Source organism: Cornus florida, unplaced genomic scaffold, assembly GCF_030987335.1.
Source record: "Cornus florida cultivar Cherokee Brave unplaced genomic scaffold, ASM3098733v1 CherokeeBrave_3.0.0_Hap2_Chr02, whole genome shotgun sequence".
Lineage (NCBI taxonomy): Eukaryota > Viridiplantae > Streptophyta > Magnoliopsida > Cornales > Cornaceae > Cornus > Cornus florida.
This window is the reverse complement of record NW_026775572.1, coordinates 7,439,921-7,565,731: the sequence shown is the minus strand read 5'-3', so window position 1 is coordinate 7,565,731 and position 125,811 is coordinate 7,439,921. Positions and strand designations below refer to the sequence as shown.

At 34.6% G+C, this 125,811-nt stretch overlaps 12 protein-coding genes, 1 long non-coding RNA gene and 1 pseudogene across 19 annotated transcripts in view; 9 read left to right on the top strand and 5 right to left on the bottom strand.

Moving 5' to 3' along the window:
- The first annotated feature begins 18,623 nt into the window (after positions 1-18,623).
- On the top strand, positions 18,624-23,949 carry LOC132293404 (RNA polymerase sigma factor sigF, chloroplastic). Its single transcript, XM_059790869.1, has 9 exons — positions 18,624-18,922; positions 19,499-19,650; positions 19,993-20,120; positions 20,832-21,032; positions 21,133-21,403; positions 21,497-21,727; positions 22,314-22,454; positions 22,667-22,867; positions 23,447-23,949. Exons 1-9 carry the CDS (start codon positions 18,826-18,828, stop codon positions 23,732-23,734), a joined length of 1,710 nt encoding a protein of 569 aa, XP_059646852.1. The 5' UTR covers positions 18,624-18,825; the 3' UTR covers positions 23,735-23,949.
- Positions 23,950-25,233: 1,284 nt separating this feature from the next.
- On the top strand, positions 25,234-25,438 carry LOC132295616 (small polypeptide DEVIL 16). The gene has a single exon (XM_059793924.1). The coding sequence runs from the start codon at positions 25,234-25,236 to the stop codon at positions 25,405-25,407; it is 174 nt and encodes a 57-aa protein (XP_059649907.1). The 3' UTR covers positions 25,408-25,438.
- A 10,816-nt stretch (positions 25,439-36,254) lies between these two features.
- LOC132293403 (cell division cycle protein 48 homolog) lies at positions 36,255-43,603 on the bottom strand. Its single transcript, XM_059790868.1, has 9 exons — positions 43,441-43,603; positions 43,130-43,295; positions 41,810-42,038; positions 38,998-39,764; positions 38,670-38,891; positions 38,500-38,571; positions 38,102-38,383; positions 37,636-37,995; positions 36,255-36,798 (listed from the first exon to the last, which is right to left on the bottom strand). Exons 1-9 carry the CDS (start codon positions 43,467-43,469, stop codon positions 36,508-36,510), a joined length of 2,418 nt encoding a protein of 805 aa, XP_059646851.1. The 5' UTR covers positions 43,470-43,603; the 3' UTR covers positions 36,255-36,507.
- Positions 43,604-45,175: 1,572 nt separating this feature from the next.
- On the top strand, positions 45,176-57,866 carry LOC132293402 (membrane magnesium transporter). The gene is made up of 4 exons (XM_059790867.1): positions 45,176-45,358; positions 45,435-45,487; positions 45,591-45,691; positions 57,603-57,866. Exons 1-4 carry the CDS (start codon positions 45,286-45,288, stop codon positions 57,691-57,693), a joined length of 318 nt encoding a protein of 105 aa, XP_059646850.1. The 5' UTR covers positions 45,176-45,285; the 3' UTR covers positions 57,694-57,866.
- A 533-nt stretch (positions 57,867-58,399) lies between these two features.
- Positions 58,400-65,711, bottom strand: LOC132293401 (transcription initiation factor TFIID subunit 8-like). 5 transcript variants are annotated; one of them, XM_059790864.1, is made up of 5 exons: positions 65,384-65,711; positions 64,000-65,197; positions 62,855-62,935; positions 59,840-60,153; positions 58,400-59,230 (listed from the first exon to the last, which is right to left on the bottom strand). In XM_059790864.1, the coding sequence occupies exon 2, from the start codon at positions 65,166-65,168 to the stop codon at positions 64,128-64,130; it is 1,041 nt and encodes a 346-aa protein (XP_059646847.1). In that variant the 5' UTR covers positions 65,169-65,197; positions 65,384-65,711; the 3' UTR covers positions 58,400-59,230; positions 59,840-60,153; positions 62,855-62,935; positions 64,000-64,127. The 5 variants fall into 5 exon arrangements, with proteins under 5 accessions (XP_059646847.1, XP_059646844.1, XP_059646845.1 ...); XM_059790861.1 differs by having other exon boundaries at positions 63,962-65,197; positions 65,384-65,710; XM_059790862.1 differs by having other exon boundaries at positions 59,840-60,095; positions 63,962-65,197; positions 65,384-65,710.
- A 1,789-nt stretch (positions 65,712-67,500) lies between these two features.
- Positions 67,501-69,689, top strand: LOC132293399 (uncharacterized). 2 transcript variants are annotated; one of them, XM_059790860.1, is made up of 4 exons: positions 67,649-67,764; positions 68,392-68,538; positions 69,173-69,251; positions 69,410-69,689. In XM_059790860.1, exons 2-4 carry the CDS (start codon positions 68,438-68,440, stop codon positions 69,476-69,478), a joined length of 249 nt encoding a protein of 82 aa, XP_059646843.1. In that variant the 5' UTR covers positions 67,649-67,764; positions 68,392-68,437; the 3' UTR covers positions 69,479-69,689. The 2 variants fall into 2 exon arrangements, with proteins under 2 accessions (XP_059646842.1, XP_059646843.1); XM_059790859.1 differs by lacking the exon at positions 68,392-68,538 and having other exon boundaries at positions 67,501-67,764.
- A 1,151-nt stretch (positions 69,690-70,840) lies between these two features.
- On the top strand, positions 70,841-76,258 carry LOC132293397 (thylakoid lumenal 15.0 kDa protein 2, chloroplastic). Its single transcript, XM_059790857.1, has 6 exons — positions 70,841-71,156; positions 73,414-73,517; positions 75,310-75,400; positions 75,524-75,592; positions 75,664-75,773; positions 75,892-76,258. The coding sequence occupies exons 1-6, from the start codon at positions 70,958-70,960 to the stop codon at positions 75,982-75,984; spliced, it is 666 nt and encodes a 221-aa protein (XP_059646840.1). The 5' UTR covers positions 70,841-70,957; the 3' UTR covers positions 75,985-76,258.
- Positions 76,259-79,889: 3,631 nt separating this feature from the next.
- LOC132293398 (auxin-responsive protein SAUR32-like) lies at positions 79,890-80,512 on the bottom strand. The gene has a single exon (XM_059790858.1). The coding sequence runs from the start codon at positions 80,406-80,408 to the stop codon at positions 79,974-79,976; it is 435 nt and encodes a 144-aa protein (XP_059646841.1). The 5' UTR covers positions 80,409-80,512; the 3' UTR covers positions 79,890-79,973.
- A 1,556-nt stretch (positions 80,513-82,068) lies between these two features.
- LOC132293396 (uncharacterized) lies at positions 82,069-83,873 on the top strand. Its single transcript, XM_059790856.1, has one exon. The coding sequence runs from the start codon at positions 83,095-83,097 to the stop codon at positions 83,473-83,475; it is 381 nt and encodes a 126-aa protein (XP_059646839.1). The 5' UTR covers positions 82,069-83,094; the 3' UTR covers positions 83,476-83,873.
- Positions 83,874-89,308: 5,435 nt separating this feature from the next.
- On the bottom strand, positions 89,309-91,872 carry LOC132293395 (heavy metal-associated isoprenylated plant protein 6-like). Its single transcript, XM_059790855.1, has 5 exons — positions 91,684-91,872; positions 91,445-91,568; positions 90,956-91,209; positions 90,567-90,654; positions 89,309-90,245 (listed from the first exon to the last, which is right to left on the bottom strand). Exons 1-5 carry the CDS (start codon positions 91,690-91,692, stop codon positions 89,587-89,589), a joined length of 1,134 nt encoding a protein of 377 aa, XP_059646838.1. The 5' UTR covers positions 91,693-91,872; the 3' UTR covers positions 89,309-89,586.
- Positions 91,873-96,349: 4,477 nt separating this feature from the next.
- Positions 96,350-97,677, top strand: LOC132293394 (uncharacterized). Its single transcript, XR_009477829.1, has 2 exons — positions 96,350-96,526; positions 97,471-97,677. It is a non-coding gene; the product is annotated as an uncharacterized LOC132293394 (long non-coding RNA).
- A 1,285-nt stretch (positions 97,678-98,962) lies between these two features.
- Positions 98,963-100,657, top strand: LOC132293393 (casparian strip membrane protein 1-like; annotated as a pseudogene).
- A 1,884-nt stretch (positions 100,658-102,541) lies between these two features.
- LOC132293391 (histidine--tRNA ligase, chloroplastic/mitochondrial) lies at positions 102,542-114,469 on the bottom strand. Of its 2 annotated transcripts, XM_059790852.1 has the most exons (11): positions 114,021-114,467; positions 113,840-113,935; positions 112,532-112,620; positions 112,183-112,312; positions 111,117-111,209; positions 110,005-110,079; positions 107,151-107,268; positions 105,336-105,478; positions 104,278-104,406; positions 103,113-103,276; positions 102,542-102,930 (listed from the first exon to the last, which is right to left on the bottom strand). In XM_059790852.1, exons 1-11 carry the CDS (start codon positions 114,429-114,431, stop codon positions 102,792-102,794), a joined length of 1,587 nt encoding a protein of 528 aa, XP_059646835.1. In that variant the 5' UTR covers positions 114,432-114,467; the 3' UTR covers positions 102,542-102,791. The 2 variants fall into 2 exon arrangements, with proteins under 2 accessions (XP_059646835.1, XP_059646836.1); XM_059790853.1 differs by lacking the exon at positions 103,113-103,276 and having other exon boundaries at positions 102,717-102,930; positions 114,021-114,469.
- Positions 114,470-122,959: 8,490 nt separating this feature from the next.
- Positions 122,960-125,811, top strand: part of LOC132293390 (uncharacterized) — a 6,570-nt gene continuing 3,718 nt past the window's right edge. The window contains exons 1-3 of the mRNA XM_059790851.1: positions 122,960-123,228; positions 123,387-123,495; positions 123,585-123,647. Coding sequence (XP_059646834.1) covers positions 123,144-123,228; positions 123,387-123,495; positions 123,585-123,647 — 257 coding nt within the window. The 5' untranslated portion in view covers positions 122,960-123,143. The remainder of the gene's footprint in view (positions 123,229-123,386; positions 123,496-123,584; positions 123,648-125,811) is intronic.

The following is a 125,811-nucleotide window of genomic DNA, read 5'->3' as shown; positions in this document are numbered from 1 at the left end:
ATATGATATGATATACATATATATATATATATAGTAACGGCTCGGTCTGGGCTGGTCCAGTCTAACACGACCCTAAACCAAGACCGGACCGAAAAATTACGGTTCCATAATTTTGGCCCAGAACCGGATCAAACCGCTATACAACTAGCCCAAACCGCCTAATTCAATATGGTCCGATCTGACTTTTCGATTTACCGAATTTTTTGAACACCCCTAATTATTCCTTCCAATTGTGTCATCGACATTTAATTATATATAAATAACTCACCAAATACTAATAAATTTTATTTGAAGAAAAAAATAAATATCCAATCATATATTTTAAACATGCCAATTGGATCTAGATTTTAAGTACTAGATAAAAAAATAATAATAAAAGAAAAAAATAAAAATAAATTATATACCAATAAGAAATAGTAACAAGATAATTTATCTATTTATTTCCCATATTGAAGCGGCGATTCCGACTTGTATAGTGCACATTTCACTTTGAGATTGTTGATCTACCGTGCAAACAGTATGCCTTTCAATATTATCATTCTCACTAATATAACCTTCATCCTCGTTCAGCATCAATTATTGCTTCTTATCTTATAAAGTTGTGTAATGCCATTGATACAACTACAATCAATCCTTCTGTTTTAAATGGAAAAAGGGCATATATGTTTTAAAATTGCCCAACGAGCTTTCCAAACTCCAAAATAACGTTCAATTATATTTCTTAATGACAAATTAATATAATTAAAAGATTCTCTAGCTCTTCTTGGCTGAAGACTTATTTGGAAGTCTTGTAAATGATAACGTACTCTTTTATATAGTGCTAAATATCCTAACATATTAGGATACCCAAACCTCAACCACAATATTTACCTGTAAAAAAACTTATATTGCGGTTATCAAAATAATATATCGATGTATATAAAGTTTATTTTTAGGATTTCAATACAAACCAATTGGAAGTTTAGGAAAGTTTATCGCCTATGAATGACTTTGTTAAATATACTGTAATCATAACCTAAGCCTTCCCACCCAGCCCAAGCAAATGTGAATAACATGTCAAATGAACAGGCAGCCATGACACTTTGTGTAAAATCTTTTTTACGTCCACGAAATGCAAGTTGTTTATCTACTGAATGATCGCATCAACATGTGTTCCATCAATTAATTGCACCAATACATCCCTAAAAATAAATTGTTATATGTTAGACGGTAAAAAATAGCATATAAATAATTATTAAAGAAAAAAAAAATCAATTACCCGAAAATGGGGCAAATACTTCCAATTGTTGCGTATATGAAATGGAATATTATCAAAAGATTGGGGGATCATAATCGATATAGAGAAACGCTTTCAAGACTATGTTAAAATGCCTACTAATAGTTTCATCATAGCGTTGAAATCGCTCTTGCAACACTGTATTGTTGTAGTTTTGTGGAGTTTGATTAGGTAATTGATTTTGTAGGAAGATTTAATTATATGGAAACTTCAAGACTGCTGAAGTTTAGGAAAAATTCAGTTTTCTGATCTGATTTAACTTCCTTATTGGTTTAAGGAAAATTCAGTTTTCTAATCTGATTTAACTTCCTTATTGGTATTGAAACATACAAAAGGCAAGTTCTTGTAGAACAAGTTTGGGACTTTATAAATATGAACTCTAATCAGATTTTAGAGGGTGCGAGGTTAGAGATAAATTTGTGTCAATACAAGAGAGAGCAATTGAGAGTTATTACTTGACCTTCCCTCCTAGAACTGTTCGTCGTTGGACTGGAACAGGGAGACAAATTCTTGTAGTTGTAAATACATAGGACTCAATCATCGAGATCTTATGGAACTAGAACTTGTAAGCTTTGAAGTAGATTTCATTTATGATACATATACCCAGCCTGATAATTGCAGAGCAGGACATGTTACGTCATGTAGAATCCCCATTGTGTTCCCTGCTCTATTACTTTTAATATCTCAATGAGAGAAACTGTATAACTATGAACTAAGTAGCTGGATTTTGAAATTTCTGTCCCAATTGAGGTGGGGCTGCACGAGGTCTCCAGCTTACCATCCCATTGCCATATCCATGTTTTGTACTTGGTGAAAGTTGAAACTTGATGTGGGAAGTAATTCTTCATCTTTTTCATAGTGAATTTGTTAGGTGCGCTCCATGGACGTAGCCCTAAGATTTGGGTGAACCATGTATATCTTGTGTTCTTCTGTGTGATTTTTTTATTCTTCATGATTGATTGTTTATTCCTTGAACAACGTTGTTTATTTTGCGTTTCCACCACAACAACTGGTATCAAATCCGGTTGATTGTGCAAAGCAACTCCAACAACTAGTATAGTTTCATCAGTGCGTTGAAATCGCTCTTGTGGTTTTGTGGAGTTTGATTAGGTAATTTATTTTTTAGGAAGATTTAATTATATGGAAACTTCAAGATTACTGAAGTTTAGGAAAAATTCAGTTTTCTGATCTGATTTAACTTCCTTATTGGTTTAAGGAAAATTCAATTTTCTGATCTGATTTAACTTCCTTATTGGTATTGGATTCTATAAAAAGGCAAGTTCTTGTAGAACAAGTTTGGGATTCTATAAATATGAACTCTAATCAGATTTTAGTGGGTGCGAGAGTTAGAGATAAATTTGTGTCAATACAAGAGAGGGCAATTAAGAGAGATTGAGATAAAATTCTCCATTGTAATTCTTCATCTTCTTCATAGTGAATTTGTTCGGTGTGTTCCATGGACGTAACCCTAAGATTTGGGTGAACCGTGTATATCTTACCACAACAACTGGTATTAAATCCGGTTGATTGTGCAGAGCAACTCCAACAACTGGTATAATTTCATCAGAGCATTGAAATCGCTCTTGTAACACTGTATTGTTGTGGTTTTGTGGAGTTTGATTAGGTAATTGATTTTTTAGGAAGATTTAATTATATGGAAACTTCAAGACTGCTGAAGTTTAGGAAAAATTCAGTTTCTTGATCTGATTTAACTTCCTTATTGGTTTAAGGAAAATTCAGTTTTCTGATCTGATTTAACTTCTTTATTGGTATTGGATTCTACAAAAAGCAAATTCTTGTACAATAAGTTTGAGACTCTATAAATATGAACTCTAATCAAATTTTAGAGGGTGCGAGAGTTAGAGATAAATTTGTGTCAATACAAGAGAGAGCAACTGAGAGAGATTGAGATAAAATTCTCCATTGTAATTCTTCAACTTCTTCATAGTGAATTTGTTCAGTGTGCTCCATGGACGTAGCTCTAAGATTTGGGTGAACCATGTATATCTTGTGTTTTTTATTCTTCATGATTGATTGTTTATTCCTTGAACAACATTGTTTATCTTGCGTTTCCACCACAACAACTGGCATCAAATTCGGTTGATTGTGCAGAGCAATTCCAACAACTGGAATCAGAGCCTTTGGTTGAGAACCTAGGGCACAGAAGGTGTTTGACGAAAGTCTAAAAGTCTTTTAATCAGATCCGTCTATTCAAGTAAGAGTAATAACATCAGAAGATAAGACATCCACATCCATGATCGAGAAGTTAGATGGCACAAACTTTAGTTTCTGGAAGATGCAAATTGAAGACCTTTTGTTTTAGAAAAATCAGTATCAACCTTTGGGAGAGAAGCCAGAGGAAATAAAGAATGCAGAATGGGAATTACTTGATAAGAAGGCTCTTAGCACCGTCAGATTGACGTTGTCAAAATCAGTTGCCTTTAATATCAAGAACGAGAAGATGACGATGTCTCTTATGGCAGCCCTTTCTAGTATGTATAAATAGCTTTCTGCAGCGAACAAGTTGCATTTGATCAAGAAGTTGTTCAACATGAAGATGGTCGAAGGTGGTAAGTTCAACAAACATCTAAATGTGTTCAACGAGATAGTTGGGCAGTTATAGTTTGTTGATATTGACTTCAAAGACGAGGTCCGAGCACTGCTAATTCTAGGGCAGTTACTCGAGAGTTAGAGTGGCACAGTTACAGCGATCAATAGCTCTACAGGGAAGACCAAGTTAAAGTTTAATGAAGTTGTGAACATGATTCTGACTCAAAAAATTAGAAGGCAAACAGCAGGGGTTTCCACCAGTGGTTCAGTATTGAATGTTGAAAGTAGAGGCAAGGATTCAAACAAGAAGAAGAGCAACGGTAATAGAAACAGAGGCAGATCCAAGTCAATGAATGGAAGAACACGGTCTTAAAATTTCAGGAATTCCATAAATCTCTGTAACGTTAAGTGTTGAAATTGTGGAAAGAATAGACATTACCATGTTGATTGCAGACTTCCAAAGAAGGGAACCGAAAGAAAATTTAAAGCAAACATTGTCTCAGAAGAATCAGATGATGCATTGATATGCTCTTTGGAGAGCAATAGGAGTCATGGGTTTTAGATTCCGGCGCATCGTTTCATGATACCTCAAGCAAAGAGCTATTTAATAACTATGAACCGAGTAACTTTGGAAAGATGTATCTTGGTGATGATCAGCCTTGCAGCGTCGTTGGTAAGGGTGAACTGCAAATCAAGTTGAATGGGTCAGCTTAGAAGTTGAAGGATGTGAAACACATCCCTGACTTGAGGAAGAATCTGATTTAGGTTGGACAATTGTTAGAGGAAGGTTTTGTTACAACCTTCAATGGAGACTCGTGGAAAGTTTCCAGAGGCGCTATGACAATTGCACGTGGTAAGAAATCTGGCACTCTCTACATAACTACCAGTGCTTGTGGGTCTATAACAGTTGCAGAAAACAGAGAAGATCACAACCTTTGGCACCAGAGACTAGGTCACATGAGTGAAATGGGGCTTAAGATTGTGCACTCAAAGGGGAAACTACTAGGCATACGAGCAATTGATATTGACTTCTGTGATAGTTGCGTGATGGGCAAGCAGAAGAGGGTCAGTTTCAAGAAGAGTGGTAAAGATCTTAGAAAGGAGAAACTTGAGTTAGTTCACACATATGTCTGAGGGCAGCCACCATCTCATCCATTGGCGAAAAATCCTACTTTGTGGCTTTTATTGATGACCACATGAGGAAGGTATGGGTTTATTTTTTGAAGCACAAATCTGAGGTATTTGATGTGTTCAAGAAGTGGAAGGCCATGGTGGAGAATGAGACAAGTTTGAAGATCAAGAGGTTGACGTAAAACAATGGTGGTGAATATGAAAACACCGGATTCAAGAAATTCTATTTTGATAACGGGATCAGATTAGAAAGGACTGTGCAAGGAACCTCATAGCAGAATGGGGTGGCAGAACGGATGAATCGAACATTGACAGAGAGAGCCAAAAGCATGCGCATACATTCCGGTATACCTAAACAATTTTAGGCAGAAACAGTCAATACGGTAGCCTACCTAATTAATCGTGGACCATCAGTGCCTTTGGAGCATTGAATACCAGAAGATGTATGCAATGGCAAAGAGGTAAACCTTTCATGGTTGAAAGTTTTTAGTGTATTGTATATGCGCATATTAGTGACCATGCTAGGGGAAAGTTTAACCTTAAGTCACTAAAATGCATCTTCATTGGGTATGGCAGAGATGAGTTTGGTTATCGACTCTGGGATAATCAGAACAAGAAAATCATTAGAAGTAGAGATGTGATTTTCAATGAGAATGTGATGTACAAGGATAGAGATGTAGCATAGTTAACTAGTCCTGTACATAGTAAGCCTGAGTTTGTTAAGTTGGATGATAATCCAGAGAGTATTGACACAGAGCAGACAAATGATGGTTCTTTGCCAGAAATCACAGAGCATAGTTCACTGCGGATTCCAACTCTAAGCCTGCACCCAAAAGGTCCACACGACCTCATATACCGAATCGAAAATATTTAGATTATATATTGCTCACAAATGATGGTGAGCCTGCATGCTATGATGAAACATGTTAGGTTGAAGATGCTAGCAAATGGGAGCTTGCAATAGAAGATGAGATAAAGTCCCTTATCTCTAACAAAACATGAAAACTAGCCAAGTTACCCATAAGGAAGAAAGCTCTTCACAACAAATGGGTGTACAGGGTGAACGAAGAACATGATGGTTCCAAGAGATACAAGGTGAGAATGGTGGTCAAAGGTTTTCAATAAAAACAAGGCATTGACTACACAGACATTTTTTCCCCGATTATAAAACTGAGTACCATTCGCTCAGTTCTTAGCATAGTTGCAGCAGAGGGGTTGCACCTGAAGCAGTTAGATGTCAAAACTGCTTTCCTCCATGGTAACCTAAATGAGGAGATTTACATGTAACAACCGGAGGGTTTCTCAGTCAAGGGAAAAGAGAAACTAGTGTACAAGTTGAAGAAAAACTTATATGGTTTTAAGCAAGCCCAGAGACAGTGGTACAAGAAGTTTGATGGTTTTATGAAGTGATATGGTTATAACAAGTGCAACGCTGACCATTGCTGTTACTTCAAGAGGTTTAAGTCAAGTTTTATTATCCTTCTACTTTATGTTGATGGCATGTTAGTGACAGGTTCTGATTTTGAAGAAATCAACAAATTGAAGAAGCAGTTGTCTAGTGAATTCAAGATAAAGGATCTTGATGCAGCAAAGTAGATTCTTGGGATGAGGATTAACATAGATAAACAGAAAGGTACTTTGCAGTTGTCCCAGGTTGAGTACGTTGAACGGGTTCTGAAGAGGTTCAACATGAATAATGCTAAGCTGGTGAGTACTCCCTTAGCTAATCAGTTCTAATTATCTTAATATCAGTGTCCGAAAACATAGGATGAGAAAAACTTCATGGCTAAAATTTCATATGCCTCAGCCATTGGAAGTTTAATGTATGTCATGGTGTGCACAAGACAGGACATTACATGTGATAACCCTTGGATCCGAGACATGGGTTGATCAGGCCCAGGCCCAAACCCGAGGGATATCAAACAATTAATATGTAACCGAACACAGAATACAAGATAAAATAAGAAATAAAAGTAATAAGCTGAAAGAATGCTAATTGAATATCCTTAAAATAATAATAATTATTAAAATCTGTTAAATCCAAACTTCATAGGTTTACAACTTGGGAATCCATCCATTGGACCCCTTATTAAAGATTCTCAAATCGAAACTGAAATAAAAGAAATAAAATCTAAAGCTAACATAAAAAAGATTCCTACATAGTCGGAGGAATGAATATCTGTATCTGCACTGCACGTCCAAATTTTAACCCTGAAACTGACGAACACCTGAAAAAATAAAGGAGTGGGTTAGGCCCACATGCAAGTCCTGATCTACTACAATCCAAACAGTAATCCGATACGCAGATTCATCCTAGGAAGACTCAACAATATCTAGAGTAATCCATATAAGTATATAGTACACACTATAGGATGCTCGCTAGTCCAATAGGTCTGTCTCAGCCTGAATAGAAGGCAACATGCGAATACGCACCCTAAGGTGGGTATGAGTACCTAGACCTGCCAGGGAACAACACCTATGTCCAGTTATCCATCCTAGGCGATATACGCGCCCTAACCATGGTCATGAGACTCAAGCTCATACCACGGCACCATATAATATATATATAAAGTCCGTACTCCTCCTAATACAATATACCATCCATCTGTGTAGTGGTCTGATATATGTATAACAAATCCATCCGGAAATCATAATAAGTCATTCAATTCACAATTGATATGACACATGTAGGTGATGGACTTAGCCTTTATGATTAATCCATACATTAATCCAAATTTAGGTAGGCCTAGTGTCTGAACTAGTCCATACCTAGTATGTCACCGTCCCATACCGGTACGTACCATCCTCCAGTTAACAGAGTTGATAAAACAGTACTAGATAGTCATCAACCCAACTCCCAAAATATGCACAAACCAAATAATCCATAAATATAAAACTTAGGCATTCAGTCCAGGCCTAGAAATTGTATTCCAACCATTAAATTTGCTAATTATGAAACATAACATTTACATCATGCATCAAATCCCCTAATTGATAAAATTAACTGAACTGTTATATCAATTTACTTCTAACCAAACATAGATAATTCCAAGAATTTATTATGCTTATAAAATTGTCTAATTATAATTAAAACAGTATTAAACAAAAATCCCAATTCCAGTTCGTTAAATGACAAAACAAAAGTATGCTTTTTACTTCTCCAAATAGTGCCATAACTGATGCAATTTATATCCAGTTTTAATCATCAGTTAATTCCATCCATATTTACATCTAGTTAAACTACTATGTGCTTATATCATAATAAAAATATGACTAGCAGTTTAAGATTATACAGAGAAATCAAAATTTCAAAAATAGTAGACAAAAGAAAATTAATTCTTCAATCATCCTCATACGGTTCTCTGTTTAAACTAAAGTTAATTCCATCCTTAATATCTACTTGTAACCATGCTTCCCAACATTTTTATAAGTCTTTGGCAATGATTTACACCCTCCAGTAGCTTTTAAATAACTTTAGAAAACCAATTTTCAGCCCAAATGGACCTTAAAATCAAAATTCTGGGCAATTAAAGAGAGAGCAGGCTCTAGAAAAAATTTGAGCCTGCTCTTTCCATCTAGAGCCGACTCTAGACTCTCTAGAGCCTGCTCTAGTGGACCAAGAGCGGGCTCCTCCTCTTTGGGAGCCAGCTCTAAGGGTTTTGGAAGCTAGTTCTTCCTCCCTTAGCAGCCTTCTGTCCGTTTAAACTTCGTCTTCTCCGATTCCTGTGAGTACCAATTCTCTGTAGTACTTTTATTACATGTTTTTAAGGTCTATTCCAATTCCATATTGATTATAAAACAAGGATATACAATGATATTTAATCAAGACTTGAATTGAAAAACAAATTGTTACCCAACGGAGCAAGGTCACAAAGTTACAGTTTTTGTTACTATCTTTTTAAAACAACCAAGAACAGGTTTATTCCATGAATTGAAAATTTGATTAAACATGCATAAAAGTTATAATTAAGCCTTAGTTTAATTTCTGGAATCTTCCTAAACACGCACAGAACACAGATTAAAGAGATAGAGCAGAGCAGAACTTGCCTTGAGTTTCAGACTTTGAAACTCTAATTCCACAGTTTCTGTATTCTCCTTTGAACTGCTCTGCCAATTCCCCAAGTTCACACTCTGTTTCTTAGCAGCCCCTTGTGCTACAGACGTAACCTTATGTTTGTCTAAAACCCTAAACCCCAGTACGTGTATGTATTTATAGACTTAACGTTAACCCTAATCCATAAATAACTTGGCCCATTGAACAACCTAGGTTTAAAACAGTGTCGGCTAAACTAAAAACATAAAACCCTAAATTCAGATAAATAAAATAACTACACCGTGAATAACTAAATAACCAAGTTAACCAATTAAGGTAAGTTAAACAAATGACATAATAATAAGCAATTAATTTAATTTAACTCAGTGAAAGAATTCAAATAAGTAATTACACCAAATAGAAACAATTAAACCCATCAATTAAATTCAAGTACCAAAACAATTAAACCAATTAAATAATTAAATTAAAGCAAGTAAGTAATTAAATGCACTAAAACAATATAAAACAATTAAACCACATCAAAGAAAACAAATGCAATTTAACCAACAAAATAAATACCAGGACTATCCTTTTGAAATTAGGGGAATTACATTGCATATGCAGTGGGAGCAGTAAGCAGGTTTATGATGGATTCGGGCAAGCTACACTGGGCTACAGTAAAGTGGATATTGAGATATCTATGGGGTATCACAGACAGATGTTTATATTTCAGAAGGGGCAAAGTGAAACTGCATAGTTATGTAGATTCAGACTTTGTTGGTGAGGTGGACCACATAAGAAGTACTACCGGGTATGTGTTCATGGTGGGTATAACTGCAGTTAGTTGGGTTTCGCAAATATAGAGGATTGTAGCGTTATCTACTATAGAGGCAAAGTATGTGGCAATGACAGAGGCCAGTAAGGAGATGATTTGGTTACAAGATTTGTTGACAGAGTTGGAATTCAAACAGGTGAATAATGTTTTGCACGGTGATAGTTAGAGTGCGATACATCTGGCAAAGAATTCAGCATTTCATTCAAGGATCAAGCATATAAGACTTCGGTATCACTTTATCAGATCTTTGTTAGAAGATGGGGTGTTGACACTTGAGAAAATACTTGGCACCAAGAATCCGGCTGACATGTTAATCAAGACAGTGACCATGGAGAAACTGAAGCTGTGCGCAGTTTCAGTCGGTCTTCTATCTTGAAGATAGAGAGAAGCGCACCGACATGCATGGAACATACATGAGAAGAAGATGGAATGAGTTTACAAGTGCTCCAGCCTCCAAGTAGGAGATTGTTGTGGTTTTGTGAAGTCTGATTAGGTAATTGATTTTTTAAGAAGATTTAATTATATGGAAACTTCAAGACTGCTGAAGTTTAGAGAAAATTCAGTTTTCTGATCTGATTTAACTTCCTTATTGATATTTGATTCTACAAAAGGCAAGTTCTTGCAGAACAAGTTTGAAACTCTATAAATATGAACTCTAATCAGATTTTAGAGGGTGTGAGAGTTAGAGATAAATTTGTGCCAATACAAGAGAGAGTAATTGAGAGAGATTGAGAAAAAATTATCCATTGTAATTCTTCATCTTCTTCATAGTAAATTTGTTCAGTGTGCTCCATGGACGTAGCCTAAGATTTGGGTGAACCATGTATATCTTGTGTTCTTGCGTATGATTTTTTTATTCTTCGTGATTGCTTGTTTATTCCTTGAATAGCGTTGTTTATTTTGCGTTTTTGCCACAACAACTGGTATCAAATTCGGTTGATTGTGCAGAGCAACTCCAACATGTATTTGTTACATCATGACCAATGGTCATAAGAAATATGGCCATTTGCTCACCAAAAGTAAGCTCACGGCTATTTTCCAATAAATATCTCCATCTAAACTCTTGACAAAGTCGCTTGAATACGTATTTTTTCATTCGAAATAATTAATGACAATGAACAACATGTCCATTTAATACGTCCATTAAAAATTTGTGTCCAATAAAAATCAAATTTCTCCACGGTTCTTTCATAATAAAATTTTGATAATATGTAGTCACTGTGCAAGCTCCAATAGCCACTAAATTCCTCAAATTCTTATTCATTTGATTCCATAGTGTAGCTGTTATAAAAAATACCATTTAGTCAAAATCATAAAACAAAAAAATAGATATAAAGTCTAAACTAGGGCACTCTCATTATTAGAATTTAAAATAACAAGGAAAAATATGCATGAAAAATGTTATTTCAAAATGACAGAGCTCATGGATTGGACTATCATTGACTATTTGTTCATTTTCAAGCCAAGTCATACGCAACTCAAAATCTCCTAGTGCCATAAATATTTCTTTCTTTTTTTCCTTCCAAATGTTCTACAAACAAATAGGTAAAGTCCACTTCCTCTTGGTACTTCTTGCATATGGTTCAATAGGTTTTTTCAATCTACAATTGTACAACCTGCTGTTTTAGTTGACTTTGACTCTAATGTCACACATATTCTATCAAAAAAATTGTTCATGTTTAGACTTTTGAGGTTTTTGGGGGTGGTGAAATGAAATATCCTGATTTCCTATATGACGATTGGTATCATTTGTCTCTCTAGTATTATCATTAGTTGGCCTACATTCTTCTTCATTGTGCAGTATAGAATCCTCTTCCCTTTTCAGGCCTGTCTCTGTTTGACTATCCAATGGATTTTCCTCAACTCAACATGCTCCAACACTATTGTAATACCCCTAGTTTTCAAAAGGATAAAATGGGAATATTTTGGTTTGTTTTTCATTTTTATTTAAATTATTGGACTTATTTGTTATTTGGTTAAATTAGTTGTTTTATTATTATTTGTGTGTATTTGATTTAATTGTTGTATTGTAATTGTTTATGTATGTTAAATTAATTATTTATCTGTTTTATGGCTGAGTTGCTTTAACTATTTAATTTTGCTTTAATTTAATTGTTTTTACTTAAAAGTAGGATTAAATGACGTATGTTTTAATATGACTTATTTGGTATATATTTTTTTGTATGGTTATATAGAATTAGGGTTTTCTTTTATAGAGATAAATAAGCCGACTTATAGTTAGTTAGGAATTGGAATTAAGTCTTAGTAAGTGCCTATATATATAATCTTATATGTCTGTTAGGGTTAGGAAAACAAAACTCTTTTCACATATTGTGAGATAGAGAGATACAGAGACATGTAATGGGTGTTTGAGGGAAAAACAGTGGGGCGCTTGAAACTGATAGAACCACCAGATGGGATTTCAGCCATGGACTGTGGGTTGAACCAAGGAAGGATAGGAGTGTTGTTCGTATGAGGAACCAAGGAGGAAGCAAATAAGTTAGAACAGTGCGGGATCGCCGAAAAATCTAGGAAGACGGCGTAGGGATTTTAATTCAAAAATCTCAAAGGCAAGTTTCATTCTGTCTCCTTCCTATAAACTTGTGTTCTGTGCATTCTATATAGTCTCCAGGGATTAATTCAACCTTTAAAACTAATAGTTGATGCATGTTATATTAGACTGTAACCTGTTTTACGTTTAAATAACTGAAATTGGGTTTTTTCTCAAACTGTGTTGTTTTTTATTTAAACTTCTGTCAATCAAGTTCATAATAGAATTTAAGAAGTTTCTATGATTTTTGGGACTTGTATTGAACCTTAAGAACTTTAAGGAAACTTGGAGCAGAGGAGTGGTCTTCACCGGAAGCGAAGAAGATAAACAGAGGAAAAGAAAGCTGTTTCGGTTGAAACTTTGTTAATAAATTCATATTGGAATATGTAGGGTTTCTAGGACTTTAGGAACTTGAATAGAACCCTAGGAATGTTAAAAAGATTTAGGATAGGACATTGAGCTTCGCCGGAAGAGCAGACGACAACCGGACGAAGCAGCGAAGCTGAGAGGGGCTCTCAGGGGTGAGAGCCGGCTCCTAAATGGTGGGAGCCAGCTCCCATGAAGAGAGAGCCGGCTCTCCATGAGGGAGAGCCGGCTCTAGAAGCCTAGGAGCCGGCTCTCATGGGAAAAAAACCCCTACGGGTGTTTTCTGTAATTTTTCTGAAGTTCAGGGGCTTAAAGGTAATTACTGGAAAGTGATGGGGGCTTTTAAATGATTAAAATTAACTTGTTAAAGCCTTCAAATAGTTGGTTTATGCTAAGGTGCTAAACCTAAATGCATGTCATAAAACATAAGCTTATAATAGGCCTACTGTCAAGGAAGGAGGAATGCTTGTTTTGCTAAGTTGTTTTGACAACTTAATTTGGATTGACATTGTAATTATTGTTAGAATTTATATCCATGATATATTTAGCATAGTTCAGTTCCAGGAATGTTGGTTATGACGTCATGTACTCGTATCTAATAAGTTGTATATTGTCGGGAGTAGTGGAAGGTTAGTTGCTAGTTTCGTGTTAGCAAATTAAATGAAATTGGTATAAAATACTTTTGAAGTTTCATATGATGTACTTAAACTTTGGAGTGTCTTTATATCCGACACAGAATTTATAATAGGGAATTACATAGATGCCATGAGATTTAATTATAAATTTGCATGCCGTAAAGGATTTGGGAAAATGTAAATGCTAGTCATCATTTTAACATTTAAAACGAACTAGTATGGATGTGTTGATTTGGAATTCTAGTATAATGTGCAGTTTAAAATTATGATATTCATTATATTATGTTATGGAGGATAATTGCTGAACTGTCTTAATTTTGGTTCTGTCAGTTCCATGGAAATGGATGGTTTAAATTGTTTATTCTTATTTTAACAATTTAAAAGGAGGATCTATGATTATAAACATATACTGGATGCATGATAGGATCTTATCAATATCTGCTTTCTATTATGCTGGTTTCTAGATATACTTGATGTTCTAATGGATGTGCATTATTTGTGAATCATTTGCATTATATGTACCGGTATGGGACGGTGACATATCAGGGATGGATTATATCAAAAAGCTAAGTCCTACCCCTTTCATACATACGGAATGGATTAACTAAAACAGTTAAATCCTACATGGATGCATGTCCTGTCAACTAAAATAGTTGAATGACATAACGGATGTTTGTTTTATCTTTCTGCATTAGGAAAGAATTTATATATATATTTATGGTACCGTGATATGAGCTTGAGTCTCCTGATCACGGTTAGGGTGCGTATATGGCAAAGGTTGAGTAGCTAGATATAGCTAATGTTCCCTGGTAGATCTAGGTAATTGGCCACTGAAAAGCGTGTTTTATATGTCACCTTCTACCCAGGCTGAACTATATTATAGGCTAGTGAGCATCCTATAGTGTGTATATATATATCTATGGACTATTGTAGATATTGCCGAGCTATCTAGGATGTATCTGCGTATCGGGTTTATGTACGGATTGTAGTAGGATGGAACTTGCATGTGGGCCTGACCCACCTTTATTTTTCAGGTGTTCGTGAGTACCAGGCTTAGGGTTTGATCGTGGTGATGCAGATACAGTCACTCACTCTTCCAACTACATAGGATTTTCTTTCTTATTTTGGTTTTGGATTTTAATTCTGTAAATGTTTTACCAGTTGGAATTATTAGGGGTCCACTAGATGGATTCCCGAGTTGTACAGATTTGAAGGATTTAAATGTTATTAATTTATTATTTTAAGTTGAGGATTTTTATTTTAGAATTCTTTCAGCGTTTTGTTATTTTATTCTTAATTCAAATTTTATTCCTGCTTGTTTATATATTGATTGTCTAGTATCCTTCGGACCGGACTTGATCACCCGTGGTTCTAGAATCGAGGGGTATCACAGTTGGTATCAGAGCACTCCAGGTTCTAGTGTCCTTAGGAGTGTCTTTCGTTAGAAGTCTTCCGCGTTGCGTCTCTTAAAACTTAGAGCTATGTTAGGATTCATTGTACTCTTTTACGGTTCGTTAGGAGGAGCAGCTGATGTCAATTATATTCTATAAGTATAGAATGGTTGACACTAGAAGGGGGATGGGGTCCGCAGCAACAGCGATACAGACCCAAAGGAGTAAAGGAGTATGTTATCAAGTTCTTTATCAGAAGCAGAACTCGGGATCAAAGGTTTAGTTCCGGTTGGCATTACTTTTAGAGGTACAGGCCAAGGAAGAATTTAGGAGTGTGTTTGAGGTCACCGCATGAAGGGACCAACACGATTGCAGTTGTTCTCATAAAGGAGACAAACGGGGAATAGGAGTCCCAAAAGGATTCTAGTGGAGAAAATTATAGCATACCCCAGAAAGAGGGTGTTGAATCTTGTCAGTAAAGGATCGCGCGAGGGTGATGTTGTTCGCTAATAAAATAGTGAACGATACTTATAGGGTTAGTGTGGATAGTTAACCTTTTGGGTTACCTTTAAAGGAGGTAGATAAAGGAACTCTTCAGGGGTTCAGGAATCGGATGGAGTTCTTCCTTCAAGCCTCCTATGGGTTTGACTTAATCCATCACAACCCTCCCTTGATCCCCTCTATTCTTCTCCTTGGTAGCTCTTATGATTTCCTCTGTTCTCTCAACTCTCTCTTTGTTCTGTTTTATTTCCACTGTGCCGTGAATAAGGTTCTCCCAACCCTCAGTAAAAACTCATACACATATATATATAGGCACTTAGAAAACCCTAATTAAACTAGAGTTAAGACAAAAACCCTAATCAAACTAGAGTCAGCCGATAAAATCCTAATCATATACATATATAACAGATACCTATATGACGTCCTATTAAAACCCTAATCTTAAATAAAGAAAGGAAAACAAATAATTAAATTAAAATAGTAAATTAAAGAATTAAAACTATATCATTTAAATCAACTTACCAAATAAACCAATTCAATTAAATCAAATAACTAATTAAATTGCACAATTAAATCAAATAATGAAAGAAAACAATTAAACACCCAAGCAACTAGTCACATAAAAATGAAATAAAAATAATTAAATTCCAATTTTATCCTTTTTAAAACTAGGGGTATTACAATACATGATACGAAGAGTTTTTTATCAAGTCATTTTGATATGAAGGATATAGGCAATGCTGAGTTTGTCTTGGGTATTAGGATCCATAAAGATCGCACTTCAGGCACACTTGGTTTATCTCAAAAGGCATATATTAATAAAATTTTAAAAACTTTTGGGATGGAAAATTGTGCACCTAGTGAGGTTCCAGTTGTAAAAGGGGATATTTTTTCAGAGGAACAATGTCCTAAGACTGAGATTGAGAGAAGTAAAATTGATATCACCGCATATGCGTTTGTAGTTGGAAGTCTGATGTATGCTATGACGTGCATTAGACCAGATATTAGTTATGTGGTTGGGATGCTTGGAGGATTTCAGCAAAATCCAGGTATTGCTCATTAGAGGGCTGTGAAGAAAGTTTTGAGGTATCTTAAGAGAACAAAAAAGTTTGTCTTGGTATACAGGAAATCAAATTAATTGGAGATAGTTGGTTATTCTGATTCGGACTATGCAGGTTGTTCGAGTAGTAGGAAATCCACTTCTGGATATATTTTTATGTTGGCTCAGGGATCTGTATTATGGAAAATCTCTAAGCAATCTATTATCGCAGATTCAACTCTGTATGCAGAGTTGATCAGTTGTTATGAAGCGACCAAACGTGCCATGTAGTTGAAATAGTTTATTGCGGATTTAAAGATTGTAGACTTCATACACAAGCCTTTGATAATTTTCTGTGATAATGAAGCTGTCACAAAATATGTTAAAAATTGACCAAGCGTAATATGCACATAGATGTGAAATACCTTTACGTGTGCGAGAAGGTTAAACAAGGTATTATTGAGGTTCCCCATATAGATACAGCAAGGATGATTGCAGATCCTCTCACTAGAGGTTTTAAGCCAAAAATATTTAAAGAGCACGTGATTCGGATAGGTATCCAAGAGTCATTGTGTTATGATGTCTGATTTCTCTATTACATCATGTTACATTGCAGTTGTTTTTCTTTCAGTTTATTTACACCTTATGGTGACAGTTGTTTGCATGAAAATAAAGTTATGATGCATCATCATTATTATTATTACATTGTTGTATATGATATGTGCGCGTGTTATTCTTGTTGCCTGAGAGTGGTATTTCACTCATGAAGTTGTTTGGGCTAAATGTGAATTGGCACCACATTGGTAAATCCAAACATAATTACTAAAGTTTGCCTGTGGGAGTGTTAACGCTCTTTGAGGATAGCTTGGGCTAGATATGAGATTGGCACCATATCGGTAAACCCTCACACTGAACAGAAGGTTGGTGGTTTGCCGTAATATGTTCAGGTGACATACCACGATGATATGAAATAGGACGGATAGTGAGGTATGCATTTAGACCACATGCAATTTGCGCATCTCATGAAATACAGTAAAACCACTATATTTGTTTGAATCCTAGATGGAATCGGTTTTGAGACCATAGAATTGTTTAGACTAATATATTACTTGTCTACGCATTCATGATCCACTATTGAGGAAATTTATGGAGGAGATTGTTCTAAAGTTTCAATCCATTAATTTCGATAATTGTGTTTTCTAAATAAAAAATGAGTGGCCACTCGACTTTTTATAAAGTATGTTGCAATCCATAGTGTCATTTTATAGAACTTAGAGTGCATGGACCAAGTGGGAGATTGTTGGAATTTTATATATATATTTAAATTATAAAATTATTTTATGGTCCTATGTATTACGTTTTCTAAATTAGGATTACAGTGTGATTATTGATACTTGATGGATTAAGTTGTACTTTCCAATTTGGTAGTCTAATTGGGAGTATAGTTTTATACCGTTGGATTGTGGTTTTCCAACTTATTTGGTGTGATTTAATTCTAACCATTGATATCTAAGTTTCCATGATAGGAATGGAGACTTTGATATGCTTGTTTGTAGAGAAGCCGTCCCCCTGTTGTTGTTATATATAGGGGTTTTAAAACCCTTATTCAGTCCTATCGTATCACAACTTTCAGAAGGGGGTAAAGCGCTCTATTTTCAGATCTCTCAGAAGGCGATAAGGAATTCTTAAAGGTGTTTATAGTTAATTTTTTTTAATCAGGTATGATATCAAAATCTCTCTTTAATTGATGATTAATTTTGATTTCTACATGTAATTTGTTTTTAAACCCAACATGACATAGAAAAAAACCAAGTTAAAAATGAAAATATGAAGAGTCAATGATCACAGAGATAAAACCTTTTTCTTCTCTGCCGTAATGCAGAATACGAAGAGTAAGATATGACAGAGATAAAACCTTTTTCTTCTCTGCTGTAAGTCAGAATATGAGGAGTCAGTGAGATCACATAGATAAAATCTTTTTCTTCTTTGCTATAATACAGAATATGAAGAGTCAGTGATCACAGAGATAAAATCTTTTTCGTCTATGCTATAATACGGAAGAAAATAAAGGTGGAAAGGCACCATCCAAGCTCACGTAATAAATATATTCCACAAGGCCCAAGCTGAAATCCTCCCACCAATCATTTTTTCGTCGTACAGGGCCGTGAAACTCGGGCTTTTTGAAGGTCTAGATCTAGATTTCAAGTTGGGTCTAACCTTCTCACTCAAGTTTTAGTATGTTGGGCCCAATCTTCTTGGTTGGGCTTTTATTTAAAAAATACAAAGGGTATTGTCGCAATTACACTAAGGCGATATAGTAGCAGAACAACCTGATCCTCTAGAAGAAGATGAGTTACCGATTTTTGAAGAGAGCATATGAAGCAGTGTCGACCTTCTCTTTCTTCTTGCTTTATCTACAAAAACAACCAAACTAGAACAAGCCCATGTTGTAGTCTGCTACTAGAACGCCTAGGGGGCGAATTTTGCTACTGAAACACACACACAAACCACACAGATATGGCAATGGAGGCAGGAAGGAACTTGCTTTCTTCATCTCCACCATTTCCTCCACGAACCCATCTTAGAAATTGTCCTTCTTCTTCTAATTCTTCAGGTAAATTTCATACATTAACTTCTAATTTTCTTCAATTGCATACATATGACTGTGTCTGAAGATAGAAAATCAGTTTTTGAAACTTGGGTTGTCTTGGAGATAAGGTTATATAAGCTTTGCTATTGAGTTTAAATTTTGGTTATTTAGGCGACCGAGGTAATGTTAAAGGGCTGTATTTTTGTAAGCACAGCTACTGTTTGATGTTTTGCCTGTTTGGCCTAATTACACACGCTTGTTTAGATTGGTCAAATTACACTAACACCCCTGTCGAGGTTGTTGGCCTGACAACCTTAAAGGATTAAGTGAACTGGGTTACTGTTGTTATGTTGCTTATGTTGAAATATGAGAAGTTATATTTACATCCGGTAGAAATAGGAGGAGTTAGAATGGATACATTTTTTACGAATTCAACTCTTCTCCTTGTCAGTCATGTCTAATCTTGTAAGGCATTTCTATTTGTGTAGGTTTATATAACTTGAAGAAAATAATTTTATTATTTTTAGCCATTAACTTGTACATATAAGGTCGTTTTGGTTTCCAGAACATCATGCTCATGTTAATCTGCTAATTTTGTAGTTTTGATGCTTCATGAGCAACCGGCTCCTGCACTTACCTCTGTACCAACTACTTCTTTAGCTCGACATTTTCCTACCTCAGTTCTTCTACAAGAGCAGCGCGATGAGAGTAGGCCTTTCTTGCACGTAACGAAGGACGATAGAATATCCCAGGTGAGACTCGTGGATGTATTATAGCTGTATATATCGGGAAAACCCCAACACAAGCGTATAATTATGCTTCCAAAATTTTGATTGATTTTTTTTTTTCTTTAAATTGTTTTAATATTATTTTCAGTAAATCTTTTCAGGATGTCTTGTTTTTATGCAGTTCTTTGTAGTGCAGAATTTTATTTTTTCATATACTATAATGCAACATTTTTTTGTGAAACGCCACATCAAAATGTAACAGTTAAATCAAATGTGATAAAATCTTGTGTTATTCTCTCTCTCCCTCTCTAGAAGATTTTCCACTAATGTGGCATTGATTATTGTTGTGATTTTATCCTGTTAAAGGTAACATTGGATAGTAGGCGGATGGAAACTGGGTCCTCAGTACATGAAGAGGATAATACTGTTGATTCTTTTCAATACCTTAAGGATTTTCAACACCAGTTGCTTAACTGGCCAGGTTTATCGTATTTGTAAGATTAATCAAACCCCTTTGTCTTACTACTTGTATCAATTTGCTATTTCCTGATACAATAAAATATTCGTTGTTTCTTGTGCCTTATCTGTTTTTGTTAAATATCCAATTCAACTCAACTTTCTCAACTAATCATGTTGCTGTATCTAAGCCTATACCTTCCATTAAATCACACGCTACCATATCTTTCTTAATTTTGCTCCTCTTACCCTAACATTACCTTTAATTTTGATCATGTCACTCTTTTCAATGCTGTTGTTATTAGTCTTAACTGCATGCAGCCAAATCATCTTAGTCAGTTATATCATTTATTTCCAATGGGGCTACTTCTATCATTTTTCCAATATTATTTTGTTTGTCTTGCCACCATATATCTCAACATTCGCATTTAGTAGAAGCTTACTGATAGTTAGTTAGAATATATCTCACTTTATAGACACATTTCTCTGTCACCTAAATTCAGTAGAAGCTTACTGATAGTTAATTAGAATTTACTTTTCAGTTTTGGATGCATCCGTCGATTTGACAATGTGTCTGAAACATTATTGCACTTAATAAATCCTCCTCTAATTTAAGAGCAACGTAATCTTGTATCTTCCCTTGGGAATAATCAAGTGTAGGTAACAATGCTGCATGTGTGTGCTTTTTATTTATTTTTATTTTTTATAACTATTATCTTATTAATTGCTTGTGTGGGAACGTTCTGCAGATTGCCATCCTTACAGACTGGGGAAACACCATCCTCAACTGCGCAGTCTGTTCCAAGTAAAACAAACAAGCTTATGGATGTTGAACCACATAATGTGGTTGCCCTTGCTAAGAAAGCTTTGTCAGCCTCAAAACAAGCTGCCTTATTAACCGAGAACCCACAATTATTTGGAGTTGAACTTGATGAGACTCTTTCTCCCAGGTCTGTTTCTTGTTAACTGCTCTGCTTTCTTATTATTAATGTTCTTGTTTCTAGGTCAATTTCTCTGGGATTGATGTCTTAATTTTATTTTGTTTTTCAGTACAAGCTCCAAAAATTTTGTTAATGTTTTAACGGAGGGAGAGAAAACAGTAAGGTCAACGCGTCTTCTTGAGAGGCGATCTAAGAAAAGGGGGGTGCCAAAGCCAAAAGTTAGGGTTCATGAGACTAGCAACTCTGGGAAAGCAGATTTGAAACGAAAAATGAGTGAAGCATTTGATCCAAATGACCCCCTCCGATTGTTCTTGTGGGGTCCAGAAACAAAACAACTTTTAACTGCAAAAGAAGAATCTGAATTGATTGTTCAGATCCAGGTCTGTTTGTGACTCCTGATCATTTTACAAATTGAAGGGATAGTCGGGTTATAGAGAAGACTGATTATTGCTAGTAATTTATATTATATTCAGGATTTAATGGCATTAGAGGAAGTGAAAAGCAGGCTTCACTCTCAGTTTGACCGTGAACCAACATTGGTTGAATGGGCTCAAGCCATTGGACTAAGCTGCCGGGCCTTGAAATCTCAACTTCACGGTGGAAACAGCAGCCGAGATAAGTTAATTTATGCTAATCTTCGTTTGGTGGTTCATATCGCTAAACAATATCAGGGGCGTGGTCTCAACCTTCAAGATTTATTGCAGGTAAACCGAAATGTTAACTTTGAGCCATGCCTCTACTTTACGCATATGACTATCTCTGACAGCAGAAAATTGGTGAAAATCCAAGTGACACGGTTTCTTGGTGGCCCTTCTCTTGGAAAAATAAAAAATGCAAGACTTTGCTCTTGAGGATTTTTTTTTTTTATTTAACCTCACAACTAGTCATTAAATAAGGCTTCTTTACCTATTTTACAAATTCAGGGTGCTGCACAAAGTGCAATCTTAGATCAATCAGATTTTTTGCCCCCAGTGGGGGGTTGTCTCCTTCTTAATGGATAGTAAATGCACTCCTTTATACAGTTGTGCTCAACTATAGTGTTTCAGCATATACACACCCTGTGCTATGCTTGATTGGCTATAAGATCTATGAAAAGCATTGGAAACTTGGATTCTTATATTTATCGAGTCAAAGTGGTAGTTGTAGAATCCCAATCTCTCTTTCCGCTTGGCAATCAAATGTGGAGCATTTCATTAGAAGAATACGGCTGGTTCAGTGTTACAAATCTTTATGATATCAACTAAAAGTCGAATATATTGTTTCTTTACATTTGTTGTCTCTCTGTTGCAGGAGGGAAGTTTGGGTCTTATGAAAAGTGTAGAGAAATTCAAGCCACAAGCTGGTTGCCGATTTGCTACTTATGCCTACTGGTGGATAAGGCAAGCAGTTAGGAAGGCCATATTTCAACATTCTAGGACAATTCGTTTACCAGTAATGACCCTCCTGTTGCCTTGCTATGCTATATTTTCAATTCATTTTTTTTTAATTGACTAAATTAAGAAATTTAACTGATTGTTGATTTCAAGTATTTCACAAAATTAAGCTGTTTCAGTGCATTTCTCTGCCAAATTTCCAACACCATAACGTTTTTTGAGTTTTTGAATTATAATCGAATTCTGACCCAGAATAAATTAATGTTACAGGACAATGTATATGGCCTCCTGCGCAAGGTGACAGAAGCAAAGAGACTATGCATTCAAGAAGGAAATCATCAACCAAGTAAAGAGGAAATTGCAGCTCGTGCTGGTTTTACAGTTGAGAAGTTGGAAAGGTTGCTAATTTCTGCAAAAATGCCTCTTTCATTGCAACAGCCTGTGTGGATGGACCAAAAAACTACTTTTCAGGTAGTCTTTTTTGTATCTTGATTTCCATCTGGTAAAGCTTTAAATTAGGAACTTATTTAAAGATAAAATCATAGGGGTTTTAAACAGGAACTTATTTAAAGATAAAATCATTGAAGTTTTATGTAGAAATCTCCTTCCACAATCTTCTGTTATTCTGTGCCTGTAGTTGTCCGATTTGTTTGGAGGCAAGAAACATTGGAACTGCCATCTGATGGCCTGATTATATTTACCGAAATTGTAATTCACTACTTGTTGTCATGCCCACAAGTAGTTAATAGCACATTCTGATTATATGTTCATTGAAATTTCATGAAAAAGTCGGGGAAGTAATGGTAATAGCACATTCTACAACCCAACATCTGTAAAAATACCTTGTCAAAATCGACCTGATCTAGGAGATTAATACAAATATAAGAAAATTGAAATAGCAACATATTGTTACAGATGTAGCACTGCTTTTAATTGTGGTACTGAAATTTAGCAAGAATATAATGGTACTTTTGTTGGGTCAGTATAAGTAGATGTTTTATAGTTTGCTCAATGAGACATGGAAATGTGACATTGTAGAAATGCCCACAGGAAATTACTGCTGACAGTGCGATTGAGATCCCAGATGTGAGCGTGGGAAAGCAGCTCATGAGGCGGCATATCCGCAACCTCCTCAGCATTCTCAGTCCTAAAGAGAGGAAAATTATCAGGCTGAGATTTGGCATCGAGGATGGTAAGCCAAAATCACTGTCTGAAATTGGTGCTGTTTTTGGGTTGTCTAAAGAGAGAGTCAGGCAGCTGGAGAGCCGAGCACTGTACAAGCTGAAGCAAAGTCTTCGCAGCCAAGGGCTGGATGCCTATACAAATATGCTTGTCTAGACCAAGCGATTCATTTCAACAGTTTTTGTTCTTACAAGTGCGAAAAAGGGCACTAAGCTGTTACCCTTCTGGCTCTTGGAGTTGGAGGGAACTTGTATTTTTTTGGACGTTGAGGTGAATGTGTATTCTACCATTCTGTAAGTGACCGGAGTGTACATATTACTGAGCCTCTCTCTCTATAATATATTACTGGACCTGTTGGTCTATCAAGAACATCTACATGTTAATAATGTTCTGTCTTGCCTTTCAATCATGTTCTTGGATGTGAAACTCCAAAATTTTATGCCAACGTTGATTTACCATGAAATGAAATTATGGTAAAATATTGATGCTTAAAGCGGTAGAGTTGCTTATTTCGTGAAGCTATGAATTGTCCCCAAACCGTAAAATTTTCTTACGAGAACAGCTTTATTCTGTGACACATATTGCAGGACAAATGCTTCTATTATTATTTTGCAAGTGCAAGAGCATAAATCTGCGACAGTACATGGAGAATTTATATCATACCTATATCTTGCCCAATTCTAACTACTATGCCTAAATGACGACAGCATGTGGCGATTTTATTGTGGTTTCAACACATTTATTATAGTCTGGGTCCGAGATAGTGAAAGTCCATGTATCAGACTAAGTGTGACCCACATACCCAAAGAACAATTATAATAGAAATATTTAATTTGCAACTAAAATCAGGACAAATAATTCTTAATAATCTAGATGATTACAAAATTATTTACATACTACGAGTGCAAATTTATAACTAAGATTGAGCGGGTGTGGGGTTTTAACATTAGGACTCTAAGCTGGTTAAATAGAGGCTAGCTCACTTATTTTTTTAAAAAATAATAATAAATAAATAAAGAGGCTAATCTAGCTCAAACACGGGTCTCCAAAATGAGCCCAATTAGGGGCAACCTAATCTACTACCCCGGCTTCATTATAGGAGGTTTCCCTATCAGATACACAGTCTATTTAGGTAAGTCTTGACCTAATTCTCAGTTCCTTTAAGAAACCTACATTGTCAATTGCCCAAATACAGCCTCACCAAACCACTTGACCTCAGACTTGTGGTTGTGACCTAGTAGTAGTAGGCTATTCTAATTTAAATGAACTTTTAATACACTGTTCAAGGGCCACCGTGCACAGAAATGAACATGCGAACCTATTGATAAGAGAGAAAATGAAAAGTAAAAGTGATAAGAGTGAGACCGTGAGAGTTCAAATTCCTGCAAGGATAAATGGGTGTATTGCAACTTCAACTCGTTACAAAATACAGTATGTATATATATATATATAAATATATATGATCAATTGGTTGCAGTTCGTATCCATAGTAGAGGAGCGAAACCCATAATAAAGACCAAAGTCAAAGTTCCCGTAAAACCAATATAAATGTAAGCAACCTCACACCTCTACCATTATAATTACACGAGTGCATCTAGTAGTATTAGTGACAACAACACTAACTACTTGCGGAAGATCAGAGAGCTATATAGATCATGAACGAAAGCAGCAGCAGCAGCAGCTTAAGCAATAATGAGCAGGCTCAGGACACGTGCCGATCGTTCGGCGAGAAGTGCAGTCATCTGGTGAAGAAGCAGAGGGCCAAATTCTACATTCTCCGGCGATGCATAGCGATGCTTGTGTGCTGGCACGAACGTGGTGACCCTTGACCACACCTTTTGATCTCAATTATATGGTAGAAGAAATGTAACTAAAAGGAGTGTTTTGATGTATAAGAAAATGTAGGTCAGTCTTGAGTCTTGGACTCATGACACAGTTTATTAATTGCATTGTCAAATGCATGCTTAATTATGAATTTAGATTTTGCATATAATTCTAGATCTGGGTATTGCTGCCTTCAAGTTTCCTAGCTAGCATCACTATATATTTCTTAGCAGATTTTTCTTTTCCTCCGCCACTTAATTTCTTGGCAACCAAACTGAGTTAATTGGTTTTCAATATTATTTCTGATAGATGTAGTATAATTTCAATTCCCTTCTCTTTTTTAACCTTTGATTTTATATATTCAGTCTTCTTGTTTATTAAAGCTGCAAGTACGCAATCATGAAGCTCATGTTCAGAAACCAGTATACAAAATTTAGAATCCGGAAATTTCTTTAGGTGGGTTTTGATTTTAGATCATTTTTTTCTTCTGGAAGGCAATTTCTTTGAATTATCAGAATCTTCTCCTCTCATCATCACCAATATGTCGTAAGATAAAGTTTCATTTTCTTGTAAATAAGTTCAGATTTTTTTTTTTTTTTAATAACAGTAAATAAATTCAGAGTTTTCTATATGTTTATTTATTATTATTATTATCATCAACTTACCAGAAACTTAGACAGCCATGTCGATTTACAAGTTCAAGACTGTTCTTGATTCAAGATAAAGTTGCTCTTCCTTCATATCTGATCTTCTTCAAATTTGTTATATATTTAAATACAAACAATTAATTCTACTTGAAGATGATACACACACAGTACACACGTATTTATGTGTGTGTGTAGATATATATATGATACCATAAGTTGCTTTGATTTATATCATCATTTGTCTGGTGGGAAGGAATGGAGATCGAGTTGTCTGCAACTGCAGGTTCCAAATTGATCATTCTCCAACTGACAAACATTTGAGCAAACATATTAACAATTAATTTCCTTTTGTTTCTTGTGTTGGGAGAGTAAAGAATAAAATATACATACCAATAAAAGTACGAAAAATGGAAAAATGGTGTTCGTATATTGAAAAAAAAAAAAAGTGTATATATCGATAATGTGCACCATATATGCATGTACAAGTGCCTCAAACCCCTACACGAATTGTCAATTCAGACAATCCAATCACACGGCCTTGTGCTGCCAGAACATCAGACAACAGCAAGCAAGCATCACTTTGGAATTATTTTCTTTGGACCATATATCCCTTCTAGTTTTAGTTACTTCACACACAGTCTATCACCCTCAAAACACACACAATGTCTTGTGCTTATGTTTCTGTTTGTGCAACAGATATTAAATTTAGTGTTCCATATTCAACAAAATAGAGGGTCATGTGCGTAATAGTGAGTGCGCCTACAGAACATAATTTGCAATGTCTTGTGTGATTAAAAAAAAAAGGGGCTGATTTTAGTCAACATAACACCCACCCAACCCCTTCAAACACAATAATTTAAAGTACCGTTCAATGTCCTGTTGAAGTTGGATTATATTATTTATATATTCTGATATATATGTATATGAAACTAATTTCTTTCACATATCCATCATCACACATATGTACCTAAATCCTCTTGGTCACAATTTTTCGGGAATTTCATCATTAATTTTACTACATAAAATTTAATCTGTTTAAATTTTGTTACCATTTGTTTATAGGTAAAATGTTACCATTATAATAACGAATTCAGCACAGTAAAATTCACCGACTACGAAAAATTGTGATGGAAGAGAATTTTGATACTAGACCGTAATAAAATCTAGTAATTATTATATTTGAAACAGTGGCATTTGATGTTGCTTTAGAGGATTAGAAGTATTGCACGTGCAATCTTGATCTGGATAAAGATTGATGTGAGAGAGAAAAAAAAGATGATGATCAGAAAAAGCCTGAACATAGGAGGAATATTGATGTTTTAAAAGATTGGTACGACAAATACCCCAAACGTATAAGGGTGCCAGAGACACTCTCTATTTAGTATAAGATAGAATACACATGTTTCTTTTCAAGTTTGCATAAAATACGCTGAAATCGTTCAATTTCCAAGGCAAGACAAACAAGGCCTTGCCATCATGTGGTTTGGAATCAAAATAATGGATGCATTCTTGTTCAATGAGGATTGACAAGAATTTTCACACCCCTCTCTCAAGATATATATATATATAAAGGTAAATAAAATTTTCAAACACATGCTTGTTTTTCTTTTATAATATCGAGAATCCATATATATTATTGGAAGGTAAAACAATTCACACACTTATGCCTTCACAGAGATTCGAATTTCTGATCTTCTTTTGAGAAGTAAAAATTTGGTACCGCTAAATTACTGACCCTTTAATAATGTCCATAAAATTATCTTAATGAAAAAATTATCTAAAATCACTAGTTTGAATCTCACTAAATGTGAGATAATGAGTTTAAATGATGCATTCGTATTGAAACAATTACAAGCCATGTTAGCTTAATAAGCAAAAGGGCAGTTGTCATTGCATTCTTGTTCAATGAGAATTGAGAACAATTTTCACACACCTCTCTCTCTCTCTCTAGATATATATATATATATATATATATATATATATATATATATATATATATATATGATTACATTAATTAATGTACTTAAGAAAAGGTAAATATTATATTAGCCATCTGGATGAAATTTTGACAAGAAGCTTGTTTTCCTTTTATAATATGGAGAATTCAATAACATTTCTTAGAGAATGTCGACGAAGTTGCATGCACATTTATGTTTTTATTGAAGTTTGAATTCCTGATTTCTTTTTAGAAAGTAAAAAATTTGGCCAATAACCCTAACATTAATAAAATTATCTTAAAGAAAAAGCTACCTAAAATCACTAGGTTGAGTCTCACTAAATGTGAGATATAAATTTAAATGATACATGTAGTATACATGTATGTGTCATTGCTTCTATATAGTGCTTTTTCCTTTTTACGCTGGACACGAGTCATGTTGGTCATCTATATATATATATATATATATATTATTTTAATAGATAAATATTCACAAACTCTTTCAAATGAATATTATGGGCTCAAACTCATCAGTCATCACTCCCCAGTGAAGAAGAAGATCGAGGTGACATTCGTATTCTTGTACATTTCATTTAATTATTATTTTTTAAATAAAGAAAATGGATATTAATTGTCCTTTAATTGTGTTGTATTAATTCAGCATCAGCATCAGCATTTTATAACCATAGGAAGATCCGAAGATGGAACCATCAGAATTCACATGCATGTATAAAAGACTATTTTTTGTTAGGTAACTCTAAAGTGTATATATATGAAAATACTTTTAAAAGAGACTTGTTTTATTTTTTCTTTTAAAATTAACTATAACCTGACAGTAATTTAATTCTCAGTATGCATGTACGTATAAAGATAGAATAATAATTATCTCTTCTGCATTCTCAAGTAAAAGAAAAAAATGAAGAAAAACAAAATTACAAAGAAGTTCCTGTCAAGGAATAAAATTCTAGTAATGTGATGCTTTCATACTTCCAAAAGAAGAACTTATTTCCAAACAAAAATGTCCTAAAACTAGTATTTCAAGCTAGACACATCAAAGTTACAGATGGATAGATAAATAGAGCCATCATGAAATGAATCTCTTTCTCTATACATATCTTGAAAACTAGTCAAAAGACTCATCATTTTCTTATAGAAAAATAGAAGGTACGTTGGAGATTAATTTCTAAATATTTTTTGCAATATTAGAGTATTTAATAACCGAAGCAATTATATATAAAGTGTAAAAGTCATGAGGTCGAGGCAGATTAAGATTGGTGGGGAATTTTTTATTTTAATTTTTTTATAAGATTCATTTCATGATCTCTATTATAATAATAGAGTATAATCGTATGTTCATTGTTAATCACAATCACAACTATGAAAAAATAACACTGCTCGGGTTAAAAACTTATTGTAGAGTGTGCGTAGTAATTTTTTCAACAGATGAAGTCTCGAACAAAAATGAATAACTATGATATATATAATTCATACTTTTATATTTAAGAAAATCGTCAAGAACAAAATGAATAATATTATTGAAGAAATCAAAAGAATAAACCGACTAAAGAATACAATAAAAAGAATAATTAGAATAAAAAATTGAAGTAATTGGGGGATGCATGGTGGATCCAAGAGGGGCGACAGTGAGAATCCATTGAAAGAAGGTGGCGTGGGGTAGGGTTAGGGTGGGTACAACACTCCCTCCCTCTGCAACTGCCAGACTGCCACCTCCTATTTCTGACCACCCCCTCGTGCGGCCCTCTACTTTTTCTACATCTGGACCTACTTCTTTTTTTCACCTTTTTACTACTCTTGGTCTCAATTATGGTTTTCAGTACATATTGCCATTATGATCACTTACACGTACGACACGATAATACGTGGAGTGAAACGATCTCGTGATTTCTTGCAGTATAACACGACTGTATATGAAATAAAGTTATCTCGTGATTTGTTGCAGTATCAGTATTTTATGATCACTTACACATATGACACGATTATATATGGAGTAGAGCGATCTCCTACAAAATTGACATTTGATGTTCGAAATTTTTAATTATCAAATTTTTATCTTAAGACACACGAGATATATTATGAATATAAATGCCTATTTGTACGTTTTAACTTTTGTTTAAAAAATAAATATTTGGAGTGAAATGATCTCGTGATTTCTTGCAATATGACACGATTGTATATGGAGTAAAGTTATCTCGTGATTTGTTGCAGTATCAATATTTTATGATTACTTACATGTATGACACGATTATATATGGAGCAGAGCGATCTCTTACAAGATTGACATTTGATGTATTATGAGTATAAATGTCAGTTTGTACGTTTTAACTTTTGTTAAATAAATAAATATTTTCATTATATTAAAAACTCATATTATGCTATATAATATTCCATTCTATATTGTTTGTTTTGATCTGGACCGCTGGCTGATAAAATTTCTAACTCCATTACACTACTGACATGGAAAAAAACTTACTATGCATCATATAATATGTGATATGTAGCTGTTAATATGTTTTGGGTACCACAAAAATGATTTGATAAAGTATGAAGGAATATCATTATCGCTTCAACAGAGTCTCGATTGGAAATGACCTACCAATTAAAACCACATTGTAAAATGAGAAATTCTATGGAACTACACAGGACAAAATGAATTTAATCCCTCCAATTTTGCAAGGATCTGTGGAATAAAAACAACTTATTATTGTTTTTATTTTTCAGAAATTTGGAATAAAACAACTTTTTTTTTCAAATTGTTTTATGTTAGTTGAAGTCACAAAGTAAATCTCCTAAAGCCAAAGTATATGCTTAACACATAATATGGTAAGCGATTTATAAAAATAAGTGTGTTTGTTTACAATTTAGACTACCACTCAAACTATTCCGCACTATTTAAAACAGACCAAAATTTTAAGCGTATCGCTAATCTGGTAAGTGATTTTAGGTTTTAAATATTTTATTAATGTGAATATTACCCTCAAATAATTTGAATCTTCAGAGTACAAGTCATGTTTTGTTTACTCCAATGTTTCAAAAGTTTCAATTCTCTTTTTTTTTTATTTCCTCTTAACAAAATATAAATAAAATAAACATATAATTGAGTTTATAATCAACATCATACAATGCTATCCCTCCCACCATTGTTATAATGTAAAACTACCATAAATAAAAATGGAACGATTTGAGCATTAATTCTAGCCTCATTTCCATAAATATTTCATTTTCATAATTCATTCACTTCATATTATTTTATTTATCTTATTGCCAATGTTATTTACAAAATTTTATATTTGTGCTTGATTTACCTCTCAACAGTGTAGATTTGCATTACATGAAAAGATTTTACATGTAATAGTTGGACGAAAAGCGTTTTAGGTTTTGGTAATCTTTTATAGAAACAAACGTGATAATAAGCTGATCGAATTAAAATAGTTTAGTGAAAATTGAATTAATATTAGATTCCATTAAGGTAGCATGACTATTTGATGAATAGAATTATTTTTCTACGTATCATCTTTACACTCGTTTTATGTTTTGCTTTTGGAATTTTTATCATCTGACATTAATAACCATTATCAAATTGATATATTACTTTTTGGTGAAATACATAATTTTATATATGTGTTTATATTATATTATATATATATATCTAGTATCTTGTATAACGATATTATTATATGTAGAAGATAATTGAGGGCAAAAAATGTAATATATATATCATTCAGATTTCAGCTCTTACATTTAATAAATAATCTTTATGAATTTAACGCTTAAAAATAAGACAATATTAAACAAATTTTTAGATTAATATATTATGCGCTTATAATTCAAAACTAACAATTTTCAATTTTATCAAACACCACCTAAATCTCCTAAAGCCAAAGTATGCTTACAAAGTATTATATTTACCTCCCATAAAATTATTTTTAAAATTCGTATTATCTTGAGTTTCTGGTCGTCTTCGAATATATATGGAAATGAAAGATATTACTATTGGAATTACTCAAGTTATTGGAGTAACGTGTTGATAAAATTCTTTAATAAATTTTCAAACAATATTGATTTTTGATAAGGACAAGGTACAATTAAATACTGTAACACCTTTTTTTAATTTTAATTTTGGGTTTGGAAGTCAATGTAGCGGCTGTCAATAGTGAAGTAAACAATTGGGCATGTGGTGGGACCCGAAGTTAAAAAGAAAACACGTGCATTCTGACAACGTTGAAATATATAGGGGCCGTAGATCAGATGTCTTAACGTTGTTGATTGCCAGCCTTTCACAACCCTACACGTCGGAATGCACGCACGTGTGAAGTGATACTACGTTAAACTGTTAAAAAAAGAAGGGCAAGGACGGAAGCAACCATACGACTCTTTCATCCATATTTTTAGTTCATCTTTTCCCCCAATCACTTGTCAGTTATCCCATCTTTTATATATACACATATGCACACGCATGTATGTGTATATATGTGTAAAATGGCAGAAGAAATCGGCTTCTATAACCATCCATCTGCCTTGTTCACGACGCATCAGAACCGTTGATCAGTACTATTTTAATATGACAGCGTAGAATTTTCAAATCATTCTAATGTGACAGTGTCTAATCCTAAAGTGTTTGATGTAGAATTTTGGTTTCAACCACCTCTCACAAATCATTTTTTATAAAATCAATCCAGCTCATCTAGAAGATTAGACGGGCAAATCACACAATTTGACAATCAAAACATCACTCTTTGATTCATTGATGTATGAGACATCTCTATTTTAAAGTTTTAATGCACGGAAAATTACAAAGATCAAGTCTTGATCTAATAAAAAAAATTATTGGACTAACAAAATACAATCTTCATATTCAAAACCACCACCTTATAATTTAGAGTTGAATTTATGTGATGTGTGACGGGTTGAATTTAGATAACAGTACATCTCGAAAAAGATTTAGTTGTCGATTAATCAACCGTTGATATATATATATGGTTAGAATTAATTGGACGGTGAAGATGACAATTGGAGCCGGATTTTAAAGGATACAAGTTGAGTTAGGTGTGGGCCCAAGGCTAAATGATACAATCGTGAAGAAGTGACCCACACCATAGTCTACCTACGCATAAAATGGGAGGAAAAAGAGCAGCTAGTGTAGTAATGGGGTGGGGTACAAAGTATGCCCATAGAAATGATTGATATTACGTGCATGATAGGTTGTGCTTCTCCCCAATTTTACTATTATTGTAAAGCATATTATTTGATTTGATGTGTTTGTTACCCCCACAATACGGTATCTTAATGCAACATACGATTGCCAACTAAGCATGTCTCCTCGTCTCTTATCTAAATTAATTTAACTGTCCCTTTGCTTCACTCATAAATTTTCTTCAATAATATAAATATAAGAATTTAGGTATTATTTGGTGATTTAATTAATAGAGCGTTAATTTTCAGAATAGGTGTGTTCATATTGAATTCCCTTTCCACTAGAGGAACAGATGTGTTCGTATTGAATTCCATTCTCACTAAATTATCAAGACATATTTATTTGATATATGTAACCTTAATGCTATGTTTGGTGTGTAGGAATGGAATGAAATGGAATGTTCATTCCAACCATTTATTTATTTGGTGTTCAGGAATGGAATGGAATGGTCATTCGGAATGAAAATCTATTCCAAGGAATGAGAATTCATTCCATTACTAAACCTATGAAATGACCATTCCATTCCATAGTAAGATTAAAGTTTTTTGTAATATTCCCAACAAACCCTTCATCACATTCCAATAAGGCAAAATCTTTCCCATTCTATTTTTCACATTTGTCAAGATTCTTTATTAGACGTGGTAAAGGTGTACTCTTTCACCTTCCCTCTCTTCTGAATATACTCAGAACTGTCATTGATAAAAAGTTGTAGAACCTTCAACTAAATTGCAAGTACTAATCTATTTTTTTTTTTTTTTTTAAGTATGTATTAATCTCTTTATCTTCTGAGTATATCACTTTTTTATTTTTATTTTTATTTATTTATTTTTTTGTATCTTTGTGTTGAAACATTTGTGTAATTTCTCCATCTTTCTCTCTTCTAATATTTTCGTATGAAGCAATGTTTATATAAAATAAAAATTAATAATCACATAAAATAAAAATTAATAATCATCTCGAACCAAAAGTGGACTTATTTGACTTTTTGACCCTTGCCAAGTTCATCGTTAGATGATTGGAGAACCTTACTTTCGAATTTGATCAAAACTAGAATTTAAAAAAAAATTGAATGGAAAATCTAGCAAAATACCTATTGGCCTACAACTTCAGTGCTTTAGTGGTTGATTTTTTAAGATTAATATCTCATTAAAAATAATATTTAGACATTTAGATATTTTTCCTTTTGCCGTCATTTATTAAGATTAATATCTCATTAAAAATAATATTCTATTTTATTTTAAGATTTTTCTTTATTTTTTTGAATGACAATACTGGGCATCTTATAATATTCAATAATTCATTGTCAGAGTTAAAAAGTAATGTAAGCCAATGAAAATGGTATTTTTAAGAAAAATCATTCCATTCCAAATTTAATGATAGTCAACCAAAAAATAGAATGGTAATAATCATTTCATTTCATAACGATTCACCGTGTCATACCAAACATTGAAATGATAATACTCATTCCATTTCATTCTTATTCTCATTCCATTTCAAATTACGTTTCATTCCATTCCTATACACCAAACGCAGTCTTAGTTCTTATACTTGAAAATAAACTCATAAAAAAATAACATTACCGTTACTTCAAGGCACGCCCTCATTTATGTACATGAATCTAATTTAATTGGGTAATTATATGATAAACATAAGTTGAAACAAAAATATAAAGACAGTGACATTTAAAATAATAATAAAGTAGCGAAGGAGACATTGTATTATAAAATAATAAATAAAAAAATAGATGAATAAAAATAGTGACATTTATAGAGTCGTGACTAGTAGCTCAATTATTCATCTATTTTTTATTATTTTTTTAGGGGGTGTGGGTCTCACTAGTTGGATTGAAAATAATAATAAAGTAGCAAAGGAGACATTAATCTCGAAATTTTCATGTGGAGTTGTTCGTATAAAGTGCTTTAGTCTAATCAATACCTCCCCAACAGTAGCAGCAAACATGTCTTAGCAGTCACCCTCCCTTCCCACCATTCTATGGTCTGCCTTACTTTCAGGGACATGACTCACTTTCTCCTGCATTTTAAAACCCTAACCCTAGGCCCAAACTCTAACGAAAATATTAGTGGTTTGGGCTAACCCAATAACCAAGTAAATGACAATCTTGATTTTGTCATCTCTGGTGTCAAATCAAAGGTTGTCCTTTTTAATACTCTCTTATCACCACTCCGTTTATCATACATTTGTCATGTCATCAACCTTTGGTGATGCAAATACTTCTAAATCTATTTGCTTTGAAATATTTCAAATATATTAGCCAAATTACATGTAACATCAATTCAAATCAGACATTTCTGTCCAGTTCCAATCAGAAGTTAGTCATTAGTCGGCCATGAAAACACAAACATAGGGAAAAAAAAAACCCATTTCATCATTTAAGCAAGCAGATGCATAGCATTTTGATCATTTTTCGATGGGGTTTAAAGAGGGGCTTGCATTTTATTTTCCAATCGCCCATTATTAGGTGCCCTTTCCTAGTGATGGTCCCATTCCTCCACCACATGTCCCATTCTCGGTTATATACACGTGTGTGTGTGTATATATATATATACACACACACATATATAATATAGGTATACATATATATACGTGCATGTATTTAAAGACAGGTTATCGCAGTATGAGCTATCTGAAATTATTTTCCCAGAAAGTTAATTACAAAAAGTGAGCTAAAGAATATATATATATACATATATATACACACACACATACATGCTACTTTGGTTTTGAGGGTTTAAATTGGCAAATTCATTTAAAGACGTAGAAGGCACATATCCTTAAGGATTTAAGGTATTGACCGTCATGACTATAACCTAATCAGAGTATCAAATCTTGCATTCATAAGGTTGAAAATGTACAAGGCATTAGAAAGCAACCCAAATGGAAATGACCATTACATTTTCCTAATATTTTCTCAATACACAAATTAACTTCAATAATTTTCAAGAATAAGTCACGAAACTGTTCTAATAATATAAACTAGGACAAAAACCACACAAGCCTAACAGTTTAGAGAGAATAACACAGCCTGTATAGGCATCAAGACATTCAAAGACATGCTGTTATTGATAACTAAGAGAACACAAGAACTTCAATCCTATGAAGTTCCCACACATCCATTACAACAAAAGCTTAAACCAGGAGTTATCCACAGGCCTACAACCAAAGTTTTAGACTTCATAAATATCTCACAAAAGCTTTCGCCCGATGATACAGGTAGTAGCAACGATTACATATAAATACTGAAATACTAAAGCAATGTCGGTGTAAAAGAGGATGAAAACACTCATCAAGATCAACTATACAGGTCATCTTCATCAGCTCCACCAGCAGAAGCTGCAAAAGGGTCAGATCCAGCAGCTCCCGTACTGGTCTCAGAGAATCGGAATTCAGTGCCAAACCCTCTAGACTGCTGCAATGTTTGGGCAAATGCCTGGTACTTGCGAATGTCAGCATCACTTACACTTCTTCGAGCATACTTCATTGATTCCTCAAAATGAGCAGCCTTGATCTCTGCCACCTCATCTTCGACATCCTCCTCCATGGCCTCAGGATTCTCACCTCTCCTCCTCTCCCTCTCAATATCCTGATACAGAAACAAGAACATTGAATCTTAATATTCTAGTATTCGCACAATATACCAAGTATAACAATGTCAGAAGAATTTGCACAAGTCCATCAAGTTTCATATAGGTCGAAATGTCTTTAAAGGGCTTTCTTGTAGAATTGCTTTTAAAAAGATTTGCTTATTGTAAGGGCTTTCCAGTATCTAACAAAGGACCTTATTGACCGGGATAAGATTTCCTCATTTATTTATTTATTTTCTTGGTAAATAGTGGGATGACATTTCCATTGCATACTACCATTCTGTATGTTAAAAGACCAAGACGAAAACAAATAAGTAGTAACCAATTTTCATAGAATGTCCCAGAGTTTATTAAATATAGTACAACATTCATAGGTGTAACACAAGTTGGTGACGCCACAACTAACAAGATAAATGCTAAAACAATTTTCCTTTTTTTACAATTTTTACATTACAAACTTAAAGCTAAAATAGTCTTTTGAATCTAATTAGACTACATTGGCACAAGGAAGAGCACACCCACTCATCCAAAAGCACCCATGACATTGAGAATATGATCAAATGTCAGAAACTAAAATGCAAAAAATGTCCATATTGTGAGTGTATTATTACAGAGAAACAGTGGAGCCGTGCATGTCAGAAAATTGAACAGTTCTCTTTCACTATAATAATACAGACTTCACATGACTTTCCTGACATGGTACAACTACTACAACACCATTGTTTGAGCTATATGCCTACTTGTACACATAATATGTTAAATAAACAACATTAAGATGAAGAGCAGGATTAGAAAGATTGTCATCTCCAACTACTAGAAAAGATAAAGTAACTTACTTTCTCAATGTTCTCTCTGATGGCATATTTGCATGCCCGTTGGCATATTTCTGTAATATCGGCACCGCTGAAACCTTGAGTGTACTTTGCAAGCGCTCTCAGGTCTACATCTTTGGAAACAGGAGATTTCCTCAGGCAGGCTTTGAAAATCTGATGACGAGAATCCTCATCAGGCAGAGGGATATAAATCAACTGATCAAGACGGCCGGGCCGCAAGAGGGCAGGATCAATGATATCAGGCCTGTTGGTGGCCCCAATAATGAAAACAGTTTTCTTGGCAGACATTCCATCCATTTCAGTGAGGAGTTGATTCAAAACCCTATCAGCAGCACCACCAGCATCTCCAACGCTACTTCCCCTCTGCAAGAAATAGCAAAAGCAGCCCAAGTAATTAGGGGGGGAACTGCGGAAGGCAGTGTAAGCTGGGAGGGGACTACAATTACCAATTGAAAACAATAAAACAAACCTGAGTAGCAATTGAGTCGAGCTCATCAAAGAATAGGACGCAAGGAGCAGATTGACGAGCCTTGTCAAATATTTCTCGAACATTGGCCTCACTCTCCCCAAACCACATGGTAAGCAATTCAGGACCCTTGACACTGATGAAGTTCGCCTGACATTCATTGGCAATAGCCTTGGCAAGTAGAGTTTTACCACATCCAGGTGGACCATAGAAAAGAACTCCCTTTGAGGGTGACATGCCAAACTTCTCAAATTTCTCAGGATGCTCCACAGGGTATTGAACAGTCTGCATGGAATAATTGCAGTGACCAAATTAAGTTGAAAAAAGGATAACTAACCAAATGTTTTAGGAAAAGAAAGAAAAGTTGTGTATATATGGCAAATTGAAGCATTTGCTATTACCTCTTGAAGCTCCCGCTTGACATTCTCGAGGCCTCCAATATCCTGCCAACTCACATTCGGCACTTCAACAACCTGGCTCACCAAAAGATTCATAATTAGCACCCAGTAAATAAAAATAGTATTTAAAAGGCAAAGTGACTCTGGGCCAAAAGGATAAAAATTCTACTTACCGTTTCACGAAGAGCAGATGGATTGCTTGTTCCAAGAGCAGTATGGAAGTGCTCATTTGTAACAGCCATGGAGTTTAGTATCTCAGCATCTATGGACTCATCTTCCAAGTCAATCACATCCATCTTCTCTCTGATGCATTGAAGTGCAGCCTCAGTGCACAAAGCTGCTAAATCAGCACCAACATAACCATGTGTGTCCTTGGAAATCCTTTCTAAATCAACCTGCACAGTTAAAACAAGTAGTTCAGATACATTACACCAGATCCTTTTATAAAATGTGAAAGAGAATATGAACTCAAAATTAGAAAATTAAGTTGTTTGGTATTACATCTTCAGATAGCTTCATGTTCTTTGTATGGATACGGAGAACCTCAAGACGCCCAACTTCATCTGGAACACCAATGTCTATTTCCCTATCAAATCTCCCAAACCTTCTGAGGGCAGGGTCAATACTGTTGGGACGATTAGTAGCACCAATAACAATAACGTGAGCACGGGATTTAAGTCCATCCATAAGTGTCAAGAGCTGGGAAACAATCCTCCTTTCAACTTCACCATGTGTCTTCTCTCGCTTGGGAGCAATAGAATCAAGCTCATCAATGAAGATGATGGATGGAGCATTCTTCTCTGCTTCCTCAAAAGCTTTCCTGAGATTGCTTTCACTCTCTCCAGCCAATTTTGACATAATCTCTGGTCCATTAATACAGAAGAAGAAAGCACCAGTTTCATTTGCAACAGCTCGAGCTATTAGAGTTTTTCCAGATCCAGGAGGCCCATAGAGCAGAATCCCTTTTGGTGGCTTCACACCGATTGATTTGAAGAGTTGTGGATGCCTAAGTGGCAGCTCCACCAACTCCCTGATCTGTGCCATCTGTTTACGAACACCACCAACATCATCATAACCAACCTCATCCAACCTATCTTCATCCTCCCTTCTCACAGGCTCTCCCTCGCAGAAGATCTCAGTATCAGGGGCAACCACGCAGTACTCTGGAGGATCTGTCTCAATAACCTTAAATTCCACGCTTCTCATTCCCCCTCTCACGAGAAAGAGGTCACCTTTCCTCACAGGGCGGTACGCCTCAAGGAAATAAGCTGCATATTGAAAAGGCAGCCTCAGTATGAACAGTTTTCAGAAAACTAGAAGACCAATGAATTTTCAAATTGTATTTCTGTTTTCCCATTCTAAAAAAAGGGAAAATTATTCTAATAAAAGAGAATCAAGAAGGCCAAATCTTTTTTGTGAGAAAGATAATTTAGAGTGACACTATGTCATCAAATGCTAGAAGAGCAACGAGATCCTTATATTTACAAAATTTATAAATATACCAGACCATCGGAGATTGATAATGCAGATAAAAGAAATGCTTGTCAGTAACTATCACAGGCATACAAGAAGTAAAATAAAGAGATATATGTATAACAATTGTGGTTACCTGGTGGGTCTTCTAGAACACCTTCTCTGGCAGATTAAGACATTTAGAGAATATAATTATAGGAGTGATTTAAGGCTTTAAAAGAATATTGATTGGAGTGATTTATGGGATTGATTTTAGGAATCTTTACAGCTATACATTTTTCATATTTATCACATGTTTGTATTCTTTAACCTATAAATAGAAGTGGTCATTGTAAAAAAGAAAGTAAAATAGAATATAATGAAAGAGAAAAATCCATTATTCCCTTTGGGCTTTGTGTGCTTTGGATGTAGACCGTAGTGACTGACCCACATTATATTCTTGTGTTGTTCATGCTCAATTTCTCTCTTCACTCTTTTGTTTTTCAACAAAGTCCATCACCTTTTAAGTCAAACCTAGTCTCAATTAACCACATAAGTTCCAAAATGTTGGTTTTCCATTGAATGTAAAACGAATCAGATAATAAAGCAGCTGATGGTAGCATTTTCATGGAGAGTCGTAGAAGGGAATCACTACTTGAATCATCAACAATCAACTAAAACTAAAAATAGAGTATTATATTTTGGAAAGGTAGTAAATTGCTTCAACAAGGACAATATCTAGCTGCTAAGTTAAATAATGTATTTGATTTGACATTGAAATCTGTAGAATGCTATTTCCAGAATTGAGGATTAGGTCGAAGTCATAAACATAATGACCTAGAATAATATTTTCATCTTACTACTTAAATTAGCAGTTAACAACAAATCATTCTTGTTGTCTTGCTATGTGCTATATTTGTTCAGCTCTCAAACTAGATGTTTGTTGTAAGACAAATCAAACAGTGTGCATCTTTTATCAGAATTATCATCATTTATCACAGATTTCAGTGGACAGTTATAGCCATTGTGGTGTGCACATTCACAGTCGCAAGGAAAAATAAGAAGTCTGCTAATTGAAGGACCAGATTATTCCTTAAATATCACTCTTGAATTGACATTAAAGTTCGATATCTGGGATATAAAATGGATATATCATTTACCAGTACCTACCTAAGTTTGTTACAAATCAACCTCAAGATACTGTTGACTTTGCTCGGGTTAATTTTGGCCCAATCGACAAAATATTCTACTGAGTTTAATGTTTGGAATAGCTCCACTGTACATGCCTCCAACGCTGGCACATCGTGTTTGAATCGAGGTACAACTTAGTGCTAAATGATGAGATGTTACAATAAAAACAGTCACTTATCCCTAGTCACTAAGATTTTTAAGAAAATGAATACGTATTATCCAACAGTATCTAGACCATCCAATTGCCAGTCTACTTTTGGAAACATATATTAAACTAGCAAGTGATACATGGACATATTCCCAAAGGTTGCCAAGTGTACAGTAGTATCCCAATAATAATAACAAAACAACAACCACCACTGCTAGTGGTACTGTTTATGACATCCACAATATTGCCAAAGACTGAATATTGGGTTACTAATTGATTTGCAAGAGAAAAGAATGGCAGGCCTGTAAGGCGAGGCCAATGGCTTTGGTAAAAAACATCCACAGCTTCACCAATGGTCAAATTAGAGAAATATCAGTCGCTTCATATTTTCAAATTAGACATATAGAAAGTCTCGTGATGCGATGGAATAAATAACAGAAAAATAACATAAAAATTGATCAAAAAAAATTATTTCCATGCAGTATTAAATAGAAAAGAGGTTTTATATATCAACAAACTTACGCTTCAAGTATGCGTCAAACAGATTCCCAGTGACCCCTTCAATAGTGTCATCCACAGGGAGAATGTGCACACGCTTCCCATATTTGACATCAGCACACTGATGCACAGAAACCACATCTCCAAGCCTAACCCTCAGGTTTGATCTGACAACTTTGTTCATCCTAATCTTTGGTTCATCACAAGTGTCATCAGCAAGGGCAATGCAGATTGTATCTTTTCTTTTCTTTCCCTGAACATCAAAGGCGAAAATATGGAGTCCATTATCCCATTACAGCTTCAGACCACAAGAATCAAGAAAAAATCATAAACTCAAACATAAACTACCCAATATTCAGTCATCATATACAAAAGTGACAATAAAATTCATTTTTTGCTATTTGAAACTCACACGCCCACTTGGGGACCTGCGGCCCTTGGTTGATAAAATTCACTTGTCCAATCAATTATTAGCAATGGAATTGATAATTTGAATACACAGAGTTTCACAATTCTTTAAGTCCCAAGAGGAACCTAGATCCTTTTCATCACACAACCAATTGTAGCCTCAATTGCAAATTGACAAATACAAATTAGAACTAACAATTGAAAATGTCACAAGCAAAACAATAAATCAAAATCAGAAGAGACAATTGCTAACATAGCATGCATGTGTGAGCCTGCATAATTAGTTGTGAGTTGTGACTCCTGCTCCCTCATGTCGACATCCATGTTGAACTATTACTTTGAAAGTTGTCAATATCTCAGTAGATCTGTGCATGTTTGGCCATGCACGGGTGCATGCACGAAGAAGACCTAACTCAATTAAGCAGACGCATGCACTGAGAGAGGGTGAGGGACACTCAACTCAACTAAGAAAAGCCATAGAGCCCAACTACTTTGGCACACTCAACTCAGCAAAGCCTGGTAGCCAGCTAATCTGAGTTGGCAATACAATCCAATCTCTAATCTCTACTGTTTTGTGTGCATCTGCGCTACATTATGCATATAATGTATCTATCGTATACACATAGACAGCATATCAAACCCAACAGTTCACCATCGTGCATTCATAAAACAAAGGCACTACGATTTAGTTTTTCTAAAATATCCAAATTTTCAGAACCGCACAAGCAACCAATCCACAGATCCTAATCCCCAAATAAGAATTCCACAAAAGCAACAACCCTATTTTCAATAAACCCAACAAATAAACACTATAAGCTCAAACTAAAATAAACCCTAAATTATAACATATCAAAGCTCAAACTAAAATAAACCCTAAATTATAACATATCAAAGTTAGCAGAAGAGTATTGATACAATAAGACATAGAAATCAAACCTTGATTAAGATGGTGTCACCGCGAAAAAGCTGAAGCTTCTCCATTGTATCCGGATGCAACGCAACGACAGAGTTGTCATCGTTGATGGCCTCATCAACAACAAGCCGATTTGCCGCCTTCTTGCGCTCAAGAATCGCAGTACTGAAGTCCCTCTTCGTTCCCTTGCTGTGAATCAAAACTACCATCAGATACCAAAACCAAAAATCGAAACGCATACAAACACAATTCAATACTTCAAGTGTTTGTGTGTATATATAATTAAATATGTGCGTTTGTGAGCATAAGTGTAATCTAAGAAAAGTGGGCTTACGAGTCGGAGGATTCAGCTTGATCAGTCATGTCGCCGATAACCACGGAGGAGAGGAAAGAGAGAGGGTTTTGTAGAGAGAGGTGGTCTTTTTGGAGAATATAGGAAGAGTAACGGTGTGGGAGATCTCAAGATTGAGGGAAGGGGGTATTTGTACGAGATTTCTTGTTGGGAACGAAATGCTTTCTACTTTTTTCCAATATCTTCTTTTATTTGGATTTTATTATTGATAGCTTTTTTTCCAATTTCTTATTTTATTTTATTTTTTATTTTCTGATGAGATCATTAATTAAAGTGAAAAAAAAAGGAAGAGATCATTAATTTAAGTTTTATTATTGTTTACAATATTTTGTCATGCCAGCGCCTCTTAAAATTTTAGTCTTTTAAGAAACAATAATTAAATTAATTTAATAAGTTACATCGCTCAGTGTTTTTCAAAAATAAACATATCAAATAATAATTTCAATCCAATAAAAATTAAACATTTGGATTAACAACATTACTTGATTAAAAACGTCCAAAACAACGTTTGATGTTTAATAATAATAAAAAACAATAATTATTTAATAAGAGTAAAAACTTACAATCCACTTGGTTAGATAAAGAGCAGTACCTCAATAATAAGGATTTACATCATCTTCACCAGTGATGTGGGTCAATAATAAATAGACATGTCATCACATAAATGGTAATTTATTATGATAGGTAAATACACATTTATCAAATCACAATCAAATCACGGTGATTTATTATTGGTCCACATTATTAGTGAGGATGGTGTAAATCCTCGTTAGTAAGGACCTAAGTATCATTTTTAGATGAAAATCACAACAAAGAAAAAGAGATGGATAACTTTTAAACACTTTACAATTTTATAACCAACTTTCTATCAAAATTTCTTTAAAAAATAATTTAAAATTTTCAAACCTGTGAGAAAATTTTGTGAAAGAATAATATATATCTATTATAATAGTCCATTTCAAAACATGAAATGATAATCTTTCTTTAAATTTCTTATTTTAAAAAATAAAATTATTAGTTAAAGCATATTGTAAATTTTATTTTCGTTTCATTCATTTTGATTTTTTTTTTTTACTTTTTATTTGCACTACTAATTTTAATCTAATCAAACAAACCCTTTAAGAAAACATAGATACAAAGAGAGATAAATTTCCTTAAAAAATTAGATCCGGGAAAAATAAATGTAATGTTTATTGATTATCAAAACATTATCATTATCTCACGGTATGATATTGTTTGGCCACGCCACATAGTATGATACGAGTTTTTTGTTCTCGAATTTTAATTTCCGTTTTTATATCGTAGGTGAAATTTTGCATCTATAACTCACTCACTAATTTATACACATCCACTCACATAAGTCGCCAAAACATTGAATAAATTACATAATTCATTATCAAACTAAATGAATACCATTTGAATTATTCCAAATAGCATTATCAGTGTTATTTGTAAAATAATAAATAAATAAAATAAAATGGTCTAAACTTATACTCGTAAAATAATGTTACACTAAAAAAATTGGATAGAAGGAAATAAAAAACATTTAAGTAGAGATTATATCATTTTATCTTTATATTTGGTTTGATGGAAGAGAAAAGAGTAAGGCAATACTTATTCTGTTTGTTAAAAAATAAGAAACCAAAAATTGCTAATCATAATGTCATTACTCATTAGACTAGGAAAATTGAATATTATTGGTTGTTTATCCGTTTAACACCGGCTTATAACCCGTTTGGTAGCTACCAACCCTCACCACTCATACCCTTCTCCGCCATCTGTAATTCGATTATAGGAGATATCGCCGGCTAGTGATCGCTTCGAAAAATGGGGTTGGGCTACGTCGTCGGTGTTCTTGGAGTCTTGGTCCTCTTACACGCGGCCTACTCTACCATCCAGTGTAATCTCTCTTTCAGAAATTAGGGCTTATATGTGGTCTCAATCGATTCTTTTCATTATGATATTTTTTATTGCAGATAGATCCTTGCTCAAGATCACGGAGGAGGAGTTCTCCGGACCAACAATGAATGTAATTTCTCAGTACATACGCGCACATTTTTTTACTAGTATGTATGAATTTTTTAAGTCTATGGGTTTGTGATGTTTATCGATCTAGGGTTTTGGTTGTGCAGGTGGTTCTTGAGTTGACTTCAGGGTTGGTTTTATGCATGTGGGCTGCACTGACCGTGCCTGGCAAATTCCGATCGATACTTCCCGACTCTGATGAGAACAGGTTCAAGTTACTGTTTTGTTGATAGATTTGAAAATTGAATTAATTGTTCTCATGGAGTGTCAAATTTGTGCCTTGATTGCATGGTTGAGTTTCCAAACTACATAGTGCCCCATATCAAACATCATCCTATAGGCTACAGGACACCTTCAACCTTCTCCAACGAGTGCGAAGAACTCATTAAAAATCCTTCCTTACCGACACGTTCTTGGAATGAGAATGGATCTTCCCATTGTAATCAATAGAATTACTATGTAATATGAAACTTCTCATACAAGGACAATAATGACTTGCCCACCTTGGATGAAGTATTCTAATAATTGTTCTAAGTGAATTAACTTTCTTCAAAAGAAACACATGGTATATCACTGGAATTTATAAATTCTGGAAAGGAAGATTAGATTTTGTCAGACTCTCCCCTGTTAGAGGGAAGCTGCCTCATATTAGAGCCAACACCAGGAGGGCTTGGCAACTCCAACTTGTCACTAGTTTTGTTCCATTCCCTTTGAAATGCTATCCTATCAACTTCCAAGAGCACCCATACAATCTATCATCTGTCATTTCAAGCAAACAGGAAATTGGAAACTCATGCTGAGTGCAAACTTGTTGATTATCTTCATCATGCTTTTGATCCTTGTACTCCTTCTGGAAGATGGATGCCTTTCTGTCCCTTGCACCTTTAAGTCGGTAAATATATAAAATTTCAACTTGTTATCTTCTAAATTTTGAATGGGCATACTGCAGTTATAGAGTAGTGTCTAATTAGATGACAGTCTCTAGGTTATTGCACGATAGACAAGTGGAATTTTTCTCTCTCTGGATAAGTAAAATCTAGTTTAGGCATCACAAAAAGGGACAAATTCATGCACACACAAGTTTACAAACTATACTAGATTATTCTTATTTTATTTTTACGTCACCCAAAAACTCAACAAAAGAATCAAATCTATGCAGGCTAAGACCTTAGGATCCATAAAAATATGGTTCTCAATAACTTTGATTCATCATTTGGACTGGGAACTGAGATCCTTTAAAATTTCCTATGACTGTTTTCCCAAATACACCACATAAGATAATGGGGCATCATATCCCACGTCTTCCTAGCCCTCGTACTAAGTTACCTTCCAACTCTTTAACAAATCCACTACCATACCAGGCAATGAGGCAAAACAAAACCCATACCGCCAAAAAAAAATTGAGAAGAGGAGCTCCCACAACACCCTAGAAACACCAACATGAAGAAAGGAGGTGTTTACCGACTCTTCGTCTATTCTGCACATGCAGCACCAGTTAACATTTACTCCCTCTGTCCCAATATAGACGTCCTGCGTGGGGAATCCAACATTTTATGGTAGTGGAGTTTTAATAGTTTTTTATTGTATTGATAAGAGTGAAGTTTCAAATTGCCCTTACTAAAAGACAAAATAGTACTCCGTAATTAGTGCAGTTGTTTAGTTAAAAGGATAGTTTGGAAATGTTATAAAAAATAGTACATTCAATTTTGGAATGGGACATGTCTTTTTGGGACATCCCAAAATAGAAAGATGGACAATTATTTTGGGACGGAGGGAGTATATCTTTTACATTTGAGATTATTGACCTTCAGAATAGCTGATTAAACAAGAAGCCGTTTCTGGAGGGGTAGTCATGCATTAAATCCACCTCGAAGGAAATTCCCGCCAACCAAACCACGTTTGGTAAAGATCTATCTAACACCCAAAGCCCCAACTTTACAAGCCATCCATCTAATGAAGCTCATCCTTCCTTCTTGAGGCCTTGTCCCAGAAGCCTCTTCGACAGTTCCTTTATTAACGCAATTCCTAATCCTGGAAAGCTCTCCTTAAAAGTTGAGGCCGAGACCACTACACCTCATTAGAGAAGGAAGTGAAGCGTTGCCGCTGCATCTAAAACATTTTTTAGGCAAGATATTCTAGTATTTAACATAGCATAGAAATAAATGAGGGCCTCAGACTATTGTTGACAACAATACCACTATTGATTTTCAGTTAGGTTTTGTAATCGTGAGTAATATGGTGAGAATGTGAATACCCCAACCTCCACCCATAAATCTTTCAGGACAAAGGGATCTACAGATTTGTAGGCATTATAACAAATGAGAGGATTTGTCAGTGTACTGCTATAGAAAGTGAAGGGTCCTACTACTTTTGTAGTTATCTTTTTGGGAAAAAGAAAACTTATTAACTTCCAAGTGAACTTCTCTACATATTGTACAAATCCAGCAGTTCCTGCACGTAGAAGTTGCGTACCTTCTAGAAGCGTCGAAGGCACAGCGAAGTAATGAGCTGAGCCCCACACTACTGCCAAAACAGTCAAAATTTTCACTTGCAGCTTCCGCCTCTCCATCAATGAGAAATCAAATGGAGGAGGAGGGCAAAGGGTAGACAGAGATTCAAAAAGTCAAAAGCAGACCAAAAATTGATTCGGTATTGATAGGATTTCACTAAAAACAACCCAACTTGGTCTTTGACCAAAGAGTAGCAATGAACAAGAAGTATGAAGCTGAACATGTTTTCCAGTGCTGCCACTTCATTACCAAGTTGATTGTATCCAGATTACATGGTTACATTTTCTGCAAGGGAAGAGAGCAGTGGTGGAGCCTGGAATTCCCTTCATTGGGGGCAACCTTTGAGGCTTTGACAATAAAAGTAACTTGGTAAAATTGGCGTACTCAATTTGAGAGCCTGACTATCATTATATACAAGAGGAAAATTACAAATATGGAAAAGAGAATAAAATCAAATCAGAATAAAGAAAATCAAATCAAATCAGAATAAAAATAAAATCCCTAAACATTAGCCTATAATGAAGATCCAATAAATCTGTCATAATCATTGAGTCAACTTATAGATATGATTTCCAACACTCCCCCTTAAGCTGAAGCAAATATGTTGACCAAGCCCAGCTTGACTATGGAAGACTAGAGAAGAGAAGGCCCAACAAATTTTGTGAACACATCTGCAGTCTGTTCTGAAGAGGGAACAAAAATAGGATTAATGATACCTGATCGAACCTTCTCTCGAATAAAGTGAATATCTACCTCAATATGTTTCGACCTTTCATGTAAAACAGAATCGGAAGCAAGCATAATGGCTGATTTATTGTCACAAAACAGCCTTGAAGAACCTTTTTCTACAAGACCCAACTCTCCCAAAATTGATTGAAGTCAAAGGAGCTCACAAGTACCTTGAGCCATAGCTCGATATTTAGCTTCAGCAGAGGATTTGGAGACAACAGCTTGCTTCTTACTCTTCCATGATATGAGATGATTACCATAGAAAGTACAGAAGTCAGAGGTAGAACGTCTTTCTGTCTTACATCCAGCATAGTCTGCATCAGTAAAGCATGAGAGTCCAGACTGATTTCCTGAGGCATAGAACAGACCAAGACCAGGGCATGACTTAAGATACTTCAAAATATGGTAGACTGCATCCATATGAGCTGAGCGAAGGGCATGCATGATTTGACTAACCACACTAACAGCAAATGTCAAATCGGGCCTTGTGTTAGTCAAGTAGATAAGACGGCCTACTAAACGTTGATACAAGGATGGATCTGGAAGTAATTCCCCTGACTCAACAAAGAGTTTGAGATTGGAGTCCATGGGAGTGGAAGCGGGTCGACACCTAAGCATGCCAGTATCTTGAAAAAGACCCAAAACATATTTCCTTTGAGATAAAGAAATTCCATGACGGGATCTAGCAATCTCAATTCCAAGAAAATATCGAAGAAGACCTAAGTCCTTCACATCAAAGGACTTTTGAAGATGAAGTTTCGCCTGAGCAATCCCTGGAGCATCATCACCTGTGATAATGATATCATCCACATATACCAATAACATAATGCAGCGACCATCATAGCGACGTCGAATAAAGCAAATATGGTCTGAGTGGCAGCGCATAAAGCCCATGGATAGAACAACATCGCTAAAACGACTAAACCAAGCTCTAGGATATTGCTTTAGACCATAAAGAGACTTCCGCAGTCGACAGACTTTCCCAGCATACTCACCCTCAGCCCGAAATCCAGGGGGTGGATCCATATATATAGTCTCAAGTAAGTCTCCATTAAGAAATGCATTCTTGACATCTAACTAATGCAGAGGCCAAGAATGGGCCGTAGACAAGGAGATTAGCAGTCGCACAGACATCAACTTTGCCACAGGAGCAAAGGTAGCGCCAAAGTCTTTGCCCGGAATCTGAGTAAAGCCTTTTGCCACCAACCGAGCCTTATACCTATCAATAGAACCATTGGTTAAGTACTTCACATTAAAGACCCATTTTGCAGCCAACCGTTTTCTCCCCAGCAGGTAAAGCAACAAGTTCCCATGTATTATTATGTCAGCAGGTAAAGCAACAAGTTCCCATGTATTATTATGTTGTAAACCATTCATTTCTGTTGTCATGGCAGACACCCAATTGGGATCCTGGAGGGCCTCTGACACTGATCGAGGAATAGAAACGATCCCAATCTTGCCCAGGAAGGATTTATATGCACCTGAATGACCATCATAGGAGACATACTGGGAAATAGGGTGGTTAGTGCTACTACAGAAACCATACCAATTAGGAGGCTGACGATCACGGGTAGGATAATGGGAGGTATGCTCAGGAATGGTAGGAGCCATAGGAGAAGGAGAGTTACCTGGACCTGGTTCTGAAGATGATTCTGGCAGGGGGAGGTTGAGTGTGATGGCGACGAGAGTAGACCTGCAAAGGTTGAGGGGAACCCTAACCCTGCATGGATGGAGAAGGAGATTCCGAGACAGTGTGATTTTCAAAGAAAGGAACAGGACGGGCAATAGGAGAAATCTCCTTCTCCAGACCACAAGAGAGAGAATCCTATACCACAGAATTAGTACTATAAAAGGGAACAGTTACATAAAATGTCACATCAAGAGAATGATACATATGTTTGGCCATAGGATCATAACAACGATAACCTTTTGACATAGCAGAATACCCCAAGAAAATACACCTAATTGATTTATCATCAAGTCTACGGTTATGAACAAAACAAGTACAGTCGAAAACATGAGGCAGAAGATGAAACAAAGTATAATCAGGCTGGAGAATCTGAAGTGGGGCCTTACCACCCAAAACTCGACTGGGAGTACAATTAATCAGAAATGCAACTGTAAGAACAATCACGTGTCAATAGAATTTAGGCTACCACTCAAAAGACATCGGACTATAGAAATAAGATGACGGTTTTTGCGTTCAGCCCTGCCATTTTGGTCAGGAGTGTAAGGGCAAGTGAGTTGATGTAAAATCCCCTTTTTATTAAGTTCAGTCCGGAACTCATTTGAAACATATTCATGTCCATTATCAGAACGAATGTGACGGACAACAGTGTTATACTGGGTTTTGATCATTTGAAGAAACTGGGTAAATAAAAGAAACACATCAGATTTCTTTTTCAATAAATAAACCAAGTACAACAAGAATAATCATCCATAAATGTCACATAATATCGATGTTCAGAGAAAGCAGTAACTGGGAAGGGCCATAGACATCAGAATGAATAAGATCAAACATACTAGGATCACGACTCATATGAGAAATATAGCTAGTTCTAGTATGTTTAGAAAGCTCACAAACTTCACATTGAAACTTATGGTCCTTACATGCTTTATTTAACGAAGGAAACAATAGACATAGATACTGAAAGTTTACATGTCCCAAACGTGCATGCCACAGACTAAAAGTGCGAAAAGAAACATCATAAACACTAGAAGTAGGTAGGTGTTACGAGCAGAAGCTTGAAGACTCGTTCCTGGTGGTTCTCCAAAGTAGTAAAGCCCATCACGCTCATAACCCCTGCCAGAAATCCTCTTTGAACAAAGGTCCTGCAACAAACATTGATTTGGTAAGAATATAAGTACACATTGGAGGTTTTTTGCAAGCCGGCTAACAGATAAAAGGTTAAAGGCAAATTTAGGTACATAAAGGACAGATGAAAGAGTAACATCAGGAGACAGACAAACATCACCTTTACTGTGAATGTAAGATGTAGGGCCATCCGCAAGATACACAGATTGGGTAATAGGTATGACATTAGAAGAAAAAACTAATAACTCACCGGATCACGATCATTGGCCCCAGAATCCAGAACCCAAGTGGGCTGTTTGGCCTTAACATGAAATGCAGTAAGAGTACCTGTAGTAATGTGGCAGTGGGACTAGCTGAAGGAACACCAACTCTAAAAGTAAGGGAGCCAAGCTGGTCCTGGATCTGCCCAATTTAAGACTGAAGCTGGCTCAGTCCAGGAAATACAGTAGATCCACCAGTAGTAACAGGAGTCTCTACAACAGCCATAATACGAGAAGAACCAGTTCCAGATAAACGGTTCCTAGAAAATTTCTGTTTCAGTTCAGGATGAAGTTTGCAGCAACGAGCCTTAACATGTCCAACCCCTCCACAGTGGTGACAAATAATCTGACCTCCAGAAGCATGTGATCCAAAGTTGGCTGCAAAAGCCATACTATCCCCAGCAGGCTCAGACACTGGTAGAGGAACAAGTGAAGGCTGAATTAAACGGTGCCTGCGTGCTTCACAATCAACAGTAGCAAAGGCTTCCAACAGGAATGGCATTGGTGATGCATTCAAGATCTGAGACTTTAGTGGTTCAAATTCTGGGTGTAATCCCATTAAAAACTGATAGGTATGCTGACGATCAAGACGTTTGACAAGAAGAGAGGCTGTCTCAGAAGAAAATTCACTGAGAAGCTCATATTGAGCTAGTTCCTCCCAACGAGATCTCAAATACCCAAACTAATCAGCTACAGACAAATTCAGGCCTTCTTGCGATGTCTTAGCAATATCTTGGTATAATTAAAAAATACGAGCATCATTCCTAGAATGAGCATACATTTGATTCAAAGCAGTCCACAAGTCATTAACAGAGTTATAAAATATGAATATATTATAAATGCGTTACTCCATAGAATTAGACATCCATCCTAAAATGGTGCAATTGTCCATATCCCACTGAGCATATTTAGGATCTTTAATATCTGGCATCTTTTCAGTACCCAAAATCCACTATGATTTGCCTTTTCCACCAACAAAGAAGTGGAGGGATCGAGCCCAGGATGCAAAATCACAGCCATTCAACATCCCACTAGTAACTCGTTGAGCCGGTGTGTGTTGTGCCGAAAAGAGAGTTTCTTTATTATTACTTGATTCAACCATAATATTAAATAGAACAATTCAATAGATCACCAATAATTTCAAATAAAGGAGGAATAAACCTGATTTTGATCAAACCAAGAAGCCGGAGACACGGCGGTCTAATCCGAAAATGCTGCCGAATATCCCGGTAGCCCCAAAAAATTACAAACACGTCTTCTGACCCTTGGTGCATGAAAAAGACTAAGGAAATACCCCTACACGGGTCGAATCTAAAGGAGATTGGCTCCCCCTAGGACTATCGCAACAACGGCCTGAAGAAGAGAGAGTGTCTGTGAAGAAAAGGGAAAAAGAAATAGGGAAGGGGCTGTGACGAGATAGAGAGAGAGATCAAAAGAGACGTGAAAGAGAGAGAGGGGGGGGAGGCGTAGGTTTGAGGCTCTGATACCAAAAAATAACTTGGTAAAATTGGTGTACTCAATTTGAGAGCCTGACTATCATTATATACAAGAGAAAAATTACAAATATGGAAAAGAAAATAAAATCAAATCAGAATAAAAATAAAATCCCTAAACATTAGCCTATAATGAAGACCCAATAAATCTGCCATAATCATTGAGTCAACTTATAGATATGATTTCCAACAACAATAATATAATAAAATAATAAATATAAAAGTTAAAATATTGATATCAATATATATTTTTCCATTATGGTTTAAAAATTGAGTTCAATGGATGAATAATGAAATAACATTGTTAACTTAATCCAACATAGCATCAGAATTACATGATAATTCACATATTTCATTCTAAAATAGAAGTAAAATCTGTGTGTGTGTGTGGATGAGAGAGAAGAAGAGTGGAATGGGTAAATGATGTTAATTTTTTTAATAAAAAAATAAAAAATTGTTGGCCAGTATAAGAGAAAATGTACTCTTTTTGAACTTTGAGTTTGGTAAAAGAGATCTTTTAAAAAAAATGTATAGGAATTCAGTGGGGGCATTAATATAATTAACTAAAAATTTATATGCAAAATGAAAATAACAAGAAAGTCAGTGGGGGCAGCTGCCCCCCTGGACCCTATGTGGCTTCGCCACTGGAAGAGAGTATAATATTTTTCAAATATTGGTCATGTTTAGTAGAAAGTAGGCACCTATGGCTTCCAAAGCCAAATAGCCAATAACTTGGTATAATATAGTTAAGTTCATTTTTTAGATTGGTATCCAGTTCTTGGACCATATCTTGGCATCTCCGCATGGATTTGTCATTTATGCTATTTTCCCAACACCACTTCTCGTCTCTAGAGGCACACCCTCCCATTCCTTGTAAACAGAGAGCAGAGTGAAAAGGTCACCCTTGTGTGTCAAAATTGCACCTCAATTACCCAGTTCTTGGACCATATCATGTCATCTCCGCATGGATTTGGCATTTATGCTATTTTCCCAACACCAGTTACTTCTCTTCTCTGGGGGCACACCCTCCAATTCCTTGTAAACAGAGAGCAGAGTGAAAAGGTTACCATTGCGATGTCAGAATTGCACCTTAAGACAATCAGATTTTAGTTTATCTTCTTCATTACCGACTCTGCAAAATATGCTATTAGCTTTTGACATAATAGCGGCAGGGGCAAATCCTAATTTAAGGTAATATAAAATATGAAGACATTATGCAAGCCACTAATGTCACTGTTGCAGTATTTTGTCAACAAGTAGCTCAATTGTGGTTTAAATATTTTTTTTTGATAAGTAAAAATATATTAGAAAAAGGTTCAAAAGGGGAACATGTCCCTAATACACAAAAACAAAAGAGCAAAAGCCAAACCTACGGACCAACAGAGTCCAATAGAACAAAAAAATCATCAATCGAGGAGCAAGCGCTGCCAACATAACAGAAAAGAGAGCGAAGAATAAGAGACTTCAGGTTTGCAAAAGACGATTCCTTCCCTTCAAAGTTTCTGTTATTTCGCTCTCTCCAAATACACCACCAAACACAATGTGGGGCGACCCTCCAAAAATCACGAGCATGACCAGAAACAGGGCAGCTTCTCCAAGCGTTAATTAATTGGAAAGAGTGCTTAGGCATTATCCACTGAACGCCAAAAATACTGAATATGAGGTTCCAACAATCAGATGCAACAGGACAATGCAAAAAAAGATGGTCCACGGACTCACCATCAGCTTTACAGAGACAACACCAGTTAACAATGGTATTACCTCTCTTACGTAGATTATCCAATGTTAGAATTTTTCCCTAGGTAGCAGTCCAAACAAAGAAGGCAACTCTAATAGGAGCTTTAGAGCGCTAAATACACTTCCATGGGAAATTATGTCCAATAAAATTAGACAAACACAAGAATATGGATCGAACTTCGTATCTACCATGAAGAGAGGGGGTCCACAAAAGATCATCACAACCTCTGCCAACATCCTTCTGTCTATACAACATGTCCAAAAAGACACAAACTTCTACTATCTCCCAATCCTGAAAAGAACGCTTAAAACGCACATCCCACGTAACTCCACTGTTATCAAGATGATAACAATCAATTACATAAGCATGCTTATTCTCGGCAATGCTAAAGAGACGAGGAAAGGAAAGAGACAACAACTGATCACCACACCATAAGTCTTCCCAAAATCTTACGTTCATACCATTACGAACCTTGAACCGAATATGGGTGGAAAACACATCCCAACCTTTCCGAATGAACTTCCAAACGCCAAGTAATAGAAACAGGACGAGAGGACCAACCTCCCCTCTCAATTGTGGTTTAAATATAAATATCATTATGGTGGGAGATAACTTTATGACCACACTAATATCAAGATATTGAAATGTTTTTGTGGTAATGATGTATTTTACAACTTTTAAAGTGTGATCTAGTTCAAAAAGTTACTGGTTTGGCCCAGATACAGGCATTTATCCATTTGAATGAATCGGGGTCCAGAAAATTTGAACAAATTTTAGAACGTCCAGTTTATTCGACTGGTCAAACTGAATTAAGTGCCAGAAGTAATATGAGAAACTACAAATTTTGGAAATTTATAGCGTCTATCTGATTACTTGGGAAAACCCATACCTGACCATGGGTTAGCCCCGTTGAGGTGGATCTAGTCCTCGTTTTTATTGTTCTGTGCCATTGATTAAAAAGCAATTGGTAACAATTGATGATTTCTTTATCATAGATGGTATTGCTTGCACTTTTTGAGTACTGCTGCTTCATGTGTCATTTACTTTTGCGCTCCACATCTGCTGGGAGATATTTCTACCTTGTAACTATTTCATTTTTTTTTAACCTGGCAATGGTTAGATAGTTAGGAGTTAGTGGGGGTTAGGGGGAAGGGGATTCAAACCTAGGAGCATAGGGTGGGGGGCACTTAAGGCCTGGCCCCCTCTACCTTGTAACTATGCATGGTCCCAGCCTATTATGACTTTAGGCTATGTTTGGGTACTAATTACCATATTCATTTGGTTGCAGCGAAAGTCACTTCTATATATAAGCATAAATTGGGAGCACATATTTATATATACACTTGCACAAAATTGGGCACATTTATAAACAAATATGTAAAATTGGGGGTTAGAGTTTTCATTTAAATGCTAGAGAGGGAGGGAGCGGGGCGGAGATGAATGACCGCAACCTGATTAGACAAAGGGAGGATTTTTTGGTTTGGGTTGGGACTGTGTATCTCATGGTGGCAGTATTGGCCATTCTTTTGGGGATGCCCATTCCAGTCCAACTGCCCAACTGAATGTGGGATGGGAGTAGATTGTGGAATGACCTTTCCATTCCCTTGTTCATTCCAGCCGAGCCTTGACATTTGATACATGTGGTAGAATTCAGTCTATTTCGTTTTATGCTAAATTTACTGTAATAGTTTTATGGCGGGCCAGGACATTGAATCCTCTCCAAGTTTTATTTGCCAACCACAGTTTTATTTGGATGGCTGAGTCGATCATGATTTGATTTTCCTGTCCTATTCATGGAATTGAAGATTGAAACTCTGGCGTTTGGCGTATCATGGAGTTACATATCTGTGTGTGTGTGTGTGTGTGTGTATATTTTTCATCTTGTGGATTAATCAAACAAGACCTAGTTATGCAAGTTGTAACTCTTGTTTTAATCAATCTCTGGTTTATTATGGAACTGTAAATATGATGCTATTTTCTCATGTATAGAGAGCTTATTTGACAGTTAATTGGCCATGAGGGTTGAATATCTAAACTATTTCCGGTAGGAGTTATGCCAGTAACCACGTCATATCATTTGTCATACTGTATGAATTTTTGAGCATAGACTACAGGCCTTGTGATACTATATTGATCAAACAGACAGTTAAACCTAAGCCTTTTGGAGTATCCAGTTCATAAAGGTACTTAATGCACCTGAAAACAGTAACTGCCAAAACCGGGAGCTTGCCTTCAAATCTAAATACAATGTAACAAGAAGTGTAAGGACCCTGAATGGACCCAAAATGGGCAGCTGCTCTCTCTCTCTCTCTCTCTCTCTCTGAGAGTTTATTTTACTAATACTATTCACTTTGATGAGTGGCATCTGTACAAAATTTTAGTGTCTGCCGCAGCTATCATCCTTAGGATCATAACCTTTATATGCATGCATTGCCTCTTTGTTTTATGATGCATCATATATAAATTGTAGCATTGAAATGACTGTTTTTTGCTTTGCTTTTTGTTTGGAAACATTTCAGTGATTGATATCAAGATTCTTTTGTTTAACATTTTTTTTTTCCCTCTTGAATGCAGGATGGTATCTTTACCTGCCAATTTGGAATTCATGATCTTCAACCACCGTGGAAAAGCATTTTCTTCAGAAATTGATATGAAGTTGAAGTGAGACCAGACTTGTCTTGTATTGTTGAACTTAAAAGTTTTTTTTTTTTTTAGAGATAATCAGAGTAGTTTTGTTATTGTAGTGGTTGCATAATTCACAGGAGGATGGGTACTATGCTTGTTGAATTTTTATGGACAGTAGATGCAAAGCCCTTACGTGGCTGTCTTTTTGGTCTATATATTAGATCTTTATGACATTATTTTCCGTTTTGTTCGTCTACATTGAAAGCGAAAAAATGGAACAACTTGCTTTCTGGAAATTTTCAGTAAGAAAAATCAACATTTGGCCTTCTGGAGAGTAGACATTCTCATTTTTATTTTTCCAAAGACTTGCAGATCCTAGACCTGGTAGGCTGATACCCCCGTGGTTCTGGAAGAACTGGAAGAGCAAGGTGGGATAAAAATCCAAGCTGCCTCTTTGCAATGTTCGTAAACATTTAGGTCTATTACTGACTTTAATATGATCTGGATATAGCGATTTCTATACACAAGTAACTATGGATATCAACTGTTATAATTGTTAAACAAAGAACACCATGTAAAAGAGTAGCCAAATGGCTTTTAAAATAGCTGGTCACTGCTAGCAATATCGTCGTTCAAAGACAAATTGAACGCAGCTTGATTTTTCAAGGTACTTCACTTGGTGCACATAAAAAAATAGAAATAAAAAAAAAGAAGTGCTTCACTGGTTCTTCTAAATATTTGGAAGATGGGAAAAACTTATTGGAGAAACCGTTGATTGAAAGTGGGACAAGTCCAAACTTGTTTCACAGGTATTGTATGTGTGTTGTAAGCGTAATGGTAAAAACCTTCAAAAAGACGATCAGAGTCTTGCTATTAATGACTTTTATGCTGTGTGGTGAAAACAAATTCAACCAGGGAAACATTTCTATAAAAGACAGTAATCAGAGAAAGATCAGGTAACCCCGAATGAGAATTTTTTGGCAGGAAATGAATTCATTCCGAATGACAACATCCATTTAGATGCAATGTAGCGGAACCCAAATGTGTCCAAGGCTCACTGAATTTGGCGAGCCTATCACTGCTTTTTTGGGCTGGAGTGTTTCTCCATCTACGTTAAGATTTATGCAACTTTGCATGGAACAATGCCTTTTTCAAAATGAATGCACCATCACTTCCAACCTCCCATCACTCTAGGCTTCTTGTCATCCAACATCTCTATAGGCTTCTCCAGGCTATCATTCTTCATGAACAGTATCAGACAACCTTCCTTTTCCCTAAAAAAATTGGATGGAGTACAATCAAAACTGCAACTGGAAAAGAAAAAGCCTCATTGACTAGTGTCAGACTCTCCACAATGGTAAGGAGCTTTGGTTTGATGGGATCACTTCACTGCAACTGCCTCCAATTTCTTACCAAGCTCCGTGCTGGGTTCCTTAGAGCGCAACCATTGCGTGACTTTAAGAGAGCTCCCAAAAGGAGTTTTCCACCCGAGTCCTGGTCAGTATAGGTGGATGTCAAGAGGTAACCATAATCTCTGACGATTTCTCTCGTGGATTCATTCGATCAAGTGATGATATCTATGACAACAATAAAAAGGATCAGTAATCAGTTCAGTGCCAAAATATTTGAAAGAACTCAGCAAACAATTTAAAAGATACTTTAATATGCACTGTAGACACTAAAATTTTATGAACTTTTGTTTTGACTAATTGGCCCATCAAATATGGGTCTCATGTTTAATTAAATTATTTAATTGGTTCAAACTTAATCCACTTAAATTATTTAATTAGCCAAGCCCAGATGATTAAATAAAAAGATAATTATTCCTAATAAAATATATTTGGAATAATTATTTTATTGATAATCATCATAATATAGTCGGTCCGGTTATGATTAAATAAAAAGATAATTATTTCTAATAAAATATATTTGAAATAATTATTTTATAGATAATCATCATAATATAGCCGGCCCGGCCCAGTTATGATTTTATGGAGAGAACACATGTTATCATCCTATTAATCCAAGAAGCCTATAAATAGAGATATGAAGGAAGGAGGAAGGGGTCCAGAAATTGAAAGACTCAGACATCCAAAGGGCCAGAAATCCAGAAGGAGATAAATTGAGAATTCTAGAAATCTAGAATTTCATAGAGAAATACCGATATTCATCCCTAACACACAAACCTGAAGACGAAAAGCAACAAGCCCATCAAATCATGCCGTTCTTCATCAAAATTCCACGGTGATCAACAAAAAACACAACCAAAGCCGTACATCCAAAGCCGTGTCGTTCTTCCTCAAATTCAACAAAGAACAACAAGCACATCAAAATCGTGTCGTTCTTTCTCCGTGATTCAACAAGTTTGACGAATCACCATACAACACTGTTCGAGATCAAGCTTCGTCCCCTCGATCAGAAATCGTCGGCGATCTTCTTCAACTACAAATACTTGAAGAAGATTGTCAACAACCCAATTCAAGATCAAGCTCCAAAAGCCCTTGAATCCAACCAACAAAGGAGATCGAATCAGAGGATATTTTAGAATATCTCACTCAAATTTCGCACTCAAATTTTTATAAATTAATAAAATTCTATTTGCTCCCTATTTCGTTCTTTATTTGTAGACTACGAAATTTGTGTGTACATGCACATATTTGCTTGACCAGTACAACCATGAAATTTGCATGCATTCACTTATGTCTCTGTAGTTCTTATTTTAGATACTAGACCAGAAATCGATGAAATATGCAAAATCATGAAATTTAAAACTTTCTTATGTGAAATTCACATCCATATACATTTTTTTTTCATCAGCAAGAAACACACTCACACACCCACTTTTTGCTTCTATTGGGACTTGAACTCTCGACCTTCTACTTTGGAAGGTGAGGAAGTACCACTAGCTATAAGGCCCTTGGTCACATCTATATATATTCGCAACTTATTTTTCACTCTTTTTTGGTTTGCTTGTGCCGAGTAAGCACAAAACCCAGATGGTGCCATCACAAAGTCCAGTTTTCCCCGGAACAATTCTTGATATTCCTTTGTTCTTTCAAATAAATTAACCTGTTCTTTGATCTTCAACATATTTGAAGCAAGAGCTTCAACAATTTAGCAGTCTATCCAATAGTATTCATCTGAAATGTACCTAGTAGCTTCTTCTAAATTCGAGAGACTGGATTTTTAACAATAATACATATAGACTAATAAAGGTCAAAAAAAAACAAGGTGATGCAAATAAAAATGATGATGAATAAGGAAAAAAATAAAAAATAAAAAAAATAAAAAGGTGATTCTCCATCCATAGGCATGTTCAAGGTTTTCAAAAGGTGATGGGCAAATTAGAATTAATCGTGGAACAGCTGAAATTGGTCATCAGGTTATGATAGACTATTGCTAAACAAAAAGCAATAGTGACGGAGAAAATTGTCGAGTGAAATAATTGCCTAGTCATCAAATGTTGCATGGCATTGCGTCAAATGATAACCATCAAAAAAATAAAAATTCTAAACAAGTAATCATATAGTAGGGATAAGAGAAAAGATAGGAGGAGAGGGGCTTCTAAACAAGTAAAAAATTTAAAGAACCACTCTAGAACAAAAACACCTTTTTAGCTGAAAATTGGTTCCAGGTCCTCAACAACCTAGAGCTCCGATCAAAATGGAAGATACAATTAGAGCAAAAACAGATATAAACCTATTCATAGACCATCAATCACATTGGCACAATCATCTCCCAGAATGATGTGGAAAGTCTCAATGTTTTGAACTGGCTCTGAGTAGAGCCCCCCAAACCGATCAGTCTCCGGAAAACAAAATAGCATGCCCATACCACAAATGTCCATTTGACGTAGATTGCACATAAATTAGCTAAAACTTCAAAGATGAGGCTTTATTTAAGAAGTACACGGAGGATAATTCAACTGTGAAGAGGTTGCTATTTCCAACCTCGAGTATACTATGGCCGCCGCAGTTAACTCTTAACTGACAATTAATTCCCCGAGGACGCTGTCCTAAGTTTTAGAAAAAGTATTAAAGTACTGCACATTTCAACAACCCAATCATGGTTCCATCCCAAATAAGACACATGACCAAAAAGGCAAATATTAAAAAATATAGATGCCATGTAGATCTATGCATAGAAAGGAATGTCAAAATATATGCTATCCATCTCATAGACAGCTATTCCAGGTACCCATCCGCTTGGAGAGTTTATAAATCAATACAGATCTTTGGTATCATCCACGATACTACGATATCCCATAAGAGCAATAAAAGGAATCAATGTGTAGATTCCAGTCCTTTTTCTTTTTTCATATCGGGTTCTTTCCAACTTCTCCCGAAAGGACTTCTTTTCTTCTATATTTTTTATAAAGACGAGTTTTTTTTGTTAGAATTCTCAATTCTCTATAACGTCTAGATGATAAAATATTTTCAGGAACAAGCAAATCATAATGATTTTTGTCTCTATTTCCAGTTATCTTTTGATGTTTTGGAATGGATTTATCAAGGAGCCAACTTCTTACCAAAAAAGCCATTCAACAGTCAAGAACGATAAAATTAAATAAATCCAAGAAAAAGGCTTATATGAGATCATAATCCATGTAAACTAGACTTATGGGGAAGTTTGAAAAAGCTGATAAGAATCATAAGATTACAAAAAAACTGGAAAGAAGGAGCAGTTACAGAAATAAATGAGGGCAATCAAGCTCAAACACCAAGAACTAGTCATCCCCTTTAAAGAAGAGGTGAAAAGACAAACATTATTACTTACTGCTAGAGTTTGAAAAAACTGTTAAGAAAAAATAAAATTATAAGAAAACAAGAAAGAAGGAACAGTTCTACAAATAAACAAGGGCAATCAAGGTGCAAGAAAATCAACCACCAAGAAACAGACAAACTCTTACAAAAACGTGGCGAAAAGACAAAAATCACTAATTACTGCTATAGATAAACATCACTACAATTGTGAATTTAACTAAATTGACAATACCGAAAAACAAATGTATAAAGATGATTGAAACATGAGTTCCGGAGAAAACAAATGGAGGTCAACAAGCATACAATAAAGATGAAATAACTTATGAAACAAAACTTACTGGGCAAAACCACGATCAAAAGGACTAGCAAAAACTAGACAATAACGAAAAAGCAAATAAGAAAGACACATAACTGAATGATGCGAAAGATAGTGTGCACCTTTTAGCTGGATGGGACTATTGTAAACACCCCTTTTAACTGGGTGGAGATTCCTTCAATTTAGGAGCTTCCCAAATTTACCTAGAAAAGTACGTGTAAAAAAAGGTGTTAAACTCTTTGAGGGGATCACCATAACCATTTTGCAATAAAAGAACTGTTCTCTTTAACGACTCTGACGATACCTACTAGTGAAACCTTCATTGAGAGACATCCAACTTAACTAGTCTGACAATTTAACTTTTAAATACATGTTATATTGACATTTACTCCAACGTGCGCGCCTAGGCTGTGTAAGAATGGCACTTATCATTACTAGCCAATTGCTACATCAGTGTTTCTAATGTATGCCTAGCTAGTTAATCCCCCTCATTGTCCCGTGTATGTCAAATAATTAAAATTACAACAGCATATAACAAACTTTTGATACTTATTGAACCAATAACTTAATAATGGAATGAAAAAGGGAAGGTACATAAAAGAATTGATTTAGGTTTTCAGACCGAGCCTTAACTCAAAATTACATTCATTAGTCTATGGTGAATGTTTGATCATTCCTTGCTAATAGTGTCCTTGACATATAATTATTTATCAAGGTCAACTGAAATGACTTTAGCGTTTGCATAGTAAACTGGATTTTGTGGTCATTCCTTAGTCCAGTAGCTTATATGCAGATTAATCACTATCAATTGGAATTTGTTTCAGGAATTGCACAGACAACCACTTCAATTAACCAACTCTCTTGCCAGATCAGCAATGGTCCATGCATAAAATTAATTTAGAAATTAGCGTTCTTGCCGGTTTGTTCATACTTGCATAGTCATTTTTTTTCTAATGAGTAGTTTTTCTCATAATTTATGATATTTAATCATTTGATTTGGAAAGAATGAGCAATTGTCCATAATACAAACTAATGGTACTTAGTCAGACTACTAATTCAACAGCAATTGCGCAGTATCATGCATTGATCCAATTTTATTGCATTTTGAAATGAGAAAAAAGTTCATGACCGCCAAAAGCAGAGAATTAATTGTGTTAAGGGCTGAACTTTATTTGTGAAAAATATCTGCATAATAGAGCCAAGCGAGTTTCAACAAGCTATTACCATACCTTTGAAAATTGTTTAAGTTGGGGTTATGATGACTCACAGCTGGATTCCCGTGACAAAATTGCACAAGAACAGTATGCCATTGACTTTTGATTGACCATAATCAGCCGCTAATTTACTGAATAATGTACCATTCCTGTCATTTAGAAATCCATTAAATTAAATAATTTACAACTGAGTGAGCTCCTGCGGGTTTTCCATGGATTGTCTAAGAATAAACTCAGCTCGCCTTTTCTTGTCATCCCTTTCATCATCACGACCAATCCAACATGCTGTTCTGCCAGAACCCTTGTACTGAAGGCTCAAATCCAGGGATGCACCAATAATTTTCTTGCCAGTTTTGAACTTCAAATGAACAGAGGGTATCTTGTCTGGTAGAACCCTTTTATCACTGTCTCCAGCATCATGAAATCCCTTCACTGCTTCAATAGCAGGAGCAAATGCCTCTACTACAGAAAAATGGTTTTCCGTAAGAAATGGGATTTTAGTTTCAGCAACTTGTAATGCCTTTCCATCATTTCCCACATCGGCTAGAGTGGAAGGTACTGCCAAACCATTCCAAACCAACCGCTGCTGCAAACTCAGCAAAGACCTCTCTGCCTTCCTTTGCTGCCTTGCTAACTCAACTTTATCTGCACGAGGATCCGTCATCCTCTCATTCCACATGGGTGTATGTACATAGGCGTGGGGATCAGGAAATGCTGGTAACCAAGCTGGTATATGCTTGAACGCCGGCATTTCACCCATCTGCATAAAACTTGGTGTCATCCTCCGATCTCTAATCACTGGAAAATGGGGCACGGGCTGAGCTATTGGAATCTCCTCAGCTGACTCCATATACTCAACAATCTCCCTCACTGTGCCAGAACCAGCGAGACAATGACTAGCCTCTGACGCAACCAAGGATGGCTTCAATGAATTTATATCCTCCAACCCTTGTAAAACATCAAACACACTACAGTCAGTCCTACCAGCTAAATTAGCGTAAAAATTTGCTGTCTTTCCCAAGTCACGAAGGTATTGGAGGGCAATGTCTGAGAGAGCTTCAAGAGCTGACTCATGGAAGCTCTCGAACCCGACGCTCTCGCATATCTGTGCCACCGCAATCTTTGCTACTGCTCGGCCAAACTGGACAGCAGTGGCTCGCTCAGATGCGCCAATTCCATTCTCGTTCTCTCTCTTACTCCCCACTTTACATCCATCGCTCATATTCAAACCCCCGAATCATTTAGGGTTTTCTGAAAAAAAAAAAAAAAAAAAAAAAAAAAAAAAACTTTACTACACAACTCATTACTCTTCGTACTCAAAACAATAATACAGAAAGCTTATTCGATGCTAAGAACTTGAAACGCATTGTATTGTTCATAAAAACCCTAGAACGGTATCACCCAACAGTTATTATGTATAAAATATTGAACACTTACAGGTAATTTGGAGGGCTTTGGCGTGAATCTCGAAGCCGTTGATTGAATAGAAAACAATGGATGGTGAAAACGGGGCTTAAAAGATCTAGAAAGAGAGAGAGAGAGAGTGATTTTCTCGTTTTCAGGAGTTGTAGAGTTCGTGACAGTAATTAGTTCAGGTCAACTAATCAGGGTTTAATTCACCGGGAAAAAAATAATAAGGCTTTATGAAAATTGGATAAACCCTAATAATAAGAACACAAAGAAAGATCGAAATGAGCAGTGAAGGTATGTACCAATGTGTGTGATATATAGAGAAAGAAAGAGATGGAGAGACGTTGATGAAGTGAAGGGTTTATTTATAGACTTCAAAAGTCGGAGAAAATATTACTACTCGTGTAAAATACTAACTACCCGTACCCAAAAAAATATTAAATAAATAAATAAATCATTAAAATTTGATTTGTATATTATTAAGAGGAATGGTTTCATACTTTCATAAGTCTGTCTGAACCCCGTCACTTGATTCGACTAAAACCCTGTCACTTGATTTGAGAAACCCTTTTTTGCAATAATAATAACACTGTAATAAATAAAATAAAATAATAATAAAAATCAACTGCAATGTAAGCTATTAGTTGAGGTTTACAAATAACTTTTTTTTTATGGTAGTTGTTAAAAAGGGAGGACAAAAACATTGAGAAATCAAAAGGTAAAAAGGGAGGACAAAATAATCATGTGAAGGAAGATAAATAAATAAATAGATAGAGGTTACACTTTAATCAATTATTATTACATGAATTTATTAAAATATATATATATATACTTGTAGTACTAGTAAGTGATTCAAAGGGCAATTATTTCATTTGATTACATGCATTGATGAATTATGGGAATTTTTATTGGATAAGAAATGCGTTTTCAAATTTTATTTATTTATTTTTTAATTAACAATTTCAACATGTTCCCGACTTGATAAATTGAGAGTGATGATTTTCCATTTTCAGTTTCTTTGGTTTTTTTAACTATGCAAAAGGTATGAGCCAAAATTGTTGATTGATATAAAATAAATAATTTAATTTCTTCATAAATAATTATTTAAAAAAGTAAAATTTTAAAATTATAATAATAAATAAACTGGATGATTCTATTGATATCAAACAATTTAACCATGCTAAAATCATTCAAAAGGGTGATTATATATCAAAAGGCCAAAAAAAAAAAAAATTTAACTAAAGATATTTGATCACTTATTAGTGCTAAAAAAAGACATATTCAACTACCTTTTGATACCTTACCCTTACTTGGCTAGGTATTATGACACGGGCATGATGGTGGCATTCAACTCTATCATGTTTGGTGTAACGGGTGGGCACTTGTCAATTTACCCAAAAGCTCGAACTATTAGGTAGTGCTGCATACCCACCCATTTATACACACTTCAACCCCATCCAAATTCGATGTGGGACAAGTTTCACTTGTAACATTTCCATCCGAACCCACGCAATGCCCTCGTTGCGGTCGGACCACCCTGCCTACCCGAAGGCAGACCCAGACCCCTTCCGGGCCCACGCAACGCCCTCGTTGTGGTCGAACCACCCTGCCTACCCGGAGGCAGACCCAGACGCCTTCCGGGACGGGCGCTTGGCGTGACACCAGATTAAGGACTGGATCTGGCTCTGATACCAATTGTAACGGGTGGACGCTTGCCCATTTACCCAAAAGTTCGAACTATTGGATAGTACTGCATACCCACCCATTTATACACATTTCAACTCCATCCAAATCCGGACAAGTTTCACTTGTAACATTTGGCTATTATTCTGTTTTATTAGTGGATACTGAGTAGTGATCAAGTACACACATATGTAAGTATACTATGGGACTCTAATTAATTATTTTCATGAATTAAATAATAAAATTTTCTCTTTTGAAAATAGACTAGTCGAGTACTTTTGCTAAAATTTTAAGACTGTTGTATTGGAATTAATCCTTGGGGTTTGAAAAAGTAAAAAATGTGACATTGTTATTTATTTATTAATTTTTTTTTTTTTTTCTCGAGGTTTGCATAGACCTTATTGTGATTTATAATTTCACTTAACTTCTTCAAAATTTTGATTTATATAACAAATTCTTCCTGCATTATTTCTATCGTTAGGAGATAATAAAATGATAATTTTGTCCTGAATTACTATAGACTGCGACCGTTGAGAGAGCGTACTACTGTGGAGAGGAGAGGAGAGGAGAGAGATGGAGAAATTCTTTGGGAATGCGTACAGAGGCGACCCGGGCGTTCCACACACAGACGCAGATCGATTCGTGAACATATGGATAGGATCGTTCGCCTTCTCTGCCCTCACTTTTATCAATCCCTACATGTGGCAACTCGCTAATCAATTCAAGTACCCTCTTTCTCTCTCTACCAACCTTACATGTATATATATGTATTATATATAAATTGATAATGATATTAAAGTTAATTTAGGGATAGTCCATTTCTTTCTTTTTTATCACGGTTTATGATTTTGAAACAATTTTAAATTTATGCGGTTGTTATTGTTCATCAGTTTGATAATGTTAATATCGGTATATTTTCAAGGCTAACATGAATTACTAAGTGTTTCTTGAACGATGCGGTTTCAGTCAAAGAATTTCATGATTAGTACTATCGATGCTTGAAAAGGGTCAAAAATCTGATTAAGGTTTATTTGAGTTTTTAAATAAATCTTTTGAATTGTATTATGTAGTGTGCATGCATTATTGATGAAAATCAAACTATTCGATTGTGTTTAGACATCAATTTTTTGTGCTAATTCGTCATTGTGAATTGGGGCAATTTAATAAAGTCCATCTTTTTCCCCAGATAATTGTAGGACAATGAAAACCATTAAACTGGTCATTTGCTTTCGGTTGGTGGCAATGACTCCTATTTTATCTAATGACTCCATTCTAAATGACGGATATGTTGCATTGACTACTATGTTATGCTCAGCGGAGTGATTTGATATCTGTTGCATTTCTTCATGCAGTATATTTCAGAATATGGATTAATGAATTAGGGGTTTTAAATGTGGAATGTTGCCAAGGGTGGGGGAAGAAAAAGAGAACAAATCACAATCAAGAACGCATGGATTGGATTTACGTGGTATGGCACGAATTTGTGGCACATGTTTGAGGTTAGAGTTTGCTTAGAGGAATGTCAAATGTTAGCCTTGTTAGGTCTATTATAATCTTTGCTTATTATCACCTTGTGTAAGTGGGGTATAGATTTGATAATGCACTTTTGGCTCTAAATCAATATACACAAACAAATTAGCAAGAGAGTAATCTACTACCGAAACTTTGAGATTACGACATTAGTGGTATAAACATACATAAGATAAATTAGTAAAACCTGCCAATCTCCCTATCACACAATTCAACCAAACCAAAATCTCGGACATGTAACTAAAACCTGCTAGTTGTGTGATGGGCCGATGGCAACAGGCATAAACCTTGAGCCTTAGGTATTATTTATGAGTTGCTATCAAGAGAGGACTCAGAGTGTGTCACAGGGAGAAGATCTCTTCCAACCATGTTACTAAGATGTATTTCCTTCACTGTTTCTGTAATATCAGGAATCTAATCGACCGTCACTGTTTATCGTTAATGTCCTCAGTGCCAGGTGATTTCATTTGCTTGTCTAGAACCAGATATACTCAGATGTGTGCAAAGTTTTGCTGCTGAATTTTCTTCCTGTATCATGTCTTCAAGTACCTTTTATTTTCTACCTGTTTTTGGTAATCATGTCTTGAAATACTCAACATGCAGCTGGCATGACAAAGCAATGTTATTTGAGCAGTACCACTGGAAGAAAGCACTGGGGAAGAAGCAACCATATAAGTTCAAGGTATCGTGTATTGAGTCTATCGACTTGCATAAAAATTAAATTTCACATTACCATTAAGCAAAAGCAGTTCTCTTTGTTTATATTGTGACCCATATGCAAGCTTTTTCTTTAATTATCTAATGACCCTTATTTGTCTAAATTAAATCTCTTTGTTTCAGTGGAACCAGTACATGGATAAAAACACAAGAGACTCGTACTACATCAACTGGCCTGTGTACTTCCCATAGATTGTTGTTTCGATACTCGTGTTCTATTTTTTTGAACTTCAAGAACAGCGTGACTATTGTATCTAGAACTCGTTCTTTGTGCTTCTATTTCTGGATTTTTACCTTTCTATTAATCATCATCTTCTCTTTTGGTTGTTCCCATGATGCCCAAGGCATGAGATGATATTGAAATGACAATGAATGGATGATTTGTGCCCTCTCTTCTTTTAAAGATACTATAGTTTAAACAGGTGGGATGATTATAAGGGGAACAGTATGTGTTATTGTTGTACTTCTTCACCTTATTATCCTTCTGTGCGTGTTAGTTCCCAAAAGTGCCCCCTGAAGACAGCATTGCTTGAATCACATTTGGATATAATTTACAGACGGCCCCAAAAGAGACATTCCTAGCTAAGTGATTGACTTATCTTTAGCCAACCTCTAACTTGTGATAGTATTTCAGCATGTTTTCCTAGAATGAATCATAAAACATTATAGGAATGTTAATTTTAAGTAAAGCCTAGTTTGTTGTTATATGTAGTAGTCCTTGTACACTAAGCAATTTGTTCTGTCTTAACATTTCTTGTTCTGGTTGATGTTAATAGAGCTGTGAAGGTTTTGGGGATTGTAACAAGAAGATAGTTGTTGCTGTGAAGATTGAATAAAGTGGGGATTGTAACAAGACAGTTACTGTTTCTTTGCCCCTCCTTAGTTACAGTTTCTCAATTTAATCTATACAACACCAAGGGGAGAATTGAACCCCAAACCAAATGCACACCACACTGTTTTCTTTTTTCCTGATTACTGAATCGAGGAGTGGAGTGTCGAACTTGACATGTCTGGTTTTGAACCATGTCTTGGCCAAGCTACCTACGCATGCTGGTGGAATTTCGATATGTTGTTTTAGTCAACAGAATTACCTAAAACAGGAAACGAGTTGCATTCAAGCTTGAACTCAGACGAGGCTTCCAACAATGTGAATAGGATACTTGTAGCAGCTAGATGGTTGCAATAGCAATAGTACACATGCAATCAGTTTACTGAGTCTTTTTTTTTTTTTTCCTGTGGCTTTGGGAAATTCACCCATCTCAATATTTTTTTATAATCATTAAAGAAAGTTTTAACACTAAAAATATATTTATTATTCATTTATATTTTCAAAGGGTTCTCAAAAAAGTAAATTTTTTTGAACAAAATATAAAAATAATAGGCGTTCGATCATGTAATGAGCAATGCAGGAATTTTTTTTTTTTTTTGAGCAATTTTATACAAACCGAAAATTTTGGCCAACTAAGTAGTGCTTCTATTGGATTTCTTTACTGGAGTTTTTACATGATATTATCTCTTTTTCCACTCGCATTTATTAGGCGGATAAGTTTTCGGTTGGATTGGGCTTCTGACAGATGGGGAGTGAGCTTATCACAGCTCATGTAAGTATAGATTGTTCGTCCTATCTAAAATCCAAAAATTGAGTACCCGAGAAAAAGTGAAGAAACAAAAATGGCTTCTCTTCTCCAACTTTCACCGTCTCTGACGTTCGGAAGGCATCGTCTCATTACAAGACCCATCAAAGCATCGTCTAATCTCTGCCCACCAAACCCAAATTCATTACAATTTGCCAAATGGGTCTCCGAGTTCGGATTCAAATCTCTGAAATTCGCGCTATCTGGCACTCTTGCTGTCTCATTATCTCTCACAGGTCAGTGTTTATCTTTGTCTGCATTCGGTCAAAATTACGTTAACTTCCTTTGTTAATCAAATTAAGCAAATTATCCAAAACAGGAGCAACGTGGTTTTGTTTTGCTTATTTATCCAAACTGGTTGGATTTGTCTAAATATCTATATGCTTGCTTATTGGTTTTGCATTATCTTTGATACTGATTCTGACACTTTTTTTCAATCTGCATAATATTGTTTTTTTTTTTTTTTAATGTCTAAAGTTGATAGTTTTCTGGTTACTTTTATGCTTTGATAGCATCAATTTATTAGTTACTAGAGACAAATTGCTGACTGAAATTCGTTTGAATTTTTAGTACATAACGATGAGATAAGTGTTCATTATTCAATACATATGATGTTATATTTGAAATCAATTTGATATATAAAATGAAATTCCGACACCTGGAGACAATCCTGAAATATAAGTACTTGCACTTGCTCAGCTGAAAATATTGTTTCTAATGCCGAAGAAGTGCTAATTCTGGCTGCTTCACCAATGGGCTTATAAGTTATAATTCTTATGTTTGTAAGTTGTAGTTAATACCTTCTTTAACATATACCAGTGGACTCTTAGATATTATAAATTTAGTACTGGATATTTATAGCTATGTAACTATACATGGCTCCTTTAAATAACAAACTGACACTACCAAAATAATAGAATGCCTTATAACATTAATTAACTATCTTTTCATTAGTGCTTCCAACATTTGTGAGCTGTATGCAGCGGAATATTTAGAAAGTTTTGAAGTTTTAAAAATAGATCTTGTGTTTTTCTAACTTTCTTTATTTTAGCAATTAATAAATTTATATCATGCAATATAAAATAAAGCAAAGTAAAAGTTAGAGATGGCACCAGGATTTTTAGCGAGGAAACCCAGTTGATAAAATACGTCAATTGTTTGCGTGGGAAAAACCTCGTAGACTGTGCAGTCCAAAGTAAACCGATTCACTATGCTTGAAACAAAGTACACTGAACTTTGACTCTGGCTCACACCCTATCATTCTACCAAACATCAATTGCTGACAATCCTCTGGCTTTGCAACTCCCCGTCTAACAGCAACTTGACCTCAGACTTAGGCTTACTCCAATCCTTTCAAAGTGTGATCGCTTTTACTTCTATTCTTCAACTTCTGAATTCGATGTAGAAGTAAATTTGCTTTTGTTTGATCGATGTAGATGCAACTGTATGATCACGATCAGGATTCGAACAACACAGTACTAAAATCACTATATGAGTGTGTGTTATAGAAAGACTAACAGAAAAATCTCTAAAGATTTTTTTTTTTTTTTTGATAAGTAGAAAAATCTCTAAAGATTTACTGAAACAAAAATCTTTCTAAGGCTTTTAATAATAATAAATTGATAGTGCAAAAGCCATGAATAAACCTATGTGTATGACAAGGTTTATATAGAGTTTAGAATGTCCTAGTCCCTCTGAAAATATGAAAAAATTCGTGCATAGGACTTGGTACAATTCTAGACCAACTAGGACACAATTCTGAAACAGGAAACTGAAGTTTGAAACTGATCAGGACTACTTGAACCGGTTCAAGATTGGCAGAAGTTTTTCGAAGCCAATCTTGAGCATCTTGAACCAGTTAAGAGGAGCTGAACCGGTTTAAGTTTGGCAGACTTGAAATCCTTAGTTCATTCAGCCTAAAAATACTCTCTGGTAAGTTCTGGAAAATATGAAAAGTGTAGAATGTGTCCTAACCTGTTTAGAATCCTTCCTAATGTGTTGTTCTTACCTTATTTCGAATGATTTCAATTATGGTAACTTTGAACAACCTTTCCATTCAGCAATCGCTGTCGATCCCGATGTAGTAACTTCAAATTACAACTCGACAAGGACTTGTTTTGTTTCCGAAAATTGCCAATTACAAAATAATATCTCACAACATTCAGCATGTTTAAACCTTGATTCCGAATACCTTTTTGTATGGGACATACATTGACTATTTTTAGGACTTATGGAACTCCTTAATTTATTTTCTGCGACCTTAATACAGTCCTTCGTGTTACTAGTTTCTGCACTTCAATATCTTTTTTTTTCATTTTCCAAAAGAGGCTGGAACATTTGTGAGAACCATTTGCATTCAACACAAGTTTTGACTCTCAAAAAGAAAAAGAACTTTTTTTGAATTAAATATGCTCTGGTATAATGCACCATGTTGGAAACTTCTTTTTCTTGAATCAGACTGCTGAATTTAAAAAGAACAAACAAACTTTGTAGGAGTTGGATTTGCTGAGGGAAAAGTTGGAGTTAACAAGCCAGAATTGCTTCCTAAAGAATTTAGTCCCATTATTGATGTTGCAGGGTTCCTCTCAGATGGCCAGGTGTGATTCTTTTTCATTTGATGTAGTTGTACTATTGGCATCTGTAGGTACTGGTTGTTCATTGAACCTTCTTATTATTTTGTTTTATTTAAAAATAATAATAAAAAACACCTAGAGTATGTCTCAGCTAAGCAGGTGTTGGCAGGGGAAGACTGATGATAGAGCTGACCTATGATGTTATTTGCATAAAGTGGTTTCTCTCATGACTTGAACTCAGTTCCCAAGCTTGTCGACATTAATTATTTTGATATATTTTTGAAATACATTTACATGGATTCTTCAATGTAGATATGAGGATAGTAGTTGAGGTATTGTTTAGCTCGAGCTAGTATAGAATAATCAAGCTTGGTCAGTTGCTACTTTTTATCTCTTGTACATTATAATTGAGATATTAGAACTTGTAACTTCATAAACTTTATCAACCTTTAATTTACTCCTTGACAGAATATTGCTATGAGAATATCATGGGAGTGATTTTAGCCTATGATAGAATATTGATTGGAGTGATTTATGGGATTGATTTTAAAAATCCTCCATCAATGTATTTTCCCTATTTATTACTTGCATTTCACTTATAAATAGAGGTGATCATTGTATACAAAAATCAAGAGAGTATAATGCAGATATGTAGCCTTTTGGGCTTCATGTGCTGTGGATGTAAGTTCTAGTTGCTGAACCACATATATCCTTGTGTTTTTCATTTTCTATTTCTCTCTAAAATTTTAACATGTTATCAGAGCAGGTTTATCATATCCTACTCTCTACTTGTCTCGGATCTCCGGATCAACTCGTCTTGAATCTCTGGATCAACTCATCTCGGATCTCTGGATCAACTCGTCTTGGATCTTCGGATCAACTCGTCTCGTCTCAGATCCTCGGATCGTTCCAAACTCTCGACTACTTCATATTTAGTTTCAAGTTGGACACTTGAGTTACATCTCCGTGTACCAACTTGGTGGAATTTTGGAGAATATTTTTATAGGAACCCTTAAATTACTCCTTGACAGATTTTATCATATGATAGAATATTGATTGGTGTGATTTATGGGATTGATTTTAAGAATCCTCCACCAATGTATTTTCCATATTTATCATTGGTATTCTTTCACCTATAAATAGAGGTGATTATTGTATACAAAAATCAAGAGAGTTACGTAGCCCTTTGGGCTTTTTATCCCGTGGATGTAAGCCCTAGTGGAGGAACCACATATATCCTCGTGTTATTTATTTTTTCTCTCTCTTAAATTTTAACACTAGGCATAGGATGGAACTTTGGTTTGAATAATTTTTACATTGAAGAAAGAATAAATCACGTCCTGAATACCAAGAATGCTGTTGTTAGGGAGGATTTTTAGCACATGTTCGTGGATATCCTTCTTAGCAATCAAGCTTTACTTCTAATATGAAGAAAATTATGTTTCCTGAGTGCACATCTGACTCTTGCAAATCTGTATTATTGAATTTTATCAGGTGCCAAATCTTTTGCCTTCAATGTTTTATCTTCTCAAATCCATCTTGTTTAGTATAGATAAAGTTCCTGTTCATAATGCAATCTTCAACAAAAGTTAATTCGTTGTCTGAACTGGGTTTTGGTTTGCTTTGTCACTCAATCAAATATAATTCATAGAAAGGTTATCATGGATTCGCTTAATGCTTTTGACAGAAGTTCTAGTGGGTTAATGTTTCAGTGTTCCATATTGTTAATGCTACGGAGTTTTCTCAGCAATGATAAAAGTATTGTTTTATTTGTGTCAAGGGGACCTTTAGTTAATGCTGCATGAATAATCTGCAGGAGAAGAGAATTGCACAGGAGATAGCTTCGATTGAAAAGGATACAGGATTCAAGTTGAGAGTTCTAGCTCAGAACTATCCTGACACACCCGGTATGCACTATTGATCTTTGAATTATTCTACATGTTTCTAATTATTTTAACATCTTAGTTTTATGCTTATTTGTTCAACTTCTAAAGCATAGCTTGAATAATACGTTCCCCGATATATGGCAGGATTAGCCATTAAAGATTTTTGGCAAGTGGATGATAGGACTATCGTCTTTGTTGCTGATCCTACATTTGGTAAACATTCAGATGGATCACCCCCTTTAGAATATCTGCTGTGACTCATCCATATTGCTTTTTTTGTTCAGGCAATATATTAAATTTCAATGTGGGTGCTTCAGTTGATTTAGACATACCACGCAGCTTCTGGAGCCGTTTGGCAGGGCAATATGGAAACATGTTTTATTGGAAAGAGAAGGTGAAGCTTCCTTGCTACCCTGATTTTTGCGTCGTGCTTTAAGTTTGTTGGGTTAGACAATTCTTCTTCCTTTTTTTCTATAAAGAAAAGGAAGCTAAAGTATCTGATGGATGATTAGGGGGAAGATGCATCTATTGAAGCTGCTGTCATAGCAATATCAAAATGTCTGAAAGAACCTGTAGGCCCAAACAATTGCTCAGAGGTAAAATAATATCATGGATATTACAACTTTTGGTTACAAGTTTTATGCTTCATGCTCCAGGTGAATCTTTTGTAACAGTCATGTAATTATTTTTAGAGCTGTATTATGATTTATGAAGAGATAACAATAGGACATAGAAATGTCATATTTATTGTTTATTGAGTTTGATTTTATTTAGTAGGTAGTATATATTGTAACTTAGAGTTCTGTAATATAAGCTCCATTGAAAAGGAAAAATTGAAGAAAAAGAAAAACGCACATGAAGCAGAATGGTGAAATATTGTGAGAAGATATCTATTTGTAAAATATTTCAAGAGAAATGCGTTAACTTGACCAATGTTCAACTTGACCAATGTTCTTTAAATTATGTCGATTACTTATCAAAAAAAAAAAAAAATTGTTCTTTAAATTTTGTCATTCTGAGTGTTTAACCTAAGCCTTTTGTCCCATATGAAGTGGCTAGGAAAAAATTGCGAGACTTTACATTATATTTTCACTCGTGCTAGTTCTAGATGCGTATCTTCCTTGGTGAATGTCAACTCCCCCATAAATATGGATTGGATGCATGGCCTCCACGGAAGATGCATAGCCATCAGGTGTTGATGATTGGTTTCTAGAAAATGCTGAAGTAAAAGTCAAAGAAATAATTATGTCTTAGAGATCTACTTATAAAATAAAATAAAAATCTCAGAGATCCAAGAAGCTGTCTACTAATAACTGAATCATAATATATTTACCATTTCTCCCTGCCTGCTAGCATCTCCTAGTTTACTTTTTTATTTTTAATTTTTTTTTTTTTTATGCTGATCGCAGCTCTCAACTAACATGGCAATACAGCTATTATACTCATTAGCACCATTATTCTCATTCTGAGTTCCTTTTCAAAATGCTTCCCTGCCTCTCTTCGCTTCCTTTGTCTTTAATCATGAGATTAAAACTGAATCAATTGATAAGGTTATTTGATGCATTTTTATAGTTTATGTGGACAAGATAGCATCAACTAAATGATAAATTACATGAATTGATGGATTATGTGGAGTGCCTGCAAGGGTTCTGATCATATTTATATGGTTCTACTACATAAAGCTCAAAATTATTATGCATTCTTGCTAGAATTTTGAGCTCTATTCTCTGTATCGCGAGGTTCCTTTTCAGGATTTTGTATTGGAAAAAAGGTGGGGAGTCTTCTTATGTCTTGTTACTGGGAACCACCTAGGCATAGATCTATAGATAATAAAGGGATTTGGATTTAATCTTAGTCCAAGCTTTCTAGCTGAGCTCAGTATATATTGACAAAGCCAGATTGGGAGTTAATACTGGATTTGTTAGTAGCTGAAATTGGGACGTGAGATGTGGTTATACCAAAAATGGTGTGGGACGATATTGGATGCACAAGTGCGGAATAAGGAAAGCAGAAACTCCCTGAAAACAATCAACAAGCACAGTGAAGAGTCTTGGACATATCAAATCTCCAATTCCAGTTAACAAGAGTCTCATAATAAAACAAAATAAGTATTTAAAAACACAAATGTAAATTCATGCGTAAAAATTCTAGCCAGAATATTCTTGCCTCAAAATCAATAAAATTGAATAGAAAGCTTCTACGATACTTTTGACAGTCAGAACTGAAGAATAAATAATAATCCATTAGGAACCTTCGAATCTTGCAGAAGTTTGTGCTTCCTGCCGGCATTAACTCCGGAATTGTTATTCGTTTCAGAAAGAATTTTAAGCTACCTACCCAGTTGGTGTTGTGTTGGAAAGGATAGTCTTGATTCTTGCCTTGTATTGCCAATGGGAGTGACCACATGATATGCAAAAGATAAGAACACTTGCTAATCCTCTTACCTGACAAAATAGCTTGTGGAGGGCTTAACTCCATTTAGCAGTTAGTAATAGAGGGTGTTTTCCTAGTTGGTAAGCCTTCCAAGTGGATCAATTGATTCCTTTTTTCAGACATGATAATTGTCAAGGGTTCATTCTTTCATTTGACCATTAAATAATGAACTAATGAATAATGATAGATTAATATACTGTTAATAGAAATTACAAGGGAATCAATTATGATTAAGAAATATTATATTAACTAAGAAAGATTTCAGATACTGTCTACAATGAAAGATCTTATCCATATTTTCATGAAAAGGGCATTATTCAGCACCTATCCTGCCTGCGTGGGATGTTGGGAGGGGAAAATTGGAGATGGACCTAATCTTTGACATTATTTTGCACAAGTTGATTGCTTTGAAGACTCGAATCAACTTAATGATGCCTGCCAACCTAAGTTCTGGCATTATTTAGATTTCATTGTCAATCATAAAAGTAGCAAGCGACCCTTGACAAAAGTGTTGTCAATATGTAATGTCTGGTAGCTAAGATGACACAGCAAAAAATGAATTCAAACCCCAAATAGTTCCCTTGCCTTTTCACAACCAAACCTACTTCCCAGTTTTGAGAAGAAAGAATTTTTTTTTTTACCTTGAAAAGAAACACACTCACGCACACTTTTTTGCCCACACCCAGGCTCGAACCCCTGCCCTCCTCTTTGAGGATGGGGAGGTTACACCATTGGGCTAGATCCCCTCTGGGGAGAAAGATTATCTTAACTAAGAAAGATTTAGGATAATGTTCACAATGAAAGATCTTATCCATATTTTCATGAAAAGGGGCATTATTCAGCACCTATCCCCGCCTAGTGGGATGATGGGAGGGGAAAATTGGGGATGGACCTAATCTTTGACATTTTTTTGCACAAATTGAGCAATTGATTGCTCTAAAGACTTAAATCAGCATAATGATGCTTTTCAACCCATGTTTTGGCATTATCCAAATTTCATTGTCAATCATAAAAGTAACAAGCGACCTTGCCAAAAGTGTGGTTGATATGTAATGTCTGGAAGCTAAGATGACATAGCAAAAAATGAAGTCAAACCCCAAATAGTTCCCTTGCCTTTCACAACCAAACCAACTTCCGGTTTTGAGAATCTGTTGGCATTCATGTTGTCTTAATGGAAGGTAAGTTTAAACACTTAAGGCCCGCAAATTGTGAAGAATCTCTAGTGCAACCATATAGGTTATAATTAAAGGGACTTACCCAATTTTGGTCCTGCTACAACAGTGTCCTAGGAGGATTCGTGACAGACCTAACCTTTGATAATTCACAAAGTGGTTCCTCTAAGGTCCGATCTTGTACCAATCGCACTGATGTTCAAGCATTAAACCGCTAGACCAGATAGAGCTTGAATATCTTTCTGGATAACAATAGAGTAAATCGGGTGGCTGTGGATTTGCTCTTGGATTATCTCAAGTTCGCATCTCATCCTTGAGAAATTCATAGCCATGTGAACGTAACCAAAGATCATATCTCCTCTTGCGCCTCAGCCTGCAGTCTCGCTTCAGCCTTCGACCTATTCTAAACATCATATGAGGACACGGTTTCATGATGTTACCCTGCAATTGGAAGTCATTCTGTTATTTTCATTAAGATCAATACATTTTTATATTGTGTTATTCAACTTCCCTACAACATTCAAGTCGTAAGTTATTGTTAAAAAAAAGAAAATTAACTTCTTGTTGTGCCGAGTTGTGCTTTAGTGATTTTCAGATTGGTTGGTGCCACCTCATAATGGTAACAAGCTTGTTGCCCATCTGTGATATTGTAGGATTTAAATATAGTTGTATTTTGTTTCTGTTATGATCTGTTGAAAGATTCTCACAAGAAGCATGCAGAAAACATAACAGTAAGTCCCTTGTCCTATTTTAAGATACAGGAACCAGGCGATAATATAAAATGATTCAAAAAATAACGCCTCTCACTTTGTTTCTCTATTTATGATGGTTTATTGATTCTGATTTTGTTTTTTCTTTAAGATAGTTGATTACTAATCATTGTTAAACTAACAAAGAAGAAAAGATTAGAGAAGCTGTGCGCACATCTCTGCTCAAGCAAGCAAGATTAATCAACTTGGAGAAGTTACTCTAAAATATTACAATAAACATCAGTTCATTATCCTAGCTATGATGTTGTCATCACAGGTAGCCTGGTGTCTAGCATTAGCAATATTCTCCCTCCTGTCTTGCAGTACCTTCTGTAGGTCCTCTGGTCGACATGGGATTGCAAGGGCGCCCTTCTGTCTGAATCCATATTCCTCTTTAGCCTGCTCCAGTAAACCCAAGAATGCAGGATTAGTGAGGTAGCCCAATTCAATGACAAACCTTTTTGGTTCCTCACCCTTGACTGCAAAGACCACAAATTGCCCCTCTTTTACATCCTCTGGCACCATTGTTGCTACTTCAGTTTCTTCATCAAATCTAACATCAGTGAGATATGGCCACCTTGATTGCATTGAAATACCCTTCTGTAGCTTTTCAATGAAAAGCTTAAGCACCATCAAGCTAGTATTCCTCTCTTCTCTATTCTTAGCTTTAGACATCTCACTGTAGTACAGAAATTATTTGAAACGTAGAATCTTATCCTTTTTGTGAGCCTATTAAGGGACTTATACTGGGTGTTGAGGGAGGTGATAGTCATATAGAGGAAATTTCTCTGAAAGTCAGCATGGGTCTATTTAGTATGGTTGCAACTGTAATATCATTAATTGCAACATCTGATTTGTCATTTCCCCTGTTTTACTTTACATGTGGCGGGGTACTGAAAACGTGATGAGAATGGTCTTAATTTTTCATTCAAAAAGATATTTCGGCATGAGCTGAGTTAGATAATTGATTTTTCTTTTCTTTTTCTTTCTTTACCCACCTCCCGCCGACAAAGAGAGGAGTTAGATATTTGATTTACAGGAGTTATTTTGTAACAAAACAGGCTTGCTTCTTTTAATGTTTGTTTATCACAGGAAGTTATTGAAGTTCCAAAACCGCATTCATGTAGCTGGTCTGTGGGTTGGCCAAAAGATTTAGGCCTTTTGGTGTGATGCTGTTAAATGGTGTGTCCTTTTCTTTAGGATTGTTCAAAGGCTGTCTTACCCAGAACTAGAGTAGAGTAGAGTAATATCTTCTGTATTATAACTAATACAAGACATAATGATGATATCTATGATCAATAAATCTATTATAAGAATGAAGAGTTCTGGTTTTGAGCTGCAAGTATTCAATCTTTCCTTCATATATTACAAGTACTTTGCAAGCAATCATAGAAATCAACTCAAAATTATCATAAACATTTGTATAGTGGATGCCTTTTTTAGGTGTGAATGAAATTTCATAGTTGCCATTCAAATATTTGCTGAATCTCTCTGTTTGCAGTCATCAAAATACGAAGATGGAGAAAATTGAAGTTCTTTTATTATGTTGTTTTGGAACTTCTATAATTGTTTCAACATCTAACAAAAGATCAAATTAAGAAAATGTAGGTGAACATGGCTCTTAAATAGTTGTTCTGCTTTTCATTGGCTTCTGCACGGCAATACTCCTAGTTGTTTTTCTTTAATTTTTCTGATTGTAATTTTCACTTCCAAGGGGCTTTTTTGAAGTTCTCTCTCTCTCTCTCTCACACACACACACACACACGACACACCGTGGCATTTATGAAAATGTGAATCAGAAGAAAGTATTTTAGTTGGAGGAGATAGAGATTGAGTTGGGGCCATTGCATGTGCTGCTTTATCTCATCAATTAATTTGCTCCTTTGATATTAAAACCCTGTCAATATCTGCACTGATGGGGTCTACTACACTTTGAACAGCTAACACAGTAGAAGGTCCCTTCTTGTTGCCATTGCTTCCAGCTATTTCATGTCCCTTCCATTTTGTATCAAATTGTCCATGACCTACTTTTGATGGTTAGAGCAGCTAAGTCATTTTCAAAATACAATACTTGGTTTGCCCCATCTCTTACAACGTCGTCTAATAACTTTCTAACTCATTTACCTTGTTTATCATTGTCTCATCATTAACATCATCATTGTCATCATATTTTTTTTTTTGTCACGAAGGATATAAGGACCCCCTAGCAAGGCTAGCATACTAGACCCTTACTTCCCAAAAGGCCAAAAGGGGTTAAAGATTTAAGATTCAGTGGAGTCACGTGCTTGTGAATAAAAACTGCTCGATTGGCTACACTGAACAAGCAAGTTGCATGTAGTAAGCGTTTTGCAGCTTGCACCATTCAAAAAAGGCACAATGATAGTTTTTATAAATGAAAATTTACAAATACGGGCAGATAATGTACCCAATACAAGTTAAAATAAAAAGTAAAACGACTGTACTAGTAATACTTGCATGCTATTCTAGTGCTACTCAGCCTACTCTAGCCTTGGATTCGTTTAATCATTTCATCAGACGGTCTGCGTTCGAATCCGGTGCCGTGACCATCGCAGCAAAGGGAAACCTCGAGACCGGTTTTGCGGCTGGCGGTCCACGGCGGCACCGCTGCTCATCTCCAGTTGCCAACGCAATCTTTTAAGTTTTAACCCTAACTCCTTCGCATTTTCCGCCGTCGCGTCCCTAGAAAACACACCCTGAACCCGCCCCTTCACCACAACCCTAACTTGCATAAATTCAATCACGCATCAATTTTAGAGAGAGAAAATAAGTTACTACTGTTTCGGTGGGGGTGTTTGAATTGGGGGTTGTTAAGGAGGACATAGGAGATGAAAGAGGAGGTGAACCAGATCCGAGCAGAGGAGGAAGAGGAGGAGTAGAAAGAAGATTGCGATGGTGAGTTTCAAGAGAAGGAGAAGAAAGATGAAGACGATGAGGTAGTGGAAGAAGAGAAAGGTGGGTGAGTCGTCGTCTAGCATTTTCACTCGCTCTTCTCCATATCTCTCGATGGTTCCTTAATATCTGTGACTTCGAGGTTCGACGCTTCAATGGCGTCATCGTCAAATCTTCATATTCACAATTGAATTTGACGTTGATGCATACACTTTTCATTGGTGAATCATTCTTCTCTCAATTTCGAAAAGACCGACGTGGTATTCCTCCATTGGATTGTTCCCCATCAGGAATCTGAACCGTTCATTTGTGGGACCCAGACAATTTTACACCAAATTTATCCGTACAGGTGGTGGGGGTAGGTAAACCCTAGAAATTAGAAATCGAATCATGATTCATGACGACTGCAACTATGTAGCAAAACCCTAGGATTTGAGAGACGGGGAGAGAAATGACTGTGGTGATGCAGAGGTATGTGCTGAGGCTATTTATGTCCATCAAATACATAACGGCGAACGTGATGGACCGAAACAACGGGAGGATAGTAGCATCGGCGTCGACGGTGGAACACGCGCTCAAAGACGGTTTCGAGTGTGGCCGCGCCGGCAACGCGAAGGCGGCGGCCGCCGTCGGAGAGGTGTTGGCGATGCGGCTGAAGGTGGAGGGCCTTCACCAGGGGTTGGGCCGTGGGATTCACGCGGATGTCAACAAAGAGATTCAGAAAATGGGCCTCAAAAATAGTACTAAGGTTTGGGCTTTGGTTAATGCACTCAAGAACAACGGGGTTAAGCTCGTGCTCACTGATGGTTCTGATTCTGGACCAAGCCCGTGACTATCTGAGTCCAATATTGATGTCATGTTTGGGCTTTCACAGATAATTCATGTATTTGTTTATCGGAACTCTTATGTATTTATATATATATATTATATAATTCGTTGTATGATTGTGTCTTCGGGGTCGAAAGTCCTACCCACACATTCTACTAATTAATAGGACTCACAAAAATATGAGAAAATTGGTTCAAGTATGAAGGCAATTGTTCATGTTATTATTATATGCTCCCCGAGTCATTTCTAGAACTTGTAATATATAAGTCTAGGCCCATGGAATAATAGTAAACACGCGAACCTAGACCATTCTACATGTCTGAAATTAAAATATATTTTTACTTTGGATTTTTTGTTGTAAGCCTGTAACACATCCTTATTGTAGTTTGCCGTAAATTTTATTTCGAACACATTTATTTAAATTTCAATATAAGTTCTATGGGTCAATTCATAATAATTGTATTAAAAAAGGATTCAATTGTATTGAAACACCCTTTAATTTTTTTATTTTAACACACACAAATTATGTTTCAATACTTTTATTTTATAAGTTAAAATATAAAATAAATATATTAAAATACATTAAAAAATGCTGCTACCAGCCTACCAACCACACTATGGTAAGGGGCGTGGTGCAATTTTCAATCTTCCGTGTATTCATTCAACCAAACATTTAACGACTATTGGAGAGCTTTTCCACATCTACATGCAATAACTAAAGTCAAAAAGGAAACCTATTATTCCAAGAATTCAACTCTCATGACTCGTCGCGTTGAGACTGCAATCAAAAACAAACTTACTTTTGACGATCTATACATATATGTGTGTATATCTGTCCACTGTGTGTGTTCTCCGAGACATACTACCAATTCATGCGGTGTGGCTTTTGACCACATAAGAAAAAACGTGGGACGCACGTGGATTGTAAAAATGTAGTAAATAACACATTTAGTAGTCTCCATAACACATCAAACGTTTTCATGTTTTGACTATTAAAACTCCTATGAATAGTCCCTCTAATGGTAAAAAGGTTTGTTGACATTATTTGCTAAAAAGAGTCCTAACGCACGAGGTAGGCTTGCAAATTCAAACCTCAACACTGAGCCATGCGAGAATGACGTGGATTGGGACCCACTCACGTCCCCTTCATGTCTGGCTGCTACCTTGCGTATGCAATGATCCAAAACTAACCCGAACGCATTTCATACTATTAGACTAATACTGTATGAGAGACATACATACATGACCTATACTGTGTGTGTGTATATATATATATGTACAAATAGTATATAGCCTTCCATGCCCATCCTCATGCATTATCACATATGCCACACATGCACATGCATATATAGATGCCAACATAATATAATAACGATTTGTAACTCACCCACTTGGTGGCTGCTATATATATATATATATATAAGAAGTTTAACCCGTTTTCAAACCCTAGAAATAAATCCAAACCCATTTAATCAAATCAAACCATCAACTCTTTGTTGCATATAGTTAATTTCTGAGCCTAATTGTTTTCTAGAAGCCAAATTAAGGCATGGTCATGATTAGATTAACTAAGCAGGTTATATCTAATTAATAACTATCTAGAATATTCAGCACTAATTATTCAAATCTGTTGCCTAGCTTCATCAATGTCATGGTGGCAATATTCTTTAACATGCACCAAAGAGTTGATGGTTTGATTTGATTTGATTAAATGGGTTTGGATTTATTATATATATATAATATTACCACTTGTTTTGATAGAGTGGTTAGTATATCATTTTAGCAATCCTTCTCGATCGAAACTTCTTTTGATTCTTATTATACAATATTAATTAATGTCTGCCCCTTCATTTGTTTAAGTAATCTCGGGGAAAACTATAGTAACGCAAGTAGATTAGTAGAGTAAAATCCACTTAATTAGCCCACAGATCAATAACTTACTGTTCTGAAGCTATGCTGTAATATATATATATACCAGCTACTTTGTTGTAGAACTTTTTTTTACTGTTATATTTAATTAAGAAATTATGGAATTGCGATGAGAATAGAAAATTAGTTTTGTGTTGTACTATCTCGTTCTCTATCTCTTATCTTTAAAGGCTCTTGCATATTAATTTTCTGACTTTTCTTTCATATTTTACAGTACTTTGGCATGATGTCTTTGCCAAAAAAATAAAATAAAGAAAATGTTGGTGTGACATGTGAAACGATCGAGATTCTGAAAAGGTGCCCGCCCAATAACATCAACAACAATAATTGAAGTTATAGGCATCAAGTACAATAATTGAAGTTATTATGCCAAAATGATATATAAATAAATAAATAAAATGTTTAAAGTGAACTAAACCTACGTAACCAAAGGAAAAAGTGAGTTAATCTTCCAAATTTCACTACTCTTATCTTGAATGCAATAATTAATTCTAAAAATGACATCTGAGAAAAGTTGGTCACAAAAAGTTAATTTGATAATAGACCAATTTACCAAATGAAGAACTTCAAAAAAAAATAAGTGACTTTGGTTCATTAGAATGTTGCCAACTTAATTTTCTTGTAACGAGCTTATTATTTTTCTTAATATTAATTCAGAGAATTTCTGTAAAATTGAAGTATTAAAATGAATTGCCCAAAATTATATACTTTTTCAAATAATATATAAAAGATTCATGTTATGAGGAATGCATGGCATGTGACGAATAGATGAGCATGTTAAATTAATAATTTAATATTCATTCAGGATATAAAATGTAACTAAAAAATGTTAATTGGTTTAGTTTAAATTTAATTTCATTAGATATTGATTTAGGTTAGGTGGTGTGGCATGAATCGAACGTAAGCACCACCACTTCATCAGCTATAATCCAACTAAGAACAAGTTTTTATTTGGCTTACAGGGACTCTTAATTATTATTGTACATTAATGACATAATTGCAGATGTGGAGTCGCATTGCTACAGTTAATCGAGTCAGCTAATTGGGTAGCTGTCGAATCCCAATTGATGCAATATTAATCTGTCATCTCTCCAACATATCGAACTGTATGAAAATATATAATACCTAACAATATTTACACATCATGCATTATATATTGAATTCTGTGATGAAATCGAGTTCAAAAAGCAACACGGGTGGAGTATGCAGTGGTTCAAATCTTATAACATTACGGAGAATACTTAGCTATTTATCAGTGACTAGGGTGAAACTATCTATTCTTATGTAGTCTAATAACAAAATAACATATCACTTTTAATAATAAAATAATTCACACATTTTTTTATTTTTTTGGATTAATTATTGAATAAACGAATATTGTGATTTTAGATGTGAATTATTTTATTATTAAATATGATGTGTTATTTTATTATTGGACCAAATAAGAGGGAGTAGCTTCACCTTGCTCACAAGTAAATAACTAAACATTATCCTAGTATCATACATGCGCGTGTGTGAATCATTCTATTCATGACAATTCTATATTGCCGACTTTAGCACAACCCTAGTGTAGGTGTAAATCATTCTATTCATGACAATTCTATAATGCCGACTTTAGCACAACCCTAGTGTAGGTCCATCGTAAAATGGCAGGTTCTGAAGCATGGTTTCAACTGTATTAGGCCAAAAAAAAAAAAAAGGTTTCTCAAGTGACATTTGACAAACTCGACTTGACATAAATACATATATACATATATAGTCCCCATCTTTCCCTTGGACGATTATGGTTCTTGGATGAACTTGCCCGCGTGATCTATAACTAAATGTGAACGTATATATGTGTCATGTTCAGACCTAAATTTCATAAAAAATGTTGTTTTGTTTAAATAACTTTTTTGAGCATAATAAATAGTCATATATTCGAAATTACTACTAGCTAATATATAGTTTTACTTACCAATTTTTATCGTATCATGTATCTGTTAACTTGTGTACGTAGTTTTCTTAATTATAAACATAAATCTTAATGTGGCTCTAAGAACGAGTTAATAGCCAAAATTTCCTTTAATTAGTTGCTTAGCCTTTATATTCATGAAGGGGCAGAGTCACCTTTGGTTTTTTTGGTGAGACCATAGTGTACTAAGATTTCATATGTAGCTATTTGAAGCTTTTAAAGGTCATTTGATCTTGGAGAAATGAGGAAAAAAAGAGAGCATGCATTATGATAATTAATATGAGGAGGTCGTGTAAGACACCATGTCATGGCATTATTTAAAAAAAAAAAATTAATGTAAAATACAAACTCGATCTTTAATTATTAGAAAAATATGTTCATTATTATTATTATTTTTTATCACAAACAACAAACAAATTTCCTTCAGTTTTGTCTACTTGAATATTCCATTGCCGGATCCTAGTAGGCACCGACTATCCTGATGTACTGCTTCACACAATTTTTTAAATCCGTCGGACCGTCTCTATCTCCAAATATGTATTCTTATCAGAAAATGATACATACTTCGAATTGGGAGGATGCCACTACGCTCCTACTCACATACTCAATTCAGCGGATGCATCACTGCTCATCCTTATTTTGATAGAATTTATGGAGTTATTTAAGATAAATGCTTTTAAGCTCCGTTTGTTTGGACTTAAAATATTTTTTTTAATTTTTTGGTATTTGATTGTCGTAAAATATGTATGAAAAAAAATATATTAAAATTTAACAAAAATAACTTATTCATCAATTTTCAGCAAGTTATTTGACATGTTTCGCACGATGGATTCGACCTCAACCTCGACGTAAACCTTTGCCAAACACCGAAAAAGTAAAAATAAAAAAATATTTTACCTAAAAAATATATATTTTTAAAAAAATATATTTTACGTTAAAACAAACGGAGGGATTTGCACTAGAATTCTCAGCTGAACAATATTTATTTGCATCTACATGATATAATAGAGATGCTTTTGAAGTCGAGGATCTGTCCTGAAATTCTCGGGCCGAATAGCGTTCATTTGCCTAATATAATAAATGAGATTCATGTTGAGTATCACTTCATTATGCTCGAAGATTTCAATGCAATTAGCACAAGTCTTTATTTAATTATGTTACTTTTTGTAAAATTCAACAATTTTTTTGCATGGACCATAACAGATTCTATTTCTTAGACAAAAAAGAAAAAAAAAAAAAAAAAAAAAAAAAATGCTTAGGATTAAGATTAAATATAACTATATTACTATTTGGGAGCTTATGAGATGATTTATAATTTTTCTCTAACATTTTTTTTTTTATTGTAAAAAGTGTTAGAAGTTTAATTAGTAAATGCAAAGAGTCATTGTTATTAACATTAACCTACTATATTATTATGGAGGCATCAATTTTTCCCCACTTCACAGTTCTCTCTTTCCTTTCCAGCTAAATTATGACACAAAACAACACATTCACATATTGACAACCAAGTCAAAACACTTCAAAGTCTTAGAATTATTTGTCTAATATTACTTTCAAGCCCACAAACTACATTGGACTATCCCATTATGCCACCGAGAATTTAGGTCACAACACACGTTGGCCTATTGACAAATAATTATACATTAAAAAATAATAATAAAAAAACCCACCTGTGTGTCATTAATTTGAGAAATAATCCAATCACATGTGTTAACATGATGGTGCTAACTCCACTACCACCACATTCAAATGATACGGTACCTGAACAAAATCTTTATACTAAAACAATTGGACAAAATAAAAAGGGACCACATGATAAAGAAACAGTCCATGCGCAGCCAACACTAGGCTACAACATTATTCACCATCTTGATTTGGAAATCTTGCATTCATATATTAATAAATACCACAAAATTGAATTTAATTTATAACCACCGAGTTAGAAACAAACAAGTTAAGGAAATAATAACCATACCTAATAAATAAATGAAACTGTTTATATCAAATGTCCTCATGGACCTCATCTACACATATTCTTGTATATACTCAAACTTTGCATATACTTAATTAATTGCTTCCTCGCTATATGCTTTATGATTTACAAGTGGAAAATGGTTCTTTAACCGGACTTCATCCGAAGTCCCAGGCAGGACCATTTATATCGAGGAAGTCCTCGGCCTATGTAGCAAAGTCTTTTACAATATTGACCTCCTCATCACCACTTGCATAGAGTTACATCACAGAACATGCATTAGGATTCTCGTCACTGAACATTTGAGGGGCATGAGTCGGGTACGGAGGCAGGTATGATGGTGGATAGTTCACAACATGAGTCGGGTATGATGGTGGATAGTCCATGCCGTAACCCTGATTGGCATATCCTTGATTAAATTGGGGTACAAGATCACCATAACCCTCATTAATGTAACCATGATTATATGCAAGTGCAGGTGCACTATAATACGAGTACTGAGGGTGGTACCCATGGTACTCCATTTTGTTCACCTCAACCTTCGGCTCCTCCTTCTTGGTCGCATCACCACCACCGCCACCAGCGGCCTTTGCCTCGCCTTCTTTCTTGTCACCGCCTCCATCGGCTTTCTTAGCTGGTGCATTTTCTTTTTTGTCACCACCGCCTTCTTTTTCCTTCTTCTCACCGCCTCCATCAGCTTTCTTAGCTGGTGCATTTTCTTTTTTGTCACCACCACCTTCTTTTGCCTTCTTCTCACCGCCTCCATCGGCTTTCTTAGCTGGTGCATTTTCTTTTTTAGCCGGGACAACCTCCACACTCCTCTTCAATTTGTCTTTCAATTTAGTGAGCTCCTTCACGTCCATTGACCCCTTCACCATGACCAAATCCTTCTTGCTTTCTGCGGTCACCGACTCTACACCTGATCATGGTACCATTTAATCACCACATATGAAGACGAGTGTGTGAATTATTTGTTAAAAAAAAACATGTAAAAAGACGTCACAATGAAAGGAAAATGATATTTGACCCAACAATTATTACCAAGTTGTCTCAGTAATGTTATAGGTCAGAATTAATGATGCATTATTTCAAATTAAAATGTGACAGAGGAATTAATTAATATCAATTAGATAAGATGATTACATATGCATGTAGCATAGTTGATTAAATTAATATATTTCAAACAAAATTATCTAATAAATGATTTGATTAAATTAAATAAAAGGTTGGGAATTTTTACCTTTAATTTTCGATATGATTCGTTTTATTTTATCTGTACATTCGTCACAATGCAACCGAATCTTCAAAGTCACCGTACTTGCGGAAACCTACACAACAACCGCCACAAATAAAAAATTAAACAATAAAACAAAATTAGTTGAAAACTTAATACAAAACTAAATTAATCTAAGCATCAACTAACAAGTAATACAAGTTTGTGGCTCAAATTAATACTCTTGTACAGAAAATGTTTCACAAAAATCATACTTCAGACTTGGGAAACGCTAACATGCGCTGTATGCGCCAGTGCAATTTAGACAGAATCCTGTCGGCAAACCCACGGGCTCATATAGCGCATGTTAGCCAGGAGCATGACAATAGACACACGGGCGCAGGTTAGAAGGTTACCGCTTTCTTGTCGTCAGCTTTTTTCTCTTCGGGCTTCTTATCGCCCGCCGGCTTCTTGTCGTCAGATTTTTTCTCTTCGGGCTTCTTATCTCCACCGCCACCAGCGGCGGCGGCATCCTTTTTGGGCTGAGGAGAGACGATTTCCACCTTCTGTTTGGTCTTCTCTGCCACTCTATCTCTAAGTTTGGCCGGATCCACCTTCCCCGTCACCGTCAGTTTGCCGCCCCCAACGTCCGCCTTCACGCTCTCAACACCTGAATTCATCCACCAAGCAAAATGTCAGAAAATTGAATTTATCAAAACTACTAGGAAATATTTGAGCATCAAATGCGGATCTAAATTTAGTTCCTCTTGAGCTCAGAAAAGCTTTCATTCTTCACATTTATAACCGAAAAACAGATTTAATTTATTGATTGATAAAAATTTAGATGATGTATAGTATAGTGTGTCCTTGTGTATAAATTGATACAAATATATATAAATTGTTACCCTCAAAATGACGAACTGATCGTTTGATTTTCCTGGCACAGCCTTCACAATGCATGTCAATCTTCAAGACGACGGCGGAGCCGGCGTCGGCCTTCTTCTCTCCATCACTTTTTGGTGCATCTTTCTGGAACAGAAATAAAATTAAAGAAACATTTAGCGACTAATTGTACCTAAAATTGTGATGAAAATTTAATTAAATGGAAGAGTTGGGAAAATTAGAAGACTGTTCAGGGACTAACCTCTCCCATTGTCTTTGTTTGGAGTTTTATTAAGTATGGGTATGGTTTAGGTTGGAATGAAATGGAACTGGTTTGGAGTAAGAGAACGGCAGCAGGGATGGGTGTTATATAGAGTGGGTTAGCTGCGGGCTATATGAATATTATAATATTATACTATATATCATGTGCGGGTAAAGCTGGTCAAAATGTGCATGTATGAATGTATGTGTCTGTAAATATTTGGTCAAATGTGTGTGTTTATGTATGTATGGTCGTTGGATGGGGGCAATGAGTCTAATGATGACGACGATGATGATGGGCAGCCGCCGGATTAGATTAACGGTTTCCTTTGTACGACGGCGACTAATGAACTGAAGTTCTGGAATGACTGAATTACCCCCTCACTACTTTGAAAAAATTAGCAAATCGAGATATATTTATGTAGTTCAAAGAACAACTATCTACAACCTTCTTTCTCGCCCAAATTCAACTCATACTTTACAATTGTCTCTTTCTTTCTCTACTTCTCTATTTATAAAGTTTTTAAATTTCAATTCCTACATGAATTCCACAACTTCACTATAAAAAGTTACCAAATAAATCACAATTCTAAAATAAAGTATTCCAAACAAAAATGAAAACTAATTTTAATTTCAAGCCACAAACCCAATTGGCATCAACCTAAGCGAATTTTAATTTTAATTTTAATTTATATATTTTTTGAAATATACAATATATATATAAATTCAATTATTTTAATTGTAAAAAAGGTTAAAATTGATCATCGTTTAGTCTATATAATAATTGTCACGGTTCTTAAAAATTCCCTCAATTATTATTTTGGTAAAAAATTAATAATAATAATACTTCACCGGTTCACTCCCATTCACAATTGGGGTGTTTTATCTTTTCCCACATGTAAATAAAGATAAAAAGAGTAATCTTTACTTATGTTATATATACAACAAAATTAGAACTGCAACTTGGCATGTTGTAAAGGCAGTGGATGTTTAACCCGTGATATAAAACATAGGGATGTTCATTTGGTCCCAAATTCGTGGAATCAATTCAATCTAAATTTAATCCCTGATAATTGAATTAATTTTTTAATCTCACAGTTGGATTACAAATTAATAAATAATGAATTCGCAATTCAAGAATGAGTTAATGAAGTAGGGTAAAAAAAAACTAAATATGTATTTTCTTTATTCTTTTATTATTTTAACAATTTCACAAAATAAGGAGTGAACAAAAAAATTAAATATGCCTTTTCGAAAGATTTTTTTTTTTTTTTTTTTGAAGTATGGATAAATTTTGAAGCCTGCCTCAGTTTATTAATCTAGTAGGGATATGATTTAGGGGTGTACAAAGAACCTGTGAAATCGATGCTTCAGTACCGATTTTGATTCCAAGAATAATTATATATACATATTGATGCCTATAATAAGATAATATAAAATAAAGGCTTAAGTGCAAAAAAAAAAAAAAAAAAATTGCTATATAAAAAAATGTGCAAGAAATATCTCTATTAAAAAGAAAAAAAAAAATGTATATAAATCCTTGTATTATTCATCTTTTGAGCAATTTGCTCCCTATTGAATGGATTAGTTGAAAAAAGAACAGTTGGTTTCAAAAGTGCCACTTTCAACAGTGCCACTTTGTGTGGCTACTAATTTTGTATATGTTTGAACCCTAAATGGGTTTGTTTGGATGTGCTGGAAGAAACTCTCAGTGTATAGCCATAGTTTATTTTTCTAAAAAAATATATATTCTCTCTAAAATATCTCCCCACCTCGATATTCTCTCTAAAATATTTTTTGTGGCCGACAATATTATCTCTCTTTTTATTTTATTTTTCCTCTAAAATTTTTCTATCACTGCCAATATTATCTCCTCCCTATATTTTCTTATAAATGAATGAGCCTCCCTTAATTGTATATTTATATATAATAATAATAATTAAATAAATAAATTTGTTTTGACACAAATTGTTATTAGATGAACTTAGGATTTCTATCAAAATTAAAATTTTGATCTAGTTACTCCTTGGCTAGACACAAACTCAAGCAACACATTTTTTTTTAAATTGTTTATTTTATTTTATATTATATAATGTCAATATTTTTATCATTTTCTATTCTTTATAATAAACAAGCACAAGGCTTTAACATCACGCGAGACAAACTTTTTGAGTTTACCATTAACTTTTTTTTCTTTTTTTTTCCGTAGTCGGTTTACTATTAACTTTTTCAAGCACAATTTCTCAAAAATCATTGATAAGTGGGATAAAATGCAGTTAAAAAAAATTATATTATTGATAAGTGTGATTGACATGTAGTTAGTGACTTAGGCCTATAAATTTTTATTTTTAGCAACTAGATTTATACATAGATATTCTTGATGTATTGGAAGGAAAATGGTTCAATTTGGTAAAAGGTCACTAGACACCCACATTCCAATTTGTTTTAAATATTGAGACATTGATTTATAATTCTTATACTCTTATGTTATGACTTTAAGGGTAATATCGGCATTGGTAGGGATCCAGGAGATAAGTTCTTGAGATTTCGCTTTTGAACTGCACTCCTGACTTGAATGGTACATATATTGTGGAGCTGATACACGTACTCTATGAAGAAAAAAAAAAAAATTACTGTTATGTTATGACTTTAAGGGTAATTTTGATATTTTGTCTTTTGTCCCTTTTTTTTCTTCTAATGATAAAGTAAGGTTAATTTATTAATTTTATCACCAAAGTTATGATTTATCCTTATTTGCACAAATTAAAAACAGCAATGGGGTTTTTCCGAACAATAGGGGATAATTGCGCATTTTGCATATTATGAGGAGGTTAAAAAAAAAAGGGAATCGGAACTATGGAATCGGTTAAGAACCGAAATGAAAACCCTTCCCAATGGTTTCGTTTATGGTTCCAAATTTTTAGGAGCCGTTGGAAACGGTTCTAAACCCCGTTCACCTAGCTCCAGAGCAATAAATTATTTTTTTTTTCCCTTGGATCAATTCATTATCTTTGTGAATAATAGCCAATTACAAAAGATGGGGTTTAACAATTTCCACAAAAATTGGTTGCCAACCTACAATATTCCCACAAGAATGAGAAAAATAGCTAAATTCTAGCTCTTGTTAAATCTAAGACCTATTTCAATTCTATTACATTTCTTTTCAACAATCTATGTGCACACAAAAACCAAAGATCATAGCATAGTGATTCTTTATTGCCTTCCAAAATAAAAAATTATTATTTTTCAATATAAGGAACAGAAGAAAAAAAAAATATTTGCAGAGGAAGAATAACTTTAGCCACAAAAGGAAAATTAAATTTTTGACAAACTCTTTACAACATATCAATAAAGTTGTGAACAAACTCACTCTCTGTGACTTCACTTATTTTCATGCTTTATAAATTTTATTATTTATTTGGTGCTAACTGCTAAGGCGCGCTGGTCACAAGGAAATTCGTCTTAATTACCCAAACAAAAATAAAAATAAGATAAATAAAACAAAACAAAACAAAACGGAACTTCCCTGCCATTATAATATTTAGAAAATAATAATAATCAACTGTTGTAGAACTCTGATTGTGCCTATTATTAATGTATTTGCTTCTAAATTCATTTTGAATACTTTTTGACAAAATACTACTTAAATGAACCCAAAGAAGGCATTTATATTGCTTGTGCTCGTGTATATGCTAAATATATATATATATATATATATATATATATATATATGACATGGGTGCATATATATATATATATATATATTGCTACTAGCTAGTTACGTATCCTAATGAAGTTTGTGTTTTTCATGGCATTTAAATGAGTGCGTTTTGTGGAAGGTCGTTGGAACGTCTTTTGATTGAGTTCAATTAGCGATGGAGTTGGTCAACATTTTGATTCTTTAGATTTTGAAATCTTAGATCCATTAAAGTTCCAAAGGCGTAGAACAGTTGGTTAAAGGTGTAACACTTTATAAAGCTACACACATACAAATGTGTGAATTTGTATTGAGTCATTCAAGAATAGTTCTTGTTTTGTGTTCTTTGCATAATTTTGCTTTCTAGTCGTTCCAGCTCGTAAAAACACAAAAGCCACTCCGATTGACCTGAGTTCATTGGCGTTGGACGGTTAACATTCCCATCTAAAACTAGGAAATGAATCATTAAAAATGAAAATGAAAAACAACATTTTACCAAGAAATGAAGAAATCCTTCCTGACCCCACCAATCTGCCCACTTGAATTTCCCCAAAAAAAAAAAAAAAAAAAATCCACTTGAATCATGTCATTGCTTAGCCAGTTAAGATGTCACTGTGTGGCAAGACAAATTAGATACATAAAATATTGTGAAAATGCAGACAAAGTAGACATCATGTAAAGCTGGCAGCTTCGGCTGCGTATATGTAAGTTGAGAATTCATAGTATTGTTATGTTAGCATCAAATATATGTATCACCATGTCTCTCACTTGCAATCTGTGTATCCAATCAACAGAAGAATTGGGTACAATCAATTGGGTAGCTAGCACAGTCTATTATCCACAACTCCACTGGCACTGATGGTCTGGAAAGGACAATTGGGTCCCAACCAGAATTAGCACCATCAAATTGACCTAACTCATAAATGCCTTGTGTCATCACTGATGCAATGAATTACCAAAAGTCAAATAAATAAAACATAAACATGCCTATCAATACCACTACAGTGCTCAATTCCATTGGCACTCCTCTTGAATAAATTGCATGAAAAATGGGGATGATAAGCCACACAAGCAACCATTGTCCAGTCGTAGAGAATTACGATTGAAAAGCATTGCAGGTGTGTGTTTTGTGTGTAAAACACTGCAGGTGTGTGTGTATTGTGCGTATTTCAATCATAGTGATTTGTGTTTCATTAACTTGTTTAACTAAATACATCAAATAAGTATATTGTATTCATGTTAGAATTTATCAATTTAGCTGAACTTGTAATATTCATATGTTATTTGATTCATTTATTAAACGAATTACGCTATAACTATTTTATTCTTATAATAATTATGTGATGTTTATATTGTGTTAAATATAAATTTTTTTTTATTTATATTACTACCTCTATTTTTGTTAAAATTTTTATAATGCCCCCCACTCAATTTATAAAAATACCTCACTTCATGTTCATGTCCCTATTGATTTTTTTGATTTTAAAAGATAATTATTTATCTTTTTCACTCCATAATCGATTCTCTCAAACACACTCATATTTTCTTTCAATTTTTTAAAATATTCACAATATATTCTTGCACTAGTTGATATTTTTAAATCAAAAAAAAAGTAAAGTAATCAATTCTTTATTTCATCACTTTCTACTAACCTACTTTGTGGTATTCTAAGAAATAAGAGCCGAAATGGAAGGGCTATTTTGTCATCTTAACCATTGCGGCATAGGATAGTACAGGTACACTCTTTATGTTAACATCAACTCTGAGGTGACATAGTGGACTTTTATGTCATTTTGTGGGGGCAACCTAAACCATCAATGGTCCCCATATCCTTGACGAGGGAGGAGTGAGCCCTCTTCTTTCTTTCATTCCCTGAATTCAAATTCAAATTCAACTTTTCAATGCTTACTGGGAAAAACAATATATTAAAATCAAATTTGGATGTGCGTTAATAAGTATAAACAAATTAAAACTTCGCTTGCTTCACGGAAACAAAAATTGAAATAGTCAATTAATGGATTTATTATTATTATTATTCTAATTAATGGATACTTCATTTTCCACCAACTTTCTTCGCCTTTCCGTGTGCAGGTAAAATTTGTAATTTTGTTTGGAAGAAAGAATGGAAGAATGTGGGAAGATAGAAGAAACTTTGTTTGTTTGATCGAAAGAGATGAGGAAACTATAAGGGATGAAACATCACCTTAACCTATTTTTTAGGAAGTCTTTTATCCGTCTAAAATTGAGTGAAAGAGAAGAGAGAAAACCAAAAAAAAAAAAAAAAAAATTAGAGAGTTACCTACAAATATGTAATATAAATTTTAATTTTTAATTACTTACAAAATAACTTGTTAAAACCTTATTGAAATTCTCTCACGTGTAATAAGGGTATATTGGTAAAAATTTATAAAAAATCTCATTCTCTTCCATCCAACTAAAATAAATAAATAAAAAAAAATCATTCCGTTCATCCTTTCTACAATATTATATCCAAAAAAATAAATTAATAGAAATTTCTTCTCATTTCGGAATTCCATATTGGAGCCACAGAGATTAGTTTATAATTTTAAAAATAATGTAATTTTAATTTCCCCTCCAATATTATAACAAAATATTGGACCCAGTACATGTATTTCACATAAAGAACGTTTTCTTGTCAATTGCCAAATTTTCAAAGGTCAAATTACAGAATCATTTTATTCAATGCATGGATAGAAATTCATGACCACATTCCAAGTTCCTACGTAGATAAAAAGCAACATAGATTTTAAGAACAAAAACCACCCAGCTCTTTTAGAGGCTGTTATTATATTGATTTAAACAAAAAGTTGTTTTTCAGTGAAGGGCAATCTTGTAACTTTAATAAATTTGCTACCACTTAAAATAAGGTTAGTTGGTAGAATGTTCTTGCATTAAAATAATTAATTTTGTTATCCAATCCCACTGACATAGTATCATTGTTGCATTAACATTATTGACATTAGTAACTTTGGTCCTATATGTGACACTTGATTTTCATCGTTTCCCATTAGGCTTAGAGAACCAGTCACTTACTAGTGAACGTTAGTAAGTCTATACGGTAAGATCTCTTTTATTTATATAAAATATTAATTTTGTTATTCGAGCCTGGGACAACATTATAGGTCCATGTTCGTTCTGCCTTAATTTTTGTCGCCAAAAATAAATAAATAATAATAATAATAAGGGTAAAGTGTAAAAAAAACCCCTTTAATTATTGGCCATTTTGCTAAAAACTCCCCTGATCTACTAATTTGACATATAACCCCCCTGAACTAATCAATTTGGTGCAATTAACCCCGTCCGATGATACGCCAGTTGAATTTGACCGTGAAGGCGCACATGATGGGTCACGTGAGAATCCAAATTGCTTTAAATGACCATACAACCTTTTACCTTTACACCCAAAACCACTTAAAACACCCAAACATACCCTTATGCTAACTACACACTGTTCATCGTCAATAAAACAGATGATACCATCACTACCATCCGGTCCGTCCCCACAACTACACCTTTGACAGCGGCTTTGCCCAGCGACTCTAATCAAGTCCTTCATGAATGAAATTATGGTATCTCCCTTGTCGTCGTCCTCCTGAAATGCGTCAAGTTAAGCCCGGTTATCTGTGCCGTGGTGAGTCCGGAGCGAGTGGGCGAGTTCCAGTTTGGGGACCCAGGTCGTTGTGTTGATCTCGGCGGCGTTATTGGTCCGGAAGATGCAGTTCTTCCTTTTGTCACACAGTTCATCCGATTCAGGGCTGATTTTGACGATTTTCCAGCATTCATGTAAGTGTTCATACTACTAATGCTGTGAATACCGTTTAAGGAACACTGTTTGTTTGTTTCCGAGAATATGTAAATAAAAATAACAGTGTGAGCTTTACAACAGGTTCTTTGTGATTGTAAATTCCATTATACGTGCTTATTTGGCTCTCTCTGGCGCTGTCCATATTCCACATTGTGAGGAGCAGTGCACGACCCAGTAGGATATTCTTGATCTGCTTTGACTCGGTAATTCCTTGGAGACATAGCTAAACTTCAGTTTAATGAAAATTTAATAAAAAGACCTATTGAACTTATTGAAGAGAAAGGTTTTACACTATACAAAAAAAAAAAACAAACCAGGAGAAATCTATTTAGTTCAAAAGTTCATTAATTTTTTCAAAGTTGCCTTCTGCATGTCTACTATGTCCTAACAAAATTTGATGCTGTGAAGGCAATGTTGGCTCTTTTAACGGCTGGAGCTTCAGCAGCTGCAGCGATTGTGTACCTAGCACACAAGGGCAATGCAAAAGCAAACTGGTTTGCCGTCTGCCAACAATTCCAATCCTTCTGTGAGCGCACTTCTGGCTCTTTGATCAGATCCTTTGGAGGAATTCTTGTGTTTATACTGTTAATCTTGTTGTCCACTGTAGCCCTTTCTCGAACTTGACGTGAGATGATCAGTCACCCACTCTTCCAATCACTCATGCTCATCAGTGCATCTGTGTATTTCTTTTTCACGTGTGTCTATTCCAATTTGTTTGTAAGAGTGAATGTCAGTGGCTCTTGTCATCTGTTTTTCTATATCTACGTTTGATTTGAATTTTGGAATGATATATTGGGAAATCTTCTGGAAAAAAGTATTTGTCTCTCAATATTCATCTTGTTCAGAGCAATGTGTCGCCCACCGCCGCCATCGATTGCAGCAGAATTAGGTTTCGCCGCTGCGTCACCGTCGCCTTTCTTCTTCTCTTTTGGCGGCAAATAGATCCTCGGCTTATTCGACATCTTGAAGTTCAATCCTCGCAGAGCGCCATGGATTCACAAGGCACAAATTTACAAAATTTTTGGATGCCGTTGAGGCCGTCGCCGGTCTATAGGAGGGTGCCGTCGGGGAGGAACTGAACCAAAGAGCACCACGTGTCGGTGAGGGTCGGATTTGGTTGGTCTGGAGGTTCAAGGCGACAGAGATGGGCCGATTGGATTGATCCACACACATCCATCGAAGCCACCATCTGAAGTTGTGTAACTTGTCGTACGCGTGTGAAACACTTGGCAATTTTATATAAGGGATAAAATTGTCTTTTACTATTTCTGTTTACACCAATTGGTCGGAGATGTCACATTAGGGGTTAATTGCACTAAATTTAATAGTTCAAGGGGACAAATTGTAGTTCAGGAGAGTTAAAATTGAAGAGGGTTTTTTGCACTTTACCCTAATAAAAATAATAATCCTTTTTAGGTCACTTCAGAAGATTATAACTTTACTCATTGACAACCAGCCAAGTAAAGTTTATGAACTAGCTATGTGTTAAGCTAAGCATTTGCCTAATGGAATGGTTCACATTGCATACACCTATATTCACACCTCCATTGTGCCTCATGCCAATCACTTAGCCAGGCATTGTTTATTGATTTATACAAAATATACCCATATAGATTTATATTCTCACATAAACTTCAATATTTTATGAATTCGTGAACAAGGTTTTTGACCTAACATTCATAATTCCACAAAAACTAAGTGGTCCAGTTCTGCCGCATTTGTTCAGCGTTGCGTGAGTCACTCTACTACACAAACGATTAAAATACACAGAGATGACGATAACCAAATTGTGACTTATCTGAGAACACTAAAAATTGATTATCAAAATGATGTTGACATCAGAATAGCATGAGTACCAATGGAGGAAAACCCATCACTCATTGATAAAGCGATGCTCCAACCTCCAAGGAACCACAAACCATGAGCCCATACTCAACTAAAGAATACTATTACAATACAGAGTTAGTAGACACAATTAGATGTGAGGAAAGCTTAGCTTGGACAATCTCAGACAACTAAATTGAAAAAATAGAAATAAAAATACAATGAGAGAAACTTAATAATCTAAAACATCAAAACTTCATCTATTTGTTGGACAAAACTTCATCAACACAGCACTTTTGGCTTTTCCCATCACTCATCGACTTGGACATGAAAGTCTTCATTACAGGAAACCAAAATCATCCCCTGGTCACGAAAGCAACCGTCCCCTAAATTTTAGGGTCTCATTGTGACACTTGGTCATCTTAATCATCAATTCAGCTATATATATATTATACAAATCTTTTTCTGACCACCAAACATTCTGTACCATAAAGCATCGCAAGTTGAGGTGTCATCTTGTCATTTCAACCTGCTATGATTGTTCTTTGACGCAAATGGCATAAATAATTAAGTTTGCACTCATGACTTTACCCCTCATTTTCATGTCCATCAACAACATTTTCAGAATGAAATAATTGCATCATGTTTCTCAATTTCTACTAAAAGGTGAAAAGACATAAACACTACGGTTGAAACCTGTCATATTTTACTCCAGAAAACATTTACTCTTTTTATACGTCTACATGTTTCTTTTAGTTTTGAGAATTTATGGGCGCAAAAATAAATAAGAAAAGAAAAGTTTAGATCCTGAAGTATTGCCACAAAGAAGCAAATTTAGCAAGGATCTAGCATCAACCACTTTCTAAGATTAAGCAAGTGTCACCTGAAATATTATGATGCGATACATGATATTAGCATAAGCAATGAGACAAGGATTTTAACTGTTAGGACAGTCTAATTCTCAATCCTTGATATTAACCTGAGCAAGGTGATATGATTTTAACCTTGAGTAATTGATAGTGTACCAAAGGAATCAAGTGCAACCAGAGAAAATAAACACAATTGAAAAATCCAATGTATATACCTCTATAAAGTATAATAATAAATTAAATTAAAAATGAATAAACAAGATGTTTCTGAAGTCTAGCTATAAAGAATGGATATCTAAACATGCTTTTGTAGATATAGGCAAAGAACTTTATAAGGGCCAAACTCTTAATCCTTCTATAAAATAAGAGCTCCACCACTCAGTACAATTTCTCCTGCTATTACCACCACGTAAAAGAGAACATTGTGAACGATAAAAAAGAAGAAATTTTGAATGTTGTCACACTGTGAAGCAGAAAATAAAATCATTGTTGGGTCAGATGCCAAAACAAACTATTACCGATTCTACAAAATTTACAGCAAAATAGAATTAATTCCTTTGAGATCACTACAAAAAGTTGTACAAGCACATTAGATCAAAGGGAGACGGATAAATGGGCAAAATTATAAATTAGTCATAAAAAATTAACATAAAGTACATAAAGTAAAACTGAATATATAGTTGTCACAAGGGAAGTAAATTGATTTGCCGATACACACTTACGAAGTAAAACATCTTCCTTCAGTAACGCCCAATACTAACTAGTTTAAATTATAGTACAAAATTGACTTCATTTACACTAATATGCAAAAGCACATGAGATGAAGAGAGATAATGACTTTTAATAGGTTCTAAATCAGCAATGAAAGATAAATGTAAAAAATACAATGCTAGTTACTCTAGCTCGTCAACTTTAATCTCATATTGTTCACCAGATGAAAGGATTTTTACACTAACCATACCTTTTTGCCACTCAGAACTCCCTACCAGTATCAATCTGCATGCATTTATCCGAGCTGCCCGTTTAAAAACCCTGATAACGAGGAAAAAGGAAAAAAAAAATAATAATAATTAATACTTAACTGTTATTACTAGCAACTTTCAGCTTGAGTGCATCTTCCAAAAAGGAAGGTGTAAGGTAAGCGTCTGTCTCATACTTATCCAGGAAAAAAAAAGAACAAATTTTTTAAGCATGTGAGAAATGGTATTATGTACCATTTCAGTGGTTTGTTCTCCAAAACCAAATCAACACTTTGGCCTTTTCCCCTCAGAATAGTAGCAACTGCAGCAGCTGCACCTTGAAGGTCATGATCCAGTGAGCACACAATATTCTCTACATGGATCCCAAGTTCTGGTAGAAGCCCCTTTTCCTTGAGCAGCTAAACGTCCAAAATCATTTTTAAAAAAAAAATTTCATAAGAAACTATAATTAACAACCCCACCCCCCCCCAAAAAAAAAAAAGTAAGATGGTTCAAGTTGGTAGGCATACTTGAGACTAGGTCGAATGAGTCACCACAATTAACAAAATTCATCCAATGATTGTGCAAACATTAGCAATATGCAAGTTATAGTTCAAGCTATACAGTGACCTTGTAACTTCATGATCCCAGATCATTGAACCTGACAGCTAGAAGAGTAATTTATAATATAACGATCACTTTAAACAGCAAAAATTACTTGTTATACTTTATATACAAGGCTGCATATAATAAGGAGCCAGCCTAATTCGATTGTTAATGAGGCTAACTTCCTCACACGTGGGACATTAATACAAATTCAAATTCCCATTGGCTTTTAACCTCCTAAAATGACATAAAACACATCAATTAGCAGAGCTTGCAGGTAACCTCCGTATAAGTAAATCCAAGGTTCTAAAATAAAAAGGCCCTATGTATACTAAGATGTTTATACAGCATGTGTTCTGCAGTCAGTAACATTCTTCTCTTCTTGTACAATCTATCAAAAAGTCGACATCAACATAATAACATAAATAAAAATTAAAAATAAAAAGGCAAATCAGTGCATGAGGCTCCCACCATTGCGGGGTCTGGGGAGGGTCAGATGTACACAGCCTTACCTACGAGTCTATTTCCTTGTTTCGAACCCGTGACCTCCAATCACAATGGAAAAAACTTACCATTGCGCCAAAGCTTGCCCTCATCAACATAATAAAATGCAAAGTGAAAATCTTGAACGAGGTAGAAATTAAGCTATCATGGACAAAATATAGAGGCCGGTTCATTTCAACAATATTGAAGTTCGGGATCTTAAAATTTAGATAAGACAACTCATTTCAATTTTAAATTACTTCAACATCGACAAAAAATAAAACTAAAAACTAGAGAGAGAGAGAGTAAGACAGAGAATGCTTTCACTCACTTCTACAATTACAGCATCACCAAATCCAAAGCCACAAGCTGGAATGTCATCACCTCCAAAAGTTGAGAGTAAACGGTCATATCGTCCTCCACCACAAATGGCTCGCAGCTTTCCTTCTCTATCAAATCCCTGCATAAATGATAAAGTTATTACAGAAAAGAAAAGGAGCACCAGATTTTCTACTCAAGTTACATTATGTGTTTGCATAAAAGGAACAGAATTCATCTTTGTTAAATGCAGCATTATTGTCATTACAAATATCTTCACTCATTTTATTCATAAGTAAGAAGAACTGCAAAATTTTATTTTCTTTGGTGCAGGCACATTGATCTATACGCAAAATTACAGGTGCTTGGAAGCATGGAAATCTTTATAGGGCAAGATTTTGCATGGGATGGGAATCCATGCAGTCTGGTACTTCGGTCAGGATAACCTGGTAACAGTACTCATACCAGTGCCAGGACAGTATTGGCACAATCATGAAAGTAATGCTTTACATGAGGAAGAAAAAGGTAACCCTTCAGAGGAGGAACAAATTTGGGATTATATCTGTGGGTCTCTTCCCCTTGATAACAAGGTTATGATGTTGAGACTGACATCTCCAACCAGAATTTCAGCCAAAATTTTATAATATTTTACTAATTCCCAAATTGAGAACTGTGGCAGGTCATGCGAGTACATTGCAGACTTCTTTTTTTTATTGGACAGAGGCCACGCTAATGCAGGCCCACACTACCACAAATGATGTGGGCTCTGCCACTTGGGCAGACCCTAGGTGGCCACCCCTCCTAAGTGCAATGGAGGTCGCCAGCCTAGGCCATTGGCTAAGCAGCATTTTTTTTTCTTTTTTTCGGAAAGTGGCTAAGCAGCATTGCTAAGGTAAACATCAGACCCTACTGCCAAGTATTAGCTCATACAGACAGCAGTTCGCTATGATCACACGAGCAACAGTAAGATATATGATACATGGGGCCTTCTGAGGTGCAGTTTCTGATACAAAAGATTCATGTCCTTTTCAGAAAAAGAAAATGAAGGAAAATCAACTTAACAAATCTAACCTCAAACACAATTCCAGTATAATAGGCTAGGCCACGGACAACAGATGCATCAAACTGAATCCATTCAGAATAACCAAACTTCTCAGCAAGCAAGAATAGTTGTTTCAGATCAGCAACTGCATCCCCCACAGCTCCAAGTTTCTCTACACATTCTCAAGGCATACATGATAAGAATATTAATATGCCATAAATTATCGTTCTGCTAAAAAAAGTTGTTCCATTGAATATCTATATATATATATATATATATATATATATATATATATATATATATATATATATATTAATGAATTTAAAGAAAATAAAAAAACAAACAAAGAACCACTCTTGGAAGAAATCCTTTAAGAAGGCATAGCAATCAGAATTGATTGGGTTGAGATCTAAAAGACACTCGCTGTGACGCAATACCGCGTTGTAACCTGGTACACTTCATATGCCCAACTTACGTCTAATACCCAACCATTTAAAAATTTCATGGAAAAGTAATAAAAATTAACTTCTCCAAATATGCATCTTTCAAAAAATAATAATTTAATAAGAGGATACTGTGTTAGGAAAACCATTGCGTGTATAGGTTAAAAAAGGCAGCACCAAAAAACAAATAAACTTCAACACGATCAAGTAAACCACAAATACAACTTGTAACATTATTCTCGAACTTTTTGTATCAAATTCAGTGAAGGGGTGAGTAATGGCCTTGAGTGCAATTTTGGGTGGTATACTGTGGAGGATTCTGAAAAGATTCCCCAATTCTGATAAGTAGGGAAATTTTTTTGTGGAAAAAGTAAGTGATTTAGAATTTCCTTCTCAACTACATAAACCAATCCTAAATAATTTCCAATATGCCAATGTGTGTCTTGTTTCACCTTTCACCCAATTTAGGTTCATAAACCTTGTGAAACCAAAGCCACAGGCCTTTCTCCAAAAGAACAACCACCCTATAGTGCATTCTGTTTCATCTAACCATTATCAAAGTTAAGCCTTTAAAACACACCACGTGCTAGAAAATCATTAAAGCGAAACAGTTTCATGTGTACATATATAAACCACCTGCTTTAGCTCCATTTATTTTGTCTCCTCAGTTTTATTCAACTTCACTTTAGATTCCAACTTTACCTTTTAAAATCTCTGTTCCACTTTACTGTAATCTATTCTTGTCAACCTTCAAAATGACTACCTACTGTGAAAAAGTCCTGTACCCATTTCACTCATGAAATAGCCAGTCCTTATACACAAGGTACAAAAACCATTTTTCGTGCTATCAAGCACGAACTTTTAACATAGCACCAATAATGACATTTATGAACTACAAAATATATATTAAAAAAAAAATTAAAAAAAAAAAAAAAATGATAGTGCAGGATCTTGAACTTTAAAGCAAGTACTTGGGGAAAAAAATACTTATAAGAAAGTGTCTTTTGCAAAACAAAACGCAACGCTCATGCAGCATCAATATTTCTAAACCCTGCGATTAACTGATGGTGGGGCTTTCAACAAGTTAATACTATTGTTTATTGAAATACGACTAATTTCTATACTTGTATTGAAATAAGAGACACATTCCCCTCAGCATGGTTACTTGTTCTCCACAACAAGTGCACGGTCAACAAAACAAAATGACTTGTGATTTAACATAATATGTGGCCAAGAAAAGGTTGAGCAGGATTTATGTACACGAACCGCTAAAGGCAAATTATAATTGAAACCATTATACTTTCTATAAGTTGAGATGAAAAAGTTCCACAGGTTTACCCTGGGCAAAGACAAAAAAAATATAAATTGGTAACTTCTTGATCAGATGCTGCAAGAACTAACCTTCCAACTCTGTCAAAGACTTCATAGAAAGAACTTGCAATAGGTCCTCGATAGCCTCTTCAGATAACTCGGCAGATCTCAACTCTTTCTTAACCGCATCCAGTGGAATTTTTTCCATCTATATAGTAAAAATAATACAAGACAAGAAACATAGGTAAAAAAATAAAATAAAATAAAAAGGAATATGATTGAAGTTGACATGGTATACACAGACAATCAATGAAAATTTAAGGACTGAGGTGTCATAACATTTCTGCAACGAGTTGGGAATCCAAGAAAGTCGACATCCAATTTAATAGCAAGGTTCAAGGACACCCACAATCAAATAAATAACAGGAGTATAATGATATGTAAAATGCCACTGGATAAGTATGATTTTGGGAGAACAACCTGAACCAGCTCAGTTCATTGAAAAGCCATTACCATACATCATGATTCATGACAAAATAAAATAGGTTGATAGTTGTACATTATCACAAGAAGCTTTTGTATATTATTTTACATTTGTACATGAACTTGATAGGGGCTTCATTATAAAGTTTACTAGATTGATATATTGCAATGGAATGACAAATTTTGGGTAGTTGACATTGATAAGGAAAACCAGATTCAAACCTGTAATTCAACATCCCACCATCAGGTGCACCCATAAATCCATTAACAATTTCAATCATAAACCTCCACATTCATCTGCCATAGATGGTATTGGTTCCTTATAAATATGCATAATATATCATTTAATTTCTCTATTTTCAAAATGATACTTTTAGCAAGTGGAAACCATGACCACCACTAATTTGAGGAGAAAGGGGGGAATATATTCGTTTGAGTTTAGCTGTGGTGTGGTCAAAGAATGCAACAAATTGCAGTATTCAAAGGAAACAAAAGAGGATTGGGCGAGACTTGGAAGAATGTGTCTTGATGCAATGGTAAAAGCATGGACTGAAGCATGAAAATGGAGGTTCAACTATGAGGAAAACACCATGCACAAAATAATACCAAATGGCACATCTGTCTCCAATCTTTCCCCGTCCACGTAGACGATAATGATTAATAACCTTTTATGGTTAAATCAGACAATGCATTGAATAATTTATAATTGTACCATTACAAGTTCTTGAACGAACTGATGTGTAATCGATAATTGTAGTTCTCAAATTTGTGTTTCTGTTGTTATAGGAATTTGTCTTCATTTCACTTTGACAGCAACGAGTTCTGTTCTGTTCTGCAAAGGATTTCTCATCCTTCCTCCAATTGTATTCTTCCCTTTTTTAATTTCCTTTTATTAATAATTCTGCTGTTTTCATATTAAAAAAAAAACCTCAAATTTGGTTTTTTGCGCATCACTTCATCAACTCTTCAACACCAACACATCAATGCATTCTCAATATCCTGGGACGAATGGAGTAAAATTCTCAACAAATTGACCAATCAAATCAGGATAAAAACAAAAATCACATAGAAATATCACGGTGCTCCATTTGGTAGGAAGGATCAATGTTGTCAAAGGTGCGCGCCTAGGCTCCAAGCTCATACAGGCGCAAGACTTGCACCTGTTGTGTGCCTAGGTGCGCCTTTGACAACATTTGCGCCTTAAAAATGAAATATGAATGCTTTAATAGTAATTTATTTTTTCCAATGTGCGCCTCACTTCACTCAGGCATGCGCCTCGCCTTGCGCCTAGGCTCCAGAGGACCTCTAGCGCCTTAGTGCACCTTGGGCCTTTGATAACACTGGGAGTCTGGTAGGGATGGAAAAATAGATGGAAGGGAAAGGGGGAAGGATGGATGAGGCATATGTTTTTTACTATGCCCTAGGAAGGGAAGGTGTCTTCCACTCTTCCTTGCTTTTTGTTTGGATGAATGAAGGGGATAGTAGAAAGGACGGATGAGATGACACATTTCTTTGTTTGGTAGATGGAAGGGAATGAGAGATTTTATATTTTTTTACCAAAATACACTCGCTAAATAATCTAAAATACAAGTATTAGTTTATCTCTCATAATTATGAAGTGTAGTAACGTCAAATTACAATTTATAGCTTTGCCTCTCTTTCTTCCTCCCTTCCGTCCACTTCTAGAGAGATTAAAATTTCTGGGCCAAGAAGGATGGCTCGTCCATCCTCTCTTCCATTCCCTCCTTGTCTCCTCTCTACCAAGCCAAGAAAGGCTTTGTTCCTTCTTATCTTCTCTCCACCCCTCTTCATTCCTTCCTACCGAATGGACCATTAGTGTTTAATTTGATTATGAGGAAGTGATGGCCATTCATGTAGTGAAGGATGTCCTCCATTGTGAGATTTATATGTTGGGATGGTAAGCCATTCACATTATGAGCTAATGCGCAAGTTGATTTAGGCAAATTGTGAGGGTTGTGGCGTGTGGCCAAATATGTGGATGATGGTGGGGTGCGACGTTGACAGTGGTGATCATACCATCCACAGTGCCGTGTGGAAATTGAGAATATAGTGGCAGGGTGGTTAGTGCTGATGTGAATGGAGGTGAGTGTTGGTTGCACAGAGACAGATTTCATAAATATGTGGGTGTAAAAATGTAAAAGGATGACCTATGTACATGTCAATCAGATTACAAAATCAGGGGACAAGCTGTATCTTTGCCAAATCTTAGTTGTTGTCGCTGTAATTTACTCAGATTGAGATAGAAAGCAGGTTGCAATAGACATAGGTTAACAAAAAGAGTGCAACTGCATCTTGAAACGTGACAAATTATACAACTGACTACCAGCCTACCTTTGATCTTAGTGGCTTTGGGTCATAACTCCCCAGCTCTAGGACAGGGTTCAATACCGGTAGAGAGAGAAGAAAGAAATATATATATATATACATACATACAACTGACCTTGTCTATAATGATGCAAACTTTGCCACATAGATTTTCTGGAACAGAGTAGCGCCTCAATAATTCTTGTAAAACCTATGAAGGAGAAAGGAAAAGGTCACAAACAGTAACACCTCTATTTTGGTAGTGATTAGCAAGAAAGATAGTCTGAAGTACAAATGCAAGGAAAGTAAGTATATAAAAAATTGATATATACAAGACCAGGAAAAAGAAAATGAGATATAATAGCATATTGACACTACTGCCGACCCAAGAGGATCCAAATGAAGAATGCTAGAGGCACTCAAATATACCTGTTGAAAGTTCACAAATTCATGATATTATAATTTAATTACAGCACCAGAAAAGAGAAGTACAACACATAATGTGTTTCCGACATCCAAAATTTCCCATATATAGAGGCAAGGGGTATAACAGAAACAAGCCCTGGCATGATTTTCTTCTTTAATCAGGAAAAAAAATTTCTGCAAGAAAAAACTATTTTTCAGAAACACATTCCATTTACAGAACAATATTGTTCGCTGAGACATGGTTAGAGATTAGTAGTACAAAAACCTCATTAGTTCACTTATTTTAAGTTGTGCCTATAATATTCTTGAGATCCTTTTCAGCTAAAGCATCCATATAATAGTTGATCTTTCATCCAAGTAGAATAAGTGAATTTTACTATATCACAATATTTACTTGCTTCTTAACAAATTAATGAACTAGTAATGCAATTCAACATGGTTCCATTAAACTGGAGTTCAAAACCCGGTTTGTATAAATGTACTGCTAAAGACTAGTCTACCTCTGTATCGGTGGCTTTGGGTTTTCGATTTCCAAAACACAGGTCAACGTTTCAACGCTGGTAGAAGGGGAAAAAAAAAAAACATACTGCTAGAGCTGAAACTCAACTTATTTTATATATATATATATATATATATATATATAACTCAACTTCTCGGAAAGCTTCAACATTATAGAACCTTTTTTTATATATAAGTTATCAACATTACAAAGCCTTTGCCCAACAAAAATAATGAAAATGTCAGGAGAATCTTAACAAGGTTAGGAAAGACCTTTAATTGGTCTAAATTAGTGATAACAATAAAAGAAAGATTTGTTCACACCTTTCGGCTAGAAACCTTAAACCCAACATGTGATGCTGTCAGCCCAATTCGCTTGAAAAAGGTGACAATAGAAGAAATAAGCTCCGCTTCAGCCTAGAACACAAAGAACAAAAGATTAAGCATGACAAAGATAAGAGTGAATATATCATATAGTTGATCCAACTTCCAACACAATGATATAAACTAAGCATATAAGAGCTTGAAATTTTCATTGATTACTGTCACTCAAGCAAGAAGGTTGGGGGTGAACATTGTTTGAAAATTAAAAGTTCGATGGATCAGATTCTTTAATCTTGGACATGAAATCCGCTGGTTAGATTTAGATGAGAGCTAAGTGTTTGTGAGAGAGAAGAGAGGGGGGGGGGGGGGGGGGGGGCAAGGGGGCAAAGGTGTTCTGTCCAGTCCAAAAATCCACGAAGGTTCAATAATGACAAACCCATTAGAACGGGCTGCTTGACATCCCAGAGATGTGGAGGATAACTAAGCTACAGGGCCTGGAGCAACCACCACATAGTTGGGGCTGCCGCCTATAAGTTAGCCAGTCAGTTGTACTTGTACATTCACTTAATCAATGTGCATTGAAAGAAAGAAAAAAAAAAGGCGGATAGGCATGTATGATGTATAGGCTGTTGGATATCTCCTACTCCAATTCCAATTAGGAATTTTGACCTTAGTAACCATAATAAAAGACCCAACAATATATCTAGACCTAAAATAAGGCCATGTAATTGATTGATAATCAAACGATTCAAACCTTCTAAATTATTGGCATGCATATGGTTGTCAAAACCATTTACTATAATTTCCAATTTGAATATGACTCTTCAAATTGTTAATGGAACCTTACGAAAATAGATAACACTCTCTTCATAACAAACCACAAGTTTCCAAAAAAAATGTTGAAAGATCAACCAATAATTTTAAGAAGAAAACATTATGATAAAAAAATAATAATAATAATCAGCTATTGATTGATCATAAAACATAAAGGCCCTGCGTAAAAAATAAAAAATAAAAAGAAGAAGAATGTCTCAATGGTACACTTAATCATGTTCAGAAGACGTACCGTAACATCAGGTACACCAATGATATCCATATTCCACTGGTAGTGCTCACGACGCCGTCCCCTGGTCATTCTTTCATAGCGCCAGCATTGTCCTATAGCAAACCATTTTAATGGGAGGGGATTGGATTTTCTGGACAGAAAAAAACATGGAGATCAAATTCTGGCTTCTGCACCTGGATTCAAAGATCATGAATAACAAATAAATAGAAGGATTAAAAATTTTTAAAATTTCATTCTTTAATTAGCAAAAGCCAAGAAAAAACAAAGAATAAATAAAAAATGTAACACCAATACATTTCTCAACCCAAAAGCAGCCAAAAATGCTACCCAAAAAAAATTGTTCAAGTACCCTTTCTGTATCACAAGCCTTGCCAAAGAAGGAGTGAGTTCAGGCCTTAATGCAACTCGACGATTTCCCCGATCCTCAAAACAGTAAAGCTGCACAAAGGAGTACAAAAATATTATGGTAACAAATTTATCAGGTTTAAAAATCAAAAAAATAATAATAATAATCTTTCTGGATTTGTTTTGCACCAATTCAATTCCTACTCTTTTTACTCCAAAAATCAAAACATTTGTAATTTTTTTTTTTTTTTTTTTTTTTGGGGGGTATTTAAATTTCCCGTATCTCAATGAAGTATCAATATTTAGAGAGTAAGACCAATGGTGAACCAACGTTTGGAACCTAAAAAGCTGAAAGAAACATATTCAGCTAAAAATATTATCAAGCTTTTACCCAGGGCAGCACAAAGCAATGAAGGCAATAATGAAAGATATGTTACATGGACTCGTTTATGAGAGTTGTGTGCATGTCTAGGAGTTAAAACCATAGACCCTTGTTTTATAGGATGCAATGATGTAATCGTTAAATCATTCCTTTGTCAACTATATGGCATGTGGAATGAGTCGGGTTTTCTTGCACGGTATTGAACAGGAGTCAACTTCCTGTCATGCAACGGGGATCATCTTAGGGGAGAAATAATTTCCATCCTCCATAAGCACTAGGTTCAGAAGTCACCACACACCTCCAGACAAAGGTTCTGAATGGGCTAATTTAGGAAAGAAAAAAAAAAAAAAAAAAAAGGGTTCTGAATGGGCTATGTCTACCAAAATCAAACCAATAGTCTTCTTGGACACTTCTAAACACACTCCCATACATTTTCAAATGTGTCCATAATTTAAAAATAAAATTTCTAATTCCAGTCACTTGTGCTAACACTGACCAAAGAACTTGAATGTTAAGTAACACTTTATTTTATCAGAAATAATATATTTTTTTTTTCTCTTAACAAGTAGCAGAAAGAATGGTATAACTATAAGATAAGTTATAAGATAATTCAGATTAAAGGTTTCCATATAATTTAACTATATTTTAGAAGGGGTGTAGCCCAGTGGTAAGAGAGAACTCTTGTGGCCAACACCATTCATATGGGATTTAAGGGAAGGAAGATGATGATGATGATATTTTAGCCCAATGGTACTTACTTCAAGTAGAATGGCTAGGGTTCAAGTTTCTACGGGGACACTGTGGGTGTGCCCCTTTCTTGAAAGGGTTAATTCCAAAAATAAAAACGCTGAACTACCATTTTTGAAGTTCTAACTTCAAAAAACCCGACTCTTGTACCAATAAGAATGTGAAAGAAAATTTTAACAAGACCTGGTCTCTTATCTCCTCGCCAGCTTTTCTAATAAACAATGCCTCTGACTCGAGAACGGGATAATCAACCTCTTCAAACCCGAACAATTCCGAAACCTGAAATGACAACCGACCAAATCCAAGAACCAATTTATTTCCATAAATATATAGAAATATTATAAATATAATCAAAGACACTAACCTCTCTGAAGTTCCGAAATAGCCAATTCCGGAGTCGCATTTCCTCCGGCGGGAAGTCCCTGGTTCCTCTGGGAGGATTGACGTCAATCTTTTGTACGGCATCAATGGCCGGTGGCGAAGACATCGATCCGGACCGTCCCGACCCGACACTCTCATTTGTATTAGGGTTCGGGGACTCTGTCGATGCCGCGGATGATGGTGAAGAAGAATAACTCCTGCCATTTGCAGAGATTGACAGACTAGGGAAGGTGAGTCTGCGAGCGCGAGAGAATGACGATGGTGATGAAGATGAAGGAGAAAGGTGGTGGTGAAGAGAGAGAAAGAAATTGACGCGAAGCGTAGTGGCTAGCGAGGGTTTAAGGAATGGGGTGAGGCGTACATGGAGGATAAGGAGAGAAGGATTTGCATACATGGTAGAGAGAGAGGGGAGGAGGGAGCTAATGTGTAGCACGGTACCAAATTCATTAAATAGAGTTTATAGGTGTAAAAAAAAATAGGGTTTATAGATTTTTTTCATTTATTAAATAATTTTGGTAACGATGTGAAAATGAAATTACCGCATTGAAATAAAGTGACAAAAAAACTGTGATATGTGAGATGACTATTTTTTTTTTGTTCTTTTCTAATTAGATGACTATTCACTTGCAAGTTCACTGTTGTGGCATCTTTTCGGTGTAATGTCAAAATGTTATATTTTTGTAATTTTATTTCTATAGTGTATTTTATATAAAATGTTATTTTTTTTTACACAACAACCATTCTATGTTTTGAGAAGTGATTGGAATACCTTATTTTTATTTTAGCAACTTTTGACAATTTCAAAATATGAGAGGTCTTCTGAAATCTTATTGGAGTGCCTTATTTTTATCAACTTGCTATATTTTGAGTTTGAGAGCTCCTATATTTGGTAATACTTTTGACAATCTCAAAATATGAGAGGTCTTTTGATAGGCCATTAAAGTGCCTTATTTTTATCCACTTGTTATATTTTGAGTTTGAAAGACCATTTGAGAGTTGCTATATTTAGCAATACTTTTGACAATCCCAAAATATAAGGGGTCTTTTGAGAGGCCATTGGCATGCCTTATTTTCATCCACTTGTTAGATTTTGAGTTTAAGAGGCATTTGAGAGGGCATCTAAAAATGCAAAATGTTATATTTTCATTTCAAATTTATATTTTAAGAACAACTACAGTGTCAAAATGTTATATTTTTGCAATTATGTTCCAATGGTATATTTCATCAAAAATGTTATTTTTTTACACAACAACCATTCCATGTTTTGAGAACCCATTGGAGTGTCTTACTTTAATTTTAGTAACTTTTGACAATCTCACAAATATGAGAGGTCTTTTAAGAGCTCATTGGAGTTCCTTATTTTCATCTACTTGCTATATTTTGAGTTGGAGGGTCATTTGAGAACATCTCCAATGCTCTTTCATTATGAGCTCTCAAACTCGTAATTTGAGAGATGGGTAAAAAAAAAAAAGCTACTTCAATAGCCTTTCATTTGGTTTAACAAAAATTCAAAATTTCTCTCAAATATAAAAGCTGCCAAATTTTTTTGGCAGCTCTTTAACACCAAACCCCCCCCCCCCCACACACGCACGCACGCACGCACTCGTAATTTCAACCCAAATTCATCTATATATATATTTTAAAAAATCATAAAAAATTTCACCAAATAGGATTTAGTTTGCAAAACAATAATTACAGACTCTGATTAGTTGATTTAGGAAAAAAAATTAAAACAAAACCCATATATACAATTTAACAGTTGCAGAGAGAGAGAGGCCAAGCTTGAAAGTTGAAAGAGCGGCTGAAGCTTGCAAACGGCGAACCCGAACTGGAACAGTAGGCGATGTAAACTGAAAGATATGGGTTTTTGAACAATCTGAAATGATATGCCGATATGGGTTTTGATCTTTTGATTCTTGCATACAGATAGATAAATTGAAATATATGTGTTTTCAACTTATGATTCTTGTAGATTTTCTAATTTGTAGTTGCACAGAGAGAGAGACAGAGACAGAGAGAAAGAGGGGGAGTTTAGAGTTGAGATCAAGAACAGAGATGAGGCGATTGGGGAGGCTGAAATGATTTCCCCTAAAAATATATATATTTTTAATAATAATATACTCAAATATATAATATATATATATATATAATATATGAATTTAAGAAAAAGAAAAAAAAAATTATATAACGATATAATCAAATATATAAATTTACACACACACACACACACACATATATATGTCATTTTTTTACCAAATATTTTAGATTTTTGTTTATTTTTAATTAGGTTTAATTTTAGTTTCCTTCTGATATCTACAACTTGACTTGGAATGTACCTAATATTAATACTACTGATATAAATATGAATGATAGGAATGGTAATTAAAAAAGAATGGTGGTTGTATCAAAAAATAGCATTTTATATGAAATGCACAATTGGAGCAGAATTGCTAAAATGTATCATTTTGACACTGTAGCACCTGTCAAAATATAGATTTGGCAATTGAAAACAGCTTTTAGCATTGGAGATGCTCTATAGCTCCTATATTTGGCAATACTTTTGACAATCTCAAAATATGAGAGGTCTTTTGAGAGGCCATTGGAGTACCTTATTTTCATGCACTTGTTATATTTTGAGTCTGAGAGGGCATTTGAGATGTTCTAATAAAGGCTTAATTTTAAGCCCTATCAGTTTTTAAATGATAATTACAAATTGATTTTTTATACTATTTATAAATTTTAAGTGTTTAACCTTCGTTAACAAGCTCTGTAGCACGGACACGACACGTCAAATTTTTAAAAAGTAGACACGGGTACAGTGTGGATACGCCTACATATTCATTTATAATTTCTATACTAAGAATTGCTCTGAAATGAATTAGAGAATGAAATTATGTCATTGTTGTAATGATTTTTATATCATATATACCATTATTTGTCATGACAATATTCATATTATTTTCAAGATGAGTGGATAGACTTGTGTTAGAAATGTCCGTGAAGTGTCCGGAAAGTGTGAGGGAAGTGTCCAGGAAGCGTCCGAAATAATAAAATTAAGTGTATAGACACATATATGAAGTGTCACACGTATCGAAAGAGTGTCCGAAAAGCGTTGGTATCCGACATGAATAAGACTATTTCGTAGAAGTGTCGTACTTCCTAATTAACAAGTAATGTTATAATAAATTTTATAAATAAAAAATAAAAGTGATTGGGAGCAGTATTATTCTAGCTTCGTTAACAAATAATGTAATAATAAATTCAAAAATTTTGACAATTTTTTTTTAAGTGATACGGAATATCAAATTAAGTTATATTTAATTATATAAAATTATATCATAAATAAGTGTTAAATTATTTTATTAAATTGTATTTAGAAAAATTATTATTACAGAGTACGTTTTTTCTGAATATTAAACTAACCACTTCAAAAATCTCAGTTTCACATTCATTTTAATTTATAATTATTTGCTTAATTAATTGATTATAAAATATATAATAAATTACACTCATATCTTCTAAAGATATACCTCATATAGAAGGCCAATTCCTTCTCTATATGCATTATCTATATCACATGTTATGCAATCTTTATAAAAAACTCTTTGCTCATCATCTTTATAAAAACTCTTTGCTCTCCTAGAATCTTCTTCGGTATTTAAACTTCTATCAACTTTGGAATGGTTTAGAACCTTTTTACTACTATTATAACAGTAATACATAATTTCCACACAAATATGGAAGACTCTCCAACTTAATCTTCAAAACACATCAGCAAAAAAATTAAATTTAAAATTTGTCACATTTATTAATGTGTCAATTGTTGATTGGCCAAGACCAATGTTTCCGAGATCATGCAATAATTTTTTCTATTCGTAATGTGAAGATGTGAAGAAATTTGGTGAATTAGACATACCACGTCATTAGTATGCCCCTCCAATTAAAATGGACACATCAATTTGTTAGAAGTAGTTTTATAAATAGGTGAGATCAATTTTTACTGAATGAGAAAACCAATAACGCGATATGGCTCACCCAATATTTACCTAGTCCAAACGCAAACGCAATGTATAAATATTAATCCTTCTTAGTGCTTACGTGTCTATCTGACAAACTCCATACAAATAAGAGAGGCATTGTGTTAAATGACTTGTTAGAACCGTTTTTATTGTTATTAATTTTATGATAATGAATTTGCTCTATCAAAATTCTTTAATAGCATTGTAAAATTTATAAAATTAGAAAAATATTTGTTTTTTTTTTTTAATCTTTCCCACCCTCTCTTGCCACACCATTATCTCTAATGAAAGGTGAATATGCAAGTAATGGCATCAGATAAACGTGTTGATGCTAGTTGAAAATTTGATCAGTGATTATCTACGAGGTGACGCTGGAATTAGTGTGGCCCATAATTGCAGATTTGTAGTTGAGCCAAACAATTCCATCAAAATACGTTTGTTTGAATAGGAATAACCTAGCCATGGGTCCATTCCTTTTTAATAACTTATATGTAGTTGCACTCAAAACTATAAATATTACTTTTTAAATTGTTTTTTTATGTTTTTATTTAATTAAAAATATAGTGATACATGTAAAATAAAATATAAGTTGAAATATTATTTATCTAAGAAAGGAAAAAAACGAACTTTTAGCTAAATTCAACTAAATGGGAAATTGCATAAAATCCCCCTTACTTGGTTGGTGGGGTATTTTTGACAAAAATTCAGAAAACAACCCCCTTGGGTTAGTAGAGGGGTTTTTCATGGCAAAAAAATAGTAAAGAAAGATTTTATTGCAAAACGGCAAAAGTCAAGGGAGGGGGGTTTAAATGCGCTTTACCCTTTATATTATTATTCAAAGTACAACTGGTGTCAAGAATTTCAAATCATCACTCTCAATTAAAAATAAATAAATAATAAAATATGTTAATCATAAGTTACCAATCAAAATACAAATATACATTACCAATAAAAATACAACTCAATCCACGCGTAAAGAATTTCAAATCATCATTATCAATTAAAAATAAATAAATAATAAAATAAGTTAATCATGAGTTACCGAGTAAAGTACAAATATAAGTTAATCGTTGAATAAATAATAAGATAATAAATTTAATAAAGTTATACAACTCCTCACACTTATTAAAACATAAGTTATTAATTAATATTAATTTTGATTTTAGTTTAAGAATTTTAAAATACACCTATCAATAATTGAATTCTTATTAAAAAGTTCAATTCAAAATTGTTACTTTTATCTCTTTTACCATATATCAATTTTATTTTCATTGATCATTAATTAATATGTCAGTGTGATTTTTTTATGAAATTAGTTTTAATTATAATTTGAAAAAATAATTATTTAATTACTTTGTTGAATATTAATTTTAAATTATAAATTGAGAAAATAATTATTTAATTACTTTATTGAATATTAAATTTAAATTAATTTTTTCTCACGTGCAACAACGCACGTACTGTTGTACTAATATATATATATATAAAAGAAGAGTGATATATATATATAAATATCTCATATGTATTTATACACGCACATATATAACACACATATATATCGGTGAATTGCATAAGATCCCCTTGTAGCATTTTGCCATACACTCTTCTTTTATTAATTTTTTTCCCCAGAACCCCCTTCAACTAAAATACCCCCACCAAGTCAACGAGGGTTTTAAGTTTGGCATTAAGTTAAAAGCAAGTCCCGCCAGTTAATTGTAAGAGGTTCTTTTTTGGGAAAATAATAATAATAATAATAATAATAATAATAATAATAAGAAGGGGTCCACTGCAAAATGCTACAAGTTAAGAAGAATTTAATGTAATTCGCATTATCAAGAGACATTAATGTTTAAAAAAAGGCAAAATAATTCCAACTATACCCACACAGTTATTCTCCCCGTTTATCTCTACAATGCTAGGTGTATTATGATTCTCTACAATTCAAACCAGATTACATTGTTGGGTTTATTTTGGTTCTCTTTACAATTTATCCCTAACAACTTTATTATATAGCCGTACATTTCTCTATAATCTATTGACCCATATGTAATATTGACAAACTTGAGTACGAGGAGATTGAAATGTTATTATGATATAAATTTGGAGTGCTTGATGTAATGGTGAAAACAATTTTATCAATAGAGTCGTTATAAAACTGCTGTTGGTAAGAAACATGTTAGTTTGAAAAAAAAGAAAAAAAAAAAAGGAAACATGTTAGGTGTACATTTTATAAAACAGTATTTATATTTAAAACACATTTGAATTTATTTGACAAAAATGTTGCTTAAAGCACTTTTTATTACTAATATTACTATATTACCCATACAATAATAAATATTGTTGCTTAAAGCACTTTAAGTTGTTTTAATACTAAAATACAAATCGTTTTTACTTTTCTATTACAAGGGATAAAATTGTATTTACAAAAAGTAAAGAGGGATTTGATTTTCCAAATAATTTAATTATCTAAAATAGTATACCTTTACTCATAATGCAATTTTATTTATTTATTAATGACAAGAAACAGACTTAGACAACCACCTTTTGCCCTTATCGATTTTCTATTTTAGAAGGTGAAGAAGAGTTAGCCACAAGGGTCTTGGTACTCGTAATGTAATTTTAAAATGTTTGATTTTTAACTTTTTTCTTTTTTAAAAAAAATTAATTCTCTACACTCTCAAAGCAATTTTTTTTTTTTTCGCCGGCCAACGCATCTAAACACAATATTTTAAATTAAAAGCACTTTTAAGTAGTTGAAGATCAATCTCAATGGCCTTGCAGGTGAATTTGTTAAGAACTTGAGTTGTGTAAACTAATATTATTGTGGGGGCATTATAGTCATTTCACTTGTATTTTTCTTTCAATTAAAAAGGCAAGAAGGGCCAAAAAAAAAAAATCCTTAAACTATTGTATTGTTGCAACATGCCCCCCTCAATTATTTTTTGAAGCAAGTTAGTCCCTCTTAATTATTTTTGAAGCAAGTTAGTTCCCTAAACTATCAAAAGCAAGCAAAATGCTACCCGAAATGCCACCGGAGCTTACTTTCCCACTGTAGAGGGGCACAATTATTAATTTGCCCTTACTTAAAATATAATGGGTGTAAAATATCAATAATGCCCTCTATTCTATATATATTAATTTTTTGTTTACTATTCTTTTTCTTCTTTACTGTCGGTAGCACCTTAGGACTACATTTAAGGGCGGCTCAATATAATTTGAGGCCTTAGGCAAAAAAATATAAAAATGGCATTTTAAAATATATATATATATTTTAGAACATGTGTATCCGTCCCGCGATACACGCATTATTTTAATAATATATATATATAGTCAATCCAATTAATCTTTTTTGTCACGTAATTAATCTTAGAGTTATACAACTTATACTTAATGAAAAATGAGAAAAAATATGTCAGAAATAAGAAGGAAAAAAAAAAAAAAAACCTCAAGGCCTTTTAATATATAATATATATATATAGTCAATCCAATTAATCTTTCTTGTCACATAATTAATTTTAGAGTTATACAACTTATACTTAATGAAAAATGAGAAAAAATATGTTAGAAATAAAAAGGAAAAAAAAATAACCAAAGAAGATAAAAGTTAAAATAAGAATATGGAAAGTTTTACAAATTCTGAAAAAAAAATAAATGTGAATGAGGAGCTGAGAGAGAGAGAGAGAAAAGAGGTAAGATAAATATATAAATCTTTTGGCTCCTATTAAATCTCTATTGGTTATGGTCTAATAATAGATACAAATAAATTTTTTAAGGAAGTTATAATTTCAGGGAAAAAAAAAAATTTGGAGCCTTTCTATTGGGCATATTTTAATAATAAGAAGGAAATAACATTTTTAGGAAGGTTATAAAATAAACAAATAAAATTTTTGAGAGTTATAACTTATAATATAAGGAAATACAAATTTTGGGCTTTTATATTGGCTGTAGTGTTAATAGAAAGGAAATAAAAGTTTTAGAAAGGATATAATATAAAGAAATAAAAAAAAATTGAAGTCTTTTTATTAATTGAGGCCTTAGACAACCTCCTAAATCACCTAAGGGTTGACCGACTAAACTGGTTACTGCCGTGCCTTTATCACCGGTGTAATTGCCTTCATAACTGACCAAGTGCAGTTTATTGGGGTTTTACAATAGAATTGTTGGTGGAAAGACAATAACATGTACTTCAATGTAAAAACATTTAATTCAATAGAAAAACTTGAAGTTCAATTCTGATTGGTTACTGAAGATAGAGGAAAAAATGAATTTTAAATACTTACTTCCTATGCTACCTATCGTACCTATAGTTGAATGGATATTGTTGCTATTTTGTATTCCAATAATAAAAGACTTGCAATTCAAAATGTTAAGTTCATTTTCTATTTAAACTTTCTCTTAGGACCAATAAATGGATTCCACAAACTTGAGTCGCCGTCAAGAGTGGATTTCAGGTCGCCGTTAGCGAACTAGGTGAAGGAAAATAAGGCATCGAGATATTAATTAGAGCAGTAGGTCACTGCTAACCATTCACGATTATGTGAGTGTTGGTCGCTGTGGATTAGTGCAGACCTCGTGTTACCGGCAATAAAGAAAAAGAAGAATAATAAAAAAAAATATATAAAAGAGAGGGCATTGTTGATATTTTACACCCATAATATTTTATTTATTTTATTATAAATTAATAAGTGAGGATAAATTAGTAATTTTCCTTTGCCAATCGGAAAGTGATTTTCTGAGAACATTTTGCTTGGTTTAAATAATTAAGCACTAACTTGCTTCATAAAAATAATTGAGGGGACATCTAGGCTAGTGTTTTTGTTTTTTTTTTTTTTGTCCTTTTGCCATTTTATAATTATTTCAACGTGGTAAAGCTCCCTAGTCGAACGAGGCAACGAGGGAGGTCAGCGTAAGTAAAAGACCTATTTCTAGGACACCACCTCTCACGGGCGATGTGAATGTAATTACCATAAAAGTTATAAAACATAAAACCCTACCTTGCACAAACCCTACCTTTTCTTGTTCAAATTTGGTACCCTAATTTTGCAGTTGCAGGAAAGACGACCCAGCTCTCGAAGTACTGAAGAAAAATGGGAGGAAAGTGTCCACACAGGAAGGTCAAGAAGAGAAGGTTGTCTCACAAGACGGCTCGTCGTACCAAATTCCTTGTGAAAGATATCCTTCAATTTCATTTCATTTTATTTTCTTTTTTCTATTCTTCAGATTCTCTCACTTTCTCAAAGTTTCATCCTTATTTTTTTTAATGATTTTCTCGTCATATATATATATTTCCATCTTCGTTGTATTTTCTTTACTGTCGCGGAATCGATCACGTGACGATGCTGTTTATGAGGAGATTCAGAAGCGAGATGAAGATAAGAAACCATTGCCTGTAGATGAAGATCTTCCCGGAATGGGCCAATATTACTGTTTGCACTGCGAGTAATTATTTTTATTGTATTCATTTTGTTTTGTTTTTCTTTTTCTTTGCGATTTTTAGCTGTTTAATTTTTTTCGTTTATCTTTTTTAGTCGGTACTTTGCGAATGTGGCGGTGAGGGATGAGCACTTCAAGACAAAACGACACAAGAAGCGGTATATGTTTATTTATTTTTCGGATTCACTGACTTTACTGTCAATTTATATTGGAAAGCTTCGTACGAAAATACTTAGAGAATTGATTATAGTTTATCTACTAGAATATGGTAGAGTTTAAAGGACTTTTATCTTATATAGCAATATTTGGGGATTTAGGAAAAGTAAATTTTGCAGAATTGATTATGGGAAAAGTAGTTGTACTGCGTAGCCGGTTGTGTTGTGTCTTTGTACTGCTTTGTTTTAAAAGTGCCTTTATAAATGTATTAGTGTAAGATGTTGATATAATAGTAAGGGCCAAAGTGTATGTAGAGCGCAAGCTTAATACATATTCAACTAGATACAAATGTCTAGATATTTAATGATTTAACATATATTATTGAAAATTTTGATTCTTTATATTGTTATTAGTTAATAAATTGTCTTTCCCTTCGACTCTTCACACTTAATGTAAATATATACCCAAATATCCAAGTACAATAAATACTAGTAAATGCAGTAAGAGGAAAAAACCTTTGGAGGCTCTAAGCACTTTTAACACCTTAATGATCTGTAGTAACTCCTCCCTACTGCGAAACCTTTTTTATTTTTTTATTATTTAAAATTTTAAAAAGAAATATTTTAAATAAGTAAACCTAAAATTAAACTGGCGAAGAAGAACATGTTTAGAAAGCTAGGTGATTTGGCTACCTAATCACAATGTATTTCATGCGTAGCCAAATGGCTTATTTGGCCATGTTTGGGGATCCAAATGGCATTTTGGCTGCCCAAACTCAACCCGGCAGAGGAACTATTTAATCTAATTTATAGTGTTATTAATTTTTGTTGTTGTTGTTGTTAGGTTTGACATTCTCCATACATGTCCATATAAAAATATGAAAATACTAATGAGCATGATAGATTTTGTAAATAGAGTGAAGAATGATAGAGTTGAATATTATATTGGGTTGGTTTTAACGATTTACTATAAGAGGGCTATGATGCCATCAAGGTTTTAAGAACGATAGATATTTGATGTTGAACCTTTAGTGTTGATGGGTGCATTTATTTTAAGGCTTTAGCTTTAGTTGTGTGGGGTTAATACCGAATTGCAGGTGTACATAGAAGCTTTAGAATTAAATGGGTTAAGATAAGTAGAAATAAAATTGAATACATGGAATGTTACTTTAGTAAATATAGAAATACAAATGAGGATGTATTGAGGATTGAGAATCTAGAGCTACAAAAAGTGTGTATTTTTGTTATTTAGGCTCAGTTATTCATAATGAAGGAGAAATTGGAGATGACGTTAATCATAGAATCAAAGCAGGATGGGTTAAATGGAGGAGTGCATCTAGTATATTTTGTGATTTACGTATTATCTTACGATTGAAAGGGAAGTTCTATCTAATAGATATTAGATCTGCCATACTTTATAGCACAGAATGCCGGACAATTAAGAAACAACATATGCATGAAGTGAGTGTGGCAGAAATGCGAATATTGAGATGGATGTGCGGTAAGATTAGAAATGATACAATTTGGGAGATGGTTGAAGTATCACAAATTGGAGATTAAATGAGAGAAAATATGTTAAAATGGTTTGGTCATTTGCAAAGAAGACCTTTTAGTGCGCCAGTTAGGAAGAGTTATATAGTTCACATTAAGGGTAATACTAGTGGGAGAGGAAGACCAAAATTAACATGGATAGAGTTAGTAAGGAAGGATATGATCGCAAGTGGTTTGACCAAAGACACGACTTTAAATAGAACGGAATGGAAACATAGGATTCATGTAGCCGACCCCAAGTAGTTGGGCTCAAGGGTTGTTATTGTTGTTGTAGCTTTAATCGTGTGGGATTACTTGCCAATCCAAATAACATTAAGAATATGGAACTTAACATTTAATTGAGTTGTGCGTATGAGGATTATTGTATTTTACATCAGCTTATCATGCTTAACATTTCCCATGTTATGGTTTTAGTGTCTTGCTATTTCTTTTATGTCATTGCTAGTTAACAACTTAATAAGAATTGTATTTGGTATAACGCTCTGGATAGTTTTCGACATTCTAAATATTTCTAAGATTCAAAATAGGAAAGCCAAAGTGGAAACTAATAATAAGAGAAAAAAACCTTGTGGCGTCCAAAGTCTGGACGCTTGAGGTAACCTAACCCTTTTTGAAT

Bases quoted from the DNA above. Each gene is read 5' to 3' on its own strand.
- LOC132293401 (XM_059790864.1), bottom strand. From the start codon at position 65,168: ATGAGCGATGGATGTAAAGTGGGGAGTAAGAGAGAGAACGAGAATGGA.
- LOC132295616 (XM_059793924.1), top strand. From the start codon at position 25,234: ATGAACGAAAGCAGCAGCAGCAGCAGCTTAAGCAATAATGAGCAGGCT.
- LOC132293404 (XM_059790869.1), top strand. From the start codon at position 18,826: ATGGCAATGGAGGCAGGAAGGAACTTGCTTTCTTCATCTCCACCATTT. The intron at 19,651-19,992 runs GTGAGACTCGTG...ATCCTGTTAAAG, and splicing joins AGGACGATAGAATATCCCAG to GTAACATTGGATAGTAGGCG. The intron at 22,455-22,666 runs GTAATGACCCTC...TTAATGTTACAG, and splicing joins CTAGGACAATTCGTTTACCA to GACAATGTATATGGCCTCCT.
- LOC132293398 (XM_059790858.1), bottom strand. From the start codon at position 80,408: ATGTCTAAAGCTAAGAATAGAGAAGAGAGGAATACTAGCTTGATGGTG.
- LOC132293399 (XM_059790859.1), top strand. From the start codon at position 67,613: ATGGAGAAATTCTTTGGGAATGCGTACAGAGGCGACCCGGGCGTTCCA. The intron at 67,765-69,172 runs GTACCCTCTTTC...CTCAACATGCAG, and splicing joins CAACTCGCTAATCAATTCAA to CTGGCATGACAAAGCAATGT. The intron at 69,252-69,409 runs GTATCGTGTATT...TCTTTGTTTCAG, and splicing joins AGCAACCATATAAGTTCAAG to TGGAACCAGTACATGGATAA.
- LOC132293402 (XM_059790867.1), top strand. From the start codon at position 45,286: ATGGGGTTGGGCTACGTCGTCGGTGTTCTTGGAGTCTTGGTCCTCTTA. The intron at 45,359-45,434 runs GTAATCTCTCTT...TTTTTATTGCAG, and splicing joins GGCCTACTCTACCATCCAGT to ATAGATCCTTGCTCAAGATC. The intron at 45,488-45,590 runs GTAATTTCTCAG...TTGGTTGTGCAG, and splicing joins TCTCCGGACCAACAATGAAT to GTGGTTCTTGAGTTGACTTC.
- LOC132293403 (XM_059790868.1), bottom strand. From the start codon at position 43,469: ATGACTGATCAAGCTGAATCCTCCGACTC. The intron at 38,572-38,669 runs GTAAGTAGAATT...TTGGTGAGCCAG, and splicing joins CATCTGCTCTTCGTGAAACG to GTTGTTGAAGTGCCGAATGT. The intron at 37,996-38,101 runs GTTTGTTTTATT...TATTTCTTGCAG, and splicing joins TCGACTCAATTGCTACTCAG to AGGGGAAGTAGCGTTGGAGA.
- LOC132293397 (XM_059790857.1), top strand. From the start codon at position 70,958: ATGGCTTCTCTTCTCCAACTTTCACCGTCTCTGACGTTCGGAAGGCAT. The intron at 71,157-73,413 runs GTCAGTGTTTAT...CAAACTTTGTAG, and splicing joins TGTCTCATTATCTCTCACAG to GAGTTGGATTTGCTGAGGGA. The intron at 75,774-75,891 runs GTGAAGCTTCCT...ATGGATGATTAG, and splicing joins TGTTTTATTGGAAAGAGAAG to GGGGAAGATGCATCTATTGA.
- LOC132293391 (XM_059790852.1), bottom strand. From the start codon at position 114,431: ATGTATGCAAATCCTTCTCTCCTTATCCTCCATGTACGCCTCACCCCA. The intron at 113,936-114,020 runs GTTAGTGTCTTT...TTGTCATTTCAG, and splicing joins TATTTCGGAACTTCAGAGAG to GTTTCGGAATTGTTCGGGTT. The intron at 107,269-110,004 runs GTCAGTTGTATG...TTTACTATATAG, and splicing joins TTTGCATCATTATAGACAAG to ATGGAAAAAATTCCACTGGA.
- LOC132293396 (XM_059790856.1), top strand. From the start codon at position 83,095: ATGACTGTGGTGATGCAGAGGTATGTGCTGAGGCTATTTATGTCCATC.
- LOC132293395 (XM_059790855.1), bottom strand. The intron at 90,655-90,955 runs GTAACCTTCTAA...GTTGTTGTGTAG, and splicing joins AAGCTGACGACAAGAAAGCG to GTTTCCGCAAGTACGGTGAC. The intron at 90,246-90,566 runs GTAAAAATTCCC...TACCATGATCAG, and splicing joins AATCATATCGAAAATTAAAG to GTGTAGAGTCGGTGACCGCA.